This window comes from Drosophila virilis, chromosome 3 (assembly GCF_030788295.1).
Source record: "Drosophila virilis strain 15010-1051.87 chromosome 3, Dvir_AGI_RSII-ME, whole genome shotgun sequence".
In the NCBI taxonomy this organism is placed as follows: Eukaryota; Metazoa; Arthropoda; class Insecta; order Diptera; family Drosophilidae; genus Drosophila; species Drosophila virilis.
The window spans coordinates 18,020,479-18,163,024 of record NC_091545.1 but is presented as its reverse complement, the minus strand read 5'-3'; the positions used below and the strand labels follow the sequence as shown (position 1 = coordinate 18,163,024).

The 142,546-nt window shown below is 41.0% G+C and overlaps 10 protein-coding genes and 2 long non-coding RNA genes across 24 annotated transcripts; 7 read left to right on the top strand and 5 right to left on the bottom strand.

Moving 5' to 3' along the window:
- Positions 1-725: 725 nt before the first annotated feature.
- Positions 726-5,290, bottom strand: Or67d (Odorant receptor 67d). 4 transcript variants are annotated; one of them, XM_070208297.1, is made up of 4 exons: positions 5,092-5,290; positions 1,326-1,873; positions 1,078-1,267; positions 726-1,021 (listed from the first exon to the last, which is right to left on the bottom strand). In XM_070208297.1, exons 1-4 carry the CDS (start codon positions 5,092-5,094, stop codon positions 812-814), a joined length of 951 nt encoding a protein of 316 aa, XP_070064398.1. In that variant the 5' UTR covers positions 5,095-5,290; the 3' UTR covers positions 726-811. The 4 variants fall into 4 exon arrangements, with proteins under 4 accessions (XP_070064398.1, XP_015031383.1, XP_070064397.1 ...); XM_015175897.3 differs by lacking the exon at positions 5,092-5,290 and adding an exon at positions 2,373-2,521; XM_070208296.1 differs by lacking the exon at positions 5,092-5,290 and adding an exon at positions 1,967-2,515.
- A 1,979-nt stretch (positions 5,291-7,269) lies between these two features.
- Positions 7,270-14,845, top strand: can (cannonball). Its single transcript, XM_032434480.2, has 4 exons — positions 7,270-7,476; positions 7,593-8,481; positions 8,554-8,683; positions 8,749-14,845. The coding sequence occupies exons 1-4, from the start codon at positions 7,363-7,365 to the stop codon at positions 13,670-13,672; spliced, it is 6,057 nt and encodes a 2,018-aa protein (XP_032290371.1). The 5' UTR covers positions 7,270-7,362; the 3' UTR covers positions 13,673-14,845.
- A 17,340-nt stretch (positions 14,846-32,185) lies between these two features.
- Or67c (Odorant receptor 67c) lies at positions 32,186-34,622 on the top strand. The gene is made up of 4 exons (XM_002047796.4): positions 32,186-33,784; positions 33,858-34,056; positions 34,120-34,275; positions 34,333-34,622. The coding sequence occupies exons 1-4, from the start codon at positions 32,985-32,987 to the stop codon at positions 34,390-34,392; spliced, it is 1,215 nt and encodes a 404-aa protein (XP_002047832.1). The 5' UTR covers positions 32,186-32,984; the 3' UTR covers positions 34,393-34,622.
- Positions 34,623-52,694: 18,072 nt separating this feature from the next.
- scramb1 (scramblase 1) lies at positions 52,695-57,231 on the top strand. Of its 3 annotated transcripts, none has more exons than XM_015175102.3 (6): positions 52,695-52,798; positions 52,854-53,088; positions 54,259-54,511; positions 56,138-56,628; positions 56,687-56,845; positions 57,090-57,231. In XM_015175102.3, exons 2-6 carry the CDS (start codon positions 52,936-52,938, stop codon positions 57,147-57,149), a joined length of 1,116 nt encoding a protein of 371 aa, XP_015030588.1. In that variant the 5' UTR covers positions 52,695-52,798; positions 52,854-52,935; the 3' UTR covers positions 57,150-57,231. The 3 variants fall into 3 exon arrangements, with proteins under 3 accessions (XP_015030588.1, XP_002047831.2, XP_015030589.1); XM_002047795.4 differs by having other exon boundaries at positions 52,700-52,798; positions 52,857-53,088; XM_015175103.3 differs by lacking the exons at positions 52,695-52,798; positions 52,854-53,088; positions 54,259-54,511 and adding an exon at positions 55,344-55,638.
- LOC116650584 (uncharacterized) lies at positions 54,276-55,194 on the bottom strand. Its single transcript, XR_004303584.2, has 2 exons — positions 54,906-55,194; positions 54,276-54,839 (listed from the first exon to the last, which is right to left on the bottom strand). It is a non-coding gene; the product is annotated as an uncharacterized lncRNA (long non-coding RNA).
- A 1,049-nt stretch (positions 57,232-58,280) lies between the features above and the next one.
- LOC6623835 (leucine-rich repeat-containing protein 15) lies at positions 58,281-60,085 on the top strand. Its single transcript, XM_002047794.3, has 2 exons — positions 58,281-58,993; positions 59,059-60,085. Exons 1-2 carry the CDS (start codon positions 58,376-58,378, stop codon positions 60,049-60,051), a joined length of 1,611 nt encoding a protein of 536 aa, XP_002047830.1. The 5' UTR covers positions 58,281-58,375; the 3' UTR covers positions 60,052-60,085.
- Positions 60,086-62,276: 2,191 nt separating this feature from the next.
- On the bottom strand, positions 62,277-63,273 carry LOC6623815 (uncharacterized). Its single transcript, XM_002047793.4, has one exon. It carries the CDS (start codon positions 63,180-63,182, stop codon positions 62,388-62,390), a length of 795 nt encoding a protein of 264 aa, XP_002047829.1. The 5' UTR covers positions 63,183-63,273; the 3' UTR covers positions 62,277-62,387.
- Positions 63,274-74,416: 11,143 nt separating this feature from the next.
- Positions 74,417-85,744, top strand: ect (ectodermal). Of its 7 annotated transcripts, none has more exons than XM_032434795.2 (8): positions 74,419-74,657; positions 79,000-79,238; positions 79,472-79,648; positions 79,708-79,971; positions 80,452-80,553; positions 83,828-84,062; positions 84,737-85,376; positions 85,458-85,744. In XM_032434795.2, exons 2-8 carry the CDS (start codon positions 79,013-79,015, stop codon positions 85,605-85,607), a joined length of 1,794 nt encoding a protein of 597 aa, XP_032290686.1. In that variant the 5' UTR covers positions 74,419-74,657; positions 79,000-79,012; the 3' UTR covers positions 85,608-85,744. The 7 variants fall into 7 exon arrangements, with proteins under 7 accessions (XP_070064149.1, XP_032290686.1, XP_070064150.1 ...); XM_070208047.1 differs by having other exon boundaries at positions 74,424-74,657; positions 79,496-79,648; XM_070208045.1 differs by lacking the exon at positions 74,419-74,657 and adding an exon at positions 74,668-74,859.
- A 3,162-nt stretch (positions 85,745-88,906) lies between these two features.
- dpr10 (defective proboscis extension response 10) lies at positions 88,907-127,961 on the top strand. The gene is made up of 7 exons (XM_002047789.4): positions 88,907-89,097; positions 92,793-93,093; positions 117,911-118,125; positions 120,501-120,711; positions 124,274-124,401; positions 124,885-125,053; positions 125,513-127,961. The coding sequence occupies exons 2-7, from the start codon at positions 93,057-93,059 to the stop codon at positions 125,851-125,853; spliced, it is 1,101 nt and encodes a 366-aa protein (XP_002047825.2). The 5' UTR covers positions 88,907-89,097; positions 92,793-93,056; the 3' UTR covers positions 125,854-127,961.
- Positions 107,253-108,331, top strand: LOC6623374 (antigen 5 like allergen Cul n 1). The gene is made up of 3 exons (XM_032434759.2): positions 107,253-107,474; positions 107,534-107,931; positions 107,999-108,331. The coding sequence occupies exons 1-3, from the start codon at positions 107,268-107,270 to the stop codon at positions 108,252-108,254; spliced, it is 861 nt and encodes a 286-aa protein (XP_032290650.1). The 5' UTR covers positions 107,253-107,267; the 3' UTR covers positions 108,255-108,331.
- On the bottom strand, positions 113,234-114,130 carry LOC138911114 (uncharacterized). Its single transcript, XR_011416443.1, has 3 exons — positions 114,016-114,130; positions 113,457-113,913; positions 113,234-113,402 (listed from the first exon to the last, which is right to left on the bottom strand). It is a non-coding gene; the product is annotated as an uncharacterized lncRNA (long non-coding RNA).
- Positions 122,622-123,521, bottom strand: LOC6623234 (antigen 5 like allergen Cul n 1). Of its 2 annotated transcripts, none has more exons than XM_002047790.4 (2): positions 123,371-123,521; positions 122,622-123,323 (listed from the first exon to the last, which is right to left on the bottom strand). In XM_002047790.4, exons 1-2 carry the CDS (start codon positions 123,491-123,493, stop codon positions 122,697-122,699), a joined length of 750 nt encoding a protein of 249 aa, XP_002047826.1. In that variant the 5' UTR covers positions 123,494-123,521; the 3' UTR covers positions 122,622-122,696. The 2 variants fall into 2 exon arrangements, with proteins under 2 accessions (XP_002047826.1, XP_070064269.1); XM_070208168.1 differs by having other exon boundaries at positions 122,622-123,312; positions 123,371-123,516.
- Positions 127,962-142,546: the final 14,585 nt, after the last annotated feature.

Genomic DNA, 142,546 nt, shown 5'->3' with positions numbered 1-142,546 from the left:
TGTCATAACATAAACCAAATGGAAGCGGATATATTGAGCACGCGGTATCTGGTATTCGGGTCTTTACACAATTTATATATTTCACTTTACACACTTTGTGGCAGACGTCCGTCATTTTTTTGTGGCCAATAAAGCTGCAGACCGATGTTTATTAAATTCTTGCGGGCAAGTTCATTAGACAAAAAGCTGAAATTAATCAGCGGAGCAGGACTGCCTCACTCCCCATCACACCCATGCTCCATGTAAGCTGACTGTCGCATGGCCGTACTGTAGACATAGAGTGTCAGCTGCAGCTCATTGCTGACATAGAATGACCAATATTGCCCACGGAGAGGGTAATATATTAGTATATTTGCACTTGTTGTTGACAGAAGAGGGCTTAGGGTATCCCCTAGTCGGAAGATCCCGACTAAAACCTCTTACCTGTATCTCATTGATAATTAGAGCTGCGACATTGAAATATTTATTTCTTTTAAATTAAAAAGTTTGATTAGCATACTCGAATACATTTATAAATAAGTCTAATCAAATATTATCTCTAAACCTCAACTTAATTCAAGTTTGCTCATTTGATAAAGCGTCGCCTCTATATTCACCCTACCGGTCATATTATTGCCAAAATTACTTGACAAAACTAATAAAAACATCAGAAATAAAGTTTTACTTTTATTTTAGAAGAAAACAAAAACAAGTCATCAAATTTATTAAGCTTGTCTGATGATATATACTTAGAACAGATATTTATTTATTAAACAAAGAGATTATTAGATTTATCATGTGCCAATCGAGCATCTCCTGATTACTTCACGTTCTACAAGTAGTTAAATAGCATCATGCTAAAACTATATATACCCTTGGTTAACTGCAGGGCAGTAGCCATCGAAAGCGGAAGTACATCAGCTGCAGTTAGAACCAGTTCATTCTGCGACTTGGCTAGCATGAGAATCACGATCTTTTGCTCTTTAACCGGCAGCTTGTACCACAACAAAGTCGAGTAGATTTCATTTGTAAAGTGTTCATTCTATAGAGAAATTATTGATAATTTTAAGCTTATAATTGAAACTAAAACATCCTTACCGTGTTCTCCACTATGGTGCCCAGGCCGCAAAAGGTGTACAGTACTATAAACGAATACAACAAATAGGCTGGAGCTGTGGGCCAGACCTTCATAAAAATGCAAGAAATTGTGCACAATATGCTGATGCAGGCCGTTGAAAGCTGGACGAACATAACAGTTTTGAAGACCTTCTTCGTTCCGTGCAGGATCCTGAAAAATTTAAGCGTATATTGTGATCGTTTAGGGGACGTGAATGTTGAACACTTACTTTACATACTTCTGGTGCCAGGCCAGCAGTTCCCAAAACATGCTGTGCATCTCCTCATACTTAACGTTCTGCAGTAGCAGCTCGTTGAGCTCTTCAAATTTCACTTTAAATATGTCCTTTAGTAGCGGCACATTGGTGATAAACAAAAAGAGGTACATGTCGCCACCAAAGTTACCAAATGCACCAAAGATCAAGCACATGATGTGCAGTGTGATCAGCATCAGATGTCCGCTGTCGCTATTGTGATCGATACCCGGCACTAGAAACTGTAAGACCATCAGCTTCTGGTTGTAGGCGATAAAATGAAACAAGGGATAGCAGATCATAGCGGTCACTATGCTCGTGTACACCCATATGAACGCCCACATTAGGTTCCAGAAGATATTGATGCGTTTGTGTAGATATTTTGTATATTCGCCATCCCTTCCCTCGTACTCCTTGTAAATGGCCTCGTAGGTGCCCTGTATGTTACGCATTAATGACGCATTGGTCACACAGGTCAACAACTTCGCTAAGCCCTGCATCGCTGAAGCAGCCACGGCAAATGCCTGCAATATTATCGTCCAGTCGTTATTCAATACCACGCCCACATAAATCGTATACAAGGTACAGGCAAAAAAGAAGATAACGGAGGTGATTACAATATAAGTCAGCGCCCACATGCGATAGTTAGGATCGGAGACATCTGTGCCACAGAAGCCTACACAAAAGCGAATGACTTTCACGATCGCACAGAACCGGGATACAGCCGTTTTGGTCATTGTAAGAAAATGTAAGCAATACAACAGTCAACGATAGAAGCCTTTACCAATGACTGAAAAGCAACACGCCAAGAACATTCCTTTTATGGCCTCTAAGAACCTGACATGAAATGTCAAAATATTGACAACTTAATGGGCCAAAGGATTCTTTTTTATTTAACAATATAATGGGTCAATTAAATTGGTTTTAATTGCCTTAGCCTTAATAGTTGGTTCTAATTGTTTTAAAGTGCAGAGCAACCACACTAAATGCTCTGTATTCTGTTAGCCATAATATGATTTATACCATTTAACGTGAGGCGCTTCCGGGCCCACCCGCTTTATGCATGGGCACATTCAACACCCCAACCAAAAGCTGCACGCAATTGATTTAATATACAATTTTTTAATAAAATCTGCTGTCGAAAAAAAGAAATGTAAGCCAAAAGAAACGAGAAAAACAAAAATGAGTTTGACAAATTAATCTTGTGAAACCGACGTTTAAATACCTTACAAAATAATATATACCACCATATACTAAAATATTCGGAATTTCAAGTGTATTTAATCAGATTTTGATACGCAAGTTGAGTTAAGATAACTTAACTCAAACTATTTTTTTGTTGGTATTTTGTAATCTGAACCTTACTAAAAAATCCTTCATCAAGAAGTATGTCAAAGTCCAGCTAACAACTGCTCTAATATTACAATATATTTATACAACGCACACGGTCCCGTGGCAAATCCTGCTACTTCAGCCTGCTTCCAAATTTCGCATCAAATTTTTTTTCTCCCAAATCGGAAGTGGAAAAGAAAATGTAAAGCGCCTAAGCTTGGGCCCAACAACTAATAAAGGCTATCAACAACAGCTCAAACAGCACCAACAACAACAACAACAACAAAGTCCTAACAACGTGCATAGGACAATGGAAAACTGGCGCAAAACAAACAGCACGAAGAAGAAGAAGAAGAAGAAGAAGAAGAAGAAGAACGAGCAGCAGCACGCGTTGCTGGCAGCGGAGTTGAGAATATTTCTTCATACGCACTCAAGTGTATATTTTCTCATTTTCTTGCATTTAACTTAAAATTTGCTTTGAAGTTTTGACATTTCATAAAGCAGATTTCGTTTCCCACCCAATGTAGATTTTTATTTATACACAACAAAAATGTTCTTCCTTTTTTTTTCTCTATCGAAAATCCAAGCAAACAAAAGTAAAAGCTACGTCGCAGCGTCGACGGCGCCTGCAGAAAATTTCAGTTTCAATCACCCCTGCGGAAGGTGTGGCCTCAACAACAAAACAGCAGAAAAAAACGACCCTCACAAGCTCCGGCCTGTGCGTGCTCCCAGTCCAAATCCCTCCCTGCCCAGACCTGTGCTCACATGAGCCAGGCGCGGCGTATACTTAATATGAAAGACGATGACGAGGTTAGCTTAAAGTAGCCAAGGCGACGTTGAAAAAGCTGCCGCAGAAGTTCGACGTAGGCCTTTGAGGCAGCATTAGCTGCCTCACAAAATTACTGGCTCGTTAGTTGCCAAGTAGCAGCGACGCTGGCAGCGCAGCGACAGCTTCAGCGACAGAGACAGCGACAGCGACTTCCTGTCTCACACGCTCTCTCATGATGTGCGTTTATTCCTTGGTCGCTTGCACACGCACATACCTCTCGGTGGTTGAGGGGCAGGGTTGCTGCCCTGTGCCTCAGGATACGCTAATTTCCAGTCACACATTTCCAGTGGAAAATGCGTATACAACTGCCGCTGGCCGGCAGGCGGCGCCACCGTCTACGCGAACTCGTCTCTACTAATTGCCAGCTCGTTGCCACTTGTTTTGGCTTGTTTATCTCTAATTATATTTTAATTTGCACAATCTTTCTGTTTGTCAGTTTTTCTGCGTTTTTATTTTTCGCGCACTGCCCCAAAGTGTTTGCTCTGCACGCGCGGCATCCCGGCGCACATTTTAATTGCAATTATGGAAGGCCGACGCTTCGGCGATTCTCAAGGCTTGTCCTTGCCACAAGGCGTTGTGCTTGGCACGTAGCAGCATCAATGGGCCACTAATTATACCGGCAGGACCTGGCTAGCCGACACGGCAACAAATTTATGCCGAATCTTTCAGTTGTTTGGGGGTAATTACTTTATGGACTCAAGGAAATTGAGCGAATGCACAAATTCGGAATTTTAAACAGTGACATCAGAGACAATTGGAAACAGTGGGCTGAAATATCTTAAAGTGGCATGTCTTTTCGTGAGTAACTCGTTTGCTTGTGTTCAGACACCAGAGAACTGCAAGTCAGGCAACTTCTTGAGAAATGCTGCCAAAACTTCGCATCGAAAAAATCCGACCGAATATTTTCATAGATGGGTTTTGCTGAAGCCAGTCACGTACGGGGCAGCTCATTTCCTGGCCACGGGTCGCAAAGGTGTCAAACGGATGTAGAGACGTGCCGCGTATGCACAATGTCCTGCCGAAGCTTGTGGGCTCCGCCCGGTAATCAACGGAACCCAAGAAAAAGAAAAGAAACCCCAAGCAATGCCGAAGGAAAGCTGCAGGCGAACGCGCGCTATGTTAATTAATTTGCCAGGACATCCGAGACGAGAATCGGTGGGAGGAAGGAGGCAGGACTGTAGCAGCGTGTTTATTTTATGCCGTCGCGCTTAAGTGGTAAGCCCCATTAACAACTGCCTGTCGTTTGGCAGCGAAATAATGGCGTTAGATCATCGTCTCCCTGGCCAGGACACTGGCTAAGGACGAACGCTCAGCAGTGTGCGTCATTTGAGCGCTGAAAGCTTTCAGCGTAAACTGTTGGAAATTAAGAAATGTTTCTCCACACTCCAGGCTCGCACACAAACACACCCACCCAACTAACCAACTACACAACTGAGGTCCCAGTCGCAGTTCTGATGCCCCCTGGTTCAGGTTCCATCATCGTCATATTTCATGGCTTTTCCGGGTTCTGCTCTGTTGTTTTATGGGCGCCATTTGGATTTGTTGTTGTCCTTGCTGTTGTTGTTTTCGTTGAGTAGTTACCATTGTTAATGTCCTGGCAACCACAAATGGCGACCAATCTGCGCCCAACCACCAGCGCAACGGACGACGGCCGGTCTTTGGTTTGTCTTTTGCGGTTTCCTTCTGTATTTCTCTCTTGGATGTTTTTCTTTAATTTTCTTTCTGGCCAAGTGGCTTGCTTGTGGGCGCGCTTACAATAATTAGATGTAACGGATATTGTAATTGGTGTTAAATTGTGCCAGAGGCCGTGTTATTGCTTGTCATAAAAAAAACCAGAACACGCTCAATTTTTTTTAGTATTGAAAAAACGATTTTGGGCTCAATTTTCGAAGACTATAATTTATTAACGTTAAAGCAGAATTAAATAATTACTTCGTATTTATTTTAAACATTTCGTTAAACTATACTAAAACACAATTCGGTTATTTGTTTAGTTCTCTAGTATACGCACAAGTTCAAACAAGAACTTCACGCAAAGACATATAAGAACAAACTGACTAAACGAATCCTGAACAAATTCAATTTGATCAGCGACAATCTTACCTGACTGTCGACTGTCTCCTAGCAAAAATAAACTCTCAGATTCGAATCTCAGCCTTCTCATGGCCGGCAATTAGCATGACAATGTATGGGATAAGTTCAGGAAGCGAGGGCACAATGCTGAAAGGGGTTAAGCTAAAGCACAAACAAGTTCTGATGGGCACACAAAAGAGGCTTGAGCCTTATGACAGGATATGATTGAGTTTGAATTTGAATGTGAGAGGCCGTCGGTGCTGGCAATACAAGCACAAAAGAGCAACGCGTGTGAAACGATTAACGAACTAAAAATTCTTCAATTCAATTTAGAGAATCTCGACTGTCTATATACTTATTTGTCCCCAAGGAGTAAACTTGCCAGGCAGACCTCGTACATGAATCACACAGCAGCATTTGCATAAGTTGCCAGTCCAAAATGAGATCGGCGCCAACAAATGTGTACAACGTGTGCGCTTGCCTTGGCTGCCCTTTCAGAACTTTGTTTCTAACTCTCTAATCGAATTAGCAACAGTTAACCGGAAGTGCAAAAATCTGCCACCGCATTCACCTTTGTGCTTATGTGTGTATCTCATTGTTTGTTGTGTTTATTTTGCACTGCAGTTTTTATTGTGGTGCGGTGCATTTTATTTTGATTTGATTGTTCGCACATCAGCGGGTAGCCTTAGCCGCCGGCTCTCAGCTCCTAAAAGACCCACCCAAAATCGAGTTTGCTTGCAAATTTTTGCATTCACATTTGCATTTGAATGTGGCTCGCGTGCGGGGCATGAATCATTTATCGCTGTTGCTGTTGATGATGATTCAAGTATCGATTTGCATTGATTTGCATTTCAATTGCACTTTTTCGACACTTTACAATGGATTATTTTGCAGTTGCATAAACTCGATCCCATCCAAACAGATGCGGTCCAATGTGATGTGATTTATTTATGGGCTGCATTTCATTTCAAGTGATTCGCTTGCGGTTCAACTGCTGATGCTGCCGTTGTTGTTGTTGTTTTTGTTGTTGTTGTTGCTGCTGCAAATAATGAGGCTTTGTTTCTAATTGTCCGTATCTAATGATAGCCCTTGAGTTTTGACATTTGCATGTACATATGTACTCGTAGAAATAAATACATTTGTGCATTATAATTCTCGCCTTCAAACTGTCCAAAAGACAAGCTCCAGCTGCCTTGCCAATCTCCGAGTATCTACATATGGCATCTATTTCCTCAACGCGCACAGTTTTCGCATTTCGATGCTGTAATATTTAATTGAATAAAATCATGTCATTATTCGGGCTGAATTACATTCAAAGTGCAGCAGCCATTTACTGGAAAATGCTATTTTTCTTATTGGATTGTATGACATTACTTAATTTACAGCATTTCTCATGTAATAAACGTTCAACTATTATAAGTACTATTTAAATATAAATCTGTTATTTATATGAGTTTTTATACCTACCGACCGCTGTTATCAACAATATAATAAAAACGTGGAGCGTGGAAACAATCAACTACGTGCTAAAACTAGAGATGAGCGGAATTGTAATTTAAGTATTATTGTAGAAATTGCAGTCTTGACACATTCATAACGCTTTTTAAATCGATAGTAATATTGATAGAAATCTTTCCAAAGCTGTTACTTTAGATAGTTAGTCGCAGTGTGAATCGATTTACTTTTTTTGACAGCCACGAGTCTTCTGCTTATTTTCTACTGTATTTTTATGCAGAAGCAGAAATTTTGCTCAAGAGCTATAAAAAAGTTGTTTTAATTATGAAAAAACAAAGCGCTAAAAAGCGACCAGTTACCGAAGATGAAAATAAATCCCGAAAGAAAACAAAAACAGAGAAATATTCAATTGGTGATGGTGAAGACACAGAGAGTTCAGTAAGTAAGAAATTATATTGTATCTGGACGGCGTGCACCAAGGCAAGGATATCACAGTCCAAAAATTATAATATTTAAAGAACAATATCGGCAACAATTTAAATATTCGCTTACAGTTATCGTCGAACACACCAAGCTCGTCATCCCAGGAACCTGAAATATGTAGCTTCAACGACTTTCGGTCAGATCCAACTAACGCTTCGATGTCAAAAACCGAACGCAGTATAGATCCCTTACCGTCCGATTTGGGTATAGGGGATACTTTTGGACTCCCATTTATGTTCAACGACGAAATGCAGTTTGTGGAATCATTTGACTTGCCGAATACCGTAGATAATCAGCAGCATATTTCATTCAAGCCTCCAGAAACAGATGTTGAGTTAGATACAATCGTACAACCCATTTGTTTCAATGATATGCAAGTATTCCAAAGTTCAGTGGACGAGCAGCTCAATAAAAATAGTCCTAAAACTAATCGAACTAATGATGCTTTTGAGGACAAAGAGGACATGGAAAATAAAGAGCTAACAGCTCAGCGGCTTTCCAGTTTTGAAGAAGAGTTGTTGGCAACACTATCAGAAACAAAATCAGGGAAAGACGAACAGTGTTCCGATGATGATATTGAAGAGGCCTTGGCAAAGCTTCCACGAAAAGCCCTGTTCAAAGATAGGAAACACTCACTCCTGCAACAATTAGGCGATAATGTGGCAAGCAGCAAATCTAATGCTGAAAGTTGTGATAATTCCGATTTCGAATTTAGTGATTCGATATCATCGGGAATTGGACAGATAGACGATTCCAATGACGAATCACATTCATCTTATTCACCTATTTCCTTTGAAAATTCTGATGACAATTTGGAAAAGGAGGGCGAGTCTAGTGGGAGAGCGAAGAAATTAAGCCGCAAACACTTGTCCCCGAACTGTGATAAAAATCCAAACATTTTAAATATGGAAGCCGCCCTTGCAGGACTTGGGAATTTGAATGACGTTGGGCCCACTACTGGTGAGGACCTTTTGGGACAAGGCATAGCCATAATATCATCCCATACGTAATTATTAATCAACTTCCTTTTAGATTCTGCCCTGAAAGCTACGAATCAGAGTTCGAAATCAACGAAGGTTCCAACACCATCAAAAGTTCAGCTGATGCAACGATTATTGAACCAACAAACTTCATCTAGAAAAAATAATTCCACTCACAAGAGGTGATTCACATATAAATTTGTAATTAGTACCTTAGATAACTAATATTTAACCTCATATGATTTAGCCAACCTCTTTCGCAAGAACCGCTTTCGTTTATCGCAGAGGCAATGCAAGCAACAGACCCAATGTTTCCAAATTTAAAACCTATTGAATTGATGGAAACAAGTGAGTCTCCAATAAAAACCAGTGCATCTCCAAAAAGCCAGTCAGCTGAGGAACAAAAAAATAACATTGATTCACGCACGCAAACTGGCGATAATAATAGCCCAGGAAATTCAGGAAGCAGAGAATCTTTATCTGTTAGTTGCGCAGAGAAAAAACGACACCTCGAAGAAAAATTAACGAAAATGTCAAGTAATCCGAAGGAGAGGGATGAGAAGTGCAACATTTCACCTGGCAGTATTATGTTTTCGCCACGTTCAGCTAAGGACACGGACAGCGATGATTCGGTTTGGCGACGTAAGTCTCAAGCGTCAAAAAATGATGGTCACAGAGATTTTTACGAAGATGATAGCACATTTGAAGATGACAAGCTTAACTCTGACGATGATGAAGACCATACGAATTCGGATCTACCTTATTCAAATCTGCTTAATGACTATGAGCAACTCTTTCATGAGATTCGCAAGATTATCGATAGAGTACCCAATCGTTTTAAGTATGAAATATACAATCTTCTGTATCCAACGTTAGCAGTGGTCTATCTCCGAATGATTTCCAGCGGGAAGTACCGCAAGGGCAAGGCATTTGTGGAGAGCTGTCTACGTTATATTGATCATTCATACATGGCTCGTGTGGATAAGCTAATGGTATTGCAAACCCCGGGTGATATGCCCATTAAGGCTAGAAAGTTGATCAGCGACGAAAACGCACAGGTTCCAGTCTCAATGTTTGAAGAGACCTATTATGTGTTGCTGCTCTGCATGGAGTCCTGGAGTCGTTCCCTACAGATGACATTCATAAGGCATTTCGACCTATTTCCCGACTACAACAACGGCGAACCACGTCAGCACAGTCGCATTGGCTCTGTTATTTTGGATAAAATATTCTGGGCTACTCCCGAAACTGTCAAAGACAATAAAGAGAGCAGTCCGCGGCCAATGCGGCGCAGGCGCTTTAAGAAGGACAAACCTTCTCCCACGAGAAATGTCCATTTGCCATCAGGCAATCGTCTCTATACTCCTACTCCAAAGCGTTGGGATCTAGAACGCCACAAAGACGACGAGGAACGCCGGGTGCCGCTTAACCGCAACAACCTGCCATCGACTTATCTATACACGGCACTTGAGAGTGTTGAGACTATAATCTGTGCCACATTCTCAAACAAAACTACAATGCTCTCTATTGGCACCGCATCCTCCGCAATTCACGTTTTCGCGCTGACAGCCTCAAAGTTGGTGCAGATCAAGTCGGCCAAGTGCCTTAAGAGACTTGACACAAGCATGTCCGGCATAGACGAGAGCATGTTGGACGCGACCAAAAGAAAAACAAGACGCACACTCTATGGACACCAAGGAGCCGTGTACGGGTGCACATTTGCTCCACACGATCGTTTCCTGCTCAGCTGCGCGCAGGATCGCACTGTGCGTTGTTGGTGCCTGCTCTCCTGGAGCTGTGTTGTTGTCTATCCGGGACACTGTGGGGCCGTCTACAGCGTTAGCTATGCACCGTTGGGTTATTATTTCGCCACAGCCTCGGATGATCGCACAGCACGTATTTGGACGCAGGATAGCAAGAAGTCAGTCTGCATACTTGTCGGACATTTGGCGGAGGTTGTCTGCTGTCAGTTCCATCCAAACAGGCATTACCTGGCCACTGGCTCCGCCGACTGCACTGTGCGCATGTGGGACATTGTTAAAGCCGTTCAGGTACGCGTTTTCAGTGGTCACAGAAGTACTATAAATGATCTGGCCTACTCCATGTGTGGACGCTACTTGGCCTCCGGAGCAGACGATAACTTTGTTATTGTTTGGGACGCTGATAAAGAGGAATTGGTACGCTGTCTATCCCATCACACTGCACCCATCAACTGCATTAAGTTTGCGCTGGATAACAAGCTATTAATGGTAGGTGGCAATGACTGCCAGATGACCATTTGGGATTTCGAGCGCTTGGTTCAAGAGTACGATCCTGAGAAACAAAAAACGGCCAATAGCCAAAATAGCAGTGTCACGGCAACAGAACCCAATAGATCAGAGCTAAGCAGTGGAGATTTCTTGATCAAGGCATATGCTAGCAGGGGAACCCCATTCTATAAATTATGTATTACACGAAGAAACCTCCTGTTGGGTTTTTGCGTTAAACGAGCTGATTATGCATTAAAGGAGTCCAAGGAAACATTTACTAACGATGCTAAATACACAGAATGGCTCGAATTTTTAGACATTCTAAAGCTGAAGTCGATCTTTGCACAGAAAAACAAAGGGGAATCGAATGAAATCGAAAGGATAGAAGAGCCAGAACAATTAATAAATCTCGATGTCGACACCTCTGATGATGAACTTGAAGATTCATTTAAGTATGGACATGAAGAATTCTTTGAAGATAAAGAAGAAGATATGGAGTCATTTAGGTATTCTGAGTATGAATATTTTGAGGATGATGAAGATTCAGACACACTAAGTTGTCTCGATGTAGAATCCTTTGAGGACGATGACGAGGATTCGCAAATAATAGAGCATCCTAATTGCAAAGACACATTAAGCTATTCTAATACTGTATACGATTCCGATGACAGCGAAGATTCCGATATTGAAAAGAATTCCGATATTGAAACTTTTGAGGGGGATGAATGCTCTTTAGAAAACCTCAGTAATGAGAATAATGAAGAAAATTCTTATGTTGAGATTGATATTAAAGAAACTGATCTATCACGGTACTCAGACGTTGTATACTCTGAGGATGTTGAACAAGAGGCAGATAAACTGAAGAGTCCTAAGGTTAGAATAAGAAACGCCGATGTTGAAACTGTTAAGATTAATCAAGAGAACACAAAACTATTATGCGGTTCCGATATTGAATATTTAGATAAAAATGAACATGAACATGAAGAATCCGAAATATTACCGAATAACGATGTTAATAAAGGCACAGAATCATTTAAGTATCGGGGTGTGGAATGTTTTGAAGATAATAAAGAAATATCTGAAAAAATAAAAAATTCCGATGAAGAATACTCTGAAAATTATGAAGAGTACGTCGATGATAACAATAAAGACTCAGAATTATCAGAATCTGTGAACGATCTTGAATCTGTAGAGGACTATGAAGAGTCAGAAAGTCTTGCTGCTAGATCTTCTGAAGATGAAAAAGACATATCTGAACCAATATTGAGTTCCGTCAGCGATGATGAAGAAGAGGAGGATTATGAAGAAGATTCAGATGAGTTAAACAATCCCGACGTTAGAACCCAAAATAATGATGAAGAAGCAACGACACAATTAAAGCATCACAATGTTGACTTTAACGATAACGAAGAGGAATTAGAAACACTAACCACTTCCGATGCCTTCAATAATGAAGACGCAGAACCGTTAACGAATCGGGGTAAAGCAGAGGACTCAAAAATATCAAAAAATATTGAACAAGAGTTCGAAACTGTAGAGAATGTCAATGTTGAATCCTTTAGTTCTGATAAAAATATCGAATCTCTAAGGAATTCCGATGTTAAGAATAAAGATGAAGACGAAGATGATGCGGAGGAAGAGGATGACGAAGATAACGAAGATGATGAAGATGATGAGGATGATGATGATGAAGATCATGAAGGTGATGAAGGTGCAGATGATGAAGATAAAGATAAGGATGAAGACGAGGTAGATGAAGGTGAAGAAAACTTGGAAATTATAAATAATTCTGATGCTGAGAACTCTCACGATGATGAAGAGTTCGGGAAGAAAGGTAATTCCGATGTTGAATTCTTTGATGCAGATAAAGAGACGCTAGAGGCAAAGAATTTTGATATTGAAACCATTGAGGAAGATGAAGTCCAATCAGAAATAATATTAAGTCATGAAGATAAGAACAAGGAGGATGACGAAGAAGACTTAAAAATAGAAGAGAGCATCGATGTTGAATCTTTTGATAATGATACAGTAGAAACAGAAACCTCATTGGATTCCGATATTGAATTTTTTAAGGAAAGCGAAGAGCCGGATCTTCAGAAGGCGGAAGAAAAGGATTTCGGCGAGCAGCCAACAGTAGAAACTGATGATGTTGGAATAATAATTGATCCTGATGTTGACAACATAGATGATGATGAAGAGTCAAAAACTTATCTTAAATCTCTTATAGATTATAAAGAAGTGACGGGACCGTTCATAAATTCTGAAGCTGAATCCTCTGAAGAAGGTGATGAAGAGGCTCAGAATTTCGATGTTCGTGAAGAAAAGGAGGATGATGAAGAGGAGCTAATAACAGTAGAAAATGCCGATGTTAAATTATATTACGAAAATATTGAAGAGCCAGAATCCTCAAGGAATTCCGAAGATGAATCCTTGGCGGAAAATGTTGGGGGAATGAGAGATAATGAAGAGGAGCAAAAAATAAAGACCGCTGTAAAATCGATTAAGGAAAATGCAAAGAAGCCAGAAATAGTTAGGAATTCTGATCTTGAGTACTTGAAGAACAATGAAAATAATTTAGAAATGGAAGTGATTCATCATGTTAACTTCACTGGGGATGTTATATCCCTTGATTATATAGACGGGACAGTTCCATTCAGCAATGTCGATGTTGAATACCTTGAGAGAGATGAAGGAGTCTTAGAAGTATTAGAGAATAACAAAGCTATGAAGGGTGATGAAAGCCTTGTAGAAGTTGAAGAGAATACTGATGTTAAAATTGAGCTATTTGTAAAAGATGATGATGAATTAAAAACAATAGAAAATGGCAATGTGGATGAGGATACAAAAATATTAACGAAAGTCCGTGTCGAATCCTTTGGAGACAATGAAGTTACAGAACCATTTAATAAAACGGATGCTTAGATAAAGATGAAGACCAGCAAACTATTAAGCATTCAGAAGTTAGATATCCCGAAAACCTAAAAATATAACACAATCCCGTTGAATCTTACGAATGCCATGAAAATTAAGTAGCGCTCAATAATCTACACGCTCAATCTGTAAACAATGATATTGAGTCAAAAACAATAGGAAATCCGGTTAAATACATGGATGTTCAATCCATGGGGAAGAGTCGAAAATATTTAAAAGTAATCCGAAGGTTGAGGATGTTATAAAAAAATCAGAAACATAAAAGACGATTCATTTGAAGTTCCTGAAAGCTGATAAACCAGTCAGCAGCGTTGATTGATTTTGATCTTTAAACAATGGATAAAAATTCTATCAAGATGAGTGTAGTTGGTAAAGGAAACTATTTTAAACTTAGAAGATACATATTCCCAACTAAAACACATTTCCTTAATACACGAAGCTCTTATTTTGACCCGCATTTTAAGCTGTTGAGATTTTGTAAAAAAGTAACCAAACCGAAAAATATAAATAAATAATTTCTGTAGCAATAACGCTGCTCGACTACCCCCAAAGGAGCAGAAACAGTAACAATTTGACAGTTTCAAAAACTGGCCAGGCCACGTGCACCGCCCACCATCCGCCCAGCCACAAAAGGCGTGCAAAATTTATAGACGCACGCATTAAGAGCCGCCAGGCACGCTCGACTAACTGCGTCGCACTCATCCGCGTCCACGTCCTTGTTCAGTTGCGCAACGCCCACGGCTTGTTTCTGGATAGTGTCCTGTTTGTAGGTAACCCCCTCTACTCTACCCCATTCTACACCGAAGGCCGACGGGACAATATATTTACGCAGCTTCTTATGCTTTTGTGGTGGTTGGCGATGTTGTTATTGCTTTTGCTGGCCCCAAAAAAAAATGTAAAAAAACTCAAGTACTGTCCTCGTTGTCCTGGCTGCTGTTGTCATTGTTCTTGTTTTTGCTTTTGTTGCTGTTGTTATTGCAGGCAGCATCTTGTGCCTCGTTTGTAGCAGTTATCTTTCGGTCCTGCTGAGCTGGCCGCGCGAAATGAAATTGTTTACTCCACTGTCATGTGCACGTGAGACGTGGACAACGCCGTGTCCTGGCTGCTCCTTACGGCACACTTGGTCTGCTGCTATCAAAAAACGAGAAATCTCTTCTCTTTCTACTTTAAGCAACAACAAAAAAATGAAAATGAAAGAAAATTCAACGTAATAATTCTTTTCCGCTCGGATAAGGTGCGATTGGAATGAGTGTGGGGAGGGCTGGAGGAGTTGCCTGGGCTTTAGCGCCGTAATTGTGCGCAATTTTTGTGGCGGTTGTGCTGCCCATTTGCCCGCAGTTGTAACATCTTCTGTTCCGAATATTTTTGTTTTTCAGCTTTAGTTGTTTTCCTCCTGAGTTGTATGTGCTTCTGGCTGGCGGGCGATTCTCTGTCGCATACTCTCCATTCACCACTTCCTCTATGTGTGGCCAGTAGCCAATTGTATGCCGATGTGTCTCACCATTTTGCTCTACACACATGAGATTTACACACACCACCCACCCACCCACATGAGCAGTTGGCGTGGCTCTAAGCCTCAGCCATTATTCATGGGGCTTATTAAGAGACAGCGCGTAAAACTGTCGCACCAAACAAAATAAACAGCACAGTCCATTTAACTGATTTCAGGGGTAAAAAAAAAAAACAGAGCACAAAATAAATATTTACAAAGAAAATAATGTGCTGTCGCGGGGGCGTGCATCCTGCTGATGATGAGCAAACAACTCGAAGCGCAGGCATTTTAATTTACAACTGTTACAGGCTGTACTTTTCCCTGGGCTCGTCCTCGACTCCTGTGGCGCATCAGACTGCTCTCGACAGCCCGTCACCAGACCCGATGTGGGCACCCCAGCTTAGCCCTTTCCCAATTTCCCTTTCCAGTAGCATTGGACTTCGAATTTAGGCTGCATCGCGCCCCGATCCTTGCAACCATTAAACTAAAACCGCATATTAGCAGGCCATAAATACAGGATGTGTTTTTGGACTCGGTACTTAAATATGATAAATGCGCGTATTGTATTACATTTGGATTTAGGGCAGCGCCAAAGACAATAAATTAGCCGGGACACACACCGATAATTGCACACACGCTGCGGCTGGTCGTACTCATTGCATATGCCCCCCCAAAAACAAAGAAATTTAGAATCTCCTTTTTTTTGCACCGAAACTAAAACGCTCTTTAATTAAAATTTAATATTATTTATATGAGATTCATTTCAAGAAATATTTCTTATGAATTAAAAAATTTACTTAATGTAAATTTAATAAAATAACAGCGGTCATTCAGAAATAAGTCGAGAGGCTAAACGATTCCAACTTAAAGATCAGTAATTTTAAGAAATTCAACATCTAAATGTCTAATTTCCCTTGGTAATAGGCACAGCGGGTACATGTATATATAAATCTATATATAAAATAAATTAAATAGTTTCCGTAGTTTGCATTATCGTTAACGACGATATGTGGTTCCATATAGGGTATTCACTGCTGCAAGACTCAAGAAATATGGTACCCTTCGAGTCAGTGTATATAAAATGCAACCGGTAATTATGTATGGAAGCGAACAACATACACTCCTCCCAGTACGCTGTCCAGTTGGCTGCCCAGCTTGGTGTCGTCAATGCAACGTTTGCCAAATTTACACAAATTCCAATTGCCTGGCGACTGCCAACTACCGGAGTTGAGTTGGTCTCTGGTCATCGCTGCTGTTTTATGAAGATTGCCCCGAAACGTGTTTTCGACTGGCCAATAAAGAGTGGTGGCCAAACTTCTTCCTCATCTTCGGCTGGGTCGATTATTATGGGCAGCGGTGTGCTGCAATTATGTCGTCCAATTAATATTAACACAGCGGGCGGCGGCTGATGAAGGTGTGGGGCACGGGAGGCGGGTTTGGCATTTTATGCATAAGCTATTTATGAAATTTATTGTCTCTGATGGCATTCAATGAACAACGGCAGTTGGTTAACTGAGACTGGGGCTGGGACTGGGACTGGGACTGGGACTTGGACTGGGAGTGGGACTGGGGCTGGGACCACCCGTTGGTCGTTTGTAGTTCGTAGTTTGTGATCGCTGAACTTATGCAAAATGATTCGATCGGTTTTGCGATTAGGCGTAAAAATGCTAAACAGATGTCGGCATCGGGCAGGCCAGGCATCAATCAAGCTGTCAATATGGCAATATATGGCCAGTGCAAGGTGTCTGCATAATTGCGGTGCCCAAAGTTAAAATTTATTATAATTTCCACACTTCAGACGCGAGTCGAACTTGAAAGCTGAAAACTATTCAGTATGCTGATCATTTTTTTCATGTAACTCAGTGTCATTATTTTGATAGACGTTGCACAAGAGGCAGCTGCCATCGCTACGACGTGACATGCCGCAGGCTGGCAGGAGCAAAAGCAAGAGCAAGATCAGAAGCAGGACTTGGTACAGGACAAACGAGGAAACACATACTGCGCGCCCTTTAATTAACAATTAAGTTGCAATTTTATGAGCAGTGTAAGCTCGTCTCTTTTAATCCCGCTGCGAATGCGAACCGCAACTCTTAATGGCTCCTTCGAGTCGCCTGCTTATTATGTTACGCGTTCAGCTCGTTTCTCACACGTGCATGAATATTAAAGGGCTGACAGAAAATCTTCCATTGTGGCTAGTTCAGGCTGTAGTAGCAGTTGCAGCTGCCTCTTGGCCGCAGATCCGACCTCACTGATAATGGCCCCAGCTTATCTAGGGCTTGTGGCTTGTGGCTTTTGGCCACTGCCACTTATCGTATGAGCTGGCTTTAATTGAATTTGCGCCGAATACGCGTCAAGTCCAGAGTTGACTGTTCAGTATTTTGCATGTAGCATTTTATTTTATTAACATGTTAAGGGCCACATTGTAATTTATGTTCGAGACAGTTCGGAAAAGTACACAAAAGAGCTTTAGGGCTGGCAGCGCGATGCGACACGCTGATGGATTACAAGCAAATTGCTCGCAACTCTACCATAAATTTTGATGCAATTTTAATGAAATTAATGGCCTGACACACTGGCAAACAATGCGAACGCTAAACAGCTCGAACCAGTTTCAGATTATGGGGAGATATCCCCAACAAATGCGATGAAAGCACACAACATTTTGTGCAGATCATAAAGGTAACTGCAGGGTGATGAAAGTTGGTCGAAACTCTGATCGTTTAAAAGGGCGAAATACCCTTAAATTAGTTGGCCAGGAGTTTGCTGAAAGTCTTCTGCCTTAACATTCACCTGAGCAACGCCTTAAGAGGTGCTTATCATTATCCGAGCTTTCACATTATTATTAATATATATTGTGCGAGTAAATGTATATATAGTATATCATTTGGCAAGTTCTGCATTAAAATTCTAAGCATGGCTCGCTATGATAATTAGGCTGCGGCATACAATTTGAAAATGCATTTTACATTAACTTAATTATTTTCCATCAAAAAACATGCCAGCAGCGACATGAGAATGCGAATGCAATTGGCTGGCTTAAAGTGTAGTTGGCATTGTTTATGGCCCTGCCGCACGCACTACTTTGCTAGGCTAAGGCAGAACCTGCCCTCCCCCCTCGCCCTTCGCCAACCGTGCCACTGATAGTCAGCGCTGATAACTGCCATCACCGAAGGTGGAGTTAGAGCTTGTGTCAGTTGCACATTTGACGGGGTGGCATGGACAGTGCCACAACAAAGTTGCATACCACATGCAAGTTCTGGTTCCGTGGAAAATGCAAACTGGGGTAACGCCTAATTACAGGACGGGCTTTATCGCTGGCAAATCGGCCATCAAATATGCAGCACAGCGCGTGCATAGATAAAAGCAACATAAATTCGCCAAGATATACGAGCGCCAATCATGAAAAGCAACGACAGGCACAAATCCCCCAGCAATTAACACATTATACTCTTCAATAAATTGAATGTGTGTATGACATTGGCTCAGAATTCAACATGTGGTGAATAGAGCAACGTCCTCGCACCTGCCCCAGCCGCACTCGTGCGCCCCTCTTGCTCGTGTCGCAACAACAAAATCGATACGCATGCGATGCGGCTGCTGAGACTGAGCCGAGCTGCTGCTCCAAGCCACGGCCTCTGATAGCATGACGACATGGCAGGGCGCACAGGAAGCTAGAGCTGAAGCTGAGCATGGGGCAAGCGACAAGCGAAGCAACATGCGCTCGGCATTATAATGCCAGACGCGACACAGACCGACCCCACGCACACACACACACACACACAAAGCACACATACATATACACGTGTATACATACCCATATAGACAGGGGCAACTGCTAAAACGAACTGCTGACTGGCAACGTTAAAACCGGTAAATCTTCATAGAGTTTGCTGCGTACGTTGCTCTGCGCTGCTGTAATACCCTACACTAGTTGGGTCCATCAGCATCAGCTCTTCGATTAATGCTTTTAGTGCGAATTATGCACTCATTAAATTCATACAAAAAGCAGTTAAGTAATCCCTTCAAGATGATTTCTTAAATGTTCGGTGTTTGGCAAAAAACTCAAGCCTTATTAAAAATAGATTTTAAGATTTTTTTTTAAGAGCAATTTACGTTCGCATTGCGAATTTTCGACTTGCACTGCAGACAACGTTGCTGCCGTTGACGATGGGGGTTTATTTCATGCTTACTTTGGCTTTCTTGCCAGTGCCGTAAGCAGCCCCCCAATGTTAAGCGCAGTAGATCTACCACCAACCAAGCAATCCACCCACCCAGACACCACTTAGTTTTCTCTCTGGCCCAGGCCAGCTACTTTTCCACATTCTTTTCAATTTCGACGGCGGCTCTGGCTTGTTTGGGTTGGCTGACTGGCTGAGGCATTTTCTTTTGCGAAACTTTTGCAATTTTCTATTAAAGCAATACACATGCACACATGGGTGGCTCTCGGGGTGGTGCTGGTGGTGGCGCCGTATGTTTATGTGGCCTGTGTGTGTGTGTTTGTGTTTCATATAAAATGGAAAATTTTCTTTATGTGTTGGCGCATGGCTTTTGTTAGTTTTTGGCTCGTGTGTTGGCCAGGCGAGATGCCTCCTCTGCCTCTGCTCTTTCTCTCTGCTAATTTCTGCAGTTATTCAGCAAATGTATTTACAAGCAGCACCGCCATGTTTGTTCGCATATAACCTCAAAACTTTATACGCATTTTGCCAAATTGCGTACGCCTTCTTTCTCAGCCAGAGATACCACACCACCGTACCACCACATCGCCGAACCGCTAAACAACTTTCTGCCATTGACTTTTGCCACTGAAGCGTTGCATAGTTCTTGGCGTTTTGTGTGGCTTTTGCTTTTAGCCAAATTTGCATCCGCCGCCAGAATCCAGCAAAGCGCTTAAAGCCTTAAAGTAACTCTAAAAAGTCATTGGCCCGTGTCTAATCAGGCAGCGTGCTCAAAGCTCATTCATGCCTCATTGATGAAATGTGTTAACACTTGAGCGCCACACGCAGCACACCCAACGAGAATCGCATAGAATGGGTTGCGAATATGTTTTGCAATCGTTAAGGGTATCATGCGTAGGACTTCAAAGGCTTAGTGCGCGCATATATTATTAAACAGCTTTCAAAATACTCTGCCTAGTCGCAATGCGTTTGATAAACCAAATTTTACTGGCTATACTGTATGTAGTATTAAATATTTAAACTCGGTTTTAAATAGAAGTGTAAAAAGTGTAAAAAGTTTTATTGAAATCGCCGTAGAATTTTGTATAAGATGACGGGCTTGGGCTCGTACCTGTGTGCACGTTCACCTGTGTCCAATATCAGTGGACCAGTTGCGTGTGCAAAAAGTGCCATCAGCATTTGGGCCAACAGCCAGTCATCGACATGGTCACTGGCTACTGGTCGCTGGTCCTTGGTCCGTGGTCCTTGGTCCGTGGTCCGTGGTCCTATCTGTGGCAGGAGTCTAATGTGCTCGTGTCGCTGGCAAAAGCGTTCAAAGCCATTTTCTATTTTTATGTGCGCACAAACTGTAAAAAAAAAATGTGGGTAGACGTTATAAAAAGGCAGTTTCGCAACGTTGGCCATAACAACGTGGCCAGAGCCAACCCAACGGCCAAGTTAACTGCATTTTAACGCGCATTTCAATTTGGAACGGATATAATTTATAGACGACTGACTGGCGCTTGCTTATGTGTCCAAGTCCGCGACCGTCTCCTCGTACACCTCCACGTCTGCGTCCAAGTCTGAGCCTGAGCCCCAATGTTGTTGCTTCCAAATTGAACCGTGCGCTTGACTGCTTGCCCATGCCCATGTGCAATCCCTTCCTTCAGTCCAACACCCACAAAGTCAAGGCAATATCTGCATGCCATATTTATCTAGATTTTGTTTTGCCAGCTGCGACGTGGCCCGTTAATGTGCAAAATTTAATAATAAAGTATTACGAGCGGTTAAAGAGTTTAATGTTGTTTAACTTGTTGTTGCTGCCTCTGCCTCTGCCCCTCTGCTGCCTAGGCTGTTGAGGCGGCAAATGCAATTTCATGTAATTTGCAGTTGCAGCATCTACTATCCCTGCCGTCCGCCTTAAAGTATGCTTCAACTATTTACTCGTCAAATTTGGTATATGACTGCAAGTGACTGCCCGGCCTGACATTTGCATCGTCTTGTTGATGTCCTTCTCTGCTGATGCTGAACTTATTTTTCTTTCTACTTGTTTTTTTGTTTTGTTATCGTTCAGCATTTTTCCACTTTTCCAAATGTCTGCGTGCTTAAATTGAACAATAACCCTAAGTTGTTGTCGTCGAAATAATATTTTCTGTGCCCTCCAATGCTGATTTCTCATACAAATAAATGTGCCTCGTTCTGCTACTTCTCTCTCTCTCTCTCTCTCCGTCTCTCTCACCTAGTCTATCGCACTTTCTCACACTCAGCCTCAGCCTTTCTCTCTCGCTCGCAGTATTTCTCTGCTGCTTGCGCTACTTGCTTAACAACAGCGAAAATCGCAAAGCAATCAAATAAAATTTGAATAAAAGATTTTTGTCTGTCGCTGATTTGCGAAAAGTACAACAACAATGACAGTGGAAAAATTGAAAATAAGAAAATGATGGGCGGCAACTTGTGCGCATTTTGCCTGAGATCTGCTTGGGGTTGGTTGGGGTTACATACTTATGTACTATATGTGAGGAATGGGTGAAAGCTGAAGATGTTGCAAGGTAAATAAAAGTACAGTTTTTGCTACATTTTGAGTTGATTACATGCGTATATGCGGCGTGAACAGACTTAAGAAATTGTGCTTTAAATGAGGAGTAACTGATGCCTTGCCTAACTATACCTAATACCAGAAGCAAGGAGTTTCACTTTGTCTTAAATCATTTAGAATTTGGTTGAATTGCTTAAATTTTCCCTTAAATTTGTTAAGCAATAATAACCTTCAGCCACAGCAGGCTGACCCTGACCCTGAACGTAAATTTATGTTAACTTTGGCCTTGACCGAATTACTTCGAAATGCAAATTAGTTACAACCCACAAAATAAAAACAAAAACTCATTACGACGCGCTGCCAAACAAACCGCTGCCCAACTCGACACTCTACGCGGCCTTATTTAATTTCATACTAAATTACACAAGCAGCAGCAGCAACCCACATTGATGACGTCACCGAAGGGCAGACAAAACTTGAAAACAGCCAAAACCTAATTAGCCAACCGCTGCGCCGGGTCGTCAGCTCTGCTTCATTTTCACTGTCACGAGTGGCGACCCAAAGAGTCGTTTGTTCCGCCCCGTAAGTTGACCCCAGCTTCGAGTGGGCCACATTAAATTACCGAAACGTCCAGGGTCGCATTTAGGACAAGGCAAAGAAAAAAAGTTATTAACGCGCCAGAAAGGAAAGTTGTACGACTTTCCTTGGCAGCTCGGCAAGGATATTTCTCCTAGGCAACGACAAGTGCGGTGGATGCTCGGGGGCTGGCAGTGGCAGAGGGTGGTGTCGCTTTTGTTAAGATGGCGGTCTGACCTCATTGCGAAAGTGTTGACCGCATAACGTGCTGCAAGTGCAGACGGAGGCGTGCCATCTGCCGTTGCTTGGCCACCATTTGGGTCAAAGTTGGCCGCAGTTGATGCCAATGTAATTAACACTGGCATGCGCGCTGTCATCTCCGTTGCTCTCTGTCGCTCTTACCGCGTAGCAGGGCAATTGGCTGTCACTTGTAACAGGCGCGCAGCAATGAGAGACAGAGTTTTTAATTAATTTGTAGCGCATTTTGCAGCTTGCCGGTTCCTCCTCCACCTCTACAATTCGTGCCCGCCATGGAGCCCGGGCGGCTTTTTGCTTTTAATAATTGTGGCTTTGGCTGCTGCTGAGCGTGCCACAAAGTTTTTGTCGCCTGCCTTTTTCTCTGCACGTGTGTGTTTGTGTGTACATTTTGTCCTTGCCCCAGTGCGCCAGCAGTTGTAGGTGTGAATTGGCTTTCAGTTTGGAGCCAAAAAAGGACTAGGCGAGCAGCAAATTGCGTATGACATTTTCCGAGTGTAAGTGTGAATGGAATAAACTGAGCTACAGAGAGACTGAAAAGCAAAACATGAGAGAATGCGTGAGATAGATGGAGAGTGAGTGAGAAAGAATGAGAAATATGCAGTGGGAAAAACTGAGAAATGTTCAAATTAGAGGGGAAATTAACTGGAACTGCACTCAAGTTGACAATCTTAAATATTAATAATGATGGCCAATCATTTCCGGCCACAAGCAATTACATTTAAGAATCGTCCGTATTTACCGATAGTTAATCAAATTAAAAATCACTAAAAATTGATTCCATTAGACATTTTAATTGAGAAATTATAAGCACAATAAAACTATTAGTTATTGAAAACCTCAAATACTTGCCAAACATAATGAGCAATTAAGCTATTAAAACTCTAATTAAATACATAATTGCCAGCTATCAGTATTAAATTTTAATGCCAAAAACAGCCCACAATTAACAACCCTCTCAGTTGCACAAACAACTGTCAAACTGCCAAGCAGACAATGCAAATTATCGCTTATGCCATTGATTATTGTCGATTGCCAATCAATTTTGGCTGGCAGTCGCAGTAGGGCTGCAAAAATATCAATTGCCAATGCCAAATGCCACAGCGTCACGTCAGCGTCCTTGCAGTGAGGGGTTGCCCTAATGGTGATGGACGAGGGCAGCAGAAGGGCGAGGTGGTACTGAATGCAACCTTTTGTTGTTGGTAGGCGCACAAAAGGCACTCAATAAAACAAATAGAGCTGCTTGCATGCTAGCTGCTGGTTGCTGGCTGCTGGCTGCTTATTGTGTGTATTGTCTGTCCTGGCCAAGCGGCTTCTCTGCACTTGACTTGCCAGCTGAACAAAGGACACAGAATATACAAGGCATGCTGCATGTCATGGACTCCAATTGTTGCAATTAAGCGCAGCAGATTTTGCAACGACATCGACTTGGAAACGTGACCCCTATTGAGCCTCTATCGATATCCTGTCGTATAGCCTGTCGTATCCCTGCAGCCTTGTCACCCCATTCTTATGTGTCTGTTGTGTTGCATGCATTTGCATAATTTGCATATAATTCTCTGTCAAACAGTTAGAGATACAAAACAACAACGAAATATAAAAACCGCCGCTCATGTTTTTCAATAACTCTATGCAAATTCAGGCGGCGTGTGAAAATTTTCGTACCACTCTCGGGCTAAGGCAGCTGCTGTCGCTGATAGGGAGAGCCACCAGCAGGAATAACAAAAAAAAAGAAACAAAAAAAAAAAACATTAGAAAAATATCAACCTCAGCCCGTTGCTCGTCTGCAGTCTATAAATATTCAAGCGTTGCATTGACAGCTCGACCAAAAGTTTTGCTCAAAGTTTTAACTCTGCGACAGCTTAAAACAATAAAAACAAGGCGACAGTTTGGTCAAGCATTCGACAGGAATATGCTACATTTAGTGTCTATATATACTTATAACTTCTACTAGACGAAAAGTGCCACCAAAGTTTACGCGTCGCTTGGCATTCTGTTACGCTGATTTGCAGGCGTTCGACCGAAGCTGAGGCTTGTAAGGGGGAACTGCAACGGGGCTAACTTGGGCGCGTTCAACTTTTTGCCACAAAATGAACTGCGTAACTACAGTCTCGACTGGGAGGAAGTGAGGGATGTGGTACACTTAATAGGGTTGCATTTTTGATTGTGTCAAAAGAACCAAGTTAAACGGAAAATCTAGTTCGTAGTTCAAATAACTGTGAATGTTCTTTGTTATGAACACAACTACTCAAACTACATCTTGTCCTCGGGAAAATAAAATTAAATTACATTTCATTATAAAATCATCATTTATTGAAAAGGTTGATCCTCGCTGCCACAGCATTTTAAATAACTGAACAATAGCGATCCGGGCTCTAATCCCAGGTTAGTTGCAGTGAAATGCTCTTAATTGTAAGTTTAATAACATTCTACGCGTGCCTATTCCCGTAAATCTGTTGGGTAGGCAAAAATGCCTAATCTAATCAAAATCAGCCAATGCGTGTATGAAGAACTATTTCAAGCAACATAAACTTTCAGTCAAAGAGGTGTAGCAAATTTAAAAGACGAATAAATGAAAATGCCTAAAACCCATCGGCTGGGCCAATTAACACGCCATTAAGTGCACGAGGCGAGCAACAGCAACGGCAACGGCAACGGCAACTGGCGACTGGCAAATGGCAAACGGTAGCGCCCAGCAATTAGCCAAGTTAATTAAGTCTCGGGCATAAACATTGCCCTAAAACGGACGGCGCATAATGAGAGAATTTGCATAATAAAAAGCAAATTAAATGTGTTTAACTAGCTCTTAAAGGTGCAGCCAAGCGCGCAGTCAAAAAACAACCAGCGGCCAAGCGGCCAACGATGAGAACTGAATTTGCCATCTTGTGCCCGGCTGGAGAGGTGCAATTGTACTGGGCCGAATTGCAGCCATCGTAAGTTCAATTTATATGCAGCCATTGGGTAAGCATTTCTGCAGTTCTCTGCGACCAACCAGGCCCTTTCCACTCATCAATTTCCAGTTGGTGCCATAAATTTGGGCAGTCGGCCGTGTCCCAGCAAATGGCGAGCTGACCCACGCCGTAGCCACAAACTTAATTTCGTATTTGTTGCCAAAACAAAGGCAGTCCAACAAAAAAATAGCTGTGGTATACGATCCTACATACGAATATATCCTATGCCGTTAACATATATATCTGTGCTACTGCATGCAGTTGGCAGCCAGTGTCTCCGCATCGGCCAGCCCATCGGACATTTCGGCAGACATTTGTCTGCAACAGACATCGGGGCGTGCATTTTGTATCCATTTGCCAAAAAAAAGAAAAAAAAAAAAATGGCAAGTTCTGTTCTGGTTGCAAGTTTATTAGGGCGTATGATTAATTGCCTCTCGCAGGCGCCGGTCGCATCCAACCTCAGGCAACATTTGAAGACCCCAAAACACAATGACGAGGCTTAAAAGCCGACTCTTGTTTATAAAAAATTGACGCAAATTATTACAGTTTATGCTGCAAACGATGGCCAAGGCGATTACCAAAGTCGGGAGTTAGGGGTGTGGCTTGCCTGTAATTAATATTGATGTGTTGCATGTATAAATATATGAAGAATCAGACTCCAAGCTGAAATGTCCAAATATATATAATTGTTAGTTATTACTGGCATTGAAATTGTATGTTTATCTAAGCGCAATATTTATTTTTCAAAGCTAAAACAAACTATTTTCACATAACTTTAAAATGTGAAGGGAATTTCTTTCTCTGCCAGGTCGTGGCTATAATTAGAAGCCGCTTTATTACTCATTCAGGCAAACTACTTCAGTTAAGCCATCAAATTCCCATTCCCAATGGAGCCCGTCTGCAATGTGCTTACTAATTTTTTGCAATTGTATCTCTTGCTTTGAATGCGATTTCCATGATATCCATCCATCTATCTATGGCTACTTGTAACTGTATCTGTGCATTGTACATTGGCAACCTGGCGCTGGAGAGCATTTCAATCAAAACCGCACTAATGAAGCCCATTGAAAATGCAATGCTTAAGCAGCAGCTTCCGATTGAAGCCACCTGTCCCTCCTCTTCCCTTCACACTGCCAGCGTTCCCTCATTAAGCCACCGTAACCACATTTCAAAGCGCAAAGCTCCAATTCCCCAGGCGCTTGCAGTTTTCCGCTCGGCGTCAATTTTAATGGGCGCGTTATATTAATGACATTTTCATTTCCATTGCATTGGCGATGGCGATGGCAAAAAAAAAAGATATAAGTATCTTTATCTTGTTTATGGATGTATCTTGTCAGCATAATTATGAGCCGAGTCTGACTGCACCGGCAGCAGATAGCAGACAGCCTCCTATCTGTCTCACTGTCTCTCTGCCCACCTCTCGAATTCGGCAAGTGCAGTTGATTTTCGGTTTTGGGTTTTTGGGTAGTAGTCATGGTTCCAAGGAGGCATGGCAGTCAGGTGAAATGCTGTTTTTGTTTAAATCTGCAACCGACTCTCATTCTACCTGGTGTTCTTATTGTTGTTCTTGTTGTTGCACGCCTCAACGCATTTCCACTTGCCATGCAAGAGTCAGCAGCACACCAAACCCAACCACATCGAAGCAGCCAACCAACCAACCAACCACTGGCAAAATAGAGTTCTTGTTGCTGTAGGTTGTTGATGTTGCGAGGTACCTTCAAGTATTATTTTTCCACATTTCTTTATTTCCATGCTGCCATAATTGCGTCGTCGGCTGCAATTCTTTCATCCAAGTGCGCCTCATCAGCGTCGGCCAACAACGTGGCAGCCGCTTCAGAATGTGCCCCATCCCTTGCACCTTCCTTCCTCCTTACCCCATATTCCACTCTGTCTCTCTTACCCAGTCAGGCCCGCGGTAATTAAAGCGAACTGCAAAATTTTGTGTTTTTTTTTCGGCGCTTTCAGCGCTGTAATTAAAAATTTTCAAAAGTATTTGCTTGTGTTTTTTTTTTCTCTCTTATTTTTTGCTTTTTTACTGCTGTTGCAGAACAAATGCTGAAAGCTGTGTGGGAAAACCGCGTCAAAAGCAACTGAAATGCATTGGACAGACCGTTTCTCCTTTACTCCCAACAGGGAGGTCTTGGCTGGGCAGGGCCCGTGTTTTTAATACCCTTGCAAAGGGTGAAAGGAGCACCACTATGCTGAGCAAAATCCTATCAAAAAAGCTGCTGAGAGATGGCAAGGTGTTTACTGCGATAGGAAAAATTGTACGTAGCTTGAATTTTCGCATAGTTATAATATATGAGAGTCTGCTACGTGTATGCTTTAAAGGGTATTTTATGTTCGGCATCTCGAGGATAACAGTTGTTTCCTGTTTTTTTATACGTTTTATGTATGGCATTGATATAGGAAAAGTTGCGCGGATTGTCGTCATTTCAGTTATGGCATGAGGCAAACCGCAACTTAAAGTCAACTGAAAGCTTAAAGATCGAATGTAAGAAAAAAGAATGTGTTCATTAGCTAAAATTTATGGCCAATAACTATGATTGAGTTGTTATATAAAGTGTACCAGCTGCCATTTGTCGGCCATGCTCCGTTCGTCCATTTAAGCCTTTTCTACTTAGGAGGGGTAGATATTCCGAAAAGTACAGAAAATATCTGAATCTTAGGCAAAGATGTCCGATCGCATGGTGACCAAAACAACTTCATAGAAATCAGCAACAACACAAAAGAAAACATATATTTGGTGTGTCTGTGTAAAATGAATGAATCTTTTCGAGACGAAAGTAACATCGATTGCCTGGTGGCATTCACTGATAATGTGCTATGGCTAAGGATTAATTTATTATCAAGAGACTTGGCTGATGCAGCTGTAAGTTGCCCGCCCGCAACTCAATTCCAAATTAGCAGCCGAAAAGCGGTCAACGTTTTGCGAGCAATCAGGAAAAACTGCCAACTAGCCATAAAATGCGCAGAGGAGTCAAAAGCGAAAAGTCCACAAATTAAATTAGGCAAGAGACAAAAGGCGGCTTGCAATTTACTGAAAACCGCCAGCTAATCAAATTGCCATATAACCAGATCCCAGATCCAGTCGGCACACACTACACCGATCGCTGGCCAATTCCCGCATGGACAATTGTAGCCACAGTCGCCGCAGCGGCGGAGTAAATAATTTCGTCTTGCCATAAAATTGCTGTCCGGCGAGGGTGGGTGTCGGGCGGGAAGGGTAAAGGGGACGGGCGCAGTTGCCTGGCAGCATCTGTCAATGGCTGGGAGATTGATGCCCCTGGATAATAGCGACGCGAACAATTTGCAGACGACAACACACCAGAGCCGAGCCGGCAACAAGGCTGAAGCCGCGCCGCCGTCGGTGGTCGCATGTCTCGAGACAAACTGAATGACAACTCTTTAGCCGCTGGCTGGTAACGGGATTTTAAAGCAAGTTATTTGCCCAAAAATGGTGGCGACAGGCGGCGAAGTGTCGCAGCCGCCGACAGGTGACAACGGCGCATGCGTGACTCGCCAATGGTCCATACCCAATTGGCAATTGGCAATTGGAAGACACTCATTGTTGGATCGGCGGGCTGGCCAGACAGTGGCTGATATGGATATATGGTAAACGCAACGTTGACTGACACTTTGTCAGCATACGCAGCTTGGACAAATTTGCCTTGTTTCCCAACGGTGGCAGCTGTTGCAAGATCTGCAGCAGGAAAGGGGTTTCCAGCTTAAGCCGGCAGCTGCATGCCTAGACATGCCTAGACAAAGGCCGCATTGTTTGTGTGGCGGGCAGGATGCAATAAAACGCAGTCACAGGTGCATCAAATGTTGGTTCAAGCTGCAGTCAGCATGTTGCCAAGTCATTAACTTGAGCCTGTTTAGGCTTTTGTTACATGTTTGTGATTACTGTGGCTGCTGCTGCTGCTGTTGCACTTGAGGCGGCATTATAGGGGGAGGGGCAGCGGGGCTACAGCAAAACAAAGCAAAACAAAAGGCGGCCAGGACATGGACATGCACTGTTCTTGTCGGCCGTTGCTGGTTAATTGCAGAAGCTGAACTTAAGGGCCAGCTGCGATGGCGTTGCCAGCGCCTTGAGCGTTTAGGCCATTTGAAAATTGCTGGCCTACTACAGCTGGCTGGGGGTGCAGGGGATGACTCACAGCAGTTGCACACAGCAGCAGCAACCACTTTGGCCAACAACAACAACTGCTGCTGCTCCTCCTCCTCCTGCCCGCCATTGTCCCATGCGCACGTGTGTGTGTTTGTCTTGCTCATGTGCGAATTTTTATTGCCAAGGAAAACAACCCCCAAGTGCCACACACATGCGAATGTATGTGTGTGTGTGTGTGTGTGTGTGTGTATGTTTGGCAATGTCAACTGGGGCGGCTACAAGCTGCTAAGTGCACTTGCCCAGCATTTCTTTGCCTTTACTTTGGCATCTGTGTGCGTGTGTGTGCGTGTGTATGTGAGCGTGGTTTGGGGAGGTGCATCTAACTCTGACACACCCCCCATCCGCACATGAACTCGCTTTATTTATTTATTTTTTTCTTTCTTTCTTTCTTTTTTAGCAACTGCCATGAATACATAATGCATTTGAGGCGCTTCACCCGCTTGCTCGCTAGTGACAAAAGCGGGCGGCTAATTCAAATGACGGGACCACGACTCGGGGCTCTAGCCCCCGACTCTGCTCGTCAGATAACTGCATTCTCCAAATGTTGCAAAAGGATGCAAGCTCCTCTGCCCGCCAGCTGGGCAACATCTTTGTTCGCCTTCCGTTGCCGTTGCCAGTCGGCCGGAAAGTAATTAAAATCTGCGCTTAAGTGCAGGCTCTTTAAAACAATGCGTCAGCAAGGGACTGAGGGGCTGAGATGCTGAGAGTCTGAGGCCTGACAACAAAAGTGTTGAAAAAGCTACTGAAATATGCGAAATGAAATATTTAATAGGCCTATAACAAGCGCTTTGCAAGCGGTCTGAACCAAAGGAGATTGGGTAAGTTTTCCGGCTCCATCTGTCGTCTGAAATGCGTACAAATCTGTGCATCCTAGTTGATAAATCATAGCATATCCTTTTTAAAAACGACTAGCGCCATCTGGCGCAATGCTCAAACTGTTCCCAAGCACATCGCAAGCGCGAGACATCGCTCTGGGAACAGTTGCTCCAGGAACATAGCACACAGTTAGCAGGGGTTAAATCATTAAACATTGCAGCGATGTTAACATCGCACATTTGAGTTACGCTCAAACAGGATGCACTCACGCTCAATTACCCCTTCGAAAATTATACTCCACTCACAAAACTACTCGCAGGAGCTGCGCTGAGTCAAAGAGCGACGGATCTGAGTAAATTGTGAATGACTTTGAGTGCTTTGCAATTGAATTCGGGCCGAGCGTTGCGTACGTCTGCTGTGCTAATTATGAAGGCGTGCATTGAAATATACGACATGAGTATCTTTTGCCTTAACAATTTGTTGGAGGTGAGCAGGCGATGGCTTGTCACATGCCCCTTGCTGGTGTATTAAATAATGCAAACAGCAAAACTTTTAATACACCCAAACCAAAAAACTGTAGCCAAAAGAATGCAAACCATTTTTCAATATGTTTCTAGCATTTGTACAACACAATCGAAAAACTTTTCACCTTGCCACACGCAGCTGCAGGCAAAAGTTTTTCCAAACAAAAAATATCTCTTCAATGCTGCAAATGAGCAAAAAAATAAAAAAAAAAACAGTAGATGAGGAGGTGGGTAGATGGTCACAAAACTGTGAAAATTGAAACGAAAATTACCCATTGTGGCAGCAGCATTTCAATTTGAGTTGCCATTTTGCACGTGCCTTGCGCCCGGTGCTCAGCGCTCTGTGCTGCTAATGGTCCATGGCAATCCCTCGTTTCTTGGCCGCCTGCTCTGAGCCATTTATAAAGCCGACTTTGCATTTTATTCATGTCGTGCGACGTCAACGTTCGACTTTATTAGTTATTTTCTGCTCAATTTGCGCTCAGGAGGCAGGATAACAAGAAAAATTATTTTCATTTCATTCAACTTGAACACATTTACCATAATGGAAATATGAAAACTAAAAAAAAAAGAAAATAATAAAATCGGAGCTTGCCCTTCAGTTAGTTCGGTGCAGGCAAATCCATTCATTGGCACTCGAGCGGGCCAAGTTCCAATTTGGGACTCTAACTGGCTATTCATAATTTCGTTTCGGCCTTGCAGTCTGGGCACGTACTACTAGACCTGGTTTCCAAACACGAGCTAAGGCATTTCAGCTTTGTCATGTAATTCACGTATAGAAACATATACGCAAACAATGCGTATGCTTATACTCTAGATTGTCAAATTACCATTATGAAAAATTTCAAATGGATGTGCAAAATAGTCTCATTCTCTGAATAATGAATTATGAATTCTCATTCTCTATTCTCTGTATGATACGTTTTATTCTTAATGACGACCACATCACAATTTTGTTTGTACCAATAATACCAAGCGGATAAATTTGATGTATAAATTAAGTCTGTTGTTTTAAATTCTATTTTTACTTTCGTGCTAAGTTTGTGCTACAATACATTTTACTTCATTTCAGTCCAGTTAATGGACTTCATTTTTCTGATCTCTTATTAATTTTATGATAACTCTTTTATCATCGTCGAACCAGCAGCTTATCCCAAAGATTTAAGTGTGGCTGATCTTAAAGCTTTTCTAGTTAATTAAACTGAACTCTATGAATTAACAGAAAATATATTACGTTACACGCAAATATTCATTGAACCAATTCACCCATCTGAATTATAACACAGGAATTACAATTAATAGTAGTTGATACAAAATACCCTCTTAATTAAAACCATTCTCTGCGGCAACAACACAACATTAATAATTGATTTGCTTGACTTGAGATTTCGTATTTAATACTAGTTTTATTTTGAATTTTGGACAATTTTCAAGAGTGTTCAAGCGTCGTTGTTTTGTAAAGTTTAATTAACTTGGCTTGCAAATTTGTGTATAGCATTGATTAACGGCCAGCAATGGTCGCTGTGACTTAGGCCAACTAGTCAGTCAACTCTGACTAAATTATGGGAACTTTCCAGCTGTAAAACTTCACAGCTCCAACGGCTAATTACATGAAAAGTCTGCCGTTTAGTGGGGAATACTTATACAAGTTAAAAAGTTTACGCACAATTATCAACACTTGGCCCAGGCGACATGATGGGGCACAAAAAGTTGACAGCCACGCCCAGTTCATTGCAGCTAATCAGACTATATAAATGTCAAGTTGCGACCATATCCCGTACAGTTAGAAAAAGCATACCTAGATCCTTACAACGAAGTGAACAGCACAATGAGCGGCTCGTTGGTGGAGACTCCGCGCACCTTTGGCGACATGATGCGAATGCCCGTGCGTTTCTACAAGACCATTGGCGAGGACATCTATGCGCATCGGTCCAGTAACCCGCTGAGATCGCTGCTGCTCAAGATCTACTTGTACGCGGGATTCATCAACTTCAATTTGCTGGTCTGTGGCGAGTTGGTGTTCTTTTACAAATCGATTCAGGACTTCGAGACAGTGCGTTTGGCAATTGCTGTAGCTCCCTGCATTGGCTTCTCCCTGGTGGCGGACTGCAAGCAGTTGACCATGGCGTTGTATAAGAACACGCTGATACGGCTGCTGGATGACCTGGAGGAGATGCACCCGAAGACGCTGGTGGCACAGAGGGCCTACAAACTGGCAGACTTTGAGCACACCATGAAACGCGTCATAAGCATATTCACATTCCTTTGCCTGGCGTACACGACCACCTTCACTTTGTATCCGGCCATCAAGGCGACGGTCAAGTATAATTTCCTCGGCTACGAGACATTCGATCGTAATTTTGGCTTTCTCATCTGGTTTCCTTACGATGCAACTACTAAAAACTGGGTTTATTGGATTACCTATTGGGATATTGCGCATGGAGCATATTTGGCCGGCACTGCCTTCCTCTGCGCAGATCTTCTACTCGTCGTTGTCATCACCCAACTCTGCATGCACTTCAGCTACATAGCCACACGTCTTGAAGCGCATCCTTGCAATCCAGATGAGGACGCGGAGAATGTGCGCTTTTTGGCAACCTTGATCAAATATCATGATAAATGCTTGACGTGAGTGGCATAAGCTCAAATTAACTAGTTTAAATATTGCATTCCTGCTTTGCCGCAATATCATCTCTAACAGGCTCTGTGAACTCGTCGACAGCATGTATAGCTTCTCTTTGCTGCTCAACTTTCTGATGGCCTCCATGCAGATCTGCTTCATTGCGTTCCAAGTGACCGAGTCCACGATTGAGGTAATTCTGATCTACTGCATCTTCTTGATGACATCGATGGTGCAGGTTTTCCTAGTGTGCTACTACGGCGATGCTCTGATAGCAGCAGTACGTGACGAGCATATTTCTGTCTGCTGTTATTTTTTTAAAAAAGCAAAATACCTTTTGCAGAGTCTGCGTGTGGGCGATGCGGCCTACAATCAGAACTGGTTTCAGTGCAGCAAAAGATATTGCATAATGCTCAAGATGATGATTCTGCGCAGCCAGAAGCCAGCCATGATACGTCCACCCACATTTCCGCCCATTTCGCTGGTTACCTACATGAAGGTGAGTGCGGCTGCCAGAGCTCAGCTTCAATTATCATAGCTCTTGTATTGCTTGTAGGTGATCAGCATGTCGTATCAGTTCTTTGCCCTGCTCAAAACTACCTATTACAGGAACTAAGCTTTCAAGCTCTCACCTCTCTCTTTTGCCTCAGTGCCTCTGCGTTCCCTCCGCGCCTGCTGCTAGCCTAATGATGTCCGCGACACACTTTGATAATATTTAATTAAAAATCGCATTTAAAATTAATAAGTTAAATTGAAACCAATAGCGCCCGAACGAGCACAAATGCAAAATGTAAAAAAAAAGGAAATAAATAAAACACATAGAAGAGCCCACGGACAAAAACATTTTTCAAAAGGAATATTACAGCACCAATAACAAACAAAATATACAAAAAAAGACTCACAGAAACAAAATCTGTAATGGCCCCCACTGAAGCGTCCAGTGTAAAGAGATGCCAGGAGCCATCACCATTTCCCAGTCCCCGGCTGGTAATAAAAGGAACAACATAAAACGCAATCACAATCATCGACAATAATCCGGCAGCGGCAAAAAATGCTTATTATAAAATTTCACAGTTTTTCAATGAGCGGCAAAAAGCAAAGCAAGTAAAAAACGGAAAAAAAGCAATGGCTTTTCAAAATCATAATGGCAGCTAGTAACAAGAGTTTTGTGTACAAATAAGTGGAAAAAAATTGCCAGGCACTGGCATAACGATCGGCAGCCATGCCCCAGGTTCGTGTCCGCGTCCACATCCGCGTCCGCGTCGATGTCTCTGTCTATGTTGGCGTCAATGAGCGCGAGCAAATACCACGTCAGCAGCTCCAATGGCATCTGCACCACCGCTGCCATACCCGTGCTCTTTTCCGTCAGCTCGTCGTGCACGTCACGCGCAACCACTTAAAAAACCTTGGGCCACCCATACAAACCTATTACCAGGCTATTCTCCATGCCCCATCCTACATCCTCCAACCTCGCCGTTGCTCGCTGCATTTTCCCTTAACAGGCCGTTAGTCGTTATTATTTTGGTCCATTGACGCTGCGGGCCATGGCAGCACAGCTTTATGTACACCGGTATATATACCTCCTCGGCCATGTACACCCTCGCTCAGTCCCTGGCTCGGTCACCTCTTACAGTGCTGTGCTTAATGCGCCGTTCAGGCCAACGGCAGTGCCCGGGCCACATTATGTACCACCCCGGCCCACACCGAGCTCAGCCCAGCCCGGCCAGTCCATCAGCATCAGCATCAGCATCACCCACCTCCGGTTTGAGCTGTTTGCCACCCTCGTTGACGTTGATGTCCCGTATTGGAATCGCGTTCGTCTCGCCTTGTTTGTCCTCGTCGGCGCCCGCGCCCGCTTGCGTACGCGTCCATCGTCCTGGACGCGCACTCTCGGCAATAGCACCACCAGGAGGGCAATTTTTATAATTTTAGTCTCGTTTGCTTTGAATTTATTTTTTATTTTTCTGTTTTCTGTTTTCTTTTTCTTGTACTTTTTCATTTTATTTTTACCTCTCTTGCCCGCTCGACTGGCTTGACTCCTCCCTTCCGGCCTGGCAAAAAGGTTCCCCCGTTGCGGGCGTTGTTGATTTTATATGCCTGCTGCTGCTTCTTGCTCAAATTTCTTGTTGTGTACACACGAACGCACACACACACACACATACACACACACATTTGGATTTAGTTATGGTTTTGTATTGGTTTCATTTGACGCATTTTTACTTACTCACACAGCATTACAAAATGGCGTTGCTCGTATTGATTTTTGATTTGTTGTTTTTATTTTCACCAGGCTTGTGTCCTGTGTAGGCCAAGTAATGACTAATCAGAACTTGTGCTAATGCGCACACAACTGTACCAAATACTATATTAGTAGACTAATATACGGAAGTTGACTTTATTGCTAATAGACTCAATAGGCAATTCTTACTAACTATTCAATCAATTAGATTATACTTATATCAATATTTTCCTTTTAATATTCTTTTACTTTATCTTCCGCCCGGGGCTTGCAAGAGAAATGTGACATGTCCATAGGAAACTCATAATTTTATTTGACGCAAATTCCTTTTCAAAATGTATTCATCTAAGAGCACTCATTGCACTGCGTACTGTGTCTGGAAGAATTCGTTCAACCAGAATTGTATTCGATATGTATTCGAGTGCACACCTGAACTAACTTAAACTTTTAACAATGCAGCATCTCATTAAGGCTGAAACACTGTTGGACAAACTAGGTACAGGTTGTTCAAAAACAAATGAGCAGAGTGTAAATTGATATTGCAAGATCGTCATTTGATATGTCATTAGATTGGATCATCCATAGACTAGTATTCATTAAATCAGCCGTATTTGCCGACCCCGTATCGTATACCACAAAGTTAAACAAACAACTAAAAAGTGTTTCGAAAAGTCTTTCGAATAATATATTATGTCTACAAACCAATAAAAAATGTGGGTCGAATTAGTTAATTTGATGGAAATGTAGATTTTCTCGTCTCTGTTCAAAGACTTGCTACTTAGTATTTATCTTGTTCTATGCTATTCATTGATTTTTTCAATTCGATGCCTGTTAGCTGACCCTCATTAGCTCACCTGTTGGGCTGCACCCGCACGACCCCTCGCCCATAGTTGTGCTGGCAAACATTTTGTATTGAATTAGCATCAGGATGCTGGCAACGGCTACAAAGTGTGCGCAAATACGCAAAATCTTTTTATTTCGCTTGTCAGCTTTTAATTTTATGCTTTTCCTGATGGACCAAGACCAGGATCATGACAGAGAAGGGGCCCAGGGCCGGGCTTGGAGTAAAGCAATACTTTTCTTTCTTTATGCCTTTTGTGCACCCAGAGTGGGACTGAGACTGAGACTGGGACTCGGAATGGACCTGGCTAGCACTGGCTGCTACTTATGCGGCAACGACACAAGAACAACGTGCAGCCCGGGCTCAACTGAAAAGACGACCACTCTAGTTGCCCGCCCCGCCTGCGGCCCACTTTCCCCTAGCAACGCTAATGAGATCCAAACGCAGAGTGCGGAGGCAACTTTCCATTACATACAATTTTTTTGTTTTTTCCTCTCGTTGTCACTGATGTTGTTTCGTCTCTGACCATCCTTCCACGCTTCGTGCTCGTCCGTGATCTGGCATGTGTCCTTTGGGCTTGTTAAGAAAATGTCGCTCTCTAATGCCCAGCAAGTTGCGCTCGGCAGAAATGTCAGGGGCAGGAGAGCAGGGCTGACAAGTCGTTGTAGGTATTGGTGCTGGTGTTGCCACTGCCGCTGCCACTGCCACTGGCACGTTGGCGCTGCCGCTGCCGCTGCCGTCGCGCTCTTAAATTAGAAAAATGTAAATTTATTTTAATTAAGATAAATAAGTAACAAAATGTTTTATGGAAATTACGTTAACAACGTGGGGACAAGCGGCAGTAATGGGCGGCTGGGTGTAGATTTCTTTCGTTTTGGCTATTACTTTCAAGAGGCGACACACTCCAGCCCGGCCGCATGACAGCACAGGACAACGTCGGAGCACTGCCAACTGCTTTAACATGCTAATACACATAAACAGCAGGCTGCATTTTAGTAGAGCTAGCTGGCGTCAATGGCAACAACAGCAGCGGCCATTTCAATAGGACCTGTCCGGCACCATGCTCCTCCAACTAAGAACAAATACAATTATTTTTACCACTTGTGTATGCAGGCATTTTTTTTGTTTTGCGGCTTTGTGGCTTTGTGGAAAAGTTAGCCATTGCTGCGATCGATGGCTGATGTTTTATAATTTTATTTTTTGTTTTTCGCATTTTGTGTATTTTATTTATTATGTACGCATTCTCTTGGAGCGGCTGTTATCGACACTCATTGAAGCGGTTTGATGAATGTTGTTCAAACTTTTAATTGAAGCCGAGCCGCGTCGGAGCTGAACCATTCGCAATTAATATATATTTGCACTTGCATTTACCACACAATAATTCAAACAAAAACAAAAACAGGCAAATACAAATAATAGCCATCGACTTTTTTATTTCAATTTTTTTTTTTTTTTATGTTTCATGTAGAAGTTTTATTTATTTTAATTAAGTCGCTTAATTTGTGTTGTTTTTTTTTTTTGCTCTTTATTGCCTGGTCAGCCATTGCATTAAATGGCCCGACTGAAAATTTATGATCGTCAATTGAAGCTGCAACTTTTTTCAATATATGCACCATAATTAAAAGTGCTAATAAATTTCAACTTTGACAACAACAAGCTAATTTAATACAATGAAAATCGTTTTTTATTAAATAAACCTCAATCAGCCTTCGGGCTCGTCGAACATTTAACCCTCTACAGTGATGTTCGCAAATGTGAACTGTCGCAGCATAGACAATTTTTTTGCATAGATGCCAGAGCATCTGTATCTGGAACCACTCAGCCGGTCCACCTTTCAAGCTTAATGGTTTAAATATTTACTCGTAATTAAAATTCAGCTTTATGCACATCACATCAAGTGCATAATCACAGCGCCGCTATGCTGACAAGGCCATTGAGACGATTTTTGAGTGAGACGACGCCCAGTGCGGCCGTCACCAGGCACCAGGCGGCTGGAACAGCAGCGACTGGCGGCAGGCCCGACATTAGCCAACGGGCAGGATAAGTAAGCAACTGAAGATTATGTCGCCCCCAAAGTAAATTAAACTTATGCACAAATTACACAAGTCAGTTGACTGGCTCCCATCTCTCCCCACTCTCGCTCTCTCCCTCTCTCTCTCTGCTGGGCTGTGGCTGGGCTCCACTTCGCTGTGGGCTGCTCTTTGCCCTATTCAGAACAGCCGTGCTCATAATTAAAACTGGAGCTGAGTGAAATCGCATAAAATAAATTAAACATTTTAGGGCAATTAAGAGGGGGGAGTCGGTGACTTTGTAGGTGTAGTAGGTATGGGCGCAGGTGTGGGCTGCTACTCTGCATGCTGGCAGTTGCTCTCAGGACAATTGTAGCGTTAAGTGAAATATTAATGGTGTGGATATTCGAGGCATGAAGCAGATTCTCTAATAATGTAATCCAGACACAGCTTTGCCGGCGTGCTGGTGGGGCGCCCGAGCAGGGACTGCTTTTAATGATTTTTTGCTTCTCTTATTGATGTTGTTGTTGTGCACACATACACACACACACACACTCCAAAACATTTTCAAGTGCATCATTATTTGTTGCGAAATGTGCGGCCTGCCTGCGCGTAGGGGGCGTGGCAAAGGTGGCTGCCTCGTGCAAATTCAATGCACTGCATTTTTAATCCTGATGCAGGATTTTCTCTATGTGAGTGTGTTTGGCTATGTGTTTTTTTTTTCAATGCCGCAACTGAAGTGCATGCCACGCCCACTGCACTTGGTATGCAAACATTTATGATGACGACGTCGACTGCCTTTCACTGTGCCCTCAAAGGTAGTACGACTGCTTTTGTTTCGCCTCCCGCCCTCCCGTCCTCCCGACCACCCGTCCACCCATGTCCCACTGCTGGAAAGCATGTGTGGGCCGCTGCTTGTCGAGTGCAGTCCTGGCTGCATAATAGGATGTCTGATGAAGCTCTTAGTCGGCATAATTATTACTTTTTTTGTTGTGTTTTTGATGAGGGGCAACTGATATGCGTTGGGCCCTCTACTTGCTTTGCTTTAACTCGTGAAATGAAATTATTAATTATATAGACTACAGCAGCATGGCCGAGCACAGCTTTTGGCCAGCACTAATGAGGTAAGCAGTAAGCTTTGCAGTGGCCAGGATACAGTAGCAATGAGAGCAGCAGGAGGTGGCTGCCTTTGATCGCAACCACTTGAATGCCAATTAAAAGCGTGTAAATATTTTTGAACAATTGCCAAACATACAATAGCCATGCATACATTATATTGTATTATATTAGGCAGCAGAGACCTGTGGCAGGATGAGCGTGAGTTATAACTACTGCATTAGCATAAGGATTTCGAGTGCGGCAAGGTTTGACACGGGTTAAGGACCAAGTACCAAGAGTCGAGCGAACCTTACAGCCCAAGAAAGCGGCAATCATAAACATAAATCGTGGGAAAGACTGCCAGCACAGGCACAGCGAATATTCAAATTAGATGTATGTCAATTCACAGGACACGGGGCAAACAGTAGGATAATACGGCATTTAAAGCTGGCGCTACAGTTTTGTCAACGTACACGAAAGACAGAATAACTGAATGGCTGAATGCCTGAATGAATCAATGAAAGGGTGATTGTTCTTGTTCTCACAATGTGCGCCCAAAGTGGCGATCGTTTTGTTGTTTTTTTTTTTTTTTTTGTCTATGAGGGATCGTCAATCGCCAGAATAACAGCGGCTGATGAAGCTGTGCGTCTTTTCAAGCTATCCCGTAACCCTATTTTTCATTTCGTTTTCTCTGCATATTTTCCAACCAATTTTAATTGAAATTTTTACCTGGAAATTGTGAAGCTTGGCCATCATTTGGGTGTTGCGCTTGCAGCTGCGACCCGCTGTGGCCTCTATCTGAGCTCTGGATTAATGTACAATTCTTTATTTATTGAAATGCGTCAAATATTTTCATAAAAAATACCACAATATTCCTAATGAGAACCGGTTAAACCGGTCTGACTGTTACAATTTAACCCTAGCATTTATCAACCTCATCAGCTCAATGCAGATCGCAAGCTGCACAAGGACCTTGAGAAACTCTTGCGCCTTGTAATTCTGAAGGAGGCTGTATATCTATTCCAGTTTGAGCAAGCCAGATGCTCCGCCTGAGAATCAGCTGCCTTCAAAAATTTCAAAATTTGGTAACTATTAAATTACCTTTTTATCTGGTGCGGTTTTGAGAATATTCGCCCTGACCGATATTACATTTGGACTGAAGCTTAATTTAGATTTCTAAACTAAATCTAGACTGTGTTAAAACTATTTAGTGAAATTTATAAGAGACATTTGGGCGATAATATTTCTGATCTTGTTAAAATGTTTCTTAAATACAAATTTTATTTATAGCTTCTTATTCGAATTTCAATATGAAAGAAAGTATAACATTTTTCTGCGCATCATAATAATGGAAAATATGTTTTATTTGATAAGCTTTTTGTTTTCTTAGATACATTTATATATGGCTACTGTTATATTGAGGCCAAGTCGTGACTTACTTGGAATACTTAAGCCCATTAGCTTTATTTGTTTCTAAAAAATGGAATGCATACAGTCTATGACGACTAAATAGTTAGATATTTGTTTGGAGCTCTCTGTTTTTCATATTTTAAACTTTTTTAATTTTCACAATCTATCACAAAACTTGGAAAACGACAGCTGCGGGTAGATGAAAATTTAATTTTGCCGCCCCACGTTCAGCAAACGGCAACTTAATTTACGCTGAAATCCATTTGACTTTATCTGACATTCCAATCAAGCCGTCTAAAAATTTGTAACAACATAAAAAAAAATCATAATAAAAAGCAAAAAAAAAAAAAAAAATATCCCAAAAATAACAAAAAAAAAAGTTGCTCGCAGTCACGTCGTACAACTTTTGATACAAATTTTTTTCGAAAGCACTTTTTTTTTTCTTTTCCTGCCTGCAACATGGCGATGATGAACATGAGTATGATGATGATGACGATGATGATAGTGGGGTGGCGCTGCGCTAATGGGCAGCCCACCCCTCGCTGATTTTACGTACAAAAATAATTCAATTGTTCGTGCGACGATAGCGACTGCGAGAAGGACTCGGAAAATTAAAATAGTGTGGCAAAATATAAAAAAAAAACAACAACAAAAAACGCTGAAAACGAGAGAAAAAAACCTGAACCGACAGCCCAACAATATGTGCTGCGTACTTGCGGGGCCCGTCAGCTAGGTCGGCGAGTGTATGGGCTGTGTTGGGTTTCCTTTTAGCTGTTGTTGCCATCGGATTCTCTGCTGCTTCTTCTCTTGTGCGCACATAATTTCCGGCGCATTTTTTATTTAATTTTTTACTGGAAATCACATGCTGACATATTCTTCCTTAACAACAAAAAAAAACTTGGTTTTATTCACAAAAAAAATGTAATTTTATAGTCAAATTGTAACAGTTTTGTATATGCCCTCACGCAGGGTATTACAATTTTGACACGAAGTGCGTAACGCATTGAAGACGACATCTGGAATCCACATAGTGTATATATATATTTTGATCTTAGATAGTCATGTGTGCCTATAAATCGGAACTGCACCATATCATATAGACATAACGCTCATCGTTTTAGAAAGGTTTTCACTTAAGGTTTACCATTACCGAAATTATTATCCTGTTAAGCTCCAATATAAACAACATTGGTATGTGGTCAGGTTTTAAAATATCGTTTCTCTCTGGAAGAGTATTTAAGCTTCGGCACATCCTGCGCTGATATTTTACTTAAGATTCGGGGTGTACATTGAATAAAAGTATATATATAAATGAAATTAAAAAAGTGCACAGTTTACGCTCTATAAATTTTAATGTAAATGGATTTGGGTTTGTTGTTGTTAGTGTAGATCTCTTTGTTGTTGTTGTTGTTGTTGTAGCTATTGCGTTTCGTTTCGCACACGCTTGTTAGCTTTAAAGCGCATTGTTACTGACAAGCTGTCGGATGCGTTTTATGTTATAAATTTTGACTTGTTTTTGTGAAGAGCAGCAATAAAAATAAAAAACCAGACAGAAAAAATGATTGTAAAAAACGGCGCATAAAATGCAAATGCGTGAGTAGTTTTTCTTTTTTTTGTTTTACTTTTGTTTTTTTGGCTTCATTTTATGCATGCATAAGTGTACTCATAGCAGCGATATATGGCGAAAAGTAATGAATGCCGACCGGCTGTCTAATGATTTATAGCCAAGACATATGGTTAAACACATAGTAAATGGTCAATTGTTCGGCGGGGTCTTATTTGAAGCGACACTTTGCCTAAGGCCTATGCTAAATATATTTCAATACTTTGTTTAACAAATAGACTATATTTAAGGCCAGATATAAGCTAGTAAGTATACGCTATATACTTTATATTGGCCATACTTATACTTAAGCAAAACTGCCGCCTTAGGTATTTATTACTTAAACGACCATTAATGTTAGGCAATTTTAGACTATTTTGGGCAATTTATATTTATGGGTTAGCAATATCTATATTCATTTAATAATACCGTCAATGGCTGCAACTAGATTCTGTTTCCCTCTCGCTTTAACCATTTAAATTGGTTTTTCCTCTTCAGCATCCGTTGCACTACATCAAAATGCACAGCCTTGTTAATTAATAGCCAAACAATTTTCCGGGCCAATAAATTTGATTCTTAACAGCTCAATTGGAAAGGCAACTTCAACAACTATATGACAAACTTTTCCACTAACTTAAAACCACATTAATCTTAGCCACTCATCGTTGTGTTACGTGAGTCACATCAATCAAGAGCCGATTGGCCCACCCCAAGCCGGTAACAGGCAGCCCACAACATGGCCGCTTCTCTCTCCAGTTCTCTACTGCACTTCTCTGAATAGCTATCTCTGACTGTTTCGCGCCCTCTCTGCCATGATTTTTTGCAAATTTATTGACATACAAATGGGATTTTGACGGCGCTAACAAGTCAATAAAGCAAAGTCATAGACCTCAAGCGACGACACAAACTGACAGCTAAAATTGTCAGTTTCAAGTACTTGGGCAAATTTTACAATAAATAAAAGTCGAAAGAGTGCGCTACCAACAACAACAACAACAGGCATTAAGCCTATTAACCTTTTTTCTGGTAGCGCAACAAATAACAATGCAAGAATAAAAAAAAAATGAGTAAAATAAAAAAACTCTGACGGGTCGTTCGGTTAGGGGTTGTGCCAGAATTACCCCCGCGAACGCACCCCACAACGCACTTTTTCACACCAACCGATCAATGCTCACTTTGCCGATTGTCGATGTTTTTGTTGTAGTTGTTGCTCTTGGCTGGATGTGTGCATATATAGTATACAAAAGTGCCGATTTGCAATCGATTATGCGGTCTGCATTGATTTCATTATTGATTATTGCCTGTTTACTGTACACAATTGAGCCTGTCATTAGAGCTGTGAGGGACACGGGGCCCAGGCCAACCATTGGGCCTAATTCTGTGCACTAATTTGCCCAAATAATTGCATTGTCTGAGCACAGTGCATTATGTATACGTAATACTTTTATTAGCCACCTGAGTTCATTGGAGACAGATTTTTTTACATTTTTTTTATTATTTTCCGCTTTTCCTACCCGTTTTAATTGGTATGGAGGTAAATAAATGGGTGCAATGTAAATGGTTAGAGCAAGAGAACAACTTTAACATATTTAATTGTAAGTAAAACACTTTTTAGTGATCTTTTTTGAATTATTTTTACACGAATATTGAATCTTTAAAGTTTAGTTATCAGACAATAAAGCTCTCTAAAGCTTAAAACAATAATGTCCCTCAATTACCTGATTAAGCTTTAATATATTCACCTAATTGAAGCTAAAAGTTTTTACCGAAGCTCTTCGCAGATCAAGCTAAAATTGCTCGCGTATTCAAGCTTCAAACTTAATTGTAATTATCTTTAATGCAATTATCAGACTAAGCTTTAATATATTCGAACTATACAAGATTAAAGCATCAAATTAATAGACAGGTTACAAAGTCTTCATAGATGAAGCATTGATGTATACGTTTTATATAATTCTTATGAATTAACATAACTTTAACTCTTCCTTGATTAAGCTTTAATTTATTCGTCTTTAATCCTCTGAGCTCAAGTTACCCTTTTTGGAAGCTTAGGGCTTTAGTGCAATTAGCAGGCATTTAATCACGTAATATGTTTCAAAATCTTTTTAACTACAACTGTACATGCAAATGTTTGCCTAACTGTTCCTTTTCACACCGCCAACACCACCTCTGCTAGGCAACTGTACTTGTAAACTGCAAGCTTTGCAATTACTGTTGGTCAGTTGTGATGGGCGTCTCCCTTTCATATTCGTTTCATTTGAAAATGCCACGGCTTTTTCATTTACCATTGTACGCTGGCAGATGCCCAGCAGGGGCCTTGGGCGGAAAAGCGCTGCGAAAATGCCTTTAAATGCGGAATAGCGACCGCTCACTAATATTTCTTAATTAAGCGCATATTTTTTTGCTGGTTTAGCGTTAGCCACAAAAATATTTTGCAGTTCATAAAATTTGCGCGCTCTCCCGAAGCCCAAAGTCTAGAAATGTCAGTGCTTTTAAAAAACTATTATTTTCCCACACAAAGTACAATATAAGCTCGCCAGGGCTTCCTTATTAAATTTCCAGCACAGACAAGGACGACGGCGGCGCGTGTAATTTCTTCAAGGAAATCTTTTCAATTACAATTCGTGCAGATGGTTGCGTTTCCTATGCGCCAACCACCTACCTCCCATACACTCTCTCTTTTTCTCTCTCTCTCTCTCTCTCTCTCTCAGTCAATGCGCTTTGCCCCTTTTTGCTGGTTACTTTTTAAGCCCGGCAGACAGTGGCAATTTCTTTTCATTTTGTGGCGTGTCTTCCAGCGGTCCTGGATGTCGTCCTCCTGCAGCCCGTTGACAAACTGCGGGCTGCTTTTCCCTGTGGGCTGTTACGGCTTGCTTCCCTTTGAGCTCCCTCAAGGGGCGCTGCGACATTACAAGTGTCTACTCGAGACCTGACTCAAAAGGTAAGGCACCTTCTGGCCTGAAGCTTGCAGTTAATTAGTGTATGTGGTTCCAATTGCATGCGACAGCTGCCATGAAGCTGCGCGGAGCTGTACAGCAAGCCTGTTTCTCGCCCAGCACCACTATTCCATTGCTATCAGGGGTATTTACGACTTCATAAAGACAGAATTGAAGAATCGTACCTTTATATTCCCCTGGGACAATCGCCAAACCTGAGTGACGTCATCATTCGTTGTTGCCTCTGCTGGTGGTCTGGCCTGGTCGTAAGTTCTTGCAGACGATTACAAATTGAAAAACCATTTAAACGCTAATGAAGATCCGCCCATGGCTTGTAGCGCCGGCGCATGTAAAATATTTTCCAAAGGAGCACTTGAAAACAAGTTGCAAATGTGGCTCGAGACATATACCGACTGCGCAATGCTCTATAACTCAAAGTCGGTGTCTCGAGAACTGTAGAGAGTTGCTAGACCGAAAGTGGGATATAAATACGCGAACAGACTGTTAGATATGTATTACACAAAGCCAATACGCTCTCTTTGCTTCGGCAGAAGAGTATAAATGGCCAAATATTAAAAGTTTTTGGACTTGTTTGGGACGGCCAGGTAGTGGATTCCATGAGCTATAGGAGATGATACAAATAGGAGGCAGACCATTTGAATGGAATTTAAACAAATAATCTACTGTGGAAGTGAGCTAAGATAGAGAGGATTATTTCATATAATATACCAGAAAATCTTTGAATGATCAAAGCGCAAACTGCTTCGAATTCTGCTTCCATTCCCAAACATGCACAACAATCTAAAAGCAGCTCTTCTCAATTGTGGCGCGTAGTCAGCGAATCTACGAGTCAACCTACAGCTTGCCACTTGCAACAAGTTCGCGCCAATAAAAATTTGTTTATAGCTGACAATGATTGAGCGTATTTCATAATGGACCTTGCCGAGAAAGTTGGTTGGTGGGTTGCCACAAATCCAGTTGCTTCTATGCAGAGCCCACATTTTTTCGGCTTCAATTGTTTATTGTTAGTGGAGACGCCCTCTTAGTGGCCCGAGGCTTAAGAGTTTCATATGATTTGTGCACTAATTACTTTTAACAATTTTAAAGCAAAAGTTCTGGCAGTGTTGTGTGAAGGCTTTAGCGACAGAGCTGACAAATTTTCGTTTTGCCATAATGAAAAATTGCAGTTTTTATTTATAACTAAAATAGTAATATTCTGACATAATCCGCTTAAATGTATGCAGCTTTTGTCATAAATTCCAGTGCATTGTTCCATGTCACTAAATCATATCAACAGCAATTTATGCAAACCCACAGTACAGACAGTACAGAGACCGAATATACCCATAGAGCTGAGACTCGCCGACTCGGAGACTCGGAGACTCAGGTCCAGTTCAGTTGTAGTCTAAGTTTCAGTTTCTGTTCGCCCAATTAAAATGCAAGAATTGTTAATGCGCGACATTAAAATTCATTATTATTACATACGTTTATTACTATTACAGGTATTTGGCATGCCGATTGCTGCTTGTTCCATGCAAATGCCCAAGTCAAACGCCTTTAAGCGCTTTGTGCAGCCAGAGACTTGGAGCTGGCAGCTCTTTGACGCAGAGATGTGGTCGAGAAAGGGGTTATGGAACCGATAATTAAAGCAAACTTTTAAAAGATTCTTAAGTTTATCTTAGCGAATGCAACGTATCATCCTTCCTTACATTGCTCCACTTAAGGGTTAATTTATATGGGCAGCCTTTTGCCACCCCGTCTTGGTGTACTGCGGCTGCGCCTCTGGTGCTTCAGGCACCTGAGGCCAAACAACTCACACGCTTTTCAACTCCTACCGTCTGTCAAACGCGTCAAAGACCAGCCCATGCCGCATTCTAATTATTGACAATAATTTCTGTTATTTCTTGTGTTGGCCAAGCTATCTGTGCTCTGTGCTCGAGCTCTACCTTCATTTGGTGTCATTAAAATTGAAAAATGTTTCAACATATATCGCTCGTGTGTTTGTTCATGCCCACCAAACGGCAAACTCGTTATAATTTATGGCCACAGCTCAAGCAGCGGCTTTTTTTCTGTTCTGCAATTGTTATTATTATTGAGTTGTTAACAGACGTGGCTAGATTTATTTTTTACTATTCTTTGGCCTTTTTTCTCAGCCAGATTGTTTATCGGCTAACCGAACGCGCCAGGCTGTAAAAACCCCAAAAAGCCCTTGCAGCCCGCTGCTCAAATCGTCCATCGCACAGCTTGTCGATCAACCCCGCGGCTGACCCTTGGCTTCGGCTCAAGCAGTGCTAGTTGGCGATAGCCCAGACTAGATAACGACAGCTGCAAACCCGTTCATGACCGCACACACACACACACACACACGTACATACATACACACATGTAGCATACAGGATCACAGGACCTCAGCTCACAGTTGGATGCACAACAAAAGCCTTAACCCTTTGCGAGGCGCTCGACATAAAAAGCAGATGAAAAAAAAGAGTCGCCGCTGCCGAAATTTCATTTTAAAACATTTTTAATATGCACGCATGCTGTTCGCGTTGAGTTCTTGTTTGATTTGCAGTTCATTTCGGGCTGGTCCTGGTCAGAGGCTGGCTAGACAGCTGCCCGACTGACTGGCTGGCCGGCTGGCTGGCTACTCAGCCCCTCGACCTGCCCTCCGACCCGCCAATAATTACACGCGGCATTTGCTTTGTTTTGTGCGCGTTTTTTGTGCATTGCCAGCATCCTGGCATCCCGTAAAAGGACGAACGCGCGCGCTTAAATAAGCAATTACCGTGTAGCAGCATCCTGTCAAAGTTCTGCCCAAAGTCCACACAGCGCTTCGGGGTTTGAGTAGAGCACAAAACGAAGGGGTTAAAACACAACCAGCTCGTCCGAGTCGTGTTTTGTGCTGCTGTCAGTTCTGATTTAAATCTTTTGGCCATGACATGTGGCCACCAGACTGAGCAGTTGCCGTCTCCCTTCCGCGCGCTTCCTCTGTCTCTTGGTGTCTCTCTCTCTCTGGCTTTTTAGAATTCTCTATGGTAAAATCAATAAACGTCAGAGCTTGCTTTAAAGCCCACTTCTCGCCTCGCTGTCTGTTCGGGGCGCCAAGTTCAAGTTCAACACTCGATAATTAATTGCGCGCCAGCTCAGAAACCCCACAGATCCCGCTCTCGCTCCCGCACCCACCCCACTGTCACTGCCCCAAGTGCGTGCCGGGAAAAAGGGTCGTCGGGTCGGGTCATTGTGCTTTTAATTACAAAACGGACCAAAGGACGGGCTAAACGGGTTGAAAATGAAAATAAAATAACATAAAAACTCATTAAGATTTGCGTTGTATATAAGCCTTTTTTCAGCTTTGCCGCTCCTGACCCAGTTACGTCCAGCTCTGACCCTTCGCAGTGGAACAAACGCCTAGCCAAGTGCTAATTAAGTAATTAAGCTAAAAACACTTTCACCCTTTCATTCCAACCGGCCAAAAGCAGGGCGAGCACTGACCCAGGTCAACGAAGCTTCCCAATGACCGCGCTATCACAGGTGTCGTTGAATGTGCATGTGTGTGTGTGTGTGTGTGTGTGTGTGTGTGTGTGAGTGTGTGCATGTGTTTACGTGTGCATGCATTTCCGGTCGTTCTTTTACGTGATTGCATTGCCTTGCCAATATGTGCAGATGACCTCGGGCATCGTTTGTTTTTGTTTTATTTGGCCGGCAGCAGCTGCGCTTGTTGGCTGACCAAATGCAGTTGCAGTTCCCGTTCCCGCACATTGTTGTCCTTGTTGTCCTTCACATTGACATATTTCGTTGTTGTTGTTCCCCCTCATTTTTTTAGCTGTCTGCAACAGTTCCCACACATGCAACATGCAGCACTGACCCAACGCAATGTGCATTTAATTTGGCAGCGCGTTTTACGAGTGTCCTTCAATCCTGATCTTACTCAAGCCCCAGCCAATGAGTACATGGGCAGAAGGCTTATATCGCATTCAAATACAATTGAAAAATCATGCTTATCAACACGCTTGCCAGCACACAGCAGTATTTGCCTGTGCTCCAGAAATTAAGCAGAGGTTAATTGCTTTTGATTCCGTTTTGCAGCTGTACTTAATTCCTTCTCGAATCTTGGTACATATTATATCTGTTAGCATGTTGTGCCCAATCTCACTTAGGGACGAGCTAAGAAAACTAATATATATACCACACTTTGAGAGCTTCAGCCCCAAGAGTGACTGATAGACTATTCTGAAATTCATTTCTACACAAAAATGGACTTCTTATAAGACTCCAGCTTAAAACTATGTCAGGAATAATCCTTTCGATTGATTAAATCGATAATCGTTGACTGGCAACAGAGTATTGCTGAGTCGGTGCATAGATCCGGATCTATTCAAATTGATACATACTATATAAATAATAACTAGGGTCTAGTCGAAGCCTAACTTGGCTGTAAACATTGCCTATTCGCTTTGAACTTTTGTCTTATAAGGGAACAGATGGTTCTTTTATTTAGGCATGGAAATACAGTGAAAGCTGGCTTAACGGACATTGCTATTGGACACTTTCTCTCTTTTTATAGATCAGTCCAGGTTCCTTTTTGGAGAGTCTTGGGACTGAGTACTACGTAGCTTGCCCAAGTTTCTTTTGTGGATGAGCTTCGGATATTTCACATTAAGTTCCTAACACATTCTCGTTTATATGCGAATTATTTAAACGCTTCGCGCGAATTCCTTGGAACACGCGCCAAAATATCTCTGGGCCCGGGTCATGTCTGATATGTCAGACCTGAAGCCTCAATGGGCAGGCCACATGGTAGCAGATGTTTCTGCCGGCTAAGCTGTTGTTGTTGTTGTTGGTATTGGCAGACGCTGTTGCGGCCCTTTCGAGTTGTTGGCCACACAATAAAAATGCAAAAAGGCAACTCGAGAGCCATCGATCAATTGGCAGCGCGGACGTTAGAAGACATCGGACTGGAACAGTGTCTGAGCGGATCTTTGAGACTTGATTTATGGCCGTTTCGGCAAAGGCTAGTTTTGCTTTCGATAACGGAGATCCAAGCACACACACACACGCACACACACAGATGAATTTGATCAGCCTGACAATAAATAACAAAATGATACAAAAAAAAGCTGCACAGCAAATTTGTTGTTTTCAATGTTTTAAGGCGAAAAACAGCGGCTAATGAGCAGCTCCTCAGAGATGAGGAATCTTTTCTGCTCGAGGGCTGCCTTCGCTTTTGCCACGAGTTGAGCACCTGCCCCCAACCTTGGCTCTGGCCCCTGCAGTTGGTTACACAATGAAGCGACAGCTTGGCAGAGGTAGGGGCAGGGGCAGAGGAGCGGCACCCGCATTGAACGTGCCTCTGCAGCGGCAATATGTTTGCCGGCTGCCTGATTTTTCAAGATTTTGAATGCACTGTAGCGGCAGCGCTGGCGCCATAGGCAGTCCCACTGCTGCGACTGGCCAAAGAGTTGAGTGAGGTCGAGGTCATGTGTGGGTGGGGGCCGCCCGTTCAGTTGGAGCTTTTGTGTTGGTTGCCAACCGCAAAAATGCTCTCTGACTCGCCTGTTTGTTGTAGTTTTTGCTGTTGCCATGCAAAAAGCAATGGCAACTAATTGAATGTGCTAAACTCACACACACACACATACTTACACACACACACATACTTACACACAAAGCTGCAACTGCATTAATATCGCGTTATATGGCGCATTAAGGCGCTCATTTCAACGACTTTTTTTCTTCTTCTTTGGCTTTGGATTCGCTCTGTGGCCCCCAGCGTCGGAAATCTAAAGCAGAGCCCACAAGTGGGCGGCTGCGGATAGCGGTGGGCGTGTGGGTGCGGCTGGAGGTGGCCATGTTGATGATGATGATTTCTCCGTTGCGCTCTGCATTTGTATTGGTAATTACGAAGGCCCAATGTGTATGTGTGTGTGTGTGAGTGACGTCTGTTTTCTGTCCCGCTGCCGTGGGGTGGATTTGGCTCGCATTTTTTTCAATTTTTTTTTATAGCATTTTTTCTACTCTGCTCTCTCGCTTGCACACACAAACGCACACACACACACACACAGCGGGGGCAGCGCTGGCTGCAGGACGAATCGTCCTCGCCCAACGGTTTTTTCCCTGTTTGCCCGCTTCGGAAACCGCCATTTTTTATGCGCGCTAACTACGCCACCCTCTCTGCCGCTCTGGCAGCCGTCTCACATCCCTCTCCATAGCTCTCTCCATCTCTCTCATGCCTTCGCCCCGGCCAACCCGCACCCTGACGCACTCGCACCCTCGCACCCTCGCACAGAATTTGCGCATTAGAAAAAATGTGGGCTGTGTATTTTTGCCGTCTGTTGTAAAAAAAAAAAAAAAAATGGCGACTTTTGTTGATACAAAATATAGATAAAAGTATTTTGTACGTTTATTTGCAAAGGCAACAATTAATGACAAAAAAGTTCGAAAGACGTTCATTAAATAAATAATTATTTGGTAATCAGATTTGCACGGCTCAAAGCTTTAATCAAAGCAATATCTGCTTTAAAAAACTTAAATTTTCTATCCACAATAGGAAAAACAAAAGCTGTAAAGTTTGCAATTGAATATAATTTAAATCACTTGAATTTGCCAAGCGCCATCTATTACCCAGCTGTAATACGCTCGTGTTGTATCGCCATCTATATTTAAAAAGCATTGCGGCATATGCTGTGTGGCGCCACCTACTGTTCGCTTGGGACGTCTACATAAACTGCTTAGAGATGGATCTAGTATATATCGATATTGTAGTCGATTGCTAGTCGAAGCATTGGTATTTTTGTGGCTGCTGCCTTTGGTCACACTTATTTAATATTGTTTGTGGAATTTATAACTAAGTGCGAGAAAGTGTTGCAATAAAGTTAAAGTCGCATTAAAAGCGGTGGGTATTATCGCAAACTTTATGTGCAACTTAATGCCAATATATAATACTGCAGCAGCAAGTTGTGGCGTGCTTCCCGGAAACGCATCACCCGACCACCTGCAACACCATCGCACAACGGCGACCGCAGCAACAATATGCACATGAACAATATTAATAAAGGTGGATATGTGCCGCCTGGTCACTATCCACCGAATGCACCGCCAGCCGAGGGAGCACCCTATGCACCACCAAACGCGCCCTATCCACCAGTGCCACATGGAGCACCCTCACCACAGCCAACTAGTTATGTGAGTACCCAACAATATTGGGGGCGTTGTCAACATACATACATACATACATTTGCATATACAGACGTATGTTTGTATGTATATACATACACACTCCTTTGCCTGACGTCATGCTTAAGCTTGCGTGTTTATTTATCGTGCCTTATCTCAACGTTCAATAACACTGCAATTCGAGTCATATATATTTTGAAGTTCGTTATAGGCAAGACCCACCGTACAATTAGGCTGCTCCGATTTGGCTGCAATTTCATCACACTCTGAGCTGATTTTGTGAATGCATTTGTAACATTTGTGTTAAGTGTAAATAGGTGTGTCATGAAATTAGTAATGCATTGAAGAAGTCGTCGTTTACCCTATTAAGCATATATATATATACGCTTGTTCGGCTTATATGGTTTGTCTGTCTCCGTCTTAATCCTTTGTAATGAATCTGTGAATACATCCTTCTTTCTGTTGCAGGCAGTACATGTGTCAATCGGTCTGATCTGACTATTTCAAAGGGATGTTCATTTAAGTTTGTGTATGAACAACTTTTTCGATTAATACCCTCTTTGAGGGTATTCCAATTTTGCCATGAAATGTGTAAGGCATCGAAGGAAAAATGTCCGACCCCGTAAAGTATATATATGTATGTGTAATATCAGCATTTGCCTCTGCGCCTGTCTTTTTCTGTGCAAACCAGTCTCTCAGCGTTAAATCTATCGTCTTGCTACTTTCCATAGGCCTATCTTTCTGTCAGATAGATGCCATCGGAATGATCGATCGAAAACCACTTTACTACATATATATACAAAATCTTAGCAACATCGGGCCGTTGTATTATATAGCTGATCGGTCGCAAATTGAGTTCTTGGAGCAATAAAGATCTTCGCTAGTCTCCATACAACCGCAAAACTAGAATATTGCTTCATCGAACGAGAATAGGGCTTTTCTATAAAAGCATTTAAATCTGCATGTTTAGCGGGTGTTTATTCTTCACCGAGTTTAAAATAATAATCATAATTAAATTGGTGACTTATTTCTAAAGCCATATTTATTTTACTTGTAAATATTTTATAGCAATAAGTTATTAGCCAGGATCGATATGATGTATTGAGCGAGTGCTATAAAAATTCGCACCATTGAAAAGGTCAAAGCAACGCCCCTATTTGATCTTTTTCTTTATTTTAGGGTTTCACTCCGCAACCGCCTCCAGGGGGTTACGCGCCAGTACCTCAAATGCCCTACGCAGAAGCCTATGGAGGAGCAGCACCTTTTGGCGCCGGGGCTGGAGGCACTGGTGGCGTTGCACAGCCCTATGGCTACCCACCCGGCCCAACTGGCCCTCCACAACCATTTGGATATGCACCAGGACCTCAGCAACCGATTATAAGTCAGCCAGGCATGCCACCGGCTCATCCGCAACCTGGCATGGGGCCAGCAGGTAAGTTTTACTATTGCTTTCTTAATAAGACATGGGCTTCTATGCTGCAACTACTAATGAAAACCACATCGATAAAAACGCGTATGTACACGTATATATTTGGGGGCGCCATGCCAACATTGAAAACAAGTGCAAGATCACAATCAGAATTCTCTGAAACAATTGAGACAAAAGAAATCATTCAATAGCCGATCTTCCACATTGACAATTGGTGTCAATGCACTCTAAATGTGATAATAGCAAGTCGACCGCCAGAACAGATATTCGCTTGCACTGAACTTCTCGGGTTGCAGGGAATGCATTTTCGTGTCGAGGTGGTTAAAGAGAGCTGGGAAAGGGGGCGTTCACGCGGTTGAATACAATGTAGTTTTCTATTAGCACCCAAAAACCTTACCGTAAATATTTACATTCTTGGTGTGAGCGAGATTTCGAGTTGTCTGTCCCTTACCCAGATGAGCGGTGACACTGATGTTGGTATCAACAGCAAGATGTTGTTGTTGACACACCAAACGCGTTTGCTCTTCCATATGCTAAAGACCCCGCCGCTTATTCGTAGCTGTATGCATCCCAAAGCCAACCCGCTGGCTCTTATCACGACGCGGCGCGTTTGCTTTAATTGAACCAATAAAATAATACAAAGCGCTATTTAAAATACGTTCGGTTATGTTTACTACGATGACTTTTGCGGCACGATGCGCTGGCAACTGTCAACTTGTGGGCACTCTCCCAGGCAGACGCTTCAGTTCAGTTCGGTGCAGCATCCAGAGCAGTCGCGACAACCTGAATCTTGATTAGTGCGCGATGTCAGCTCCAACCGCAGTAACGGTTCCAGTTCCAGCATCGAGCTCTAGTTACATCTCGACATTGGATCTGACTAAAAACGAGTCGGCCGATCAAAAGGAACCGACGCCTAATGGCGCCAGCAGTGGCTCGAAGGTGTTACGCTTCATTTGGCACTCACTGTACAGCAAATACAACTATTTCTGCACGAGATCCCAGACGCTGAAGCAGTTGGTCTGCCGCGAGGCCAACAAACCCTTGCCCAAAAAGTTTCGGCACACAATGCGGCTGAATAAGTCGGCAAAACGAAAAGGCTACGAGTTCTATATAAGCGATGAAGACAGGAGGTGAGACAAATCAAAATAATAGACAGTTTGACTCGTGTGCAATTAACTCTCCAAGGTTATGTCAGAGCATATCAACATCTCTTTTCAAGGGGATAACAAAGGTGCCTTAATAGACGGGCTAAAGATAGTGAACCTTATAATTTATATAAGTCATTGTGATGAAATTATAAATTTGCATGGACCAGAGCAATATTGGGACTGTCGTAAACATTATCTTCTCTAAGGCCACAATAAGATTAGATAAAAGGCGGATTTGAGTGGCGTAAAAGGCACAATAAACCGCTGCGGCCCGGGTTCGTGGCCCGTCCATTGTAATGCCTTCAATTAGGCATACTATTTGTGACGTTGAGCAATTGGCACGATGACAACGACATTGACCAATTGACACGCTTCTGTGGGCGGTCAGTGCTTACATCTGGCACATGTTGATGTGATTCTGCAAGAATGCTCCGCTTAAGTGTATTTGGACTGATGATGTGTTTGTGTTATTTTTCAATAGGCGACTGGATGAGTATACCTATAGGCATTCCGAACTGTCCGCGCGGATTGGAATACCTTACGAGTATAGATCAGCTCTTAGTTAAGCAAAAAGTGGAGCTGCTCGAAGCTTTCATTGGCTTCGAGACCAACAATAAGTTCTCAATCAAAAACGCTCTCGGCCAGAAGGTCTACTATGCGGTGGAGGACACAGACTGCTGCACACGCAACATGTGTGGTCCGGCACGGCCCTTCGATATGAAAATTTTCGACAATTACCAGCAAGAGGTCATTCACTTGAATCGTCCATTGGCCTGCTCAGCTTGCTGCTTTCCCTGCTGCCTGCAGACCATGGAAGTGTCTGCCCCACCCGGCAATGTTATTGGCACTATCGAACAGGAGTGGTCCATTTGCAGCCCATCGTTTCGCATATTGAATCACATTGGCGACACTGTGCTACGCATTGAGGGTCCATTCTGCACGTTCTCGCTTTGCGGCGACGTAGAGTTCAATGTACGTGCTGCATTCAATTACAGCTAACGCTTTATTAATTATTCTACTTGCTTTACAGGTGGTCTCTCTAACTGGGGAGAAGGTGGGAAAGATTTCCAAGCAGTGGTCAGGCATGGCACGTGAAATCTTCACGGATGCAGATTTCTTTGGGATCACATTTCCACTAGACTTGGATGTTCGCATGAAAGCCGTGCTGTTGGGAGCCACTTTTCTCATTGTAAGCAGCTGCATTTGTTATTTCATCGCAAGTTTCACTAACCGCACATTTGCATGTTAAGTCGTACAGCATTCATTTCTTTCGTTTACAAATTATGAGTTGTCTGCATCGCAGATTTCGTTGGTGCCGAGGTAAAACTTATCTTATGAGCCCTAACAACGCCCCAGCTTCTTTTGATTGTGCTAGAGCATCACCACACGTCGAGTCATTTCACTTTGTTAACCTACTGATTTTGTTTCTTTAGGATGCCATGTTCTTTGAGAAGTCCGGAAACCAGGAGACCGATCGTCCAGGCATGTTCTAGTAGTTGTTTAAGTTTCTATAAATTCTGCTTGAACTTTTATGACAAGAAAACTATCCAACTTGGAGTAAATTTTAATATCGAAGCCCTGTGAACTATCGCTTACTAGTCCCCTTTGGCCAAAGCAACCGCATTCTTAAATCAACCAAATTATCCAATCTTTCAATAATATATTGCTACAAGCAATTTAAAATAGCTTCATTTTTGTTGAGCTCAGGTTACATTTTTGAATATAATAATTTATTTATTTTTGTATTAAGCTACAATGTTAGCATTTTGTAATCGCCTTTGTGATTAATATACGACGAAACGCTATCTAAATGAATTTATTTGTGAGTCTACACCGAATAATCAAAAAAAAATCAATATCTCTATGCAGAGTCAACAATGTACTTTAAATAGTTTTGTGTCTTCATATATTCAATACATGTACAGATTGTATTTGTGTATATAAATATATGTTTTTATAAATCTACATATAAAAATATACATTTATGTCTACATTGCAAAATATTTTGTAGAAATGCCTCTAATGTATTTATCTACTCGAATGAAATAATTTTTTGATTGTTGAATAACTATAAATATATATATATTTGCATATGGATGTTCCTCGTATAAAAGTTAATTGAAACAAAACCGCGTGGACCGACATACACAAACATAAATATAACTGTTGATGTAAATTGATACGTTTAAACATTAAAGTATATTTCACTTAAAAAATCACAAGTTTACCGAAAACACATTTAATGTGGGTAAGGTGGAGATCAACCTGTTGATCCATTTGTGAATAAAGTCAACGTTCTTGTCTATTTGTTGAAAATAGCATGTTAATAAGAAATAATACACATAAATAAGTGGTAGAATGGAAAGTCCCACGAGAGCTATCTCTTAAACCAGAGCTGAGAATACAAGCTGATAAAGAAAAAGCTCTAGTGGGACTTTCGATTGCCAGCCATATCAGGTTAATTTCACTGAATTTAATTTGTAAAAAGGCCATAGTCCTTGACCAAGTTAAGTTAAGTTCTGTAAATGATTTATTTATTTTAAATATCAAAAATAAATAACTCTGGTTTATTTGATAATGCGATGCACTTGACTTGCTTCCATTCGCATGGAAACCGGCTTCCCATCTAGCAGTTCGCGAAAACAAGTTTTGTGCGCCTAAAAATAAACACAAAGTTATGCAGGGTGTCTTAATTTGATAGGCTTCAGTTTTAGTTCAGATGCTGTCTAGATTGGTTCTACTTTCCGCTCTACTCGTCTTCCGTGTAGGACAAACAAAAGACATACAGGAATGTGAGCAGATATCACATCAAAACTATGAGTGCCGCGAGATTGAAAACTTTGAGCAACTAAGCCAGTATATACAAGAAGATTGGCAGAGTGTAAATGTTGTTAACGAGCACACTGGAATTGAAAATGATGATAAGCCACTCCCCAAGCTGTCTAAACTGCTTCAATTGGACCTGTCGCAGTCTGGAGGTATGACGCTGGGCAGGTATGGGTTCAGAAATTTCGCATCGCTGCAGCGACTCAACCTAACCCACTGTCAACTGGAAGAGTTGCGGTCAAAGCACTTTGCTGACAATGCAAGCCTGCTCAATTTGGATGTCAGCCACAATGACTTGCTGATCATTGAACGTGCTCTAATGAGACAGTTGCCAAATCTTGTCTATGCCAACTTCTCAAACAACTTGATAGCCAACGTAGAGTTCGATGCCTTCAAGGACCTTAAATACCTGGAGTTCCTGGACCTCAACACCAACGAGCAGGAGAACATCACCCTAGGCTCCAATGCCAATCTGCGTTATTTGTCCATCAGCAACAACAATGTGAGAGATGTAGGTTGAATAGTTGTTTTTAATATTCGTGTGACGCCTGTTCGAAGCATTTATTGCCTTTGTAGTTTCTTTGGTGCCGTCTGCGCGGGCTACCTAAGTTGCAGGAGCTGCATTTGCACAGTAATTGGCTGGAGGTCCTGGACATGGGCATATTTTATGCGCTGCCTGAGCTGCGCGTGCTCAACGTGTCCAATAACAATATCTATGAAATTCAGCGAAATTTATTCGTGGGTCCGGCTCCTGATGTTTATCCATTGCTTCGTGTGCTCGACTACAGCTCCAACAATGTAAAGGCTCTGGAGGATTATGTGTTCAGCAGGCTGCATCATCTGGAAACACTAAACCTCTGGTTCAATCAGATCAGCAAGGTCTCTCCAACTGCCTTTCGGGGCTTGACTGAGTTACAATCTCTGCAGCTGCAGGGCAACAAAATCGTCCAGTTACCCGATGAAGTCTTTGGCAATTTGACGGCCTTGCAGGTGCTGGACTTGAGCAAGAATAACATAAGGCAACTGGGTGCCAATGTTTTTGGCGGCTCTGTCTTAAGAAATCTAAGTTTTCTCGATCTGAGCAACAATAACATTGACCAACTGCATCCGCTGGCCTTCTCCTCACTGCCCTTCCTACAGGAGCTGCGACTGCGGCGCAACAAGTTGACTTCACTGGACATTCGCATGTTTGCGCCGCTGCGTCGACTGCGGGTGTTGACTCTGAGTGAGAACAGGCTAATGGATATCGAGGCTGATTTGCTAAGTACCTTCGACAAGTTGACTGAGCTGCAAATCAATAACAATCAGCTGACATATCTGCCTGTGCTGGAGGAACAGCTTCTGTCGCAGTTGCGCCACATCAGCATCGAGGGTAATCCCTGGCAGTGCCTGTGCCTGGACGAGCTAACCAACTGGCTGCACGCACGCCTTGTTAGCTATGCGACGATTGCCAGCGACTATTACAAGGGCCGGAAACCGCTCTGTATAGTCACGCCCATGGAACAATGCGTGAGGAACTTGGAGGCGGTGTGCGAGCTCGGAATTGTCGAGAGCTCCGAGCAGATTTGAGGCGGCAAAGCAGCAATAAATCAATAGCACTAAATGCTAGTGAAATCGCTAAATGGGGGTGGGCCAGCTGTGCTGACTAGTGGGTGGCCTGGCTGGGGGGCCTTCGTAAATCACAGACAAATGAATGACCATCAGGCGCAAAAGTTTTGCAAGCCAAAGTATTTGGCCAACTGCCGTAAAACAATAAAACAAAATGCGGCCGCAGAGCACAAGTACAGCAAAACAGAGGATGAATCCAGGGACAGAGGAGAGGGCCCATAGAACAGAACAGATTTTCAAATACTTAACACCACTTAAGCGAACAGTTGGACAATGACAACGACAAGTGGATTTTGCGGGTGTGCGTGCAGGCGGGGTACACATTGATTGTTGAGCGTAATTTAACGTAAGAATTTTTATTAAAATTCTCAAATTGTTTGCATACAAAAGTTTGTGCTTGCACTGAGCGGCCGACTGGCCAGGACTTAATGAATAAATGATTGATTGAGGAGATCTTGTGGTGCCTGGTGTGTGAGTACAACGGAAGGAAACTTCCGGTTGCTCGAAAAACACGGGAAATTGAATTGTTAGTGAATTTTCAAGCTAACATGATGGAACGAATGAGTTGAAAATACGCATGGTTAATGAATGATTTATCAGGTACATCGCTTAGAAATTTTGCATTTTAAATTATTAAAATTAATATTTATCATTACAATGCGATTCACTTTTATCACATTTTTATATCTATTTCCTCAGCTTAGTTTTCATAGAGCAAAATATTCATTGTGTTTTCCTAAGAAAATATTTGCCTGTGTATAAATAAATAACTGCACAGGGCACACGCACACCCACACCCACACACACACATACACATACAAATGTACAGCTTTTGTTGGCAAATAAGTAGTTCAACTTTTGCGTATTCAGGCAAATGCATTGAAGCCAGGACAAGTATTTGAAGCATTCACACGCACAGGTGACAAAAGCCAACACCAAGACGCACAGAGAAAGATGTCAGTGCAGCTCGTGCCACAATAAGGATTCAGATACGAATACAGCAGTGCGTGCGCACTGAATGCGGTAATTACACATGGGAACCGAAGGAATGTAAGGAGCAGCTGCTCGAAAGGACATGGAGCCTAGCAACTGGCAGCGTTGCTCAACAGCGACAATAAAAGTTTTGGGTGGCTTTCGCACAATGCAGACTGAGTCGGAAATTACATGTACAGGCTATGTGGGCGGCATCAGCGCGGTGTGCATAAAAATGTAAACTAATTTAATTAATTTTATATTCGAGGCTAACATTTTCCAACACCTGCCGAAGTTGTTGTCGGGTCAAATCATTTCTGGTTAGAAACTTTCGTTCGCCTATTTCTAAAGGCTGTTGTCAATTTTCTTGTGAACCTTGCGGTCGACAGCGAGGCGACGTTGCTAAGGCACCGGACAGAGTCCATCCAATTAATTTTTGAGCAAGCTTTGTTTGAGCAATTTGATGAAGCAAAAGTTCATTTTGTGTTGGTTGATGTCTGTGTGTGCGTGCGTGTGTGTGTGTGTGTGTGCGCGTGAAGGTGCAACAAGTGTGTTAGCAACACCATAGCAAATATTGAACCCTCGTCAAAATGATATGACGCTCAGTGCTGTCAAAGACATTACGGCCATCAATTTGCAGGCCTAAGTTTTGTCATTGTTCGAACATTGAGACTTTCAAATTTAATGTTGACCTCACCTGGCGTATACGTAATATTCGTAATATTATTTTTGGCTATCTGCATTTGATGTGTTTGGCGTGTGGAGTGCAGCAAATGTTCCTGAATTGATGTCTATTCGACGCTTACCACTCAAATTTCATTTGCCATACTCATATTTCAGTTAATTGCGTGTACAGCTAATTGCATTTTTGTGGCCTAAATTGCCACACAATTTGTTAACAAAATATTTGCAAAACTCTTTATCATTTTTATACAATTAGCATGACAATTGTATATTTTAGTGCTACATTCTGCATGTAATTCCAACAAAATCAAAAATTAGCGCAAACTATGCAACAGCGGCCGGATGTGGTGCGGACTGCACTTCGAATTACAAAATTTTGCGGTTCTGTGGTTCGCTGAATTTATAATTATCCACAGTTGCAGTTTTCTGCGTGTTTGGCTGCGTAATTCGATTTACATGCAAAGTTTTCGGCATAATTTCGTTCAGAGTTAAGAGTTGTGCGGCGCTGTGAATTTGCAAGCAAATACATTGTTCCCTTTTTGGTTGGTCATTATTCAATAAGTATATTTATATATATGTTTTTCGATTTCCCTAAGAGATGTCAACAAAAGAATTATAATAGTTTAATTTCAAGAATTTAGTTACTTTAGTTCCGCATCATTGGCATCATTATATACGAGCAGCATACTGCCGAATTGCGAGTAGCATGTTGTTCTGGGTAAACGCTTCATGCTATCTATTTCGATATAATTATGCAAAATCTGTCCCAATTCATTGCTGTGTTGCAACAGTACCTGCGAGGAGTCAGACAACATTTGGCGGGCCTTCTTCAATCGCTTGGCAACGTGCACCCGGTCTGCCTTATAGCATTTTAGGGGCATTATTATTTTGTAGCGATATTCGTAGTGTGTGTACAGATCCTCCATAAAGCGACGATAATCGTCGACTGAACAGCACCTAATGCTGAGATCGCTGTAACGATCCAGGCACAACCCTGCTCGATGCTGCTGTTGGCTCGGCCATTTGTGCAATTTTTCGATTTTTATTTCCAGCGCTTGCGTCTGTTTTTTTTGATGCTGTAAGTCACAATCAAGGTTCTTTAGATGTTTACCCTCGCTCTTCAGTCGTAGCGATAGATTTAGCACCTGGCCAACTATTTTGGCTGTTTGCAGCTGCACCTGATGCAAAGCAACATTTTGGGAGCCATTTAATTCGATATCTTTAAGGCATTTGGCATACTCGGCCGCCGCTGGCTGCTCGCGTACCAGGATTTTGCGAAGCTGTAAGGCGCGCTGCTTCATCTGCTCCAGTTGGTCATAGATCTCGTCCAGGTTCAGTTGGGACTGCTCCTCAATGTTTAGTTCCTCAGTGAAGGTCTCGAATGTGCTCATGGTAGTGCTGGGAGTGCCAGGCAAACCGGCTGCGCGACAGTCCATGTCGCTAAGGAATTGCTTGTATGCTCTGTATGTTAGTGTGTGTGTTCCTTTTGCTACACAAGTCTGGTCTCAGCTGTAGCTGCCACAATGTCATCGCCTGCTGCCTGTTCGTTTAATAAAAATGCTTGGCTGGCGCCATAAAGTATGCAGCATGCAGTGTGAAGCATGCATCTGGGCCAACACTCGCCTGCCAAAAATGTTACTTCATCGAACACGTGCCTATGGCAGCCGGGCAGCCAGGCAGCTGGGCAGCCAGGCAGCCGGGCAACCAGCCAGGCGGACACAAAATACCTTTGCTAATGATTTTTAATGGCCAAATTGCATGGCGAGCCTTCAGTATGGATAGCGGACCCTTGAGGTTTGTTCCTGCATCGAAGGCTGCCATCAGTGGAGTCTTGGCCTGCTCGTCCTAGAAGCTCGCATGCTTATTAAAAGGATATTTGCTGCTGCTTCTCAATAAAGCCGGGGCGCTAGGGCTGGAAAAACCGAAGGCTTTCAGCCTCGTACACGTGCAAACACAATTCGATGCAAATTTGAGGTCAATAAATTATGCATGCCACCAACGCACCAGCCCCACCTACCAAAAGGAAAAGGACAGCAAGACGGGAGGACAGCGGCCGTCGACCTTACAAAAAACAAATTAGTGGTGCTTACTCAACAAGATTGAGCGGTATTGTGGCTGTGTCATCGTCCTGCTCCTTCTGCTAGAGGAGCGGCACAGGCGTAGAAAGACAGGCATGTTGTGCCTTAAAGCCTCAATTGAGCCCCTCTTACGGTCGGCGCCACTGAGCGCTGCGTGCAACATGCGAGTCAACGCAGCATGCAAAAAAAAAAAAAGAAAAAATACACAAAAAAAAAGAATTCGAACTTAATTAATGAAAGAGCTTCCGGCTGTCATTCAGTGCGCAACCCTCCCCTCTCTGGAGAACACAACTATTTATATACCCATAGATATTAACTGATGAATATTTATACAAACATGTGCTGGGTGAGCACTCGCATTACGTACAAAGCTGACGCGGCAAATCAACAGTTGAACATAATATTGTTTATAAAAACGTGAATTTCTCGTAATTTGTATCAGCTCTGGCTTTGTGGGGGAGTTGCGCATGAAATGGGAATGTGTCGACTGTTGGCAATTGGCCTCCGCATCTGTTGCAAATGAAATTATGTAAATGTGACAGCAGCAGCTGCCGCGCTTCCAGTGTCCATGTGTGAGTGCCTCTGTGTGTGCCTGTGTGTGTGTCATAGGTTGACCCGCAAATACAATGGGAATGCGGTTTTGGTGGCTGTCGCTTGCCTAAACATGGCTTAATGTTGATTACTTAAATTAAACATGCGAAAAACGCGCTATGTATAAGTGCCTATGTGTGTCTGTGTGTGTATGTGTGAAACAAATTGGCGCTTCAATTAAGCATTTGCGTGGCAATTGAATAAATTTAATTGCAAATAAGGCTTATTTAGATTGGCAAACGGGCAATGAAAATGGAAATGGAAATGGAAATAGTTGCGGTTGCCCATAAACTTGGCAAAGCCAATCGATGTTGCAATCCCCGACTGCAGCATGCAAATTGAAAGAAAAATCCCATTCAACTGGCCGCAAGCTGTTTACAATACTTGCTACGGCGCGGCAAACTTTAATAGTAAATAACAACAATAACAAGCACCGCAGGAGCCGCCAAGTCGCAGCTGCGCCACGTTCAAAACTTGCTGCAAAAAACTTGGAAAACAACATTTTGCTTTGATGGCCGTCACATGGCAAACTCCTTGATAGGGCTTATTGCCCCAGACGGGCCACAGCAAGAGCATTACAAGAAAAGTCGTGAACAGTCAGTCTGTACGGCCAGCCAGGCATTTTTAAACTGTTTTCCTGCTAGTTGAGCCAACAATTTGGATTCTAAATCAATTTAATAATGGATAAATTTTAGAGTATCTGCCGGTCGGGCTCAGTGCTTGCGTTCAATTCCCATTTAAAGGAAATGGCAATGGCGATGCTGGGGGCTGAACCAAATTAATATTGATTTTGTTATTGGCCTGGTCCGGCTGTTGGATGAAGTTGGCCTTATCAGAAAGGGTGCGCCTCGAGTGTCACTTGGGGCACGCTTTGACAAAAAGTTTTCCTGTATTATTTATGCGCCTTACATGCCCAAGGCGATGGGCTCTTAATACATTGTTTATACAAGCAGGCGCTCCATGAAGACCTGGTTTTAAATTTATGTAACAGCTGGGCTGATGAAATAAAATACCATATACCAAAATGTCAAATGCATTCGGCTAAAGAGCCAAAATTCTCATAATGTGTTAAGTTTTGGCATTTCGACTGCTGGCAATTTTGAGTGCTGCTGCTGTTGCTGTTGCTGCCACTTGAGCTGTTGGCAAACAGTCTGGTAAGCAACTTCGCCACTTCAAATGCCAGAAAGTTTACCCAAAAGAGGCCAGCAAACTAATTATTTAGTTTCATTTCGAGCAGTGGCAAAACGGCAAGCGGCAAAGGCAAACGGCGAACGGCAAACGGCGAACGTCAGCGCAAGCAAAATATCAATAAAAACTCCAATCGAGATCTATTTCAATTAAGTTGTATGAAAACTTTTTAATTAACGGCACTGCAGAGCCAGAACCAGAGCCAGAAGCAGAAACACAAGCCGGTCTTTATTTCCGGCTTGCCTCACATTTCTGAGCAATTTATTGCTGCGTCTAATTGGGCAACGTGCAACAACCAAGAGCTTAAAAAATGAACTATGAAAAAAATGCTAGTTATGTAAATGCTGATAAATCAAGTTGCGACTGTTGTCCGTGACAAGCGGACAGCTGTTAGACACTCGAAATAAATAAATAAATACATATTAAGCAAAGGACGCTAACATGTTCATGCTGACCCCATTGTGCGGCAGGTTTAGTGGCAACTACTTGAATTGTTGCATACTTTGCTGCGACCCTCATCAAAAACGGCGGCCATTGCGGGAGTCGGGCTGCGCCGTGACACCTTGTGATTTAAAAGGCAGGTTAAAACTAAAGCATTGCGGCTCGACTCGTGATTTATTGGAGTTAACCTGAGTTAGTGCTATAAATGCTATTAGCTGTGGCTGAAGGGGAGCTCGATAAGCAGAAGTGAACACACGATATGTTGGCCACAATTACGGCGTCTAGACCATCAGCGAACTCTAAGAACTGTCAAACTGTTGCCTGCTTTTTATTGTTCATTCTTCGAAGGGCAGCCTTATAGTCCATATAGTCAATGGCCTTAAGTTTATTATAGAAATGACAAACGCAGCGACATCTTGAATTGAACTGGCGATGAGCTGCTTCTTTTGTTATCCAGCTGCTTGATAAATTGTGTGTGCCCCCCACCATTGGGCTATTAATAAGATAAATGAGCGACAATAAGTTGTAGGGCTTGCTTCCGCTGCACAATGCGGCGTATGCGTAATTACCATTTCATATGCATTAAGCTTCAATCACAAGCCACAGCGCTGAGCGTTTAAGCAAATATTTGTCGGGCTGCCTGAGAGGCTCCCCGGCTCCTGGACTGCCTGTCTGCTGGGCTGACTGCCAAATGGCAAGGCAGTGTCATTAAGCGCATTTGTAAAATCATCAACAATGTACGCGCAAAGCGTCGTTGATGTCGCTGATGTCGCTGATGTCGTCGCCGGCGTTGCCGGCTTGGCAAATGGATTTTATTGTAAGCGAGGCATAAAAAATGCACAACAAATTGAAATGCGATCAATAATAATTATTGTTGGAGCACAGTCAGTACACAGAATAATTGCGTTTCCATGCAATTGCTCAATTCTCAATTCCACAAGGAGCTGCCTATCGCACAATGAAGCGATTATCGAAAGAAATTGATGGTCCTCAAATAATATCGAATGACAGCTTGAATGCTAACACAAAAATTGTTTAGTGACGTTTATAAATGGACTGCATTGCTTTAAGATCAATCGATAAATACCAAATATTTTTCGCGACCTTTAAGTGGATACATTGGATAAGTGTTTAAAGAGAAAAACACTTTAATGTTAAGTCGTGATAACATTTAATACATTTTCATAATAAATCGATTCATCGAATTCACAAGCTTTGCGATTTCCCACTGCAAACTTTCAATTACGATCCCATTGTGCGCCATCTGCCAGCGGCGGCATCGTTTAAAAAAACATTATCCCGCGCGACAGTGTGAAGCGAGCAATATTGCGGCTTCAACTTTAAGCCATAAAGTAGTAAAAGTTTACGGCTATTGAGGCACTAGCACTTGACTGTTTCGGATGACCGCAAGGGCGACGCTGTTGGTGGCCAACGGCATTGTCCAGTTCGTCACAATGAAAATCCAATTTAATTTCACTGACTCTGCACTTTGGCCAAATCGAAGCAAACTAAGCGAATCGGCAGACCACAAACTAACCAAGGTGGTGGGAGGGGTAAAGATGTGAAGCATATTGTAAATGTATGCGGAGATCAGTCGACGGCGCATCTAATTATTGTTTGTCGTGCCTAAACGCCAGGAAAATTGAATTGAAATGAAAATAAAATGCGACGAAAATTGAATTTGGGTCCGGAAGTTAAGTTGCCGGCCAAGACAAGGAGCCGCAGCCTGTGCCAGCCAGTGTCAGCCAGGTCAGCTGTGCATGGACCACAACGACGGCAAGTATTGAAGCTCACCGCCGACAAATCCTTAAAGATTTCAGTTCATTCCGAGCCCAAGGCAATAAGAAGCAAAAGAAGCGTAACCGAAAGACGGCAGCAAAGGCAAAAGCATCAGGTAACATAAAACGGACAACCGACTGACTCTAGTTAAATGTGAAGGTAGGGGGGTGGCAGGCTGCTTCAGTAGTAGAGGTCTGTCAAGGTTAGGCTGTGTCTTGCCCTGGTTCACCAACATTTAGAAATGTGTGTTTGACATTTGATTTCTGAGAAAAAAAACGAGTCGTCAATGCTTCCCCTCGCAGCCTGCATTCATTTTAGTACATGTCTCTCAGCTCGCAAACTGATGCGGCGAGGGAAATGCAGCTGGCCAGAGCAAACGGTATCCAATTATAGGAAAACACCAAATGAACAGGGCCCAGCAGCTGTCAGATGTTCAACTTGGGCAATTTCTTCAGATTTAGGATTCATTTGCATTTGCAAATGCAAATTAAATTCATGCTGCGTGTGAATGAGCAGAGGTTCATGAAAAAAAAAATGGTTTTTAAATTTATGTTGCTAGAATATAAAATATCGTGTAATGAATTTTCTTCAGTTTTCAGTGGATACACACATTGAAGTTAACAGATATAATATGAAAGAAACTTTATTTGTATTCCTTACAATTTTATTTATTAATTTTTTTTTTAAGAAACTTTTACTCACCAGATTCTCCTTTGCAGGGTATAACAAATGTTTAACATGCGAGTGTGGACTGGCCAGCAAGTTGGCCCAAAGTCTTGCCCCTAAGGCCTGTCAGTGTCAGAGTCAAAACCATACCATGACTGTCGGCCTCTTTGCCTTCAACAACAGGCAGCCATCACGGGCATCCTGTGCAAGGACTGTTTCCGGTTTGTGTATCCACTCACATTTAATGCAAATATTTGCCTTATTAACATGGCCAGCCCCTCAAGACGCTCGCGATATTTTCAACTGCCGCCCAAACGTATGCAACAAAATATATAACCTCAACTTATGCTAATGCCACGGCCAAAGAAGACAGTGGAGAGGGTTGAGTCCGTTGAATGTTTGTGTTAATTCAAATGACATTATTTAATGCATAGTACACGAAACATAGCGCTAAGTGTGCTTGTCTCAGTGTGCGTTTGTGTGTGCGTGAAAAGAAAGTGTTTTAATTTAATGTGTTAACCGCTTGCATAATTCGTCGAAAAGTGACAAAAAGTGAATTTAGTCACGCTTTAATTTTAATAGTGTTATATAAACTAAGCATGCCCGGCCAGAGGCAACAATTACTCGTATGTCTAATAATAACTGACTCAAATGGCAGTTCAATTCGCATATATCAATTATGGTTCGCAGGAGAGTTGAAATACACGCCTAAGACACAATCTCTCGATGCCTGCAAGACTCTTTTCCAGTGGTTAACAACAATAACAATAACAAGAACATCTACGATGGAAATCGATATTTGTCAGGTAAGTTTGAACGTTAGAAATTTGCATATCTATTAAATTTTGTGATTGAATGTGATAAACTTGTGTATGTGCACCTTTCTGAAAGGGAAAACAATTTAAGGAGATAACAAACACGTGATACATACCAAATACTAAATTTCAATTGATTGACGAGCTCTTGCAGGTTCATATCGTATCAGTAAATTATTAAATTGCATAATTTCATAGAATTTGTCTGCTATCTACCATGTTATTAACTAAATATTAGTGACTAAGTTCCGTTTCAGCGGAAATACCAAACTAATGAGTCATTAGTAATGGAAAGTTGACAATGCTTTGCAAACAAGGCGAGATATAGATGAAAATAAATCTCTAAAAATTGTGCGACTCTCTAACACTCTGCGAATTGATAATGGGCAGGTAAAGAAGTTGAGTTATATGACACATTGTTGGCACACTTATTGCTAAAATGACAAAAGAGATTTCAGGTTGGATTGTTCACATTATGGTTAACCAAATTATAATCTTGGCTTACTGTCAACAAATCTAACCCAGATTATTTTTGCTTCTATTGTCCGACTTTGACAACCCTTGAAATCCTTATTGTTATTATTAAACATTGATTTTTTAATAATTGTCATGTACTTCTAATTGAAATAGATATCCACACTGAAGCATACACTCTGTGCTATAACAAAGTTGATGCTGATCTGACATTTATATCGTTTTTCAGCTGCTCTTCAGCATCTCTTACTGCTGCTATCGTGTTGTTATTGCTGTTGTTGTTGCTTCTGTAAGGGGAGCCGACACCAGTTTGCCAGTTTCTTGAGCACAAATGGCATTTTGTTAATGTTTCGGCTGCCACGCCCACTGTAGCCAGTTGTGACGCCTACGCCGCCTCTGGCACTCATCTCATTGCCTTAAAGTGTCAATTACCAAGAGACGTGAGGCAAGTTTCTTCCCATAATCGAGTTACTATGGGTGTGTGTATGTGTGTGCTTAAATTATAAATTGCCTGAAGGCAGGAACAAAAACTACAACAACAACAGCAACAACAACAATTGTAATGAGAGCAATTGGGCTATTTATTTTTTATTTGTTTTGGATGTCAATCGTTGATTTTGCGCTTCCCTTTTTGTTGTTGTTGTTACCTGTTGTTGTTTTTGCTGCTGATGTTGTTGTTGTTGTTGTTGTTGGTGCCGTTATCGGCAGTGAAAGAAAGAGAAAGTGCCTGTAGCCAGTTTTTGGTATTTATTTTGTTGCTGCTGCTCTTGTTGTTGTATTTACTTATTCGAATTGCCTGCAGTGCGCTTGTGTGTGAGCGAGTAGGCAAAGAATGTCAATTTCTTGCCGTAATGCTCATGTAGAGGCTACAGCGGACTTTTGCTTTTTTTTGAAGCTGTGAAACAAGCCCGACATTAACTCAGATGTGTGTGCCACACACACAAACACACACTTACACACACAGCTGCACACAAAGTAACACGTTCGTCTGCAGCTTTCCCTTCCTGTGCGAGAGTCGCTCGCGATGCGTCCGTCCACTTCCACATAGCTCGGCGTCTCTTTTTTTTTTAGATTTTATTTTAATTTTTTTTCGATAGGCTTTTGATATTGATTTTTTTTTTTTTAATATTTCTTGGTGATCGGCCCTGCCACAAAATGCTATGATAATAAAAATGGGCATCATTTAATGACGTCGTTGACAACTTTTTCTTTTTGTAGAACGATTAATATGCATATCAATGTAAGGTAAGGCTTCTGAGTCTCAGACTTTCGCTAATTGAAAGACGAAAGACGAGTTTTCAGCCTCGCGCTCAAGTTCTCTCTGCATATTCATTGCAATGCGACACAATTAAATCAGACAGATATAGAGATGGGCATGGTCAACTTGCCGCAGCCGTTGCCGTAGCCGTAGCCCAACCCAAAAGACTTCGGGCCAAGCGCACAAATTTAGAAAACATTTTGAGGGCACTTTCATTTACCATTTACCATTTACGATTTTTATTTTTTGCCGGTGCGTATTGAAATTGCTTGGCTCTGCCCGGCTCGGCTTTCGTTCGATGGATGCGCCGCTCATTGAATGCGAAATGAGCAGCACAAAAGTACAGGAAGGTACTTGGAACTTGGAGCTTCAAACTTGAAGCTTGGCACTTGGAGCTGGCTTAACGGTCAACAGAATTGTCGGCTGTTGTCGTAGCCGTCACCGGCGCTGTGTTCGTTATCGTTGGGGATTGTACGTGAATGAATTCATCAAAAAACAGCAACAACAACCTCTTGAGTTTGGTCAGTGGCAATGCACAGCACGAAAAATTGAATATAATGTGCAAATGAAATTGAACAGCAACAACAAGTTCAAACCCAAATCCCAATACAAATCCGCGTCGACAATTTCTGCGGCTTAGCTTCCACGCACATATTTGAATTTTCAACAAATGAAATTGTTCGCACGCATTTCGAATATAATCAGGCAGCAGCGTCAGCAGCAGCAGCAGCAGCTACTAACTAAAAACCGCTTTGAAAATCGATTAGTTGGCAGCCACAAGCACTGAATGGCGGCAGGTAACCGCTTGTTTTATTGACAATTGATGCCCCATCCCCCCCGCACGGCAGTGCCCTGCTAATTATTCCGAGCACAAAGCGACGCTTTCATGCATAATCTCACCTAAAACTACAACCGCAACGACATCACCAGCAACAACAACAATAACAGCAAAAACAACACACGTGCACGAAGATAAAACTTACTATGGTATTTTTATTTCGCTTTTTTTTGTGGGATGTTCAAAGCCGAAAGAAAAGCGAAACTTTTTTGAGACGTTGACTTGGCAAGAAAAACGGTTGGTAATCAAATAATTTCTACCATTTAATTGTCAACGTCAACATCAACATTGTGTGTCTGTTTGTTAGCCAAGGGCGGAAAAGAGGGCCAACAAATTGGTTTGCTTAAACGAAGCAGACACGAAAATCATGAGCGGATACACACATGTTGCCCGCAGGAGCTGCCAGTTGAGCTTAGCCAGGGCAACTCACTGAAAGATATAATTAATTCTAGCTAGCTAAATTTAAATGCATACTGAATCCATGAAGAGCATTTACGTTTGCAAAAAATAACGTAAAAGATACGTTTTATTATCGTTCGCATCAGATTTGAAAGTAAAAGTGTTGTAAAAACAGAAAAGAAATTTCATTTCATTCTCTGTTCATAAATAAATTAGCCGAGTGCGAGTTTCCAGTTAATACCCATTTACAAATTTTGGTATAAAAAGTTTGCTGCTGCCATACATTTAAAACATTTTTTTGAAAACTGTACATTACGCAATAAAATCTTGAAAAATATTTTTCCTAGAAAAATGAGAAATTAACAAATTTACAAACAAATCCGAAAATTACCATGCATACCGACAGAAACTTTTGTGCTAACTGCAAAAACTAATCAGCCGCAGAAACCCGCATTTTCACCATTTTCTGTCCGCAAGAAAGTTGAGAAAATTAATTAGTCCAGTGGAGCAACGTCTTTGAGTTGGACTCGAATACCTCGAGTTCCCCGGCACGCCCTGTTGATTTGTTTATGAAAATGTTTACAAAGCCACCAAATAGCAAATTACATTTTGATTAGCTGCAACTAAGTTTGAACTTGGCAGGTCTTTTTCGCGGGAACGGACATCGGTTTCTTCGACCCCTTCCGTAGAGCGTTCGGGCGTTACGTTTAATTGATTTTGTTTTCATTTTCTCGTTTTTTGCCACCTGAGCGATGCTGTCAAGGAGAATGTCAAAGTGTATTAAGCCATTAAAATGCTTAATTATATGGTTTTTGAACCAGTGCTTAGACTCCTCGAATGGCGCTTTAAAAGCTTAAAATTAGTTGAGTTTTAGTTGAGCACAAATTTGTAGCCTTGAATGAAAGTTTTATTTATTTGTTGGCTGTTGTTGACGTTGGTTGAAGCTCTGCTGTGTTTGTTTTTTGCGATTTCTGTTGTTGTTTTTCGGCACATTACATAAAATTTCGTAACATTCTGCGGCAAAAGACTGAAATCGTCTACAAGTCGAGTTAAGTTTTTAAGTTGAGAAAATTCCACTGACCTGTTAACTGAAATGCCTTGCCAAGACTTGCATACTTTGCCTGTTGTCTCAATAACACCAACAACAACAGCGGCCACAACAACAACAAGTTGCGAAGAAAGTTATAGACAGCCCAAGCTCTCGGCTACAGTAAAAACAACTTTTGCCCAACTAGAAAAACTACAACAACTACTCCAGCAAGAGGCCGCTATAAACGAGTAGAACACGTTTTACTGTTGGATACTGTTGGACTGCGCTGCCAGCGCCGCTGTTGTCATATATTAGTGAGAGCGTGTGTGTGTGTTAGTATGGGAAAGCTTTGCTTTTAGCCCCTTTAAAGTCCCCTCGCAGACAGTTCATTTTCCTTTGCCCACTGTGTCCCGGACACTGAAAATGAAATGCAATCTAAATTAATTACATTACAGATTGTCACAGGTATGATTAGCACATTTTTTAACGTTATTATTTTTATTTTTTGTTGGCTAACAGCAATAGTTAACTGCTCAATAGCGATTTCACTTTGATGTGCTTGTGTTGGCCAGAAGACCTCGGAAATTAGCACTTCTTCTGGCTGACCAACTGCGAAAAAAGCTCATCAATAAAACTCGCACATACAAATCCAAATACTTTACGTACTGGCAATATTTATTTATGAAGTACAAACTGAGAGAGCTGCTTCTCAGGAATGTCAAAAATGAGGTGAGGCAGCGTCAGTTAAAATGCACTCACAATCACGTGTTCACAAACAGAGAGAGCTAATCTTATAAAATAAAGTGCGTTAAAAAATTTGTTATATTAGTAATTAATATTAGAATATTTAACTATATATAATCAAAAGAGTAAAGAGAACTCCAACTCTTTTTAATGCTCGAAAAGAAGCCTAAAATCTCAATTGATAACAGCTGCAGCATCAGCCTGTTTGGTAGATAACTGTAATAACGAGTTGTTTACTGTGCCAAATACTTTCCCATAAGAACCGTCAAAGAGAGCACAGCTCAGATCCAAAATTGATTGAAAATCAAGTTGGCCAAGAAAATAAGATGATCCGAGAGAGAGAGAGAGAGAGACTGTCTGTCTGAAGAGAGCACAAAGAAAGCAATGTAAATAAATTGCGGGGGAACAGTTCGGTGTCGTGTCTTCACGGAGTCGTCTACAACTATGCTGGTAACTGAAGATTCCAGCCACGATCAGTTGCAGACGGTCAGTCGTGCGAGACAGTTGAGTGCGCGGCGGTGTGAAAATTGCCAACAACGAAGCTCGACAACATAAAATAAGCGACCGCAATCACAATCATAAGCCAAAAAACTCCTCCAGCGAGAAACAGGTAAAAAGCAAACGTTGAAAAAAGAAAGTCAGCCAAGAACCGCATTGGGCTAAAAGCATACGAAAGAAGCCCAAACAGCGACAGTCTTTGACGGGTACTCGAGGAGTGAGCAACGGCTACTGACACTCAAACTCAAACTCAATCTCAAATCGGTTATCGTAACAAGAATAACAAAACTAAACAAACATTCAATCAATTAACGGTGTGTGAAGAAACCAAAGCTGAACAATATACGAATAATCGATTAACATTATCATAATCAAGGGCAGCTCCAGGTTAGCATTGGATTAAAAGTGTTTAAAGCTGAGGATTATCGTTACATCGTATCGTGTGTGTGCTATTCTTACATGATAAGTCCACGTAATTGGAATGCAAAACGAATGCTCTCATCCAATCAAACGCTTTGCTCCTGACCCACAAAACAGTTCACAAGCGAGAAATAGAAATAGTAGAAAGAGCCTTGGCAACGTCTTAGACAAGAACTTTTAATTGATTTTCCAGAGCTCACAAAAACCAAAAACCGACTGAAACTCGGACCCGGACTCTTAACTGGCAGGGGCCATAAATTGTTTCTGCGCAGCAATTTAGAGTCATCCCCGGCTTTTTTTTCATATGCTCTGCTTCATATACAAGCCACACAACCAAACTCTGCTCCACTTCATGTGTGCTGTGTGGTCAGCAGCAGCAGAAACCCCATCTCAGGTTTCTTCTTACAAACTGACCCACATACGAGACAGTGGCTAATTTAAGTGTTTCCTGGCATCGCAGTTATAGTTTACGCTGTTTACACAGCTTCTGCACTTTGCTGCCAAAACAAAACATCCTCAAGTGTTGTTCTAAAGAGTCACAGTATCAGCAGCAGGAGGAGCAAGAACCGCAGCAGCAAACCCAAAACCAACACCAACATCAACAGCAGCAACAGCGGCCATGCACTTAAGACAAGTAGAAGCTATTAACAGAGAAATATTCGACATGGACATTGTGGTTTTTCAACGAAATTTGAGTGGCTTACACAGTGAACTTCATTTCAATTCACATACCCCAAAAGTTATCACTTTTTATTTCATTTTATTTATGCTATTTATGACATGAAAAAATTACAATATTTACATAGATATTGTTATTCTAACAACCCCGATTATTGTGACAACGCACCTTTTTACAATAGAAATGTTTCAAGGAATAGAAATAAAGGGATAGGTTCCTAGAAACATTTGTAAATAACGGTTGAATAATCACGCAATCATTTCAATCCGAAAGAAATCACAAATATTTCGCAGCTCTGCTTAAAGTACAGGGTATGCATGAAAAAAACTAGAAGAAGACCACGTCCATTAGTTCGTTAAGACGCTTGGTTGGCATGCGGCAAGTGCATTGTTGTTCCGCCAGGTGGCGCTGACACGACGGCAGCAGCTCCTAATTCATGCGACACGAATGCAAAAAACTGAGCGAGATGAATGAGTATGGGGGCAGAGGGTGAGACAGAGACAGTGGCTGGGTAGCCTTGCGTGAATGCTGCGGCGGCTGCAGGTGCTTCAACATGGGGCGTGGCAGTTCAAGCGGCACGTGTAAAGATTATTTTTCTACTTTACTTCTGTTGCCATTGTCTTGGAAAATTAACCGCAGCGGCAACGGGCGGCAAGACAGGCGCGCCAAGCCCAGCATATGAGGCAAGTTTAAACAAAGACTCGACAGCTTCTGAACTGCGATGGTAACAGGCTGATATGCAAATCCTGAGGCACTTTTGTGGGCGTCTACGCGTGGCCTTTTGTGCGGCCAGCATATTTATTGATATGACGCTGATATGACAACGCATACGTAGATAGAACCGAGCAGGAGCCGCAGGCAACCGTGAGGGGATCAAGTGGCTGCGGGACGGTGGGCCGACATGGGCTCAATAATCCCCATTGTACGCGAGTGTGTATCTGTGCGGGGCTTAAGTAATTTTGCTGGCTGTCATGCAAGTGCACAGCAAACACTCTCGCAACGCTTCCCCCATACTCAACCACATAGCCCCCTCCCACTGGCATGAATATTAATGTAAAATGCACACACGGTTAGCTGCATTTTTCTATGGAGCATTAAAATATAGTGGGAGCAACGTTCCATATGAGTTAGTGCCTACAATAGAGAACAACAGCAAAACCCAGAACCGGTTGGCATTGGTGGGCGTTGGGATGAGTACCGGGACGGATGGAAGCTTCCACGCACTCTTGTGCTTGTCAAAAGTTTTCCCATTGCATTGCTTTTATAGCATGATGCGTAAAATGTTCGGAGTTAGGTGAGAAAATGGAAGAACATTGAGCGACCCGAGGAGTATGAAAAGCGAGTGCATGGGGCAAAGTAAATGCTATTTCGTAGACTTCAATAACCAGAGTTTATAAGTACCCAACTGAAGATGCCGCATTTGCTAGTCGCAAAAGCGTCAACACATACAATGGGTGAAATATGTAAAGAGCTACGCAAAAATAATAAACTACCATCGAATGCCTGGACATAAAATTATAATTGATTGCAAATATGTTCAGCTCTAAGCTAATGAAGACTTATCTGATATTGGAGAAGCCCATTGAACTACAATTGAATATAATAGAATTTTCTCTGCTTAAATTTGTTCAATTGGTTTTACGGTGCCACATTCTGTCAATTGACATCCGTAGCAGAATGATGCACAAAGCGTGGGCCAGGTGTAGCTGATGTGACATATTCGCTTGAGTGCCACGCCCAAAACGTCGTTTCCTTTTTCGCTGCTCTGTCTGTGCCACTGCACTGCCTTGGGCTTCAGATTTTAATAAACGCTGCTCGAGAGAACGCGTCGTAAAAGTTTTAATTAAGCAGAGCATCGTGACGCCGCGTCTTCAGCCGCATATACAGGGCGGGCGCATGGAAAGACACTTCGAAGCCATGAAACGCGGCTTTGAGCTTATCAGTTGGGCTATCTCCAACTTGGCGAGGCCCTTAAAGGAAAGCCGCTACTTTTGCCAATGCCGCTGGCAGGCCCCTGCAGCTGGTCCGGTCTGGGCCTGGCCAGTAGGTCACTGGGTTTTCACTTTGCTTTATAGCTAGCAATGTTTGCTTATCAGCGCTAAGCTGAACTCGATTTTTAAAATGTTTTACTCATTTTTCAATAAGTGGCCGAACAGGCGGCCAACAGCAATAACAACAGCGGGAACAACACAACAACAAATTGCTGCGGCAACGCTGCCACACAAAACTTGTTCGTGGCAGCGACGTCGACGTTGCTTTCACTTGGGGCAGCCGCACTTGACAGTGCGACAATAGCAACAACAATAACAACAGCAACAATTGTTGCGGTTGTTTGTTATAGCCATTGGCTGTTGGCCATGCTGATTGTCATGGCTAGAGAGCCAACAGCAATCGCAGCAACAGAAACGAAACAGCAACAAAGCCCGTAACAAAACCATACCAATGTGAATGGAAAGTTCAGGATGGGCACACGAACACCTGTAATACCCTACTTTGACTTAACACATTTAAAACTCAGCAACCCTGGCAGGAAACAGACAAATCCTGAATCGGATAAATCGTCTAAGTAGTTATTATTTTTTCATGTTGGCTCAGTTTATATTATTTATTTACACCATCTAAGCTTGCGTCTAAATTTCATCTACTAAGTAGTACTGAAAAATGTTGTCAGATTTTCGGAATTCGATCAGAAGAACCTCTATTCCAATCTGGCTATAGGAAAACGTGTCTTGATCTTTGAAAGTTTCATAAGCGGTAACAAAATGTTGGCATTTGGACCTTGGACTCTGCACGCTTGCAACAGAGTCGTAGTTACACTGCCATACACTCACTTCTGGCTGTCTTTACCTGCCACTGCGGTAGCTGCGGCGACGGGAGTGGCGTCAAATGGCGCCTGCAGCTGTCCAAAAAGCGTCGCAGTTGTTGTTGTTCAAGTTTTTGTTGTTGCTGTTGCTACTGCTGCTGGTGCTACTGCTGTGTGTCAAGTGCCAACAAAATGGACATGTGGACACAGCCCGGCGGCAACTTTGAGGCATAGTTCAAAAACATGTTTACACTCGCACTTACACTCACGTACACCAGACATACACACACACGCGCGCGCGCACACACACGAATACGTAGTGTCTGCAATTATTTGGCTGCTTTCTTTGATGTCTTATTGACAAGCTGAGTAACTTAGTGGCCTGTCAGTTGGCTTTGTTCGATAAATATGTAATTTAAAAGCCATGAAAAAGAAAGTGTTGCACTGCAACGAATTGGGTTAACCGCAAAAGTAAAAGTTCTGCAAGTGCCCCACAATTTCAATTCAACTCAACTCAAGTGCTCCTCCTCTTTTGCATTCCATCTGTTGCAGAGACGTACCAATAATGAAATTCGTGATTTTGCTATGCGTGCTAAGTGCGCTGCTGCTGCAGATTGAGGCGTCGCCGGTGCAGCTGCTGTCGAGAAGCGAAAGGGCCGTAGCCCGCCAGCAGGCGGTCAACAATGAGGTGGCACCGGCGGCGGCACCGGCCAGCGAAGATGACGATGACGACGATGAGGATGATGACGATGATGAGCCGGATTTGGGCGACTTAGTTGATGACGATGATGGTAGGTAGCCAGGCCAATTGCACACACACACACAGATATTAAGCAAGCACCCGAGCACCTGAGCACCATGCACCACCAGCAGACCCACTGCAACTAGAAACTGCAACTGCAACTGCAATTGCAACCACAAAGTGGCACTCAACGATCAACCACCATTCGCAACCAAGAAATTCGCATATTTGTGTGATGTTATTAACAAATATTTTGTGCCCTTCTTTCCTTGGGTAACGCAGTTATTTTGCTTTCGGGGTTTACAGATGATGACGATGAGGAAGATGATGATGATGAGGAAGAAGATGACACGCCACAAGGTCAAGCAGCGCCAGCAGCGACCGCCAGCGATGATGATGACGAAGAGGATGACGATGATGATGACTACTTGGATAGGCTCTTCGATGATATTTTGGGCGGTAAGCCAAACGATGTGCAGCCGGCTGGCCAGCCAAGTAAACCCCTTTTACATTATCAGATGATGACGATGAGGACGATGATGACGAGGTGGCGCCTGCTGCCAGCGCTCAGCAGAGCCCTGCTGCCGCTGCGCCCGCACAGGCTCTGGAGGAAGTCGCGCCTGCCGCTTCAAGTGGCTCGCTGAGCTCCGGCATTTCTGATGGTGTCGATTTGCCCGCGGAGAGCGGCAATGCTGCTGAGCCAATAGCGGCCGGCAACACTGTCGAGGATGTGGCTGCAGCTGCAGCGCCCGCCCAGACGGCGAGCAACAGCAACAACGAAGGTGAACTAAATGTTTTTTACGATGAAGATGCACTTGTAGACGGTAGTAGTGGTAGCACCCATAGTTTAAGTAGCACCAATGCAATTGACCAACAAAAACCAAACATACAACAAATACAACAACAAATACAACAACTGCCACAACAGCAACATGCGACACATCAAACAATAACAGCAAATCAAGCATCATCACAACAGCATATAACAACAGAAACAACAACAAGAACAACATCAACAAGAACAACATCAACAAAGAACACTCTTAAAAATAACAATAACAATTTAGTTGTCAGCACCGCTCCGGCGCAGCCAGTAGTAGGCGCTGTGGGCGTGGCAACTGGGCCAAATGCAGCGCCTGCTGCTGTTAATGTTGCCGCCGGCGCAGCGTCTGACGACGAAGACGATGACGATGAGGACGATGAATATGATGATGATGATGGTGATGATGATGATATTGATGATGGAGTCGATGAAATTACAGGTGCGCTGACAGGTGACGACGAGGAGTCTGACGACGATGACGATGATGACGACGATGATGATATTATTGGCGATGACGTCATCGAGGCCAGACGCGAAGCACGTGAGTCCAAGTCAACAGCAGCAACAAAAACAACCAAAGCCAAAAAATCAACAAGTGTTTCCAAGAAGTCCAAAAAAGAGCTTAAGCATTAAAAGCAAACAACTGCCACAACAACAAACACAAAACAACAAACAACGACAGCTTAAACAGGAACTGCATATGACTGGGACAATCAAACCACATTGATATGACTTAAGACGTTGCAAGGCATTGCCAACTGTTTTTGGGTAGGACCACATTAAATATCTTGGACATTGCATAATTCTTTGCCTGCACTGACTATCCCTAAGTCTCACAAACAACAGATCGATCAAAAACCACTGAAATGCAACAACCTATTTCTAATTTATTTATTTATTTATTTATTTTTGAGTTTTAGTTCAAATGCAAACGCAAATCTCTAGTTTACATAAAACAAAACAAAACTATGCAAAACAAAAAATGAAAAACAAAAAAAGACATGTTTAAGCAAACAAATATTTTTACAATATCCTCGAAATAAGTGGATTGAGAGTTTGGTGCTAGTCAAACTATCTGCAAAATGACAAAAACAAAGAGCACAACAAAAAATGCAAATGCAAACTTTAAAGCTGCACGCACAAGCAACATTTCCCCGTCCCGCCCACACTCTTTTACACAAATATAACGTTTTCATTCCAAGTTATTTACGCACGGACTGTTCCACATGACCACCAACCACAAATAACAACAACAGCAACAACAAAAAAAAATATAAAAAACAAAATGCACAACAAAATGTTTAATGCCGAAGCACAAATTGTTGAATTATCAGCGCAAAAAGCAAAGAAAAAATGCAAAAAATTAATGTGAACATCGCGCCGTGTGGTATGCAACAAAAACTGGCTGAGCTGAATGGTGATTCGCCATTTTGGCAGGCATTTTTGTTGCTAACCGTGTCGCAAGCACTCACGCAAATACATATATACACCCACACACACACACACACAGATAGCTTAATTTATGTATGTAAACAACAACAACAGCAACAACAACGTCAACAATAATTGTTCATATAGTGTAATCTATAATAATTTTTAATTTTTTCTTGCTTCACATCTACTTTGTTATTAATTTTATTGTTTACAAAAACAACAATTATCGGAGAAATTATCAATGCGTGTTTATATATGCATTTCCAAAGTCCATTATATATATATTTCTATATGTGTTTTTCTATATCTCTGTCTCTGTCGCTCACTTTCCCTCTCACTCACGCTTTCACACATTTGGCTTACAGTTGACATCAAGAATTAATCTCTGACTATTTTATTTTTGGCTTTTTTCTGGCTCGCATACCTTTCCGTTAACGTAAATAACGCAAATTGTAAAAAAGTAAAAAAAAAACTGAAAACAAAATTAAACCAACTGTAAATTGTAGCTAAAAGTTGAACGCTTGAAAGGCAGCGCACGATTTGCCAAAATTTTCCAAATAATGAAAAGTGACGTCAATTACATTTTCATTGCACAAATTGTTAAACTTTGCGTTTTAGGTTCAATTATTTTGTAATTTATTGTTTATTTATTTATTTATTTATTATATATTGTAAAAACAAAACAAGAAGTAAACAAAAACAAGCAAAGCTGCACACACACACGTAAACACACAAGAATTTGCTTAAATAAATTTTTCATGAATTTTGTGTACAACTTTTTGAGAAATCGATTGAAAAAACTAAAAAAAAAACCAATTTGTGTTTTATTTAAATATGTCCCTAGTTCACTTTCAAGCGTCACTATTTGCATAATGGTCAAGGTATTGGTAACACTTTCTCTCTCACTCGCTATGTCTGTCTGTCTCCCTCCCTCTGTCTCTCTTACTCTCAACACTAGCAGCATCACATGGCTCATTTACATAAGTATGGATTACACCTGGCACTTGTACATAATTATTTTCCTCCGTGTGGCTGGGCACAATTTACACATACAAACCTGTTCACAACTACACACACACACACACACACACACACACACACACACACACACACACACACACACACACACACACACACACACAAGGATACTTATGTGAAGGTATTGGTGCGCTATGGTTTTCTATAAAAAACTTAACTAGTATCTATTTTAAATATGTCAAATGTAGACCGGGCGCAATGAACTTAATCAGAAGCTCGCTTCAATTAGTTACAACAAAAGGACAAAGGTGACGTTAATACTTAGAGCCAAAAGGGGTTGCCGAGAGGACATATGCTGGGTTACACTTGTGTACTTACCCAGTTCGTGTTACAGTATGGAACGAAGTGCTAAAAAAGAAAGACTTACACGCCCACATGTAAAATACACATAAGTAGTTCAATATTTCTAGCGATGACAGGACAATGTGCTCTTTTCTATGTAACTCAGTGCACGGGTTTAAGGGTTGGAGAAGAACTCGAATAACTCTACGAATACAGTTGTCTCAGGGTTACTTATATGATTTGTGAAAATATTTCAATCAGCAAGAAACTCGCTGTTCAATTATTCAAATTAAGACATCTTAATCGTAATGATTAAGATAACATTACGTTGAGATTCGTTTGTGCTGAATATAGATATTTAGTAAAATATTAAAATGTCGCTTAGTTGTCAGTATTGACTGTAACTAAATGATTTATGTTTTTACCTTTTTACTGATGTTAACTCTGTTCTCTTGTCCCTTGCTTTCTTTTGTTTTCGCAAGTTAAACCTTAACACGACTTGCCTTAAGTCTGTGCAAGCTTACATAACGTCACATATATTTGCATATTGCATAAGCACTTAAAAGTCAATTTTAATTTTGCACTGGTGAAAATTGGATGTAAAGGAATATTCCTGGTCGGGTAATAAAATAGCCTATTAGTTTCCTGTTGCGCTTAAGCCACGTTATTTATTTTCTACCCAACGTCCATCCCTGGTATAGCTCTTAAGTGTATGAGTGCGATTTTCTATTATATACTAGTTTGTGTCTGTGCTGCTTCAATGTCATTGGTTTTTATAATATTATTTGCTAATATTTTCCTGGGTCACATACTCACACACATACATAGTCCACACTCATTACGTATTTGTGTATGTGCACCTAACTATTTCTGGTGAGTGCTTGGGAAGTCTGCACGAGTTGACATTCACACATCTTAAATTAGATACACTGCATGCTGCAAAATTAACCATCCAAGAATTGTCCTTCACACAAAAACCCACACACAACACTAAATAAAAAACTCTTAAACGAGCCTCCTGAAAGCGTATTAACATTGACATCTTCTATGGTGTGGGCCAGGTGATCTGAAAAACAACGTCATTGACATGTCAACGGATGCATTCCAAGCGCGCCATAATCATTTCATTGATGCCATATTCTCTCGCATAAATCGCATTGTGGCCGACAATTACGATCCGTTTGTGGTACGATTGGCCGGTCGCTCGGCCACGCCCACCTATGGAAGCGCTGGCGTGAAGACAACAACAAAGACCAAGGGAAATGCTAACCACAAGGCAACAACTCACAAAAAACTGTAAGTGGCAAAAGGCAATAGTTAAAAAAGTGATATATATATAAAATGGATATAGCTTAACTGAAGATAAAATTCATTTAAATTTAAATCAACAACTTGAATAGCATTTCCAGCTATATATTAATAGAATAACTTAGTTCAACTATTAGAAATCTTAAAAAATTATACGAGAAAATTTAAAATTTAAATTTTAAATCTTAAATTGGCGCTTAATGCTAAGAAGATCTTTTGAAAAAGGCCAAGAAGTCACACTAGAAGAAAGACGCGCTGCTAGTTAGTTGGAATAGTAGCGAGGACGCTTCATTAAGCATCTTGAAGAAATTTAAGGAGCTCTAAGGTTCCTCGCAATTTTCCTAATCCCCATTTACCAGTGTCAATACGTACATATAGGATTATTATGACTTATGCAGAAAGTAATCGTGAGATCTATGACCCCGAGATATTTTTTTCCGCAGATCCAATGTGAAGTTTCAATGTGAGCCCAGCAAAGTTTTCGACAAGCTTCTATTAAAATGTCATTAGCTAGTTTCTTGAGGTTCTCAAGTGGACTCCAATCATGTCAGTTGTCTAGGCCATAGTTAGCCGTTGGGTGCTCTGCATGGGTATAAGCTGACATCAAATTAAGGCAAAGTCAAAGCAAATGATGCAAATTTGTCAATCTCTATGACTTGCAGCAAGAACACCCGCTCGGAGCCGCGCACCGCCAGCAGCACGGAGTCCGTCAAATTGCAGGAGCAATTGACGCAATTACAGACAGAACTTGGTGTCAAAGCCATCGAACAGCAGGCGGTGGAGGAGCAAAGGCAACAGGCCATGGCATCCGGCTCTGGCAAAGCGGAAACTCGCACCGTGTTCAATGGGGAGCAGGCAAGCGTCAAAGCCAACCAAAAGAAATCCACGGCCGGACAGCAGCAGACGGCGCATAAACACAACACGAAAAAGGCAGCGGCTGCGGCGGCACTGAAGGCGGGAAACGCGAACTACAATCAGCCAGCCGGCGTGGGGGCATCCAAGGCGGGTACGGAAGTGGAGAAGCTGCAAAAAGCCGAAGGCAGTCTGTCCGGTCTGGCGTCACTGAAACGTGTGGGCAATGTGAAGGTGATCAGCGATGCGGAAGGGCGCAATTCGACCATTAAGGCCAGATTTACGCTGGGCCCATTGACTCTGCGCGTGGAGAAGTCCTTTAAGCGGGGCAGTGTGCGCAACGTGAAAAGCGCCACGGCCAGGACCAACGAGATGATCGGCCGCATCAAGTTCAGTGTGCTGGATGATCGGGCCACCTTGATGTCAATCAAGGTGCAGCAGCCCAAGCAGGTTAGCCAGTTACCACAGTCCCTCTTTGGGCTTTGAGCAATTAGCTTTCATTCTATGTGTTCCTCTGTTCCCTTTGTGCAGGTGGAGGTGGAGAGCAAGGACAATCACGACCGAACCCGCGAATTCGTCTGGCGTCGCACACCCAAAATTGCCAAATTGGTCAATGAGAAGCTCAAATTGGCAGCCGAGTCCCTCTTTACGCCGCAGGGCGTTGAAGTTGTGAGACTCTAAGGGGCAGACAATTGCCATCTTTTGCACAGCCAGATCAATGTAGTCTTAAACCTAATTTTAATGTCTAATTTATTTATTTAATTTATTTGCTCACTATTTACTATTCACTATTAATAACTCAATTATTTCTCTCGCAACTTACCGTCGGCTTTTACTCAGCTTAGAATAGTTTGTGTTGGATACCCTGCATCTAATTATGAAATGGGTTAAATAGGGTACAGTGAAGTTGTGTAAGCTTGTGTACGAAGCAGAGAGATATCAATTATGTCCGTTCTTTACCCAAAATCCGTACATAGCTAAATAAGGTTTTGATTTTGTGTCTCTCTTTATATTTCATGCTCTCCTTTGGTATCTTTTATAAACATATTTCACCTGCACCTGTGTGAATAACTCGCTTTTAGACGAAACAATGATCACAAATAAATATATTGTTCTTCTGACTAAGTTCTGAAACTATTTTCTATAACTTTCATACTCTTATACATATCTTAAATTGAAATAGCTGTGCATTTCCGCAATGTCCTTAGAAACAAAGGTGTGCCAATTGTTAGTCCCAGGTGCATGTCAGTTGGTCCCCAGCTAGCAGTACACCTGAGAGTATCTGTATCAAGTCACTTACAGTTTTCATTAATACTGCAGTTGAGATGGGTGGCTGGAGACGCCCCTGTACTCTGTAAAGTAAATATAAGTGCGTATTTTGTGTTGCATCTAAGGCGGAAGGACATGCAATTTGTTGCTGTTTGCCTTTGTTGGTATAGTATAGTCCTTTCTGCTGCCTTCCATTACGCTAACCCCCGGTGGACTCCCTACTGCATACTCCATGTTTCTTTGTCGCCATCGTGCATGCTGTTTGTTTTGTCCCGTCTGGCGCTCGTTGTTGTTCTTTGTTGCACCTAAATTGACAACAATATCGTTTCATTTGCTCAGTGAAGTGAACTCATCAGTGCCGAGATCCCCACAACCATTCCCGTGCACCATCCCCATATCACCTTCACCATGTAGGACACGCACTGGCACTTCATTTTTTTTTGCCATCTTCTATAGCTGCTGCTGGCGCTGGACTCCCGTTTGGCAGCTTGATTATATTGACTGGTAGTAGCCGGCGGGATGACATGACAATCTGGTCATGTGCCCGGCTTAAATTTTTGCTTTAGATATCTTTTACATTGTTGTGCGCAATGCAATTGTTGCTTGCCTGTGCCATATGAACAAATTAAACCAATTGAATAGTTCAAAGGTGCGGGCAGGGGCCGAGGGACTGTGCCAAAATCTCATTTGTGCAGTTGCTTGCCAGAGCGAAAAATACGTAAATTTGTTGTAACTAAATTTCTTCAGCATTCATTTGCATTTGTTATTACTTCGTCGGTTTTCCAGTTGCAATTCCTGAATATGCAACAATGCCCGGGACAAAGCAACAAACTCTGTTAGAAGATTAAATTCCATGCTGCAGCTGATTGCATTACCAGAGTGGGTGGTCCACTGCCCTATTTATTCGACCAAACTAAAAAATATTTTCATAAATCATAATATGCAATTTCCACATGCTCTCTACTAAATGTGTTCACATAAACGGGTTCCGCAAAACATTTAAATGAGAGCTCTAATAAAAGTTTTAAGTAATATACGTAGTAATAGTAATCATAATAATGATGTAAATGAAGAGTTCTTGTCTATTATTATGAGGGTCCTCATAACAAGATCAACTACAGTTCGGCTTGCAGTAAGCACAGCAGAAGCTTAGAAGTGTTCTAAACGTTATTTTAGATTGTGTAACTTAAAGCCAAACTTGTCTGGCTGCTGGTATTTTGAAAAGTTTAATACCTTCAGACGTGCCACATGCCTCTCATTATATTAAGACAGAGGCATGGGTTCACACATGGCAATAAAAGTTAAGGTTGAAAATTATGAAAACTATGTCGAGTTGGAGGACAAAGTCTAGCATGCAACTTGCCACTGGCACTTTGGTAGCCTGGCAACTTAACACTTTCAAGGTCAGGAGCTGATGGAATTAATTAACTTGTTTTATTAGCTCGCTAAGCTGTCGAAGGGCTTCACCTGCTGTCAAGGCAACATAGTCCGATCGGGAGTGTCCTCGTGGCTTGCCACAAAAGCGACAACTAATTGCCACATAATCAACAACAACAACAACAACAGCAATAATGTTACTGGAAATGAGCAAAGGAACAATGACAACCACAACAAGCAGCAACTATTGTGGGCGACAGTTGGTCGTTGGAGGGCTGTGAATCGGACTGGAATTTAAGCACTTGCGCTTTTTACCAACTCAATTTACGCTAATTACTGATTTTCGCCACAGCGATAACGTTGTTGCCTCTGTATTTGCCCAGCTCTCAGCAATCGCAAGAGATAAAACCCAACTTAAGTATATTTGTACGTGAAAGTCTAAGTATATGTACATATATACATCGCAGCTGCCGAGCCGCCAGAGCATCGTCAGCCTCAGCGCTCGTTGCCCATCTGCAGCAAGTTTCCGAATGCCAAGTGAATTTATATTGTCATTAGCTCTTTTTATGTAAAGTCGCGACACATTTTTCATTAAAGTTCTACGAATTCGCCGTCAAAGAGAACGGAACTGTGAGCGAGTTATACTCATGCGCGCTCTGTGCTGCGTTCTCTTTACCCGTTTTATCACTGACCTAAGGTCTTGCTGTTGCGGATGCTGTTGTCTGAGTCTGCCAGGCAGTTAGTGTGGATGCGATTGCTTATGGGACTATGGTAGTTTATTAGATATTAACACTGGTGAATGAATATTATATTATTGAACAGGCTTTTTCCAGTCAGAACTTTACAACTCAATATTCCGACAATTTTCGTTCGTTAAAATATAGCCGCTGTGTTTAAAAAGTTTGAAAGATCAGTTAATTTTGTTGTTATTAGACAAATTAAAGTTTTCTTATTTTTGCCTACCTCGACTAGTTTAATTTAAAAATTAACATTCTCATATTATCATCATCATCCTACCATTATTCTAGGATCAACGTTTAAAGATTTAGCCTTCTAAGCATTTTGCTTACAGAGCACAATTGAAAGAGTGACAAATTGAATTAAAGAGAAAAAGATTGCGGCGAATTGACAGCTGGCTGGTAGTCGGATTTGCCACATGTCGACGACGACAACAGCGAACCTAACGATGCCCGCGAAACACGAAGACGAAAGCAACAGAAACCGACAAACAGCACGAAGCTTCGTCCTGACAATGGATGAGGCTAAGGCTCGTCCAGTATGTTGGCTGACAAGTGCAAGGCCCAAAATAAGTTTCAGTTTCAGTTTGTGTGCGACTGCGACGGTGAACGCATGCGATATAAACGCAGCGGGTAACACGTGCGAGTTCGAACTCAAATCCAAATTCAAATCCGATAACGTATTCGATAACAACAAAGCCAGCGTCGGCACACAAACAAGTTGATATAAATCGAAGGCCCAAGACGTGAGACGAAAAAGTATCTGCAACCTGAATCAGTGTGTAAATGTACGTAGAGTCTGTGCGTGTGAGTGTAAACGGAAAGTTGAGACCAACTTCTTTAGAACGACTAAAAAAGTGCCAGCGTCGTAAATTTGGAACGTGTGAAAACGCAGGAAAAGGCTCATTGCCTCATTGCCGGCTTGGCAGGAGAAGAAATTGAAAGCCCTTTGTTGTTGCTATTGTTGTTGCCATTATTGTTACTGCCGCTGGCTTATGTCTTTTGGGGCAGTTTGCTAAAGCGCGCGACGCACGCGAATATTTTATGACATCGTTTCGAATTATATGCGATTTTTTTTGGGGCCCGCCCCGTGTTTGCAACTTGTTAGCAGTGGCAGGCGACAAAAGACGAAACTAATAAAATAAAAGCAGCAAAACGCACATACAACAAATAAAAATGTGTTTACGCCTACACGACTTGCCCCTCCCCTCCACCGCACTACTCGCGCCACCTCTGCAATACTCTGTCTCATTAGCAGTCAGCAAATTAAGTTGTTGTTTATTTAGCCCAACGTTTCCACAACACCAAAATAAATGAGCAAACTAAAAACAGAACTCAATACAAACACCTCACAAATGTACCAAATCGTCTTTGATCTATAGCCCAACCGATAAATGGAAAAGCGCGTCAAAACAAATTGTGCACACAAATTTCCCGCGCGGCAATATTTTGTAATTTAATACATTCATAGCCTTCGAGCGACACAAGAGTGACAAAAATTAATAGAAAACACATAAAAAATTAACTTAAAAATGTGCCAGCAATGCCGCGCTAGCTTTTAGTGGGAAACCCTGGGGTAGCTGAATGATCGCCAGCGGGCGCACAGTGCGTATGCGCGTTGCGTAAACGAATTTGTTACACATACGTCATGTTGTACAACAGTAAAAGACCAACAGCTACAATCGTTATTGCTGTTGCTGTTATTCTAGATGCTTTTGTTCGCCAAAAAACTTTACCCTTGATTGTTGCACTAAGTAGTTGAAGACAGGCAAGAAAAGTTTTGCCGAGTTTTAAAAAATAAGAGCACACATCAACAAAAGTTGAGACAAAGAATGAAAAAAGCCAAGCGCCAAGTTCTGTTTTGCTATTTTATCTGGATTTAAACTGTCACCGAACAAAAGTCAGACACGGACAAAATAGGAGCAATTCTTTCAATAGTAAACGCTTTAGACTTTGCCAGTCTCTGAAGACAGTTCAAGTAATTAATTGCAGCAAATATTTTATTATTCTATCAGAAAATACAGAGTTATCAATTGAAACTTGTAATTTAATATTTTACTATGCATTGATTTAGCGGGAAAACTCATTTTATTTGTTGAAAGGTTCAAGCAAATGAATATTAGAAATCATTTGTATTTTGCCATAGTATTAGTTATGTTTTCCTGGAATATTCAACTACCGGCATTTGTATCAAGTATGGCAATAATCATTAGGTTAAATGCAAGGAAAATCTGCGTAAATTGTTTTCAATTTAGCTAAACAACCAACCAGAATAAAAACTAGCCTAAAATAAGCACACAATGCTGTTGTATCAATAAAATATTCATGAACAATGCGCAGCGGTGTCGCACGGGGATACACTGAGTCGTAGCAATGCGGAAATGGCGTAATGGAGGGGGAAATGCGATGAAGGGCATATCATCTAATCACGGATACTAAGCATAATGGTAAGCGACGCCGACGGGGAATAGGAAAGTGCTCAAGAGCTGAGCAACAAACTGCAGACGTTTACAATTACACACACACACAGAGAGAGAGAGAGAGAAAGAGAGGAGGAGAGAGAGAAATAGAGAAAGTGCGACAAGTGGACTTCACTTGAGCTTGCACAGCCTTAGGCAACAATTACCAAGCCGCATACACTCACTCACCAGACACACACACACACACGTATATAAATGTATATATATATATACAAAAATAACACACAAAGAGCTTGAGTGCGTTAACACTTTTGAGAAGCACAGGAGCGACGGCGTTGTCCTGTGCCTTTCAGACTGCTCTTGCTGGCCCTTGCTCCTGTCTCTAATTCCATTACGGAAGCAACAGTGACAAGTGGCCCCCACAGGGCGCCATGCTAAGCTGGCTAAAAAGCCTGCTGCTGCTGATTGAAGTCTGGGACAGGGCAACATCAGTTGCCGTCAGTCATTGTACCTTTGAGATGACTTCTCTGCCCTGGCCTCAGCCGCAGCACCAGACCCATCTGTAGTTTGTAATTAGTTGGAGGCACTGCTGCAAATTTGCAACTAATTAGCTTTTAATTAATTTTACACTCCACCTACAAATCCTTAAGTGTCGTGCGAAAAGCCCAATGCCAGCAACTGCTCCAACAAATTACAAGTGTATTTTGGGCAGGATATTTATCAAGGCAGCTGATTGAGTAGTTTGATCCAAAAGTTGAACCTGCCGCAGGTCAAATTGATTGATATCCCTCTGACATACACTGAATAAATTCGAATATATGAGAAACGCCAACATTGCCAAGGGCAAGCTGAAGGTTGGCCAAAGGATGGGTCGACAGTTGGCGGGCTTCAATTTTGAGACGTGCCGAACCCTCCGGCCAATCTATTGCCACATTCCCATTTTCCAGATGATTCCCAAACGCCCATATGCAATAAAATACACACAAATATGTATGTAAATATCCTTATATTTACTTTATATGTTTTCCTTGCCTGTCCTATATTTGATTATAGTAAGTATGGACAGATTTATTTTTGGGCATGGTTTCTGAGTAACCCACATACAATACTCTGCAGGCATGCGTGCCAGTTCTCGTTCTTGTAAAAAATGAATCATGGAAATTATAGATAAAGTTTCTGCTTCAGTTAGTTATTAAATCAGTTAGTTATTTAGATTTTAATTGATTTTTTTACGCTGAAGGTGTTTGGAGCCGTTAAGCAACACCTGAAGGCAGGAGTTTGCCCGAGCCGACTCTATAAACTAATGTGAATGGAAGGTTAAGTTTAAATTTAGCTTCTTACCCAATTGTTCCATTAAACTCAGTGCATACTGGGCTGGTAATAATAACTGCGTGTTTAAAAATATGGTAAAGTTCCTTTATTCACTTAAATATTTAATATCAGTAATGTGATAGATGTTCGGAAAATTAAAAAATCAATATAGCAATGTGACACATGCAATGCTATATCTATTTCATGCATTTATTTCCAGCTTTTCACATTTGTTTGTCTTCAATCATAATAGATGGGAAAGCGTTAGGCTTTTGTTAGGTGAAAATGCGTAAATATGCCCACGCTTTTCAGCCGAGCGAACAGAATTATAAAAACAATGATAAATTTAATCAATTTAAGTTCGCAGAGCTGACAAAATCAATTTACTTTGGCCAAGGCGACAAAAAGCGTTGAAAACTCATGGCAAAAAGCAAAGCAACAACAAAATGGCATAAATAAAGGACTAAAAAGAAAATGGAAAACAAATACTGATATTTGGCCTAGGCAGCAGCAGCAACAACAACAACAACAACAGCAGCAGCAAAAACAATATCAAACGAAAAGCGGGAAAAAGGTTAAAAACAAACGAAACGTTAAAAGATTAAATTGTCTGCCGTTGGAATTAAGTGTTTTAAATGTCATTGCGAGTGTTTAATTCATGCGGGGCGACAGCAGCACAACAAGAAGTGGCTGTAATTGTTGTTGTTGTTCCGTGTGTGTGTCTGCAATCTGAATAAAAGTATCATTTACAGTGAGAACACAAAATGAAATAATACAACTATATTAGTAGAGAGATGTAAAAACACTTAAAGCTAATTGTAAATCGATAAATAAGCAAAAAAAAAAAAATTGTGAAAACAGTAGAAATTGTGACACTCACAGGACTCGAAAGAACAGAGACAGAAACAGTGAGAAAGAGAGAGAGAGAGAGAGAGAGAAAGAGAGAGCGAGAGAAGAAAGGAGAGACAGATCCAAGGAAAAAAGCACACGGCGCTGGACGCCGCTTTCATATCAAAATGTTAACCCTTTCGACGCTGCTCTGCTGCATGATGGGTAAGTTGCAAGTCGGCCAGGACACTTGAATGCTGTCATAGCGTCAGTTATATATACATACATACATATCAAATCCTGTTTAAGCATGCATAAGATTATCAGCGATTGCCGGCGACAACGAACCCAAACGACCCCCAAGTTATTATTGTGGTTGTGGCGGCACCCACAGCGAATCCTTTAAAAAACATTTGTGGCCCGGGCTGCGAAAATCCTGATTTATGTCTGCCTGCTGCGCTGCGCTGCACTGCGTTGCGTTCTCGTTCTCGTTGTCGTTGGCGTTGTCCTTGCCAGCAACATGGCCAATGCCAACCGCAGCATGGGCAAAGGCAGGCAAATAAAAATGCGGTCACACCGCCTTAGTCCACCCCAGGCATATCGTGTAACAGTAGCAGAGGCTGTGGGGTGAGTCATGTGCAGGGGCGGGCTGCTGGAGCTGCACTTTAAACTTTAAACGACATAACACAAATTGCTCTCTGCACATAATTATGCATAATTGAAAAGTGTAATTATGCCCGCGGCTCGAGCAGCGATTTTATGAGGCGCAGCATCAAGCTCAATCAAGTGTAGCAAGAAAATAAACAACGGCAACAACATCCGCCGGAGTGTGGCAACAAGAGGCAGCCGAGCACAATGTTTATGGCTCTCAGGTCTTTTTAATTGCTATCAGCTGCGGGCCAGGACCAAGACGTCATAAGCAGAGCTGCTTAAGCCTATACAGCTCCTCCAACCATCGGGAAAGTTCAAAAGTTAGGTTCTTCCTAAGTCTCGTTTATACTACGCAAGCCGTTTGCGCAAGCCTTTTCTGTGGTGCTAAGGCTGTTGATCGACTTGCACAAGCGATTTGTATAAATAATGAAATATTATATAAGTCGTTGACAACAGATTAACAAAGAGTTTGAACAGTTACCCTTTCTAAATATCGTAGAGTATGCGCAATAACAAAAAAAATTAGAATTTGCGCAAATCGCTTGCGGAGACCACAAGCTGAAGATACAAATATTTATATGTATAAAATTGTTAAGGGGCGTTACTATCAAGCAACCCGAAACCACCACGAAAATCACACGAAGGGGCTATCTTGGAACTGTCCAACTCGTGGTACTGCAAAAAGAACTCGGGTGGCCCCTTTATTTGTGTCCCGACAGACTCGGGCTTAGGGCAACAGTAAAGTGTCTCTTTCAGTCGTCTGGTACGACAAGCGTGACATACTGTCGAGGCTACAGTGGTTGCCATAATTACTTTGACAAGACAAATTGTTATATAAATATTTATATATTTCAATTAATTTTTTAAAAAAATTGTATTGATATATATTTTCTTTCAAGGATAATGAAAGGTAAGATACTGACGCACTCAACAAACAATGATAGTCAAAAGTAATATTCGTCAAATTGAGTACCACTGTACCGCCAACTTCATGGCTGAAATCAGTTTTGGACAAAAATCCGCTACTGGAAGCCGGAACGGAAGTGGCCATATCAAGCCGGGTGTTGGATCTAGAACATATAAAATTTATGGGATCCGAGATATGTCCATATTAAAGCTGCTTCTTTTTCTTACTTGGAGTTGGAGTTGTATATATTTTTCTGCTAAGCTGTTGGTTGTTCAGGTTTTTAACTTCTGGCCTTGTTTGTGTTTCTTCCCCTCAACCAGCGCTCACTTCAACGCCAGTTTTAGTTAGTGGAGTGGTTTATTTAGCTGCCTCTTGTGCCATGTGTTTTTATTGCATTAATTTTTATGGTCGCTGCTGTTGCTGCTGCGGCTCTTCTTTATGTTGCTGCTATTATTGTTGTTGTTGTTGTTGTTGTTTTCGGTGCTTTTGTTTTACTTTGCGTATGCCCCAAAGTAATAAAGTGAATTGGTTTTCTCAAATAATTTCCATTTTAAATCCAGTCGGCAAATCCGCACAAGCTATGCCTCCCTCACGCCCAACTTCGACCAGGCGCAGTAGGTCGGTCCACGCAACGTTTGTTGTTGGTTGTTGTTCTTCTTGTTCTTCATGTTTGTTGTTGTTGTTCTGCCAAAAGTGGCTTCATTTTCTCACATAAAATTGTTTTGTAAAGTTTGTTGAGATTTGTTTGGCGACAGCATTTGCAATTGTTTTTTCTTTTCCTGCATTCCTTAAGTTGTTCTTGTTGTTGTAGTTGTCGGTTCTTATCTATTTTCGGCGTTGAATACTATTTGCATTTTAGCCCAATGCGGCTGATGCCGTCAGTGTCAACAAGGCCTCAAAATTTAATTGAAATTTAGTGTAAACAGAATGACAGCCTGTCGATTATCCTGCACCCACCCATATCCGGACCCGAATGCCTCGAAACATCTAAGTCGATATTTCCGCGAAATCCTTTCCCGCGCAAATCCTGTCTACTTTGGCTTGGCTTCCAATTTGCCAAGCGCCGTTTGTATGTCAAAACTCGATACGAAACACGGCAAACATTTCGCACATGTCACTGAGCCAGTGAAGTTCTTGCCATACGCCCAACCTATGGCTGTACCTAACCCCAACCCATCCCTCTCGCTCCACACAAAGTTGGCTGTCAAAACAACACCAGCAACCTTGCATCTAGACTCACACACACAAACACACAAACATATACACATCACACACGCACAACACACCCCTCACACACTCCTTTGAATGTAAACGCGAATTGTTTACATATTTGCTTTGTGCATATGGAAATGAAATGGCAAATAAGCGAATGAAAGGGGAACAAAAATTACGTTGACTTTTCCAAATGTACATAAATGACATATAAACACACACACAAACACATAAAACATATACGCATGGGTGGGCCGCCAAGGCGCTGCCGGCGATAGCGGTAAAAATAACAACACACAGATTTTGTATAACCCCTTCTTCAGCAATCTGTCTCTGTCACACGCTGGCTTTAGTGTTAAGCAAGAGACTCTCGAACTGTGCCGATTTGCTATCTCTTTCTCTGTCTTTATCAGCCTCATTTTACGCTACAAATTTCGTGTAGACTTGCAATAAATTGACTTTTGATTGAATTTGACATAATAATACCCTAAAAAGTTAAATTGTGTTTGCGTTAGTATTTGAATTCTTGCAGAAATAGATTTGTTTTTTATTTTCATTTCCTATTTTAAAAAATACACTTTTCTGACCAATAGCCTATTGATGACTATTTCCCTTGACTGGCAATAAACACACCCCATTTAACCGTTTTCAAGACCTTTATCAATTTACTTATTTATCTATTTATTTTAATATTTAAAATGTATATTTATGCCAACGAAGTATTTGCATTCTTACAGAAATAATTGTGTTATTTTTTATTACATAAATTTCCTTCTACTATTTCTATATTTATTTAAAAAGCCGATTGGCAATTTGTACACCCCATTTGAGCATTTAATGGCTTTTGTCTTATTTACATTTGGGCTACGCTTGTTTTATTTCCAATTTATTTATTTATTTATTTTTTCTTTTTTTTTATTGGGATTTCTAGCAACATTTACTCTTGTCTGGCAACATTTTCAATTTCTCTGTACATTTCTTTATTTTGCTTATCAAAAAGCATCGCGTACGAATACATACAAAGAATATATAGCAGGGTAGCTAGAAAAAATTGAATGAAAATAAAGGGGCATGAACAAATTGTTTACGGATGTGTTTGCGTCCGTCTTCTAATCTTTGTTGTTGCCGTTGTTGCCACAACTGCCATTGCCATTGCAAAAAGGAAGTAAATGGGAGCATAGAAGCAGCCCAAAAACGAAAAAGGATGTAACAAAAATTCATAACAAAGTACATTTCATGGCAGTGCGAGCAACTCGTTCATCCTGTTCGGTTTCTTTCGGCTGCGTGTTGTGTCTGTGTGTATCTATGTGTGCGTGCGTGTGTATCTGCGTGTGCCTATGTGTGAGTTGGTTTTTTATTGTGTGTTTGGTCAGAAAAGGAAATTCACTTGACTTTTGGCTACAATAGTTTTCTTTTGCCGGTTCTGTGTTTGTTGTTCTTATTATTATTTCTGTTGTTGCCAATGTTGGCTGAGGGCATAAATAAGCTTGGATTGTGCTGCAGTTGTCGCCGCTTGGCAGCTTGACTGCGTTTTGGCCATGGCCAGCAAACTTAGATGTGGCCAGTAGGCAGAATACACACACAGGCACACAGGCGTACTTATTTATGGCAATTTGTCGAAAGTGCTTGGGCATCTATATTTATTAGGAGTAAGAGCTTTCCCAACAAAATAATCTTTCCAAACAATAAAATATGAAGCAAGAGTACGACTTGGCTGTCCATGTTAATCAACAATATATACACTACTCGAAATTGGAAATGTCACAGTTCAATAACCTGCCAACTGAAGATTATGGGTAGAGTATGATGAGATATTGGCTCATTTATATAAAGCAATTATTTCTATTGGACAATAGATACTCGTAAGCTTCAGTAATTTTGTCACTAAGTGTGGCCCTCAAATTATTACATATGACCTTTAAGGCACGCTCTGGTTACTTTTGAAGGCATGTGTAGCCACATTCTTCGTTAAATATATTGGAACTTCCGCTTTCACTGGTACATTCAAAGCCGAACCAATTGTTGTCATAATTGCACCACAACAGGAACAGAGCAATGCTCAGAGCTGCTACAACAAAGTGCGGCCACACCCAATGGGTCTGCCCTTAATCCCAGTCCCAGTCCCATTCGGTTACCAGTATCAGGGCCAAAACATAACGACCCCGGCTAGCTTTTATTATTCCGCTAAATTGATTTTGAATTTAGTTCAATGTTTATGGTCAAATGGTTGCGTTTTTGTGTCACCATGCTCGGTGTGGAAATAGCAACAAACGCTCATATATGGTTGTATACAGTACCTTTAGATTGGCCTAGAAACAGCCGCTGTGCCTTCACTTTTACCATGCTCTATCTATTTTTGGGAGCCAGTCAGCTAGGTGCGGCTCCAATTCTGGCTTGTGTACCTTATAAATCATGTTTGCTTCGATGCGTAAGCGACAGCAGCCCCTACGTCCTAGAAGGGATAAGCCGCTGGAGCCAAAAAAAAAAACGTACCTATGCCTAAAGAATGGCCGAAACGAGGTAAAAATGAAATCCCCAATCGATTTTCAAGCGCATTCAATAATTTTCCGACGGCCTTTCTATGACTTTAAGGCGCATTTCTGTGGCAAACTTTTTATATTATTTTTATTTATTTTATATTTTTGCCTCCATATTACTCATGCATATGCTTAGAGCGCGCTCCATGGCCAACGTAAGTGAGTTTATACATTTTTTATTTATTTCATATCCATTAAGTTCAAAGCGAAATGTGTCAGAGGAGGCGTCTAATGTATTGGCTGCTTCGGGACGGGCTCGGGCTGGGCGTCGGGATGCGTTGCGGATTGCTCTCCGGGCGCACATTGATTGCCAGCTTGGCTTCCCTGGTCTGGTAGAGTGTGGCGAGGCCTTGTCTGGTGTGATGGTTCCAGCGTTGAAATTTCAATTACTCAGGCAAATGATAAATGAACTTGTAGCCACAAATTTTCTCGCCTTTTGTCTGGCAGGCCAGGGAATCCATTATGAAGACACGCCGCAAACCGCCCACTAAGTATGTGGGCGTGTCACTCACATGTTCACATGCGAAAAGTGCAGTATGTAAAGTGATTGCGAAAAACTTGCGCAACTTTGCCCAGGCCAACAGTTTGCTCTGACCAAATATGCAAAGCCCCTTCCGGGTCATCATCAAAGGAGTTGTGAGTGGGGCCGGGGGGCACGGGTCTGCTTATATGCTATTTTCTGGCTGCAAAGTTGTCGTGACTTGACAGCTTTTGCTTGAAGCAGCTGCTGCCTGGTTACTCCATGCCTAGTCACGTTGGTATTCGCTTAATTAACAGCTAAAATAATAAAATGAGGGCAGGGCGTATATGTGCTTTAAATTGAGTTAATTAAGTGACATATCTGGCATGTCAACTGGGCATTAAATGTACTCGAATAAGTTCAAATGCACTCACAAACACACTCAGAAATCCACTCACAAATATAACTCACTTGTTGTTCGAAATTCATTTCCGCTATGCCAATTCATAGGTGTTATTGTTGTTGTTGCTGCGCCCTAGAATACTTCAATGTTGCTTTGTCAGTCAGCCGTGCATTCAACCAGCCAGCCACTATAAACATGCATCGACATCAACTTAATTGCATTTCATTCATTGGTAAGCAGCAGCAGCAGCTGCTTCGGCATCTAGTATTGTGCCTCTTGATGGGTGCGGGGCGGAGACACGTGGCGGTTTTCCCGGGAAAGTGGTGTGAAGTTTCATTTCACTTCAGTTCCATTCGCTGATGTGGGTGTTAAAAAGAAGAAAAAAAGCAAGCACAAAAAACCACATACAAAAATGTAAAGCAATGCTGAAGGAGCCGGAGGAGACTGGTGAGATCGAGGGAGGCTGCCACTCAGAAAGGCAGCGAACAGACGCCCCACAACAGTTGGCAAACAATGGGAGCAATGGCTGAATAAAAGGGTTAAGCGCAAACATAACTATCAAAAGTTATTTGGGTTTGTAATTTTTCGGAGTCTAAAAAAGTTATTCATGGTGTTCTTCAAATTGTATGAAAATTATATTTAAAAAAAGGTAAATTCTCTAATGATGTGTGGCAGGCCAATTAAATATTTAGTAAAAAACATGTTAAAAAAAATATTTTTGGTGACTCTCGAGAGTTAAAACAAATTTTAAATTCAGTCATACTTTTACGCCGTGTCACAAAGTCAGCCTTTGCATGGTTAATTTATTTTGTTGAGCATATGCTTCGATCCATAAGTGGATAATCATATAAGCAACTGACTCGCATATATATATATATATATATATATATAAAAGGCTTTGAACAACGTTTTCTTTCTCCCATGCATATAGGACTATGTTAGACTGTGAAGTTAAAATAACATAAGTCTAATAAAATGCCCTCGACAAATGACAAAGTGTCAGCTACAGTGATCTATGTCAATAAAATAAGGGCTATATATGTTCGTATTTGTATATTTTCTTCTTAAATATATTTGCTAGAATATACAATGTTACCCACTGTATCTTTTACTTGCCACTAGGCATTTATACACCCGCTTTTTCGAGCTCTCTTCTGCTTTCACATTCAACGAGCGTTGCTCATTGCTTCTGGTTTTTGCCGCGTGGCGTTGCTGAAATGGCTAAAATTGAGACGTCACCGTCATTTTACTGCACCGAACGGAAATACTAGAGAGGGAGCCGATGGAAAAGGATAGGGAAAAAAAAAGCAAACTTTTTAATTGAATTGTATGCTGCACAGCTTCAATTGCAAGTACGGTTCCGTTCAGTTAAAAAAAATCGGTGTGGGATTGACCTGAGCTAGGGTTAGGTTGGCAGCCAGCGACATTGTTCATACTTTAACTGTCAATTGGGAGTTGCAGCTAAGGATTTGACGTCTGTTTAGCGTTTTGGCACGTTTTACTGGCTATCCACCCCGCCGTGGCATCTGCTACTCAAATTTAGATGCCGCATCCGCTTGACTTAACGCGCGTGCTTAGATCCAAACAAGTAATGCAAACACTTACGACCGCACAGCTGCTGCCGGAACGAAATGGTCTGACTGAGATCTGCCAGGCCCTGGCAATGGTCTTGCCTCTTCTCATGCTACTGCTGCTGTAGCTGCTGCTTCTGGTTCTACTTTTTGTTGGCTTTTTTCCTTACCCCCACGCTTTTATTAACACAAATATTAATTTTTGCGGCGCTGCATGCGGCATGCGGCAGTCTTGTTTACACTGACGCCATCGGCAAGCGTCGTTGCCATTGTCTCCCAACTCTGGCCCACCCAGCTGGTATATATTTTTGTTGTTGCGTGTATCTCATTAAAGTCAAAGCGCCCAGCACGCACTTCAATTTGCATGAACAAAGCTTTGAGATGTCCCTTTTTCGCTGAAGCGGACCGACCTTCTGCCCGGACTATGGCTTCATTTTGGGCATTCTATGTATAACTTAACAGTGTAGAGCAGCAAGAAAATCTCATCATAAAACTGACGGCGTTGCGTCAAATGCATTTGGGCCCCTGTTGCTTATCACCAGAGCGATGGCAATGAACATAACGATGTCCATCAGCACAGGGAAAAGAAAACTTTACAGTAACGACAAATTGCATGGGGCATGGGCAGGGCCAGGTGTGGGAGTAGCTCTGCCTCTGAACGTGAATGTGTGTACAGAATGCCAATCGCACCTGACCCAATTCAGCGCTGATTTTGCTGAGCAGGCGGATGCGAAGTGAGACAAGGCTACATGTCAATACACTTTATCGGCATGTAATTATCAAGGCTTTGTCAAGCAGCTTGTGAGCAGAAGAGATTGTGCATTTTGTTCTCTTTAATATGGTTTTTAATTTATATTAATTTCCATTTAAACTTCTTTAATCTAGATGAAATGTAAGCTGTCTTGTTTGACGCAATTCTTCTTCTCTCCTGCTGCGATTTATCTTCTGATGTTTCAACGTTCGTTTTTAGTCACTAAGCCGTTTGATGGTTCTTGTCAATTGGCTTAAATTCAAATGGGATGATCTAACATTTTCATTTTCTGGGAGACATTCTGTAGCAATGTATAAGAATGGTGTCATCTTTCATGAATATACTTGCATACATCCTGCTCTCTTATATACTGGTTTCTTTCGCAACAAGGCCGTAGCTGCTTCCATCTTGGACTTACTCTTGGCACACAATAGCCGAGAAATGTTTTGCGCTAGTTCTGGATGCGGCAGCTCGCACCGAGAAGCAATCTCTGCAGGCGGCATGGCCATACATGCGGCTGTTGCACGCCTGGCTGCCTCTTTGGCCGCATCCTTTTTGCCACAGCTCCGCTTGGTATTTCCTGCAGCATTTGTAACGCATTTTTGCCTTTCCCCCATTCATCGCCGGTGTTAGTTTGCCGTGCGATTGCTTGGCAAATATTTTCTTAATTAGTTGGCACTGAGCTGCCTGAAAAACTTGGCAATTATACTTTTAACTCAACGGGCTCGACTTGCTGCTTCGCCCGGCTGACCAACTGTCAAGTGTGAAAAATTGCTACTGAAATTGCTGTACAAAATGGCTTTAAGAGCTCGTTAAAAGTCACGCAGCATATTGTTTAATTTATGCGTACGAAAACAGAAATTATATTAATTACGACTGCAATGCAGGAGCGTGGCGAGTGTGGGCAGAGGGGTCAACAGTGCAGCGTCCAACACGAGACGGCAACGAGCAAACTCTTAAATGTGGCCCCTGAATTTCGAGTAAATTTTCCCCCAAGTACAAAATAAAAAATGCATAAAATTTGCATGTCAAAAGTGCGTCGACAACGTTGTACTCCATTCGTTATGGCACAGCTCCAGTCCGCCCTCCCCCCAATCCCCTCTGGCTCGTCAACAGTGTTGTTTGCAAGCGTTCTGGGGCTTGGCTCAACCACAAGCGGTAAAAATTTTGCAATCAACATAACAATTATGTGGTGTTGTTGAAACGGGATTACAGTCGGGCAGGGGGGTTGGACTGCGAAAACAGATTGTCAAATTCTTAAAAGGAAACATAACGCCGTTCAGATTTATCTTGTTTGCATATTACAATGTGGCCCTGCCATATGCTTTAATAGTGCGTATACATTTTTAAAGTCCACGCAGCTAATTACGTGTGGGCTGTTTATACGATTTGTGTTTGCCACGGGGTGTTTAATGCCATCGCATAAATGTCGAAACGATGCGGCTGCCGCGCCACATGTTTGATTTGATGCAGACGTCGCGCTGATAGGGGACACGGCTAGCACGAGGGCTACTGAGCGGGGCTGGCTCATTGTCTCGTCTGTGCGTCTGGCTGGCTGCCTTCCGACTAAGCAAGATAAGTGAAATGTGAGCAACACGCACAGCAAATGTCAAAGCGTATTTAATGAGCTACCGCACCCCGCACCCCGCAGACCGTTTGCAACCGCTGCACACCCTTGAATGTTGCCGCGATATTCTGCGAAAATCACAAAATCAGTTGGCAAGAAATCTGATTGGGAGCTGGGGCAACCGCGGCAGCGACAAGGCAACATCGACAATGTTGTGGCAAATACTGTTCTTGTGCAGTGTGGGGTCTGAGCGTAGGGGCTGTCGGAATGACGACACCACGGAGCTGTAGATAAAGCTAAAGCATATGCCGCGATGCGTGTCAGCGACTGTCGACTGTCTGTCTTTCTTGGTGCCGTATATCGAGCGTAGCTGACATAGAGGGAGACGCCACCGATGAAGACACTGATGAAGTCTATGCTAAGTTGACAGCAACAAGGTGGAATAGACGATGTGCTCGGCCAAATGCCACGAGCGACAACAAATTGTTCAGGCAGCGACCCTTGAACGCGTCTATTGGAATAAAGGTGTGCGGATGTATTAACCCAGGTACATAATGTCAGCTGAGAATTTCAAAGAAATGTAACCTTCAATCCCGTCTGTCTGTGTATTGATTAAGATGGTAATTAGTAGGGCTTACAGAAAAATAATTGCAAAGTATAAAGGCAAATTAACTTGGGCATAGTCATATAAGATTTTCCGAAGAATGCATTTAATATATAATAATTTCCTATAAGGCTCTTACGTACTAAGCTGTGCGTCGATCAGCCAGAAAGTCAGTCGGTAGATATTTTGTAAGGATTTCTACGCATTTTGTTTAAACAATTTCTTAGGTATTTTGACGAGATTTGGCAGAGATGAGCTTTGCCACTTGGATGCCCTTGCATGCCATTGCCGTGGCTAGCATGTTACCACAGCCACAAGACTTTTCATTAGTGCAAGTGCTGCATAGCTCACACATACCCACGCACACAGATACACACACATGGGCATTCAGTGTGCGCTTCAAGCATTGCGGAACGTGCCAAAAACTATTGCATAAGCGCAGGCGGTCGACAATGCAAGAATAAATAAGGTAAAAAAGAAAGGCGTGCACAATATTTTCTTTTCCAGCTCTCCAGCGTCGAGCAACGGCAAACAAATCTCAGCCTTCGTACAAAAAACGAAAAACACAAAAGGAAGAGAACAAGAGTGTACAACTAGCTTCAGTCTACCGAAGATTCAATACCCTTAAATGCATGTTATGTGTGCCTTCTAAGGAATTATTTAAAAATAACTTGACCTTACATATTTATCAGCTACTGATTGGAACACTTATAGCAAGATCTCTTGATAGACTTATAGCAATAGGACCCATGTTTGAGTGCTAGCGTTGTTTTGGTTGTAAGTCGAGTTAATACAAACCTTATCCTTGCTAAAGATAACAATAGCAATAAGTGTTCTGGCCTGCTTAGTGATGAGCTTCTAATACCCTTTTCTAGTGTATATGGAAACCTTACTGGCGCCATGTACTGCCCATAAATGTGGGCAGCAGACAACCAGTACAAATGGATGATATTGGAATTGCAATGCGTTTGGCAATCAACTCACGACTCTAAAGCAGAAGCCGCAGTAGCAGTGGCAGTAACTATGGCAGTGGCAGTCAAAGTCGTGGCGGCAATCCGTAGCTGCCAAAGCACTACCGAGTTGCTGCCACGACTTTGACTGCCATTTGGCATTGCGCATACGCCGCGTTGCACATGTCGCTGCTGCTGCCGCTGCTGTTGCTGCATTGGCAACTGGCTACGAGGCGTGTGTTAATAATGCGTGACATAAACTGAAGCCCAGGCAGCTTCCCAGATGGTTGACTGCTCGATGTGACGTGGACGTGACAAAACGAATTGAGTTGAGCATTTTAAGTGACAGGACCGAGGCGTATGTCGCATGAAGCTCAAGAAATGGCAATCGGAATTGCGACATTGTCATTGTTTTATTGACATCCCAATGTGCCTCACGCACTCATGCATACTTATATACACACTCTCACATATAATTTTTACGCCTGGCTGCCTGTTACATGTATATCATTTAAATTTTTGCCTTTAAATATGCAAATAAATGCTCCATATGGCAATGGCAAGAAGGCAACAGTCTAAAAATGGGATTGTGAGGGAGGCAAAACTTGCTCATGCTCTGTATAATGTGTATACATGTGTGTAAATGTGTGAGAATTTCAATTTCCGTTTACACAAGCACACATACCCACACATACGCAGTGATATACAGCAGTGTGTGTATACTAAGCACGCTGCCAATTGCCGCCAATCAAAAGAAAACCAAAGTCGAAGGACTATGCTGGCAACGCGTAGCTGATTTTTGAGGAAATTAAATGAAATTGATTTTAACCCCAAGAGCGAGAGTTCAACAGTGTGTATATGCATATTAGTTTGGTGTGTGCGAGTGTATTATATCCGCAGGGGCATCCAAAATAACTTTCTGTTTATTTCAGTATTTAAATAACACACACTGTTTGAAATTGAAATATTCGAAGCAGTCACCAGAGAAGCGATGAGGGAAAGAAAAAGAGAAAGAAAGAGAGCGAAATGTGATAGTGGCACATGTTTAGGAGATACATTTAAGCTGCTGTCTTTTCCAGCGCTAAGCCCTGTACAAATAATTACAAACTGCAATTATTAGCCTTGAATAGGCGGTAGAGAGAACAGGATGCCAAAGCAAATCCAATTAAGTGAAAAGCGAGTGTAAGACGAAGATTTTCCTTTCTGTCTTTCGCTTTGCTTAAACCGTTCAGTTAATTCTCTAAATGGTAGCAACCTTCACAGAAAAATTGCCGTAGATGCAACCGACACGTCTTGCACCTGCTGAGGATTTTTCTGGGACTCAGCTTGCTGTTACTCCTTTCTTTATACTCTCTTCAAAACTGTTAAAGGGTATATAGTTTAAGGGAATGTTTGTTTTGCTTATAGCCCGTATTTTTGTACGAAGAAAACTTTGAATACACTTTTTCGTATCTTCAAGTCAAGCCAATAGACAGATGTACGCTTTTATTGTACCATCTATAGAGTATTGCACAGTCGGTTACACCGCTCACACTATCTTATAGCTCACTTTGCATTTTATTTTATTTGCTGCTCGACCATAAAGCTTGAAATTAAATTGGCTTCAGCAAAAATAATAATAACGGCTGGGTAGCATCTTAGGAAACTAAAGATTTTCGTTGCTGTAAGTAGCTCTTTTTGTTGCTGTCATGACAAGATAATCTGGCCAAGCTAAGACTCCTAGCATGACTGCGGAATGGGTCATTGCTATGACTTATCTGTTGCTTCTTATACCTTGCGAAAGAACAAATTAAGAGAGCGAGACGAAAAAGAATTCTGTGAGAGCTGCATAAGATTTGTATGATTTATTTTCAAATTTATAGGAAAAAATTGTTTACATCCAATTATCATATTTTGATGCGACAATAACTAGTGGACGTAACCAGTATTTTTAAAGAGTTTATTTATTATTTTTTATTTTATTTTATTTCTTTATTTATTTCTTCCATCTTTCAATATTCCCAATCGATTAAGAGGAACCAATTTGGGACTTTTTAAACAATTGCAATCTTTCAGTTCGGTTAATAACATTTTTAAAAATTTATTGTTTTGAGGAATAGTGATGATTTTTATTCATATTATTATAAATTTATCCATAGAACAACAACTTTTTCTTGCGAAAGCAGTATTTTTCACTTTTTTTCTGGTAAGCTTGAAAACATTGCGCCATTTAATGAAAGGGAAAAACTGTTGGAGGGGAATGTCCATTCGGTCCTTGGAGTCAAAAAAAACTATTTCAATTCAGGTAGAAAATGAACGACAAGGGCATGGCGGCATTTTCATTTCTCTTTCTACCGTACCGTTTTTGTTTTCTCCAGCTTTTTGTCTTTTCATGAATTGCAGCAGAGATTTACAGAACACTTTTTTGTTGTCTTTACTGTTTAAATTTCAGCGTGAAAAGAATTTTTGCTTTCACATTTCAGCACTCATCTTTCTTTGCCTCTGCTGCTTTTTGTTTTTTATTTGTAAATGTCAAGTGTGGCAAGTCGAGGCGGCAACCCTTCACTCTAGCAGCTTATATACCTTTGGCATTGATAGGCCCCGAACAAAAGTAAGATTTATTTTCATGACATTTGAACCAATAATGGTCTGTGTGTGTGCGCGTGTATGTGTGGAAAATTTGTGTCTGTTTTTGTGTTGAATTATGTGCTAAGCTGCATAGGCATGAGTAGGCCATAGTAAAGTGAACAGCAACAGATGTTCTGGCCAAAAACAGTTGTCACAGCAGCACTGCGTGAGCTGGCTAAATGGCTGGAGGCAACTATAAAAGCCACAGTCCCATACCAATCAGCCAACAAACATCAAGCAACATGGAACTGTACTACAAGCATCTACTGGCCACAGTTTTGCTGCTGATGCTGCAGCAAGTCCATAGTCAGGACGCAGTTACCAATTACTGCCAAACAGGGTTGTGTCCCTCACTTAAAAAACATATTGGCTGCAAGAACAATGGTGTAAGTATGAGGGCTCCACCTACCTTGCCCTGCTAGCTGATCGTTTCACCAACCCACAGGAGCTAGCCAGGTTCTGTCCAGCCAATGCGCAGATTTTGAATCTTACTCAGCATCAGCCGATCATTCTTAATCAGCATAACCAGCACCGGAATTTGCTTGCCTCTGGTAAGTTGGAGAACTTAAAGGTGCCCGAGAAAATGGCCACAATGCAATGGCATGAGGAACTAGAGAAGCTGGCTATGCTCAATGTAAAACAATGTTCACTGAAGTATGATCCATGCCACAATACTCCGGAGTTTCGTAATTCTGGTCAAAATTTGGCACTGATTAAAATAAATAAGACTGATGTGTCGAATGAGGAGCTGATCAATTCTACAATTGACCGCTGGTGGGACCAGCATAAAAACATAACACAGCAGCGAGTGGAATACCTGCCCAAGGAACCCAAAATTACCGAGTGCGTAAATCGCAATCATTGGGATTTGTATTTATATTTCTATTTCTATCTTATAATCTCTCAACAGCCTCGTGCGTAACTTTGCGGTGATGGCGCGCGACAACAACACACATGTGGGCTGTGCGGCCATAAGATATGGCATGGGACAGACGCAAAACTTTCTAATGGCCTGTAACTACGCCAGCAATTATATGCCCGAGTATGCCATTTATAGAGTGAAGAGTCTGAACTGCCAGAACGGCTATGACAGATTGTATCCGGCATTGTGCAAGGCTGGCGAGCAGTATAGAGATGTCGAGCCATTGGAGCCGAACAAGTGGTGAAATTAAAACAATTAATATAATTCAAATATTTATGAATAAATTTTATACGGCCCTCACGGTGCAAGCAAATTATAAAAGTAATCATAAAATTATTAATTAAATTATATTCACACACAATCTTTCGGTACAAATTTTACAAGCAGGTTTTGCTATTTTACAGGTAGTATCGTAAGGAAAGGGCAAACTATCATCATCGTTAACAAAAATAATCTTTTCAGAAATTTTGAATTCTTTCTGAAAGATTTGAAATATTTTCAAAAACTATTTACAGTTTTGACATACAGACGAAATGAGGGACTTGGGTTGATATATACATCTTACTTTAATTTAATTTAAAATCGCTCATACGTCGACAATTATTAAATGTTTTGAAGGGTACCCAACTGTGTGCTTCATTTGTAGTTAATGAGATCGAAAACGTAAGCTGCTGTGTTTCACAATTTGTGACAAATAATAATACTCTCTGCTTGGTATAAAAATGTTCTCCTAAACAAAATATTAAACACTAGCTTGGTCTATTTAGCATGTTGATATGTGTGTTAGATATCCATATATCATCGGCTTTATAACATCCACCTGCATTTGAAGGTGTCGGGCGGGGACGGTGGGGGGCGGCTCATCACCATTCACATGCGGCATCTTTAGGTAGAGGCATCATCCCATCATGCCATTATCATCATCATCTTAAACATCAGCTAAAATATGATACGCGTTGTTGCAGAGGCTGAGGCTCTGCCAACGACGCGTCGCCGACAAGTTGGCATCTAATTTTAACGTCAATATACGCAATGTAAAAACGTGTCTTCATCAGCGCTCCACAGCTCGTAATCTTGCGCGTCCGTCCTTGTCTACGCGCCTCACCCACTCATCCATTTCTCTCTAGCCAGCCCCCACACAGTTTTAAGTGCCTATTAATATTGTTGGCCTGGTCTGGCTGTGGAGATTTTTTTCGTTCGTCTCTTGCTTTGCTTTATTTTTAGTGTACATCGTTAGTAAGCATTCTGCAGCGTTCTTCTGCGTTTAATATGCCGTTATGTCGTCAAATCTTAGGATCATTAAAAACAAACAAACACAACGCCAACCAGCTCTTGAGCTCTCAAAAAGTGATTCTGCCTTTGTCACATTTACAGATAATTAATAGACGCCTAAATGGCGGCTATATAAAATATGCCCCAATTAAATACAATTCTGGACTCGGGCAGGTAACTTAAATCCGTGTAGCACAGTGCACTCACGAACCATGCATAAATTACTTTGTTAGTGCATTTCATGATATAATGCATACCTCTCGTTAATTATGTTGTAAATTTGAGTTGTTCATTTGGCAAATATAATTTGTGATGGCAATGCTCATTAAAAGCTTGTAAAAGCGCAGTCAACATATTTTCCCATGTGCATTGGACCCTAACATAAAAACAAGTTAATACGAGGAAATGGGAAGTGCAAGCGACTACGCAATATATTGGCTGAATGATATTAGCTGCTTAAAACAACTGAAATGGGATTAACTAGGCGCAGGGCAGTATCTATAAAACCCTGTCCTAAAAATATACAGCAGATATAAAGTTGTTGCATAATGAAAGCACACAATTTATCTAACGAAATTGGTGGATGTACCTATGTTTTGTGTCACCAGAATTTTTCTGTACACAAAATGTTTTGAAAAATGTTTAAAATAAAAAATCAGCAGTTTCAGTTGTAGATTTAGTTTTAATATATGTAAAGCATATTAGGCATATCTATTATGTATCAAATTATTATTTTAATTATTATAAGTTTTATTATTATTATTATTATTATTAATATTATTTTTAACATTATTATATTTCTCCCTGTTATTTATTATTATCAATGACTATCACTATGGCCTTCGACTCAGAAAATACCATGTCTATTCACTAGCTTGGGAAATGAAACCCGGAAGAAATATATATACCCCAATTTCTTTAATATTTTTTGAGTAAAAGTTCCCTGTGTATAAATAAATTTAATTTATTAATATGAACATGTGTATATATATCTCACAAATATTTCGCTGTCGTCATTAGGCAAATTGTATGCGACACACACATACAGATTTGATAGGAGAAAATATATGTATATATTTTAAATAGGGGTCCCTCGACGCCTCTCAGTTTTTATTGTTGACGTGATTTCTGGGGCCTCTGCTTCGCATGCTCGTTAAATCGAAATTAATGCACGAATTACAGCCAACGAAATATGACATTGGTTTTATTTTGGCTTTTTGCTGCGTGATATGTGGTCGAGTTTAAACAAGTTAGTATAGTAAAATACTAAATCGAAATGAGCATAAATTACAGAAGCGTGCACAGAGTTGGGAACAAAGCATGCATGATTTAGTGTGGCCGAAATGAACGCCATTTAAATGTTTAATGAGCAGTCAAATGTGTCAACAAGCTAAATGAAAATTTATTTAATTATGAGTCAGACAGTGCGACAGAATGCCCAGAGCGGAATGAAATGTGAGGCATCATAACTTTTAAGCTAGCAACGCAATAGCTTTGAAGTTGTTTTGCCAGCTAGGCAAAATGTATCCAATGGGAGAAAAAGAGGATGTCTTAAAAATGTCTAAAAAGGCAATCAAAAGTTGCCCAAAGAATTTTCGGGGGCAACAAAAGTTTTGATTTATGAAATTTACGCTAAAAATACAAATACCATTTGATGACATTTGTTGTTAGAGCCGTATCGTAAACAAATTCCCGAACAAGTCCAATAAAAGCCGTAAGCAGCTTTGATTTATCATCCTGTTGGTATTCACTGAATGCGCCGACATAAAATCGGCCGCAAATGTCTTTTGGCTGCCCATGCAAATGTTGTATAGGGCCTAATAAATAAGCCAAATAAAACTTTGACCAAGCCCTCGATCAGCAAAAAGGATTGACAAGGTTTTTTGCCTATAAATTTTTGGCAATGCAAATCACCAAGAAATTCGCTCAAGCTAAGGACATAAGCATACCTATCACTTATACACATGTGAGCATGTGAGTTGTCCACAAACATGCCATTTGAGCCACAAAACTTGCCATTGCTGCCTCATTTATTTTATGGCTGCGTCGCTTTAAGTTATTTCTCTTCATTATATTTTATATGCAGCTGGATCATGGCCTAAAAGCAGCCGACGGCATTTGGCAATCAACGCAAATGTTACGTTTGTTTGCCCATATAATTCGCATATAGCTCGCATGTATATGTATGCGTGCGCAAAATGTCAAATGGTTGACTAAGCTGGCCATCACACATACGACCAGTTGTGTGTCTAGTCGCACGCTCATTTGCAGTTCGTCAGTTCATTTCTGGGGGCTTAGCGCACAGTTCATTAGCGCCGTCCCAAACTTGGCTTATTAATCCTTAAATCCTCAGCGGACCAGGCGCCAAGACAAAACCCCAGCAATGACCGCCAGCCGCCATTTGGCTGTCGACAGTTGTCATTAGGTTGTGGCATAAACACCAAATTAAGTTTTACTGTTTCATATATATTTGGCACAAGGGCCGACTGTTAGTTTTTGGGCTATTCGTTTTAAGAGTCTCGACGTTGACTCGTTTTAGAAATTTGTGCGGTGGCCTGTGTAATTTCAGCTGTTCCTATTGATATTTGATTGTTTGTAATAAATTGCGTACACTGGTAGCTAAGCAAATGATTAAACATTACTGTGGGTGGATAGAATCTCGATTGGATTAATGCAATAGCTATATTACCTTCACACAAACAGATATATAAATAAGGGTATAACATACCAGATCGATTAGAGTGCTAATAATTCAAAATACATTCGGAATGGGTAAAGGGCAGGTATAATTATGACAAGGTTTCCATATCTATTTATAAAAAACTTGTAATAATTTTTTTTAGTATCAATATTAAATTTAATTACCTTTTTGAACGTTTACTATATTGGATAAAAATTAGCATACAGTGATGTATCGTCAAATCTGGTTGGATCCTCAGGCTTCATTATATGAATTTTGCTTCGTATTTTGTTTTGCATTTAATTTAATATTATTAATTGGTTGGTTTTCATTTTCTAATGTCTTGCGGCTTATTTATATGTAAAATTTCATGATTTCGGTCTGAATTCCCTGCAAAGTGCCACTTTCATATTTAACTCAGTTTCTGTGTTTCATTTCATCTTTTTTTTTAAGAGCGCTTGAGCGGCAAACATAATTCAATTAACGCCTGGTCAGGGCATGCTCAGCAAATACACACGCATCTCCACACACACACACACACATGTTTACACATACACATACACAACTCAAACTTGCAACACATAAACAAGAGCTGGACCACTGGCCGCACTGATTGACTAAAAATCACTGGGCCAGTGTCCAGCTGGACAGCTATCCAAATGGCCGGAAAGTGGCGCTTTACAATTTTGCAATTTCCGCCGCCGCACAACATCAAACAGAAAATTCTTGACGCTTTCAACTGTTTGTTCTGTTTCCTTCTATTGGTATATCTATCTCGCTTTTTTTACCATGGACCCCTGAAAATGGGTTAAAAGGGCATATTGACTTTGTACATATGTTGTAAAAAGCAGCTCCGACCCAAGAGTATAGTCTTGATTAAGACGACGTTGGATCTTTCCATCTGTCAGAGACAACAAGACAGTGACACCATACGGAAATATATTAATTTCTTTAAAACTCATTCCGTTTTCCCGTAAGCAATAAATTTAAGTTGTTTATATAGAGATGCATAGTATCTCCGCGTTGGCATTCTCTACTAGAGCTCTGTTCTCCTATCATTCTATTTGTATAGTGCAAATTTTTGTTGTAAAAAGTTTTGATCTTTGGTCCTACAAAATTTATTGTATTTGAATAAATACAAAAAGTTTTTTGTTGTTTGTATTTGTATATGAGTTAAATGCAAATATGCAACCGTCAAAATAATGTGATTAGCGTCGATATATTCTCTTTTATTATAGTTTAAAACTATAATTGCTGTATTTTGTTTAATGAAAAATAGTAGAAAATAGTTTATATTTGTTATTGATAAGCATTGTGACGTGTTGAGCAAATATTGAATTTGAATTAGGGTATATTTGATGAATCAGTTTCATGCTTGGGTAATGGTAAAATTTAATTGGCATTTCTCTGCTGCCACTGGTCCGCCCCCGGATGTCATGACTGAAATAATAATTGCTTAAATAAATACAACAAAAGTACATTAATAAACATCACCGGTGAAAAGAGGACAAACAAATTAGGGATATGTTCGCTTTAAAGCTTGGCATGCGATGAAGCGCAAACTGAGCGACAACACAGGCAACTTAACTTGGGGGCGGCATATTGGTTGGCTGCCCTCAACATTCACTTCCGTTTCCGTTCGTTGCCACTGCACATTATTCACATGTTGTCGTGCTGTTGTGACCAGCTCCCGTTGCATGCAGTTAATAATAACCGAGGCTCTGGTCATCGACATCGCCATCGACTCACAGACAGTGCGTGAAGCTCTTGTATTGGTAATTATGCATATTTTATTAGGCATCAAGTTCCAGGAAATGTTATGTCTATTGATTTTTTTGACCATTTTGACACATATTTGCGTGAAACTAACCCAAGCAAAACACGTTGCACATTGCAACAATTTAATAAAACCAAAACAAAATGTGCATCATGATTCCATACAACTTTTTCTCTTCATGTGAATATTAGATTTGTATGGAAATTTAAAGTGAAATTTTATCACAGTAGAATATTACTCTCACACACTAGTCAAATTTGCTTAACATTATCTTACCGCATTCGACAGTAGTAGGTTCTGCCAGTAGGGCCAAGTGTAGAAAGAAGGCCGACATACAAGTTTAATTAAAATTTGATTTTCAAATGAAACATGACAAGCAATTCAAGTTGAAAGTTGAAAGCCTGAGGAATACGGGCTACACTCAAGGGATTGAAAATGTGACAAGTCGATAAAAGTTTAAAAACGTGGAATAGTAGAAATGCATACAGACTCTTCTCAAGGATTGTCTTTTAGTTTGAGGCATGTTGATATAAAACTTAAAGCACGTCCTCCATGAATATCTTAAATTTTGGACCCCAAAATGCTGATATGCCAGCTGGCAATAAAAAAATGCAACATTAAATGGGCGTTTCACATAAATAAAGCCGGTGGAATTGGGTTAAAAATTAACTACGCCAAATTTAAATCAACTGCGTGGAGACCCACAGGAGTTGGCATCGGAGTTGCTGCCTGTCAGCGAGTTCTGGTGCCTTCGGGGCCGGTAAAAAATCGACTCGAAGCCGATGCCTGCCTGCCTGCTAGCAAGCCGTAAATAAAGCGCCGCAAACATTAATAACTCCCATTGGGTGTGTTAACAGGCAATGACCAAAAGAGGGCAGGCCTGGCATGGATTTGGACTACGCTTTTGTTGCTGCTCCCCTGCCTTCTGGCTCCTGGCTCCTGTTTTCCAGTCTGCATAAAATGCAGTAAAAACGGCACGAAAATAACTGGCCATGTTGTCGTTGCTATATGTTGCTGTTGCTGTTGCAGTCTATGAAAAACGATGTGCAACAAAAGTAAAACAAAAAGAGCAGGTGAAAAATTGCGCATACGTCAGGTGCGCCCATGGCCCGAGAATGCTGCGAGCCAAGCGACGTGTAATGCATGTAAGACAATCATTTTGACAAGGCAGCGGCATCAGCAGCAGCAGCAGCAGCAGCAGAAGCAGCATAACTGTGTTTACACTGTGCCACGCCCTCCAACCTAGACGCTGCTGGCCCTGGCACCTGCCGAGATACTCATTGGCCCGTCTCTCGCCTGGGTGCCTTTTGATTATTATGCACTTTGATACTTATCTTTAATTGAGGCAACATTTTCCCTGAGAGCAGTTGAAAGCTCTCTTTCTATTTCACGCTACACTTAACTGAGAATCGCTTTGCCACCCTCCATTTTTTCAACTTTTTTATTAAGCTGACTTTACTGATTCGCCAACAATGAGAAGTTTGTGTTTTAATATTACGAGGGGTGCGTTAAAATGTTTTATGTGGAGAGCCAGAGTTGAAGTAAAATAAAATAAATTAAAGATAAAAAAATTACATTTTCACTATGAGCTTAAATTCACATAATCTATTTGTTTCTTGCATTTTACGTTTGTAATGACTTTGAGTGTACTTTTTTAATATTGAAGACCATTAAATAGACAACCCACAGGAACAAACATACACGCATACAAGCAGAGCACTAAGCGTTTTATGGTCATTGTTGCCAGAAGGGTTCAATGTGTTGAGCTCATGGCATATGATTGCGTTTAAGCTCAGCCCCAAGCCGTTTTGTAATCGTGTGCACCTTGCAGTCAGTATGAATTGTTCTGTTGCTAAACGTTTGCAGCGGATGCCAAAGGTAATTTTGCGTAAAATGAGTCCCCTAGCTGTGGGGCAATGATTCATTATGAGCCGTAGCGAGAGGTCGGCACAGGGCAAGGCCACAAACTGTTCAACACGGCATATGCAAATGAGCACTGAGTGTGGCTCCCTATTGTGTTATGGCTGACCGTGTTACTGGTTCTCATTGATTCGTTGATTCTCTGGCTCTGTTGTTTTGGTGAGCGATGCGACCACAACCCCCACTGTCACAAATCTATCAATCAATCAATCAATCAATCATTAATTGTCAGCGGCTGCATTTGCTGATCCCACCTTTACTATTCTAGTTGCTTTTATGTGAATGTTAAGAGCGCATATTTAAATTTGAGTTTTATAAATTATGGCACATGACAGACATATAGAGTGTACACGAAGCTATGAATACGGGTTAGTTATTGCCATAAATACTGTTTGCAGATTTGAACCTTAACCTAACAATTCACATATTGGCAATATTATCAGGCAAGAGTACGCTGTACGGACCGTTGCATGAAGCGAAGCCAAAAGCTTGTCCACTGCTGACTGCATTTCTATTTGAGTAGCAAGAGAAGTAGGCGTTGCACCACCTTCCTGTTATAAAAGCAATACTCATACTCCCAACTAGCCAGTCGAACGCAGCTATTTGCATTCACTTCGTTGCAGTGTTTGCCTGGCCACTCGTTGCCAGGCCCACTCTTGCTGCAAAGTCGTCTGGCTCGCCAGAACATTTTAATCCTGTCAAAGGCGGTTGTAGTGCTTCGGGGCCAGCTCTCTTAAAGTTTCATGGAATTTACTAGCAGCTACGAGTTGCCTCAGGTACGTCGGCTAAACGACACTTGGTTGCTTGAGTAAACAAAACACTTGATGCAGGCAAGTAGCACAAATTTGATTGGTAACAGGCCACATATAGCTCACATATATACATATATACACCTTAAGCCAGTCTCAAATTTAGCTGTTGAAAAGAATGCACTTTAAAGTTCCTAATTGGATTGGCAAAAAAATGTTTAAATATTTAAAAATTGTATACTTACTACGTAGCACTTTGCTATTTTTTATGCATTTGCGGTAAAGTATAGTTTTCTCCTTCTACTTTCGTATGGTAGCATTCTTTGTGCTTTTAGTTTTTGAATTTTTTATTGTAAGCTCTCTTCTGAACATTTTAAAAAGTTTTTGTTCATTTGTTATGCTTGCTACTGCTTATGTTGTGATTGTTGCTTTTTTTACGACGCCTCTCAATTTGACATGGGCAGTTTTATGAGCCTCTCAATACGGCAGCCAGTTTTTTGTGTCGTTGTTTGCCTTTGGGTGCAAATTTGCTGTTTAGAGCTTTTTGTTGCCATTTTCTCTTTATACTGAGTGCTCATTCAAAATGGTTGAAAATAGGGCATAATGGTTTTGTGAAAATGTATGTAACATGTAAAAGTAGCTTTCTATTCATATTTGTTATATTATTGATCTGTACCGCAAGCGTATACATTTTTTTTAAATAAAAAAAGATTGAATTATCGAATTATCTATAGGAAGCGATTCGTGCCAGCTTGTATGTGCGTGTATAAGGGTATTTTCGAGTCGGGCACTCCCAACTCAAGTACTCTTTAGTCGTAGCAGAGCATAAACATCAGAACACTTCATAGTCGGGACACTCTGTCCGTCATAAAAAACATTGCGTTCTCATTTCGCGAATGCTGTCGAAGTCATAGAAAGTCGACGCGTCTGGTAATTAGAAAATTAACCCCTGTCAGCGGCCCATAAATGCAATGCACAACAACCAAAAGCAACAACAACCGGCACTCCACAAGGGGCGCACTTGACGAGCCAGCGAGGCACATGCAGCTGCCACCGACACTTGAGACCCGGCACAATGAGTTTGTCATTTGCGCAATTTTAGTTTTAGTTACACAAGGATCACAACAAAACACAAAAGCGGGGTCCCGGTTGTGCATGTTTAAGTTGTGTCAACTCTTCAATTTAACTACAATTAGTATGAATAAGGTAGATTTTGGATAGAACCGTTTCCTGTTTCCGCCCTACAAGCCGGAGCTCGTGATGCTGTCGGCCACAAAGGCAATGTTCCTAAGCAGAAACGAGTCGCCAAACAGCATTGTCCTGCAGGTGGCTTAGCTCGGCTTATGAGTTAATAATAAAAGTATAACCAAAATTGAAGTTAAATAACGCTGACGGACATTGGCAACGCCAATGGAAAATTACGCATGAACAAATATTTATTTTTATATAATATGAAAGAAACGTTTTTTTGATTTGTTTTTTTTTTTTTTTCTGTCTCGCAGGGCTAACATTGTGCTATCAGCGGCAATCTGTGAACAACAACAACAATCATAATAATGCAGATTCAAAGCCAACACATCTGCCACCATTACATTATCCGCATGGCCACAAATGGAATGAGCCGTATTTTGATTTGACAATGCCAAGGAATATAACATCCCTTGTGGGCAAATCCGCATATTTGGGCTGTCGTGTCAAGCATCTGGGCAACAAGACGGTGAGTACGACCCGCGCAAAGATACGGATAAGCATAAATACAAATCCTTAAATGGCCATCTTTTGTGGTATATATCTGTGAACTCAAAAAGCTGCACACTCAAGTTAAAGAGAAGAGCGTTCAGTGAAAAGATAACGTGGACTCGAAGAAAAAATATACACAAACATGATATGAAACCAGCTTATATGCTTATATACCGAAAACAATAGCTTGACTGCTGCTGCGGGGGCGTCTGTTTTAATAATGTTTATTTTTATTTACATTTAATAAACAAAAATGTAGCGACAAGTGCGGCCAATATGTCGGCCATCTCATATAGTTGCTATATGATATTGCCATAGGACGCATGTGTTGTAGTCTGCGTGCGTGTGTGTGCCATAATAGCAGCCGCTTATTAAATTTACTGTCAGTTTATTATGTACTACGTGACGTTGAAACAATGAACCTAAGTTGAGGCGCAGAACACAAGCCAACACATGTTGTCCATGTACCCTGTCCAGATATTGTCATTAGTTTTATGGCGTCGCTTGATTTTCCATGGCCTAAAAAAACTTTGACCATTTGCCAGTTGCCATATGAGACAGTTTGGATATTCGGAGCCTCAAGGCTAAATTTGCTTTAGACAATTAACATCTCGTTTTCCAACTTTTTTGACTGCTTGAGGAGCAGCACTTAAACTGTTGTACAAGTTCGCTTGAATGCTCTTTCTGGGAAATTGCTTAACAAAGTATTGAATTTCAGCAAACCAATTAAATTGGTTGCCATAACTGCGATACGTCTGAAATGTTAGCCAGCAATTGGTTCATCAACCCGTAGAATGGGCTAGTTACTTAGTCACGCTGTCAATATCCTAGCTGCCACTGCAGCACAATCTGTTGCAGACCAGGACATGAGCCCAGCATTAAACGTAATTTACGATAAGATTAAACAATCAAACATACCCGAATAGTTCACACTTCAGCATTGCGGATGTATTCGCATACGTTCGAAACACATATATACGGCCTGCATGCAATCGTGAGAAACTTTGCAGGTGCTTCTCGTTTAGGGCCAGAAGTTATAAATGCTCCAGCGTTGATTACGTTAAGCGAGCGTTGGACTTGGCACCCTGGACGGGGGTTATAGATTTCCACATAACCAAATCCGCTTCCGCAATCAGTAAACTACACATAGCAGACAGAGAGGGAGGACGAACGATAGATAGAGACAGAGGGTGAAAGAGAGTGGGAAAGGAAGTGCAGGGGAAAGCTTCTCTAGTTAACTGGCGGCTCGTTTTTGGCCAACGGTAAATTTATGTTGCCAGTGCGGCAAAAACTCTGACGGAATAAAGTTTTTTTTCCAGGCTTGGACTGTTATTGCCGAATTAGACAGACGGCAACTGGAACTGCACAGATGGATGCCTGGCACAGTTGGCTGACTCTGACGCAGTGTCTGTCTGTCTGACTGTCTGTTAGTCTGCCTGTCTGTTTCTGTGTCTACCAATGTGTGCATGTGTGTGTATTTGTTACTGTAGCAATTGGCCACCGCATAAAAAGGCGCCCAAAAACTTGCCAAAACAGTGGCAGCACACAAAAAAATAAATGGAACATAAAAAATTTACAAAATGTAGTGGCCAATGCGGAAAAGGAATGTCGAGGTTGAGAGCACGGAAGTATCATTTTCCGGCGCTGTCATGCGTGGCGCACACTAATTTTTAGTTATTTAATATTTAGATTGTGAGCTGCATACATTTTTGGCCTGTGGCTGCGACCGACAATGAGCCTGAGACTCGGACTTAGGCTGACCAAAGCAAATCCCAGCAAATTCACACAAGTTTTTCTTAGCTTAATCAAAATGCAAATCAGCATGCGACGCACAAATGCTACAAAAAAGGCACATGATGATATATTCAAATTTAGTTCAATTTTAATAAGTCTGAAAAGCAGCCATAAATCGACTTATGCACATACACTGACAAATAGTTTTTGACGTACTTTAAATAAATGACAAGCTTTTCGTATAATTTAAAAGTAATAAAAGGAAAATTAAATGCATATTGAAACAGGGTCAAACATGATGTTAACCCTAGTTTATTTATTCAAATCACATACACTTAAACTCTGCCTCGTCCAGTCGCTCCTTCACATATCAAATTTGTATTCTTAATTATTTGATTTAATTGAATTAATTGGTTTTTATGCTTGGTGATTTCGTAAGCCACACAATAACAAACTTGCAATCGGCTGCTATTGACTCTGAGCCTAAAATGTTTGATTGTTCAGTTTGTGGTGACCAAGTGGCAATTGTTTTGGTTCGCCTTTAGATAATGCCATTGATAGTTGCATTTTCACATGCGTGCAAATATAAAATTAAATTTTGCTTCTCCATATTCACAGGTGGCTTGGATACGACATCGTGATCTGCACATACTCACGGTGGGCACATATACCTATACAACGGATCAGCGTTTTCAGACCTCGTATCATCGTGATATTGATGAATGGACATTGCAAATCAAATGGGCCCAGCAGCGGGATGCTGGTGTCTACGAATGCCAAATATCAACGCAGCCGGTGCGCAGCTATTCGGTCAACTTAAACATTGTGGGTGAGTTAAAACCAAAAACTGTGTCAGGGTGTGTACACATACCTATACCTTATAAAATATACCGAATATTTATATAGCCGTACAGCTGACGAGGCTCTAGCCGTTGGGTTTTGCATATTTCAACTTCTGCTTCTGCTGTATACGTAATATTTCGACATGTTACAAAAAATACGATGCGAGGCGTATTCACATGTTTCTTATTTGCATATTCATGCAATTTGCAAGAGTGTAAATTATGCACACTTGGCAATATCGCTACAAAAATACACAAAAACAATATAACAAGTAATACTGTTCCAGTCGGGTGGAGCCGGCTGCGCAATACTCTCCATTAGTAAAGCAATATTGTAAATGTTACTCAAAAACAGCGATTTAATAAAAATTCCAACTTAAATAAAAATATACAAAAGTGAGAGTAGCATGCAGTAAACCACACTCCAAATTAGGGAAGAGTTCATATTAATTCAATAGCTTCGGTTCTTTTTTTTAGATACTAGAATCTAGCCCCAAAAGAGTCCATATGAAATGTTGGTCAGCTGTACGGGTATTGCACCAAAACAGAGTATAATAAAAATAACCATCATGCGCAGATAAAACAGCTGCGAGTATTAAGAGTTTGTTTTTTTCTTGAATTTCCAAAAAACCAAAATTTTTGTTTTAACGGCAAAAACGTAAAGAAAATAGAATACTACTCTTGTAAACATTGTGAAAATTCTTTAATTGACTGTTAGTCAGGTGGATAAAGTAAATTGTTTGAGACTATTTCTATTATTGCTTATTTTTTACGTGGCTTGCATCACCTGAGCATTATTTGAGAAGTTATAATATCATTGTTTGCTTTAGATAAAGTGCTTTAGTACCACATGTTGGGCTCGGAGACACCCTTTAGCCAACACCACAATGCTAACTTTAGTTCATATGTCGCATCCGTAATAAAGTATAATACTTACCCACTTCAGGCTCCGAAATATTCATGCTGCCTTTTAATGCAGCGCCACATCAAAAAATAAAGGTTATAATTTGGTCGGTGCTTGCATTCATGAGGGTGAATGGTATAAAATAGTTTATTTTGCCCAAAACGTTATATGAATATGATTAAGATTTAAATACTTGTAATATACAATTAGCGCTTTTAGGAAAATTAAGTTCTTTTAAATACGATTTTTGAGTAATTATTGAATTTAGTTTAACTGCATATTTATTTATTCTTAAAGAATTCAGTTATTATGATTATGATGTTTATGCACCCTTTTAATATTTTTTGATTATTTAATTACAATTCTTGTTTTGTTTTTTATTTTCATACAAAATTTTTGGTTGTGTGTCTCGCACTTGCCGTGGTGCGCATCAGATATAATCGACGAGGAGACGAGCAGCATGATGCAGCAATATTTCAACGACGATGCCTTCTACATAGCCGCGGATCGAGTTTATCAGTCCAGCGATGACGAATTTGCTGGCATGTTTGGTCCCATTCAAACAGTTGCGGGTTTGTTAAGAAATATGACATAAGTAGTGCAAACTCCTAAGTGCAACTGCCTGACAAGTTTATGTTTAACCAGACCACGCGGTTTTTCAAACTTGCTCTACACAGAAGTGCGAAGGGGGAGCTGAGAGCTGACAAGCGTGTGCATATATTATCCTTTAATATTTTTATTTTATATGTATTTCACGTCAGTTTTGTGCACTTTTTAGCCAAGTCCTCCAGTTGGGCGGAAGTAGGAGAGTTGCTGTAGAGTTGAGTCTAGCACTTTTGGCTGGGGAAACGTTTTTCTGGCTCATAACGAACAAATTGCTATGGAAAATACTTCTTCCGACTAACTTTGACAGCTTTTTACTATCCACATTTTACCTCCGATTTTTTTTTTTTTAGAGGCCCAACAATTTTCATGAAAATACTTTGCCACAAATATTTTTACCTGTCACATTTAATTAGGCTACCATCCAGAGTGGAGCGGCTTGTTAGAAATGAAAGTTTTAATCTTTTAGTCGTTTATGTCGGTAATCGTTTTGCACAAATGTGGATAACTATCGCTGACCCCGTGAGGACATTGCTGTACCTCAAATTTTCCGCTCTTATAGATTTGACGAATCTCCTCATGCGGATGGTTGTAGTAACATATTAGCACAAAGCGATCGGCCGCCTTATCATAGTCCTCAGCCGCGGCACATCCCACGTAGCTGTTGTTATCATTAAGTATGTTTTTAATCTCATAGACTTCAACTCCAAGATCCCCTTGTGCAAGGTTATACACCTGGTGCAACCACTGCTCGGTTTGACTAGTTAGTTTCTCAGAGTTCGTCGAACGCGTATAGCTGGGAAGCGATGCAATATTTAACCAACTTGAACCGTAGTTAACAGCTGGATTGGGAAACGCAGTAACAGCCATGCAGTTCTCAAGTCTCTGTAGACAACGCTTCACATGGTACTCAGCTATCAGAGCCAGCTTAGAATGCCACAACAACTCCGGCATGTGACTAGCTTGAGCCAGACCCATTAAAGCTCCGGACGCCACATCTTCGCGGTATTTATTGTGTAACTTGACCAGGTAATCCTTATATATTTGCATATTGAGCAGTATACAATTATGCATGCAACTACTATGAAAGGTCTAAAAGAGAGTCACATTATAATTGCCCTATTGATTTCAAGCCTTACCAAATCATTGTTGCAGCCCAAATGGCTTACTCCTTTACACTCAGTCATATTACAAAAGTCTATGGCCAGACATTTGGTGTAGCAAACGAAAATTAAAAGTACAACTATGCACATTCGCTCCATTCTATGACCACAGACTTACTGAATTTAATGGACGAACGTCTGGGGCTTATATTGAGAGCGTCTGATCCAAACAACGGCCACAAATGTGTTTATACAGCCCAGGGTTGGATCGGATGATTGGATCAGATGAAAAACAAACAATATATGAGGCTTTAGAAATCAGATGCCTTTCTATGAAAAATCATCTGATTTCTTATGCCTCTGTTCATATGTAGAATTGCCCGTATCAGAATAAAACTCATTCTATATTCCAAATTGGCTTGTTCTTCTCTTGTGCAAGCTGTACCATGGTAGCTGTACTTGGCGACTTCTTGTTCATTTCGTAGTCCACATGTGAGTGCATTTTGCTGACGTTTCTTTTTGTCATTGATTTGTTACATACACAAATGTACGCACACTCATAGATATTCGTGTGTGCTGATTGCAACATAAGCGAGAACAATACCAGGTTGCATAAGTGGGCATCACCAACAAAGCGTACGAGCTGGAAGCAAGAGAATGGCTACGTCTGACAACAAATAGAGTTTTTTTTTTAGCAATGGAATGAGGTCCGATATGACCAGTTGCCAACTTGGTATCGATTTGGCCGGAATGAGTCAACCTGGGACAGATGCTTGCAAATTCCACGTTCGTTCCCTGTTATTTAGGTAGCTTACTGATTGGAAACAGTCACGTGGGTTAAGAAATGTTGACAATAATTTTCTGATTCACTTATTCGACTCACTCTCGTACTCATTGTTTGCAATAACTGATGAAATTGTTCAACTACTTATTTTGCAGTGCCCACTGCAACGATACTCGGCGGACCCGATCTCTATGTGGACAAGGGCAGCACCATTAATCTTACATGCATCATTAAGTTCAGTCCGGAGCCACCAACACACATTTTCTGGTATCATCAGGATAAGGTGAGTATCATACCAGAGTCAAATCAATTTATGAGAGTAATAAAATAAATGAAACAAGTTTAAAAGATAAATAAAAAATTTTGTTGTGTGGATCTAATTATCTTGCAATAATTGAGTTTTGCCCTCGCTAAAAGAAAAGTTAAAAAATCAGAGCAGCCACGCCCACAGTTCAAAACCCCAGCCACTCAAACTCAAAATGAAACTCATACCAATACTCAAGCTCAAGGCCCAGCCAATTGCCTCTGGATAAACGTTTCAACTTTTATGAGTGCTGGGCGCGACTTGTGTTCGCGCTTTTGTTTACGCTGCGTATACGCAACGCATTTAATTTTAGCTTTTATGATTATGAGAAAACATGCTTTTGCATTTAGCTGGCTGCCTGCTTGCCGCTTGACTGCCGCCTCCTACCGCCTGTTTCAAATTTCCTTTTAAACACAAAAATTTCTAGCGAAAATGTTCTAATACACACCTTTATACACACAGGTGCTCAGCGAGGAGACTGCCGGTGGGCGGTTGAAATTTAAAACCATTAAATCAGAGGAGACCAAATCAATTTTGCTTATCTACGATGCGGATTTATTGCACTCCGGCAAATACTCGTGCTATCCATCAAATACTGAAATTGCTAGCATACGCGTCCACGTGCTGCAGGGTGAGTAGAAATGCAATCCGGGTGAGTAGTAACGCATATTTGTATGTGGAAGAAGTGCATTAAGCGAGTTTAAATGCCCAATAAGTGGATGGCAAAGGTTAAAAATCAATAAGAAATAAAATTGAATGGAACACACAGATGCACTTGAAGGGCTTTTAAGTCTGATAACTGCACGGAAAGTATTTACAAATACATGACCTTTTCGGTATATATAATGCAGTTGGAAGGATGTAGTACACACTTAGCTTTGTTGTACAATTTTTCTCAGCCCGACAAACTTTATGCATTTTTGAACAAAATATTTAGTGAGTTAACCACAACAGGAATAAGTATAAGTAGGGCCGGGCGGTGTCTGTGTGGGTTCGGGTGAGTGTGTTTTGTGAAAGGATCCAACAAATTGTAACTCATTTATGCCATGTCTGCATTAATTTTTCTTCTGTGTTTGCTCATTTTGCACAGGCGAGCGACCCGAAGCAATGCAAACGAATGCGGCACCAGCTGCTGTCGCACTGGCCTGGGCCTGCCACACGAAACAGGCAACGCAGGCCGTCAAAGTAATTAGCACAATGGTCGCAGCATTTGTATTGTTGGAAGCCTGCTGCACATTGCTGCTCCAGGGAGCAGGCAGGGGACGTGGTGCAGCCGATGGAGATGGGACAGAAAACATAGCACTGCCGGAGAAAAGTCAAACGGCGCGGGCGAACAGGAACAGCATCTGCGGTAACCGCAAACATGGTGGCCAACAGACGACGTCAACCTCGTCCAACCATGTCAATACGAGTAGTACAGCTGCACGGTGATAAATTAAAGCTGTACAGTTAGAAGCGCCACAGAAATGCCACCGCTAATGCGGCAGCCAAGTCAGCAAATGTAACTAAGTGGGCTGCCCGCTGGAGAGCTATCAAGATGTGAAGCTTGGCTGTCGCGCAAATGATGCAATGCAGCAGTAGGTGCACTAGTGGCAGCAGCACCGAAGCATACCACATTATACCAAAAATATAATTAAAAAACAAAAAATATATAATAAAAAAAGCTAATAACGCTAATGATGAGCTCCTTTGGATAATATCAACTTCGGCGACTGGTACTGGTGCAGCTACTGATATTGCATTTGGTAGACTCTCTAAGTTTTAAGTAAGTGCGTGTATACTTTACATGGGTTGGGACTAGGTCTCAGTGGGTTGGGGCAGCTATGTACATAGTACTCTTATCTAAACTTATATGCCAGCACTAGAAACATTAGTAAAATGGACAACAAAAATGTTAGTAAAGAATGTAAAAATCATATGTATTGCTATTGATAAAAATAACTGTTCGAAAATGAAAAGAATAAGACGCATTGTTAGTTATAGAAGCTGCGGCAATAATTTAATATTTCAAAGTCTACTTAAATTTCATTCATTTGTTTGCTATAAATATCGTTTCGATTTGAGGGCTTTACATGCGAAGCTTATTGTCATCATAAATTGGAATAAGTTTCATAATAATCACCTGTATATATTTGTAAGGCCTAGCTAATAATGTAAATATTTACAATTATGTAAATATTTACAATCAGCGGCAGTAACCTTCGACAACACATTTTGGCATGATTAACATATGCATATGTTTCGTAATGTTCCTATTCAAGCTTTGTATTTTCAACGTTTTCTAAACCAGACAACATTTAAAACTAACAAATTTACAAATGCTTCAATCTTAAGACGTTACTGTCTCTTCCATTAAACAGCCATTGTATTAACTAAGTATGTATGTACATATTTGAGTACCATTTCTTATACTTTTTGTTGGGGTGCCGTTTCTATCTTCGCAAAAATTCATAAAACGCCGAGCTAGTCCGTTTCCTCCAAAGTGTCATCCGCACTTTTTGAGTATTCCATAAAGTATTGAGCATATGCGCCCAGCCCCAACCTTGCTGTTGCTCAAGAGTTTGGAACTTTATTTGGAACTTCTACTTTATCATGTCCGGTTGTATTTCCCTAGAAAGCTGCAAGTCACTTTGCCATTGCCTGTCAACAAAATATTTGCATTTATATTTGCTAAGCTGCCCACTAAAGTGTAGCACCCAAGAATTCAGTTGTCTGAAAGCATTTCGCCCGGTTTTCCGCCTGGGTCGATGGCCCATGGTTGCATATGTAGTCCTTTTCCCAGGATGGCATTTCGCACCTCCCCCAAACCGTTTTCTCTGCGCTTGGCGCCGCCGTTTAATGTGTCACATTTAAAAATGCATGCGACTGTCCACCTTAATGGCCGGTCGACTATTAAATGTTATGACCATTCGCAAGCCAGGGCATGGCAGGGCATTTTACTGATCAAAATTGTAAATAACAATTGCATATATGTTACGTATAAATTAAAGCTGCTGTATTTAACTAGGTGTGGTAGGAGTATGTGTGTAATTTTCCAAAAAGAAAACCATTTGCAGTCATAAATATTAATATTAATAATTAAAAATTATAAATGCGCGCCAGTGAAATTTGTCGCGACAGTTAAATGAATGTTTAATGAGTAAATGCATGTTGCTATAAACCGTAAACAAAAAATGAGAACGAAAAACCAAAAATAATCAAAACAATAAATCCAGTTAAGAGTATAGAGTACATATAAAGTTTGTATGTGTATGTACAAAAGTTAAATTGAGTATTATAATCAGACATAATAATAACAATAAAAACAAAAACTACAAGCATATATTAATGTCACATGAGATTGTGTTGATGATATTTTGTTACAAACAAAATGTGAACACATTATAATGGATTATAAAGTTGTTTTAATGTTTAAGTGAGTAGCGCCAGCTGAGCGTTAACGAGCATTAGGATTAACTACGTTTATAAATAAAAGCAGCAAATATTTAAATAAAGTTTTTAGTTATTATGAAAATGGTAAATGTAGCAAACATGCCAACTCCTTTTTTGTGAATTCCGCTGTCATTCTGATCGTGGGTCTTAAAAAGTTAAAATAAATTACATACACGTTGCGTATGGGTAACATAAACAAAATGTGAGAAGGACTCACACACAGCCTGCGCGTGCCCAAAAGATTTATGCAAATATTTAGCAGACATACATTTTAACGGGCTGCACATAATAGACAAACCGAATGAGGAGAAGAGGTCCTGTTGCGAAGGCATTTTCATTTTTCAGCCTAATAAAGAAGCAACCGAAAAGAATGAAAAGTTTTCGCTGGACTCAGCAGGAGGCCGGAGTCCAGGACAGTGTGGAATGCTCATAAAGTGCTGTCCCCGGTGTTTCCTGCCCAGGCCATGTGTGTGTGTCCTACCAGCAACGCATCAAAACCCCATAGCATTAAAGTTTATTATATGACAAGTAAGTACATATATTTGTATTCAGAAATGTACTGAGCCAAACTCCGCTCCACAAGGCAAATAACGGCAATATCATGCCAAAAAGTTTAATAGCGCAAGACGCGTCATGGCGAATTGGCTGGAAAACGTTAGGAACAGCCAGGAACACTCTGCGCATATGAAGCGTAAAGTTTTTGCCACAACAAACAAAGGTCGGAAATACGAAATAAACCGTACAACAAAGTACAGCGAAAGTAGAGTACCCTTTTGTTTGAAAGGGCTGGAGACTATATGTCGATATTTCGTGAACAATATAAACCAATAGAAACTATATTCTCTTCATATCCTTTAACTGAATCCTTTCTCTAACGTAGTGCTAAATATTTTATATTGTTTATTAACTAAAGATTTACATATATACAATTTATTATATTATTAAATTATCTTATTATCATAGTGTTAAAAGAAATTTAGCTTCTTTAATCAAGGTCCTTAAGTTGTTCATTTAAAAGGGGTTTTCATCATTAAGTTTTCTATTTGTTTCACCTTTAAAGGCTTCTGCAATCTAAGTATATATCCATAAAAATATATATTTGCTTATATTATTCTCTGAATCAAATGAATTAAATATAAAGTGTCTTACAATATCAAAGTGCTCTTAATTCCGCACTTTGATCAGACGCACATACTTATACGAAACCATCCATGAAAACATTCCAAGTTATCTTTGCACCACACTTAATGAAATAGATATGATACAGCAATGTTACGAGTACGGACACCTTCTGGTTTGGGAATTGCCCAACGTTACTTTTAATTGCACAGAGCTTATGGTTCAGATCGCAGTGGCTGGTAGTCAGCAGCTGGCATATGTACGGTCTGGCTGTTTCAGATGAAAGCTAGAATGTCTGAGGAATGTTTGCCAGCTGGTGAGAGGGGCAATTGACAAAGGCAAAATAAATTATCATCATTGTGACATTTTCATTTGTCAGCGTAATTTGCTTTGAGTCGCATTTTTTGCGATGAAACTCGTGGGCGCCTAAAAGCACACTACAATTTGTACACCTTTCAGGAGCTTGGCGTAACCAATAAAAAAGAAGGCAATTTTGCGAGGAATTTACTTTGCTGCCTGCCTTGCAAATGGTCGGAGTATATTGGGTGACTGTGACAGCGGACTGATGCGTTTTTTATTTTTTTGTATGGCTGGTATTGTGCCGGTTTGCTCAGGATGTTGCTCTTATTATCGTAATATGTATTTTTAATGTGAAAATATGATTTGATTTTTTACATTTATTTTTTTTTTTTGCTTTGCATTTGTCGCTTGCAATCTAAAATTTATTGGAACTGCTGCCAAGACCAAAGTGTTCGACTTTGATTCCCTTTTGAGCCATGCGCATAAATTGAACATAAATCAGGCGACTTATGTGCCACATGCAAAACAACACACACACACACTTGTGCGAGAAGTCCGTAAGCACAGGTTTTGTATTAATGTTTGTGTCTCGCTGAAAATCCACTACATAATTTATTGACATGGCATTGAAGTGCTCCCTGGCAAGTACTGTGTGACGGGCTGCCAAATGTAGCTCGTCCTACAGCTGCCAGTTGGTATATTGTACCATATTTGTGCCTGTCTCTGTAGATGTTTGTATATGTTTGACAGGCAGCGGGTCTGTGTTTACATCCAGTGAATTGTCAAAGCAAATGCCTGGGGCGTCCGACCACTGTATGCTCCACAGCATTTAACGCTGCAATAGACATTTCGATGCATCCACAAAGCGGTTTATCTAAATGATTCAAGGCATGTCTGACGAGATTTACATATTTATACCATGCAGCCATTGAAAATTTGGTAAACAAAACGGAACATTGCCAAAAAATGTTAATACCTTGTCTGACGCGAATAAACAGACGTATATTATAATTAATTAACTTAGGCAAGAAAAATATCTTATTGCATTTAGTAGAGCCATCTTCGGGCGTGATAAATTTGAGATATTATATTACTTTACAATTTTAAATTAATTAAATTTAAGGAAATACAAATGAGTTTTGTTTTAAACTTCAGTGAAATGACTTGTGAGGAGCCCTAAATGTGTATTTGAAATTGCTGAAAACTTTCATCTTCTTGGCCCATTGGCCCACTAACTTCCCCACATACATGAAAAATAAGAATAATTATTTTCGCTTCCGTTAAAGCTTTGCTCGCAGACCCCGCTGGAAGTTTTCATTTTTTTTTATATTTGGCAAAATTGTTTCGTAAATAATTTACACATGTAATGAAATTTTTGTGGTTGGTCGTGCATGCATCACCTACCCTAGACCCAGTCCTATCAAATATTTTGGGAGCTATATATTCTGCAAATTTTCTTTTTTATACTCTGTACCCAAATGAGTGAAACACACAATGAGAGCGATACCCAAGTTCCATAAGGTTTTTATATGCTCAGTGAGGAAATAAGGCCGAATTTATATCCGTCCGTCTTTTTGACTGTCTGCAGGATTGCTATAATTTTATTTATAGTGTGTGTATATCCTAAGTGGAAAATCGGAATTAGACGATACCAACTTGTTATAATAATTAATGGTTACGAAGAAGAATAATTATTGTCGACTAAGATAGTTCTGTATCAGGATCCAAAACCCAGTTGTCCACATTAAAGCACAAACAATGAGGCGATAGAAAATCTATTTATTGATTTCCTGGTAAGATTCTATATATTGTATATTCATAAATTAGTTCTCTAGTTTCAAAGACAGGCAGAAGCTTGGACATGGGTAGATCAAATCGACTGTTTTTAATTGGTTACAGGGTATAAGAAAGAAAAACCGAAACATCGTGGTTTGCGCATAATTAAATTTGTACGTGCAATGTGCATTATAAAAACAATATAAAAGATGACTCTGTGACGTAGAGTAATGTGTTTTGATTAGAAAATCGTTTTAAAATTGTTGTCGTTGTTTTGTTTATGGTTTCATATGTTTGTTATTTCCATTTGTTTTCATTTTCGTCTCGCCAAGTTTGTCCATCTCTGACCCAATCCCTATTTGCATGTGTGTTTGCGTCAGGATTACACACAATCACAGCCATACAAATCCTTCTAGCTGTGAATGGGATTTTGACCATGTGAAACATTGTTGTTGCTGGCCTCGTTATTATTTTTGTTGCATTGGCCGTTGGTGTTGCAGTTGCAGTTGCATTTGTTGCTGCATTTGTCGTCTTCATGCATGCCCATAAATGGCCCCTCAGACCAAAAATTGTTGCTTACTTTTTGCACTCTTTGTGCTGTCACAATTTTGCGGTCATCCTTGCCTTGTTAGTGGTGTTGTTGTACTAGAGCCCTAATGCAATTTGTCATTTTCAATTTTAGCTCACTGGCTTTTGTCTCCAATGGAATTTTCTGGCATTTTGTCGCCATAAATCAAAGCAATATTTAAGTTACAGCAAAAATAGAGTTTTGGTTCAATAAATTTATATGCAAATTTTTGTATATGTCTGTAACCATCTTGCTGTCGTGCTGGCTAATTGGCCCATTGACTTCATTTCGCTTGTTGCAGTCGATGAAGACGCTGTTGAGATGCACAAAACTTAATTACATTTAATAAGGTTACATGCAGTTAATGCAGTTTATACTGACCACGCCCACTGCGCTGCTTCTCAGCGCTCATTGGCCGTAACCCTTTGACTGTTTCGCCTCTGGCCAATAAAATTGAACACAATTTTATGGGTCATATCCTGGGCTCCAAGTGCGTGAGCTAAAAGACCTTGAAATGTTACTTTAATACACCATTCCCATTAAAATTGTTTGAAACGTCCGCTTATCTGGAACTCATATAGGTACGCAGGTACGACTAATAAAGCCTGATGCAACAAATTTGGCATTGTATTGCCCGAAAATTATTCGAATTCTAAGATTAATTTAAAGTTATACTTTTTATCACTTCTACCAATCAGATGGTCAGTACATTAGACAGCCAACAAATTGTGCTGCTGTAAGACTCTCGAATTATAATAATTCGCGACACTCTAATGACTGAATAATTTGTTGAAATATTTAAGCGATTTCACTTATGGCTTACACAGATATTTTCGTCCTCCCTTGCACGTCGTGGCATCATATACTAAAATTCGCGCATGTCTCTCATGTCTCGGCATTTGTGTGTGTGTTTCAGGGTGTTCGTGAGTTGTGTACTGCTATGCTTGCTTTTGTAGTTTTATCACACACTTGACCCATAAATCAAACATGTGTAAATGTTTTCACTTTATATGCACACTCATACATATCAAATATTTTCGCCGTCTTCTATGCATAGCGTATAAGGCGCTGCAGGATCAGCATTGGAACGTGTGCGAGGTATTTTCTCCTACTCATTCGTGCGTGTAAGCGAAACTGAGTGGCGTATAAAATATACCAAAAATAGCAGAATGCCTGCAATATTACTGCCATTGTGCCATTTTTTATTATTATTTAGTCTCTTTCTCTGTCTCATCCCATTCGTCAGTCCTTTTTGACCGCAGCTCTTTAGACATTCCTAATTTTATTGGCTATGATTTATATAACGTTAGTTATTGATTGAGTCAAATAAATTAATCGCTAGATTTGTGTATTTCCAATTTCCAAGCAGCGAAAACTTACCTCTTAATATCTTTTTTTTATCCTCATGTTTTATTTGAGCGCTGGAATCGATCAGTGCCTTCTGATCTCTACCAAGCGAGTAATTATTGATAATATAGTATTGTTATTATTAGGTAACTCATATTATATTTACAAGGATGTTATGTAAGTGATAGACATCATTATATCTAATTAACAATTCGTATTTAAAGAAAAATTAATTTGCAATTTTAACGTGGTCAGAAAAAATATGGTGTTAATGCAAAAAGTGTAATTTCCTTATTGAAATATTTATTTCTGGAAATAAATTTATGAAACCATTAAAAGCATTATCAAATGTATTTAATTACTTAATTACACCACAGACAACACCCAAATATACTCTTTGAAATGGTACACTACTCTGACCACCTAATGTAGCTATCATTGTCTGACATAGATGTTAAAAATGGTACTTCAAAAATACGCACCATCATGTTTCTGTCATATTTAATAGAAAAGACGATGCAGTTGCCGGCACAAAAAGTTGTGTGCACTCTGTCAGGTTAGCTTCTAGTGTGAGTTGGCTGTCGGCAATTGAGCGGTTAAGTTTGAGGGGGGGTAAATGAGAGACAGATGAGAGTTTTGGTTACAACTTTTTCCATTTTACGCTCGAAAGCCTTTTAAAATGTAATTTTTGCTTAATTAGCAACAAACAAAGGGCCGTTGCGTACGTCTGTGTACTGTCTACATCGTCTTTCTCTTTCCCAGGAGTGCCACCTCTCTTGTGTCACGGGCGCTCGTCCAAAATCTAATTTTCGCCTTAGCAGTCACTCAGTCCATGCTGGGGCCAAGGATAAGAAAGCAGAGCCAAGCAAGCATTTGTGACCTTGAAAATAAAGGGCTTTAGTAGCCTTAAGTTGAGGCATTAGCTGCGACAAAGTGCTGGCACTCCCGCGCGGCCGCCTCGAGTGATATATTGGAGGATTGTCTCCCTGACTCGCTACTGTGTTCATAATCCTTTGAGGAGTATCTCGCATGAGTAAACATAACAGCAATGAGAATTTCATATTCGCACGTAAACAACGCATTGAGTGGCGGTCCTTGGCCACCTATTTTGCCACACCCATGCTGCCTAGAGTAGAAACTAATCCACGTCCAGCTTGCTGGAGCATGCTGCTGTTAACTCTTCCCACTCATCCCAAATTCGTGCTGTGTTAAATAAAAAAAAATATTTTTGCCGCGGACTAAATACCTTTCACGTCCTGTCAAGAGCAGGCCCACCACACACCGCCCACCACTTTACGCTGACCCTTTTATACCCTTTACCAATTGAAAATAGCAAAAAAATAAAGGATTTTGGAAGTTTTGCAAATATATGTAGCTGGCAAAAGAGGTCTTCCTTTCCGAACTCATAAAGCTTATTTATTTTGTATAAGCATTAATATTCAAGTCGGTCGAAGCATGGCCATTGATCTGTCTTTTGGCAAATACGATCTTGACCATCCCTACCAAAAGGCCTACGGGCATGAAGTTTATCGTTGGGCATAAGCTGACCAGGAATATTTCAATTTTTGAATACCTAAATAGTTAGATATTTTTTTAATTAAATATACAAAGACAATTCTGAACTGGTTACAGGGTATCTTCCAAAGAGTCACTCTCGACCAGAGAGCTTCTACATGTCATTAATCGCGTGTCGAGTTTCATGCGTTCGTAATATTAAGCAGTGTTTAAGTTGCCTTTTTTACCCATTCGAAATAGTTAAGAGAGGGTATCAAGAAATTGTGCAAATATATGTAACCAGCTTAAATAAAAATCTCTTACAACATATATTTGTAGTTAACATTGACATTAAATTAGAATAGATTAGGCATGTCGGTTCAACTTTCAATATGATTATATAAATTACTGCTCTTTAGGACAATATGAATATTTAAGACAGAGATTTTTTGGTATACTTAACTTTATTTTTAGTACACTTGTACACCTTGGGTTCTTTCGTGCAGCCATTCAAGTGTATATGTTTTATATTCCAGGGTGTCAATTTGTCGGACACTCACGTCTGGGAAACTCCTATTTTTGTTTTTATTTTTCAACATTGTATTTGTATTCTGTTCCAATTGTTGTTCTTGTTGTTGTTTTCAGCTGCTGCCTGGTGAGCTAATTAAAAATTATAATTAATTGCATTTGTTGAGCGCACAAGTAGCCTGTTTGCGTGTGCGAGTGTGTGTGTCTTACGGGTGTGTCCCAGCATATCTTGGGAAATTCATCTAATTTCTTGGTGCTACGCTCTGCTCCGTTCCGGGAGCAGCACATTAAGCTTATTAAATTCACAGAGCTGAGAACGACAACGAAACCGTGAACGTAAACGACTTTTACATTTGAACACACATGCATTAAGTTATTAAATGTTTGTTGGCTATGTAAGAGACAGCAGCAAGAAAAACATAGCTTATTTTATTCCATAAGCCGAGATGTTAAGCGGCGATTAGTTGATGTTACCATTATGCTAACTGCTTATTAAAAATCATAATTAAATGACGACTACCGACTAAACCGTAGGCCCGCCAATATCGTTGGCTGTACATCTTAGCCGAGTCATAAATATCCATAAATTGCGTCTGTTGTTGCATAACTCATTTTACCTGTCATTTAGCGGGCGGAGAATATTTTCGTAATTAATATAAGGCACTGACAACAAATTAATATAAGAGAATTGATGATGATAGTTGATAACGGCATACCCTAGCTCAGGTAACTGATGACACCTGATAGCAAAGCATAAAAGTTTCAGCTCATTTAAGAAATGTGTTAGAGACATAATCAATTTTAATTGTATACTCTCAGTAGGCTCTCTCTGGGCCAGTTTAGTAGAGACCTTACATAATCAAGGATTCAATGGATTGCTGTTTTAATCCAGGTGCCCAGGTCAGTTTGACTATGACAAATATTTTTCTTGTCTATAAGCAGATTCGCTGTTGTTAACTCTTACATACTCTTCCATTATTAAAAAAAAGTTTGCAGTCAGCATTTATATACGTTACAGTACATAATAATAAAAAAGAAAATAAATGTAATTTCGTATTGATTTATGCTGCGCGAGTTTGTTGATCAATGGCAAATAATAAATTAAATTACTTTAATTGCACATTACTTGGGCAACTGCAGCATTAATGAGGGTCTACTGTGGACGCCAATTAATAATGAGCTATAAAATATGAGAGACAATTTACAATTGCAATGGAAATTGAATGACATCTGGCTACGACAGTAGTTGTTATTTCTTATGGCAGTGCAACCTTTAGTCGCCTCAAATACTTGTACACATATCCAGGTGGGCACACTCACAAATCAATTAATTTCATTCAATTATTATTATTTGCTATTATTATTGCAATATGAAAAAGCGCTGACAGCAAAGTTTGCGCCAAGCAATGCCCTATCCGATTCCATTTCCATCATCATCATCATCAGTGTGCTCATCATCAGCATTACAGGAATTCAGAAATAACTCGAAAAATGCTTACAACGCCTTTTTGTTTCCTCACGCCGCGTTAATTATTTCCGCTGAGGCTGGAAGTTTTATTTATGGTATTATGCGTGACTTATTTTGTTGGCAGGAGGTTAACAAAAGTGAGAGAGGAATTTCACGGAAAAAGACGGCCATGAAATATGCATGCACTTTGTTCCAATTTTGACATAAATTGTGTTTAATTGAAATTAACAGTTCGCGCAATTCTGCTGAAATTGTACTTTTCTCGTTTCTAATTTATACACGGCCACCACCATCATTGTTGCCAATTGGTATTTTCTCCGTAACGTATACATTAACAAAGTAGAGCGGAACACTAAACAGAATTTCCTGGAAACTCAATTTAAAGACCAATTGCAGAGCATCGAACTGTGCAAATTCAAGTCTACATTTAAAATTTGAAAAGTGTTTCTTCATAAATCATAAGTGAATGTGCGGGTAGAAGAGCTAGGTCAGCAGCTGTGAGCTGATTGATTTGCTTATAATATTCATGGCCAGAGCAGGGATTTTCTGGCAACAATCTAATGTAATAAGAGAAAGTAAAAATGCCGGCAAGAGAGTTTCGTAAGACTGTTGCGTTATTGACGTTGATCGACAGTTGCCATTTCTGCGCTAGATTGAAATAATTTATGGACTCGCCTTGGGCTCGTCTTGCGCTGCCTGGCCAATCATTTATTCATTCATTAATTTTTGTTTGTTTTATGTTAATTTATTTACTACTGACTGCTCCCTGCCAGCTAGCCATCTGGCCAACTTGCCACCTGGCGAACCAATTACATATACCTCGCCCGCCCCCGTGTGCGAATAAATATTCCTTTTGGCTAAGAGAGCTGCCACAGGAATTAGCTGATAGGAATACTCGCTGCTGACATTTGACATGTTACTTTCTGATTGTCACACGCAATAAATGTATTGCGTACATTTGTTCAGTTAATTTGACTTATTATGCCTCGCATTCGCAGCCAAATTTGTGCGCCTTATCATACTTATCACTTCAGCATAAGGTTTTTTTGTATAGCCTTCGCCCTTTTGCGTATTTTAATTAAACACGTACAAACGCAACACCAGATGCAGACAGAGAGGGGTATGGGCAACGGATTACTATAGGGCGTGGCGACATGCATGCAGCAATTAAAGCCAAATAATGGCAACCAGCAACGCATACAAAATGGAAATGAATGGCGCAATGGTAAAAGGCTAACAAGGCGGCGACTTCCAGCAACAGTGGCTACTGGTTATGGCATTGCGTATACGCCTCGTGCTTCTGCCTTCTTTATTTTTCATTATTTTTCTACTTTTGCATTGCTTCTGCTGTCCATTGTCCTCTTTTTTTGCAGTGCTGGTCACGCGCCGCGCAAAGGTCGCGTCGTGTGCTCCGAAAAAAATGTTGCGCAATTGCTTCGACAGTTGAATGAACGTTTGTACAGCAATTGGGGGCTTGTGGATGAAGTGTTCTTCACGACAATTGCTTGTACTTGTTTAAGATATTTGACAGAGAGCAGCGACCAGAGAGTTGGAGCTTCATTAAACCTTGCTTAATTATGGTAATTTATGCAAACAATCGGTGCGAAGTAGGCAGACAAGTGACAATAAGAGAAACAACAACAAAGTACAGAGCGTGCCTCGGGCGAAGATAAGGCAGTCACACATACGCAGAAACATTCATGGAGCAACACACATGCGAAACAATTGACTTAAGCTAACACAAAAAGATTCGAGATACACGCAAGCAGGCATACAAAGATACAATTGGGGCCATTGTTTTTCAACTGAAGACAAAAGCACCAAATTTAACTTCATTCACGAGTGCTTGTACATGTGTGTGTGTGTATGTGTATGTTAATTGTCTTGTTTTACACCGACAATGATAAAGCTTACATACACATGTATTTGAACAAACATCTTGATATAGCAGCCGACAGCTCAAAATGTCTAACCAATGTTGTTGCATTTGTTATTGTAGCTGTTTTTGTTTGTTACTGTTGCTGCTATCTGCGGCTTATTTAACATTTTATAATTGAAATTTAGTTGCAGCCTACATTCTGGAGCTGGTTACAGTGTGTAGTCACAGTCATCGCATTACGCATACGCCACATAAGCACTTAAAGGAATTAAACTAACTATTTTGCGCACAACTGCGTGCGTGTCTCCGTCTCTTATTTTCGCTAATGTTCGTATGAGTGTACGGTGAATGTGCCATTTTAGAAATTAAAAAATATGCTGAAGCATGACATTGGCTTCATTACAGAGACCCAACAGCAAAAATATATTATATCTTTATATATAAAAATGTTTGCTGAAATTATATTTAAATGAACCCGCGTTTCAGTGATTTTTGGAATTCCACTCGCAGCTGTAGTTAAATGTCGGAAAACTGTGCTACGAATGGTATTTGTTGACTTTTCGAAAAGGCTTAAAAGTCACTTTTAAAGGTTTCTGTGACAATTCATCTGACAAGTCTCTCACACCTTTAACAAAATCCACCTCTCTTGGATGATAAGCATGGCTCAAAATTAATCGGGTAAAGTTCTAATACAGTAGTATATATTTATAGGCTCAATGCTTTGGCTTTTTAAATTATTCAACTTCAGATTATTTTGTATATTATATTTCAAACTTTAACCAAAATTTTGATCCAACACAAAATAAATAAAAAAAAAAATGTGACATGCCCACAAATTCTACCACTTAAACAGCCTGAACAACTTGCTGCCCGCAAGCGTCTTTCCCTTCGTTTTACCATATACTACAGTTTTTGTGTTTTTTTCACAACAATTTACAGATTCTCATCTATTTTAAAGTGAAAATTTGTTTTATTTGGCGGCGCAAGTTGCATAAAAAATAAATGAAATCAGTCGACAGACATCCAGGCAGCCCAGCATGCTAAGGGACTGGCAATCCGAAAATTTCATTGAACCTAATCAGTTTTAGGCCAACAAGTTTGGCACGTGGCAAGTATGTAGCCCGACCACTAATCCCATAAATAATGCAAAACCAGAAGCCGTTTGGCTTTGCTTGCTTGGAGATAGTATGGGCGGTGATTGTCGTCGTGATGGGTGATGGTCAGTGGATGGGCATAGGGCTGAGAGATATGGCCAATCATTTCAAGGACATAAATTCACGCAAATGTTTCAATCAATTTTGTGCTGCTCGGCACAATACAAATTCAATTTGACCCACAAATTGCTGGCACATCCCTGTCCAGCTAAAGGAACGAACCATTCAGTCTCATTCCGTTTTTGTCATGTTGTTATTGAGCCATCTTTATGCGATTACACAAACAACAGAGCAAAGGCCAGGACGGGAGAGGCAGGCTTTGACAGGCAATGGACAGTGCTCACAAAGGACGAACATAGCTGCATTCTAAGAGAACAGCGCACCGGAAGTATCTTACGATTGAATGAAACGGAAGGCAATGAAGCGGGGCCAGGAGACACGCCGAGGGGCATAAAATAGCAGCCACGATGCAAACGGTAATAAATGACATGAAAGACAACGAGGCAAATTCCTTTTTAGACGACTACCACGGTCAAAAGCGCTTAGCAAATGCAAATAAGGTGACGCCCTGCGCCACGCCCATAGCAACAACATGTGCGCCACAGTTGCTCATTAAAAATTGACTAAATTGAGTTGTAAGCCAGAGGAAACATTCAAAATATAACAGTTGCAATGCGCTAGGGTGAAGGAGGTTCGGAAAGACTGCCACTAGCAAATGCCTGGCTCGGATTTATAATGTTGTCCTCAGCAGCGACGGCAGCGACCCTCGAGTCGTTAAGTGCACGCGTTAACCTCATTTTTGGTTTTGCCACGGCAATAAACGAAAGTCCTGCAAGTGCAAGCGTTGCGATGAAGTTTACATCGTTACTTAACGCCTCAAAAAGTTCTCGTCTCTTGCATAGATTTTCTAATCCTAACTAAGGACACAAGTCCAAGACAAATAAAACAGTGTACTCATATAAACACTAACAAATATCTTTGTATTTTGAAATTACAATTTGAATGAATATAATAAATTACAGCAGCTTAAAGTTAGAACCATATTTCTCTTGATGTGGTTATATTATGATATTCATCTTGGAATACCCTTTTTTGCATTAAACACAAAGTCTATATACGAAGTATGCCATTGGAGAAACATAACCGCATCCGAGTATACTGTCGTACATTTGTATATTCTTGAACCACGTCCGCGACTGCTGCAGCGCCATAAAGCCGCAATCAGAATGAAAAATTCAACATTAGCCGGCAGGCTTGTTGAAGCTTTGTTTTAGTCTGGCTATGAATTGGCGGGAAGCTATTGTCTTTTTGTGTCAGACAACAGCAACATTGGACGCGAGTTTTACTTACCGCTCCTTCCCGCTAAATATTCTTGCATTTTATCAACTTCATCTATTCTGGCGCAATTGGAGCTTTACCTGGTCTTTTATATCGCATCTTTTGTCTTTTGTTGTGTCTATTATCTATTGTCTAAAATATAATATCTTTATTGTCATAAAGTTGTCAGCTGCATAAAAAGCCACATGTAAAAGGTCTTAATAATGTATGTCACACAAACAAAAGCTTAATTTTTTAGTATTGCAAATTTTGACATGACACTTTTATAGATTTTACATTTATGTGCAAGACGAACGAATGTGAACTTGACCTTATTTATTTAACAAGTTAATATTTTTAGTATCCTGAAAGGATAAAATTTGGCCGAGATATGCAAAAAAAATCATCAAAAAACGTTGACTTTACAAACGAACCGCTTCTTTGGTCAACAACTATGGGTCGATTTGGGTCAAAATTTAGATTTTATTTTTGTTGATGCCAATTGATAGTACTGATTCTTACGAGTCAAAAATGGTAGAAATTTTCATAATCGGACCAAATTTGGCCGAGATATGCCGAAAAAATTATCAAAAAACGTTGAGTTTACAAACGAACCGTTTTTGGTCTACAACTTTGTATAACCCATCGATTTTAAATTTATTTGAATGACAATTGATAGTAGGGTTACGTACGAATTAAAAAAGGTATAACATTTAAAAATCAGACGATATTTACCCGATATATTCAAAAAAAGACATCAAAAAAGTTTTGATTTTCGAACCGATTTCGATTTTGACAAAAAACGTGATGTAACCCCTTGCTTTTTGGCCGATTTGGGTCAAAATTTAGATTTTATTTTTGTTGATGCCAATTGATAGTACTGATTCTTATGAGTCAAAAATGGTAGAAATTTCCATAATCGGACAAAATTTGGCCGAGATATGCCAAAAAAATCATCGAAAAAGGTTGCCTTTACAAACGAACCGTTTTTGGTCTACAACTTTGTATAACCCATCGATTTTAAATTTATTTGAATGACAATTGATAGTAGGGTTACGTACGAATTAAAAAAGGTATAACATTTAAAAATCAGACGATATTTACCCGATATATTCAAAAAAGGACATCAAAAAAGTTTTGATTTTCGAACCGATTTCGATTTTGACAAAAAACGTGATGTAACCCCTTGCCTTTTTGTCGATTTTGGCCAAAATTTGGGTCAAAATTTAGATTTTCCTTTTTTTGATGCCAATTGATGGTACTGATTCTAGCGAGTCAAAAATGGTGGAAATTTCCATATTCGGACTAAATTTGGCCGAGATATGCCGAAAAAATCATCAAAAAACGTTGAGTTTACAAACGAACCGTTTTTGGTCTACAACTTTGTATAACCCATCGATTTTAAATTTATTTGAATGACAATTGATAGTAGGGTTACGTACGAAATAAAAAAGGTATAACATTTAAAAATCAGACGATATTTACCCGATATATTCAAAAAATGATATCAGAAAAGTTTTGATTTTCGAACCGATTTCGATTTTGACAAAAAACGTGATGTAACCCCTTGCTTTTTGGCCGATTTGGGTCAAAATTTAGATTTTATTTTTGTTGATGCCAATTGATAGTACTTATTCTTACGAGTCAAAAATGGTAGAAATTTCCATAATCGGACAAAATTTGGCCGAGATATGCCAAAAAAATCATCAAAAAAGGTTGCCTTTACAAACGAACCGTTTTTG

What these genes read in the sequence shown, in the direction of transcription:
- LOC6623234 (XM_002047790.4), bottom strand. Translation starts at nt 123,493, where the DNA reads ATGGAGCGAATGTGCATAGTTGTACTTTTAATTTTCGTTTGCTACACC. An exon ending in TGGGCTGCAACAATGATTTG is followed by an intron (nt 123,324 to 123,370) that starts GTAAGGCTTGAA and finishes ACTCTCTTTTAG; the next exon opens with ACCTTTCATAGTAGTTGCAT.
- Or67d (XM_002047798.4), bottom strand. Translation starts at nt 2,086, where the DNA reads ATGACCAAAACGGCTGTATCCCGGTTCTGTGCGATCGTGAAAGTCATT. An exon ending in TGGCACCAGAAGTATGTAAA is followed by an intron (nt 1,268 to 1,325) that starts GTAAGTGTTCAA and finishes TAAATTTTTCAG; the next exon opens with GATCCTGCACGGAACGAAGA. An exon ending in GCACCATAGTGGAGAACACG is followed by an intron (nt 1,022 to 1,077) that starts GTAAGGATGTTT and finishes ATTTCTCTATAG; the next exon opens with AATGAACACTTTACAAATGA.
- scramb1 (XM_015175102.3), top strand. Translation starts at nt 52,936, where the DNA reads ATGCACATGAACAATATTAATAAAGGTGGATATGTGCCGCCTGGTCAC. An exon ending in CACCACAGCCAACTAGTTAT is followed by an intron (nt 53,089 to 54,258) that starts GTGAGTACCCAA and finishes TCTTTATTTTAG; the next exon opens with GGTTTCACTCCGCAACCGCC. An exon ending in GCGGCGACGTAGAGTTCAAT is followed by an intron (nt 56,629 to 56,686) that starts GTACGTGCTGCA and finishes CTTGCTTTACAG; the next exon opens with GTGGTCTCTCTAACTGGGGA.
- LOC6623835 (XM_002047794.3), top strand. Translation starts at nt 58,376, where the DNA reads ATGCTGTCTAGATTGGTTCTACTTTCCGCTCTACTCGTCTTCCGTGTA. An exon ending in GCAACAACAATGTGAGAGAT is followed by an intron (nt 58,994 to 59,058) that starts GTAGGTTGAATA and finishes TTGCCTTTGTAG; the next exon opens with TTTCTTTGGTGCCGTCTGCG.
- LOC6623815 (XM_002047793.4), bottom strand. Translation starts at nt 63,182, where the DNA reads ATGGACTGTCGCGCAGCCGGTTTGCCTGGCACTCCCAGCACTACCATG.
- can (XM_032434480.2), top strand. Translation starts at nt 7,363, where the DNA reads ATGAAAAAACAAAGCGCTAAAAAGCGACCAGTTACCGAAGATGAAAAT. An exon ending in GTGAAGACACAGAGAGTTCA is followed by an intron (nt 7,477 to 7,592) that starts GTAAGTAAGAAA and finishes ATTCGCTTACAG; the next exon opens with TTATCGTCGAACACACCAAG. An exon ending in AATAATTCCACTCACAAGAG is followed by an intron (nt 8,684 to 8,748) that starts GTGATTCACATA and finishes CATATGATTTAG; the next exon opens with CCAACCTCTTTCGCAAGAAC.
- ect (XM_032434795.2), top strand. Translation starts at nt 79,013, where the DNA reads ATGAAATTCGTGATTTTGCTATGCGTGCTAAGTGCGCTGCTGCTGCAG. An exon ending in CGAGGCCAGACGCGAAGCAC is followed by an intron (nt 80,554 to 83,827) that starts GTGAGTCCAAGT and finishes GGTGTGGGCCAG; the next exon opens with GTGATCTGAAAAACAACGTC. An exon ending in AGGTGCAGCAGCCCAAGCAG is followed by an intron (nt 85,377 to 85,457) that starts GTTAGCCAGTTA and finishes CCCTTTGTGCAG; the next exon opens with GTGGAGGTGGAGAGCAAGGA.
- dpr10 (XM_002047789.4), top strand. Translation starts at nt 93,057, where the DNA reads ATGTTAACCCTTTCGACGCTGCTCTGCTGCATGATGG. An exon ending in GCTGCTCTGCTGCATGATGG is followed by an intron (nt 93,094 to 117,910) that starts GTAAGTTGCAAG and finishes TCTGTCTCGCAG; the next exon opens with GGCTAACATTGTGCTATCAG. An exon ending in TCTGGTATCATCAGGATAAG is followed by an intron (nt 124,402 to 124,884) that starts GTGAGTATCATA and finishes TTATACACACAG; the next exon opens with GTGCTCAGCGAGGAGACTGC.
- LOC6623374 (XM_032434759.2), top strand. Translation starts at nt 107,268, where the DNA reads ATGGCTGGAGGCAACTATAAAAGCCACAGTCCCATACCAATCAGCCAA. An exon ending in TTGGCTGCAAGAACAATGGT is followed by an intron (nt 107,475 to 107,533) that starts GTAAGTATGAGG and finishes ACCAACCCACAG; the next exon opens with GAGCTAGCCAGGTTCTGTCC. An exon ending in AAGGAACCCAAAATTACCGA is followed by an intron (nt 107,932 to 107,998) that starts GTGCGTAAATCG and finishes ATCTCTCAACAG; the next exon opens with CCTCGTGCGTAACTTTGCGG.
- Or67c (XM_002047796.4), top strand. Translation starts at nt 32,985, where the DNA reads ATGAGCGGCTCGTTGGTGGAGACTCCGCGCACCTTTGGCGACATGATG. An exon ending in TATCATGATAAATGCTTGAC is followed by an intron (nt 33,785 to 33,857) that starts GTGAGTGGCATA and finishes CATCTCTAACAG; the next exon opens with GCTCTGTGAACTCGTCGACA. An exon ending in GCGATGCTCTGATAGCAGCA is followed by an intron (nt 34,057 to 34,119) that starts GTACGTGACGAG and finishes TACCTTTTGCAG; the next exon opens with AGTCTGCGTGTGGGCGATGC.